Below are 106026 nucleotides of genomic sequence, written 5' to 3' on the forward strand. Positions count from 1 at the left end.
CCTTGCATTTGTCCTCCATCAGTGTTACATCACGAGGAAGCAACAGGCTCTTAAACAGGAGGAACCACAGTTGAAGGAATGTGGATGTGTCTGAACTCAGCCCAATGCATCAGTCACTCCTCACTAACGGAGCCTGCATCCAAAATGAGATTACTTTGAGGAACTCTTGTGCTTTACCAAAATAGGAATCAATTCCACCAGAAATACCTGAGAGGGGACCGTATGTGATTGTGTTACCTACTCTTAACCTTAATCAATTTGACCTCTTCAGCTTAACCTTTCAAGCTGCTTGTCTGAATATATTATTTACATTGTTAAATATTTTACAGGGCCACTCTCAGAGGAAAAGGAGCAGATCTTATTTCAGGGGTTATTAATGGGGAATATACAGCACAGAATGCCTTAAATCAAAGTTTTTAATAATTTCCTCAACTTCAAGCTAAAAAAACAAAACAAATAACAACAAAGTTAAGGAGCTCTGGCACAAAAGTCTCTCATTCAACCTAGAATTATCCAGTTAAGCACCCTCCCACAGCGAGCACAAACAAATGCAACACACCCAAGAGGCAGCTTCTCACAAAACAACCCTGAAATCTTCACTTCTTCCTGAAAAGTTGTGTAAAATGACACAATATTGCTTGAGTTGTGAGAGCAGTAAGGGCTCTTCACGTATAAATGATGCGTCATGTGCGCCTCACAGACGCGTGTTTAGGTATGTTTGGACAGTGTATGGCAGAGCTGCGTGTGGTGGAGAGGAGGCAGGGGATAACTGCTGCCCCCCTCACTTCTCCTCTGAGCCCTCAGGAGAGTGGAGGGAGGACTGCATGGGGACTGCTCGGCTGCTCACTGAACGCGTTTCTCTGATAAAACATTTCAGCGCTGATTTGGGAGAGACGCTCAACCATGCAGACTCGGGCCATGTAGACCAAGTTTATTTGTGTTTGGTGAAGCTCTCTCGTGAGTTGCGGTCACAAGTCATCTGAAGCCTGCTATGGAGGACCTCTTGAGTCAAAATGAGTCTGAGCACTGACAATGTCACAACATTTTGGAAAAATGGTTCCTCGGAACTCGACGGGATTCCGGGCGCGTCTTCCCAGGTCAACTTCACCAACAGCTCCAGGGGGAACCACACGGAGCCCAGCGAGGTGGACCTCACCCGAGCCATCCCGCTCGCCTTGGTGCTGGGGGTTTTCATCGTGTTCGCCATCGCGGGCAACATCCTCGTCATCCTGTCGGTCGTGTGCAACAGGCACCTGCGGACTCCGACGAACTATTTCATCATCAATCTGGCCATCGCGGACCTGCTGCTGGGCACCACGGTGCTGCCGGTGTCCGCCACCCTGGAGATCCTAGACTACTGGGTGTTCGGGAGGATCTTCTGTGACATCTGGGCGGCGGTGGATGTGCTGTGCTGCACCGCGTCCATCATGAGCCTGTGCGTAATATCCATCGACCGCTACATCGGAGTGAGTTACCCGCTGCAGTACCCGGGCATCGTGACGGAGAAGCGGGCTCTTCTGGCCATGCTCGGGGTGTGGGCGCTGTCGGTGGTCATCTCCATCGGTCCTCTGTTCGGGTGGAAGCAGCCGCCGTCGCCGGACGACACGGAGTGCCCCATCACCGAGGAGCCGTTTTACGCGCTCTTCTCTTCCCTCGGCTCCTTTTACATCCCTCTCGTCGTTATACTGGCCATGTACTGCCGCGTGTACATAGTCGCCAAACGAACAACTAAGAACCTGGAGGCAGGCGTGATGCGCGAGAGGATGAACTCCAGCGAGCTGACCCTCAGGATCCACAAAGGCTCTCAGGTGCAGGAGGAGTCCGCCGGCACAGGCAAGGGCCGCGCACACCAGGCCAGAAGTTCCCTCACGGTGAAACTTCTGAAATTCTCCCGGGAGAAGAAAGCAGCTAAAACTTTGGGAGTTGTGGTCGGCATGTTTACGCTCTGTTGGCTGCCCTTCTTTCTCGCCTTGCCCATAGGTAGGTTCAGTAGGTCAGTTCAAACTGCCATTTGTTATACTGTCAGAAATCAAAGTCATTGCTCGATGATAAACAAGAATGCGACTCACGCCTATTTTAGGCTCAGCACACTCCAATTAAAAAAACTTCTCAATATTTAATTAGTAAATGACACTTGCAGAGAAGATATTACAGTCACCTCAATGTCTGCGGGGAGTTAAACGGTAGCTGTTAAAGCTGCTGCAGGCCTTGTAAATCATACCCAGAGCTGGCACTGGAGGGTCTCCAGGGTAACGTTTTGTACCTTGAATTGCCACCAAACGTATGAGTGGGCTTTGATATACTGGAGTGCTCATTTTTACTGCAGGAAAAAAAAATACCAGTCATATATTATTGCAACATAGATTCTATATTCGGCCGTAGGAGTGGAGCTATAATATTTATCTGACTTCACTGTACGTGTAATTAAATTAGTTTCCCCCATATTTTAGTCGTACAGATAATTCTGCACTATTTACTGTGGAAACTCAGAGCAATACAGACTTTGTAGTCTTTGAGTTCAGGACCCATTATAAGGGATAAAAACATGTTTTTAGGAGTCTGTGGAGGAATTCTTCACAAGCTTATCCAAACATTATTAGTGTTATCTTTGCATTATTCCCTGAAACTCAGTTAATCTCTTTTGATATAACAAATACACCCCTTGTGTGTGTGTGTGTCAAGTGGAGAGTATGTGGCCTCCCTCTGCTGTGGTCAGTTAAGTCAGGGGCCCATGGGGCCTGTCGAGGCTCCCTGATGCCGCTGAGGCTGGCAAGCATTCAACACCCCACTGACAGGGCTGTTTTAAAAACTGCAGAGGAAATTAAACAATATATTCTGTGGCGAAATGTTCATGTTGTGCTGGGTTGTCACGAGCAGGTTGAGAAAACATTAAGTCTTTATTTAGCGATGGAGTTTGGGCAAATAAGCTAACTGTGCAGAGTCTGTACTTCAAGCATGGCTGCCCTGTATCAGATCATGGTTTGCCTGATTTGCCTGATACCCTGATTGCTAGGGTCCCAAGTGGCGCGTTGGGCAGTGACTGTAAATGAATGTGAGTGTGTGTTTGTGCCTGTGTCTGCATGCATTTACAGCGGTCATATGGGAAATATGTTTATGCCCCTGGCTTCAAGCTAAAGCTCATCACATCCTCACATGGACACACTCACATCAGTACCTGGGGCAGGATCACTATGTAGTGTCACATAGCAGGGATTATTTGCCTTGAGGTATTCTCGGTGAGATACCAAGAGCACGTAACAAATGCAATTTTCCAAAGTCCAGATTTACAGGGACTTCAGAGAGCAGAGTTGGAGGAGGGGTTATTGAGGTTCAGAAGGGGTCTGTTTATGTAACACTAATCAACAAACTGCCAAGAAACCTCCCCAGGGTACGTTTCTCTGCAGAATCTCTGGTGTAGCATACTGATACTTTGTGACAAAGCACCAGCGCAGCCTCATTCCAGGCTAATTTTCAATTGGCCTCAGAGGTACATGAAAGAGAAGCACACAAACATGTTTAACAGTCGTATGTTGGGGAATTCCACATCATGCGACTATACATCTTTAGTGTCAACGCAGGACAGTAAAAATGCCCCCAACCACAACACTAGAGCCTCTTTGTGGGGAAACATTGCTGTTTCTCACTTGATGTTTGTGGCTCTGCCCGCTGCAATGAATCAGGTCTGAAGTTAAATACTAGAGGTCTGATAGGTCGGCGGCACTCGACTCATGTTGCTTCCTTAGAATTCATTAGCCTCCACCCACAGTGTGGGATTTCCTGTCTCACACTTGTCATTACCCTGCTACTTCCTCTGTGTACTGTCACTATATGTAATGTATGTGGGAGTTTCTGCTGTGTGGTGCTGTGTCCATGCTGGTGGTACATATTTAAGTGATTCAGTGTGTGTATGTCTAAAAGTACGTTCATGTATGTTTTGAGTGATTGTGTCAGTGTGGCTGCAGCTGCTTCTCTGTCTTCTGTCACCACTGGACAATCCCACCAAGAGCCACTCTGACCTCTGACTGCAAATTATGCAGCTTTAAGAAATATGTGAACCGGCCCTTGCACAGTCGACCACCTTACCAATCTGATTCAGATTCCAAATACTTTGTTTTTGTTTTTTGGACATAAATGGCAAGCATGTGGCCACCACTCCCACAGTTTGAGTCATTCTTTTCCAGGTTGTGAATTATTGTGTCTCCTTTTACGCCTTTAACTTGGAGCAAAGTAAGGTATACAGACTCCAGGACTATAAACACTACATCAAAGTTTTTAAGTTAGTGTTATTCCAGGCAAGCTCCCTTGGAGAGAAAAGCAGCCCAAAACTTCACACACACTCACTGAACGCTGTCTAACTCAGCTTGTTTGTCAGTACGGGTGACATATCTAAACTTTAAGTTATTTCATAACAAATTCTTCTATCACATCAAAAGATGGCACCATAAAAACTTAATTAAAGTACTAATCAGTGACGAGTGCACACGTTGACCAAAAAAGGCCAAACCTTCGAGCCAGTCAAAGCAACCAAAGTCCATGCTCTTTCTTTCAGTGATACTCTGATTAACCTCAGACTGCACTGTCTCACAAGCAGGCCTCTATTAAAACAGTATGCTGAGCAGTGGGGTGGAAAATATAAATTATACCAAAAGATACTGCAGACAACAAAAAGGTCAAACATGAAATATCGTCACATATTTAAACTGACAGTTGCTTTTTTCTGTCTCTTACTTTTTCATTGCAAGGTGTCTGGAGACGCTTCTATAAACAAAATTTTTAAATTCTAATAAGTTATTACACCACTGATGGTATCTCTAACACTTTCTACATTTCATTCACTTGCATGGCCATTGTTCAGTGTTGGGTTTTAGTGGTAATGTAACAATAACACTATGTATTTACTGTATATCAGTGTATGTCAATATGGTCATTTTAAACCCTCTATTCTCACTGAGCAGTACATTGATCAGTTTGGTTTAAATCTTTTACCTAAATCACTAGCTAAGTTCCCTGTTTTCCACTGTCAATCAACACACAAAGTATTGTGTGTTGATTGACAGTGGAAAACTGTTTATATAACAGGGTAGTTAAAAATGGTATACAGATTTGAGCTCTTCTTTGCAGCACAGTATTGCTTCTTAGAAACACATGAACAAGCAGCTACAAAGTAAAAATAATCTAAGTAATAAATGTAATAATAATGAAGAAGGATTATGCATTATGCAGTCTATATACATTTAAAGCTGCAAATATTTACTAATTGTCTGTATCTATTATCAATGTATTAAAACAGCATACACACACACAAATATGAGACGCACACAGAAAGAGAATCTCTTCAAAAAACACAAACGCAGTTGAGTATCTGTTTTTTTTTTATATATATATAAATTACAGAATAAATGACTTAACCAACAAAGCATCAGCAAAGTAACAAAAACTTACTACAAAGTAACATCACAAGGTATTTTTCTTGTCTCTCTTGACCGACAGACCAAAATACTACGTGTATCACGTACTGTGAGTGTTGCACTCTAAGGAGAAACATGGAGTCCACTGCAGATCCAGTGGAAGAATTTGTCTTCATGTAGGTGTTTTAAATGAGCTGTTTGCTTTTGTTCTCATTTTCCAACTCAGCCGAAGAGAAATCATTAGTTCTTGTGGGGATACACATGTTACTTCACTGCACATATTTTTCCCGCAGCTCTTTAACACTCTACGCAGGCACTAATGTCCTGTGGAGGACTCCCATTTAGCCGCTGGTGCAAGCAGTGTTGCTCAAATGTGAGAGAACACAACACTTGGAGGTGTTAAACAATTGTTTCCATGTAAACTGTGTGTGTTTTTGAAAGATATACTGCGCCTGTGTGCATGTGCGTGTTCTCATTCATGTGTATGACGTGTCTGCTTCTTTTGTTCCAATGAGCTGGCCGGCCTCTTGTGCTCGTGGGGTAATTGAAATGGTTTTTGAAGGGGAAGAATAATGAGAGTGCTAAGTGTCAAAGCAATGGAAAAGAAAGGAAGTGGCAGAGCTGAGCTGCAGGGGCCACGGGGCAGTGGGGGTGACCACAAGGGTCCCTGGGATGTCAAACCAATTTTCCAAAAATAGTTTCATGCTATGGTTTCATTGAAAGCAATCTGTGAGGCCAATAACACTTCTGTCCTATTAGATTAAGGCATAGTAATCATATTTATGGGTGTGTTATGAAATGGGATGTGTGAGGTTTTGGAGAGCAGATTGTTTGTGTGTGTGGGCGCGCGCGCTCCGTGCGGCACAGAATAGGCATCGCTTCTTCCGATTAGCGAGAATAACAGGATGCCTTGTTTTGTTAAGATGTTCCTGTGTTCCATGGTTGGTGAGATGTGTGTGCGCGTGTGCCTGTCCTGAGGAAGGAGGTGCAAACATTTCATTTAGCAGATGGGGTGAGACCACAAACAGTAAACCTCCCACTATTTTCTATTGTCCTACAACTAAGCTTCTTGCATCCTCCCTCTTGCTGTTTATATAGCTTTTCAACATAAACACTCTTCAAGGAGCAAAAATGGAGCATGCAGAATTTAAACATATAAACATGACCCATATCTGGCTGCAGGAAGGTGTGTTGTCACTCTGATTATCTACACTTTCATCCTGTCTGACTTTGTGGTCTTTGTCAGGGTCTCCAGATGTTTGGCAGCTGCTCCTGGGGGGCAGGCACTGGCAGAGCGGCACAACTGCACACGCCCAGAAGACAAGGGCCAGCCCTAAAATTAGATAAGATGATTACATCAAAATGTCTGTGACTGACTGACAACACTGTGTGATATGCAGTTGTTACACATTACAGTTGGTCAGCTTAATGCCAGGTGACTGAGTTGGAGTGTCTTTTTGTTGACAGTTTGTTTCCATCAGGGGCCCATTTACATTATCACATCCAGCGGCTTTTTGGGTAAACCATGGCAACCTAGACGAGTCAGCAGAGATGACCACTCTGTGTCTGCTCTGTTCAGTGCAGAGAGGCAGAGAGGCAGACAGAGGCTGCCTGCTGTGTGAGATGAGCACAAACTTTGTCTTTGACTTGAGTGCTTGGTGATTTTATCAGGCGACATCGTGCTTATTAAAACAGGATTTTAGCAGCAGTGCAGCAGCTTGTAACTGGCCTGATATGTAGCCTTGATGGGCTCGCTATTTCAAACTTGTTCCATGGGCTGTATTAAAACACTGTATATGTGAGCACAGGAGTAGAGAAACAAACAGATAGAGGGTTGAAACTGGTGACAAAGGGAAGAGGACAAATAAGATGTAATGACTTTAGGTTGTTTAAATCAGTTCCACCTTTTCATTTACATTTCCAAATTTGTACATTGATTTTACGTGATCCAGCCACACACTTGGTTATCACCCAGTAAAGTTCAGTCTTGCACAGGCAGATTAGCAACATCAGTCTCTTACGTCAATAAAAAGATTATACATTTGTCTTGGCACAAAGCAGAGCTGAAATGATTACAGCAAAAATGCCAAATAAGTTTCAATGCCTTTCCCTGTTTTATGTAATGGTAAAAATTATATAAAAACATTTGGTTTTTGACTGTTTGTTGGATAAAAGTAGCAAATTGGGGCAAATCAAATTTTTTCATTTTTGTAACATTGAAAAACAAAAAAATCTACAAATTATTCGCTATTACAAATTATTGTTGTGTTAATGTTCATTGTTAATGCTGCAGACTTGCAGCACACAGCAAAGAAATATGTCTTGATGATTGAAGCACTGATGAGTTCAATTTATCAGGTAAAAACACAAAACTGTGAATGGTTGGTGCTGTGTCTGTGTGGTTAAGGCATCAGTGTTTCCAAAGGTGATAAAAGAGTGATGGACAAAGAGAGAGAGGGGGAGGGGAAACATGATCAAATTTTAATCCCATTTTACTTTGTATCCCAATCACAGGCCTAACTCAAGCAGTTATGCAATCACATTAAAGTGGCTGTTCAGAAGCGAAAAATAGCATGTGAAAATACCAGCCTCTTAAGAAGAGACCCATTCATCTACAGTATACAAGAGGCCAAGACACATTCAGACATTCAGACAGCATTCTCTAGTTTCATCCCAGTCTGGTAGCCAGAGCGAGCAAACACACACACACAGACGCACACGCACACACACACACAACTGTATTGCTGTTGGAAGTGATATTTCTTCAAAAGCGCTCATTGAGGTTAACCAAATAACTACAGTATGGTGTGTGTGTGTGTGTGTGTGTGTGTGCGCGTGTGAGTGTGTGTGTGTGTGTGTGTGTGTGTGTGTGTGTGTGTGTGTGTGTGTGTGTGTGTGTGTGTGCGCGTGTGAGTGTGTCTGTATTTCCTGAATGGAAAAATAGATCTATGATGTCAAACTTTCCATGGTTGCAGGTATGCTGACAGTTTGTAGCATCAAACTGAAACAGTGTGGGATATTTTTGATTATTTCCAGAGAATAAAATGGACACAACTTCATCCGTAGGCTATGTATGATAGAAGGTACCATGTAGCGCTTCAAATAATTGATAAAGCTGGTCATATGATATTCATGAAGAATCCAGCTGATTTCCCTGTAATATCTCACCAGAGGTAATTTCACACTTGAAATCCTGAGATTATAGTGCATCCCCAGTCTCTCCAGGAATCTGATATTAATTTATGAATGTGGGTTGATGTAAAGAAACACAGTTTTACTCACATCTGCCTGCACACACAAACACATAGTCTTTCTTTCTTGCACACTAATCTCACACTTGCTGTGTTTATTAATTCTGCATTTTTATCCTCAGGCTTCCCCCCTCTCACCTCATTAGTTTGTAAGATATTCTTCCTCTATTTTAAGATTGGCCACAGTGGGAGAAAAAGCACCACAAGGGCAGATTAATGCAATTTACCCAAGCGCAGGATAAACACGCCTATTAGCATACATGACAAACCTGCTCTAAAATCTTTTGCAATGTTGTTATTTCCATCATTAGGACTGTGTCTAATTGTGGAAAAAGCCTTACTAATGCACACATTTACACACACAGATTCAACTTCCTATCCGTAGGATATTTGACACTATCTGCAGGTGCAAAACCAGGAAAGCTTGTTGTTTTAATTTAGCCTCCAATCACTATAACCTCTCAGGGATGAGGTTACAATTATCTAAAATGGAATATAGGGTCCTCCACTCTGTCTCTGTGCTGTTATGGAAGTGTTTTAAATGATCTGTCACGTGTCAGCAACAATGGTTTCTCAGAAGGAAGCGCTTTATCTGCATATGAAGATCCTCCTAAGAACAAGGTCTTTCTTTAATGACAAACGATGTGTGGAATAATCTACTCTGATCTGTTGCTCTGTGGCTTTGTGCCTGCACATGGTCACAGACTTTGGGCTCTTTGGTATTCTCAATCAATCCTGCCACCTACTGGGCAAACTAGACCTGATCAACACATCCTAACTCTCAGTCAGCGCATTAGTAGCAGGGCTGCACTGATTAAACAGATCAAGTATTAAATTAACATAAATTATTAACAGTGTATGTGGCTTCAAAATATAATATTTCCTGTATCATCTAGCCATCTTTAGACCTCAGCTCTATGTAAGACACCACAGAACTATTCATCTTCGCATCAAACTCTTGGCAAGAAAGAAAATGAGCTTAGCTCACAAAATGTTTGATGTTTGAACTTGAGCTTTAGCAACTGAGAACCAATGATTGAAGTAAAATTTCAATTTTCTATTTTCTATTTTCTGCTGTTTCCAGGCTCTTTTAATGCAAACCTGCGCCCACCTGATACCCTCTTCAAAGTGATCTTTTGGCTGGGCTACTTCAACAGCTGTCTGAACCCCATCATCTACCCCTGTTACAACCGCGAGTTCAAGCTGGCCTTCATCCGCATCCTGAGATGCCAGTGTCACCAGCGCAAACGTCCTGGCTGGAGCTCATACAATTACCGCTCCTCAAACTTTAGCTCCTCCGGAAACTCACGCAAAGGCTCTGCAGATCACAACTCCAGCTGCTTGAACGGCAGCCTGCGTACCCTGCCGTCCTCTGCCAGTCCAAGCCCCAGCTACCTGAGTAAGGGGCTTCCACCTTGCCCTGAGGGAGAGACACTATACATATGGGGGGCGACCACCCCAACTCCCTCCACACCTAATCTGCTGCCTGGCAGCCCTGCAGACTTCCAACAGAGAGCTCTGAGAGGGGAGGTAAAAGGAGGAAAACCAGCTGAGGAGACAACTGGTGGTATTTTCTCTTTCTCCTTTGGGAAGAACAGAGACAAGGGAGGGGTCAACAAAGACAGCATTGCACCTGAGGACAAGGTGTGACTGTTGGGTTTTACTAAGCTGTGACTTGTTCATTACTTCACGGGATTAAAGTCACCTATCGTGGATGTAGGATTTCACACAGGTTTGCTGCATTCACTGTACATGGTTCCATGATCAATCATCAGTCAGTGGATTGTCATTCTCATTAGTGGTCAATGTAAGGTGAAGTGTTGACTATGCTGCTGTATCACAGGTATTTTATCCTATTTTACTGTATCTGTGGTTGACAAAGACAGGAACATTTCTGTCAGTGGACAGTAAGGGGCTGAAGACAGCAAATCTAAATCTCTGTTGGGACTGGAAGGACTCCAGTGCATGCACAACCTCCCTTCAACTCTCCAGTTAAAAATCTATGTCAGGCTTGTAAAAAGACTAAGTATGACACAAAAAACTGACTCCTGTAAAATGTGTGATAAGACAAATGATCACCTTTCTGTTGCAGTCACTTGATATGTTCATGGTATGTTGTGGAAAATAAAATATAACCTGGTTTATCTGCTGTGCGCACAATCATCAGTTATAATCTTATTTGCATTTTTGACAAAATTCAGAACATTCTGAATTAGAAATGTGACATGAGACATGAATAAACTTAGGACGTATGAAGTTTCTGGATGTGAAAAGCAGGAGACACAAGATCTTAGTGAAGAGATCTGGGTATTAATTAGGAAAAACTCATATTAATTCTCCCCATTGGTGTTTGGTTTGTCACTGGTCTGATGGACCAACAGGAAGACCTAAATAGATCCACATCAGAGGCTGCTGTTTAACATTAGTGACATTAAATAGCGTGAGTAGTTCTAGTAATTATTTGACCATGCCTGAGATCTGATATAGCCTCAATTTAAGCAAAATACACAAGTGACATACTGTATATAAATAGCATAAATCACCTATCATTAAGAAGTCCTTCATTTTATAACACTTACCCCTTCAAACTGGACCTGCCCACACAGGTCCAGATTCATTACACAGTGTGAGCAGGATTTCACTGTCTGGATGGTTAATGAAGTAATTCGGGTCACTGCTTTCATATTTGAGTTTCAATGGCTCCTAAAGAAAATATATGGAGAAGAGTAGCAGGATAAGAATTGGTGCCATAAAGAGTGATGTTTTAAAATGAACCCAGCTAGGGAAAATAATGAATGCATACTCAAAATTAATCAAATACATCTTCACACAGGGAGTCAAAGAGGAAAAACAGGAGCTGCATTTTGCCAAATGAAACAAAATTACAGACTGCCCCACAGTGCTTCATTAAAATACTGAGGACTTTCAGGGGAAGTGATTCGCTGAGCCACAAAATATATCAAAATCCTCTCAGTTATGTAACAGCAGCGAAGAAGCAAACCATCTGTTTCAACTGAATTAAGAAGACAAACACACTTTGACTCTGCTGCTGTTAGTTTGATAATGTCTGTCTAAAGCCCGTCTAGACTGTTGCAAAAGATTCACACTGACAGTTTCCAAAGTGTCAAACTAAAGAGTGTTTTCATATCAATATCCCCCTTATCTGGAAATAATAATGTGAGAAATTAATATAATCACTTCATTTTTCATTTAGCCTATGTTTTTTATCCTGATGAAAAAAAAATCAGCACCAACAATATTTTTCTTCAACCACAGCATCAGAGCAAAAGCCATGGGCTATAATATTATCTTATATCTATGAAGATGATTAAACGGCTTTGTTGTTGTTTTGTTTTTCCATCAATAACCTGGGCCTGTGCAAGTCACATACATAGATTATAGGACCGTCATCCTGCATCATCTGGTCCCCAGTTCCTTGACATTTACTGTTATAGGTGAAAGAAAACTTTCAAACCTGAGCTGTAACTGTGCTGTCAACATTAGCTGTGTGAGGGTGAAGAGGTCGTTCATTCTCAGGGACATCGGTGGTTCGTGTGGTTTATGGATCGTTATGTGTCCACTGGATGATTTTTCCTTTTTTATTTCCTGTAGGCAAAAATACATTGTCTCAAATGTTACAGTATGTAACTTTTTTCTGTGTTTTCAAAATTGAATCAATATGGTGATAGTAGGTTAAACAATAACCTCTTTAAGGTCACAAGAGATCACATAGATGTGTAGAGTGAGGAATTCCTTGTAGGTCTTAAATATCAGAACTCTGCACTGAAATCTCACAGGGAAGCCCACCTCCATCAGGACACCGGCTCGGATAACTTGGCATGGGTCGGTGTGACCTCAGCTGGTTTTTCCACAACATCCCCACTTGTACCTATGTGTAGGACTGTAAACCTGTATAAAATTGCAGGGCTCTCATCTGCACAATGGACATGTGCAACAAACCTTCTGTTGTTAGTGTGAAGGAAATAATGATATCCTGATAGCACAGTTGTGTTTTCTGTATTGTTGTTCAGACATTTCAACGGATATTTCAGGTTTTTTGAGGTGGGGTTGGGTGGGGCAGTCATGCACATGGTACGTTACCTGCAGTAGATCCTTAGCAGCGCACACCCGGTTAGTTTTCTGACTATGCATGACTACCTCACACAACCCAACTTCAAAAAACCCACACTATCCCTTAAGCAAGCCAGAGTGCTTGGTGAGGACTTATTTTCTCTAAAAAAAAAAAAAAAAAAAAAAGGTAAGTGACAATATTTTCCCCCCACTGTTTACATAGGTTTCACATTTTAACTTTATACTGCGTCTGCTTACCTGTGCAGATCCAGTGTGGCATATGGGCTTCATGTAACTTTTCAGAAATGACAGTGATGTCCCCTAGGAGACCTCCTGGCATGTACTGTTTTCTCTCTTGGTGCTCTTCCCAGGACACATAGTGGTACTTGAAGCTGACCTTCTCCTTACAAACCCTGCGCAAACCAGAGACACTGCATTCAAATTTACCTTCTGCAGACCTGAGGCTAATTAATGGAAAGAAAACAAGCACTGTAAGTTTGGGTATCCATTTTACTTGAATACTGCAAGCACAGTAGAAGTAGGGAAAACTATAATCTGCCATGATTTTATCTACAGTACAGTGAATGTAGCAATACCATAATAAGTGCAATGATGCTTAATGGTAACAAAAGTGAAAAAGATTTTTTTTTTCTTTATTGTTCCTGACTGCTGTGATGTTTTGAGGATACGTTTTACCTGTAAGTTGAAGCATCACCGTCATCACCACACTTCACTTCAGGGTCAAGTTTAACCCAGTCACCCTTGGCAGCACCACTCCCACTGCCAGTAGTGACATGTCCTTAAACATCTAATTTCATATAGATTCACTATATACTGTATTATTAACAACAGTACAATATTTTTGGAGTGGCTGTCTGAAGAAATATTTTAAGTTCAAAGATCCATCTTGGACATTTTAGATCTTCTTGAGGAGAGTGGTTTAGTGAGCCCTCTGAAATATCAAAGGAAAGCTGTTATTGCTCGCTCATGGTCATGGAAGTGTTATGAAAACAGTTATTTTGAAGAATATAATTCAGCCTAACATTTTCAACTTGATGAAATCAGGTTCATATGTCTCCAGGATAGGAGAAGATTGTGTTATTTCTGTGACTCATACCCAGACTAGACAGGAGCTCCCCCATGTTATCTGGCATTTTTTGGAGTTTATTAAAATCAGAATAACTTCGAGGTGAAATGACCCCCCCCCCCCCCCCCCACTAAGAGGTCATCCATAACTGGTTTCATGCTGAAAAGGCTCACCTCTATGTCTTTGCAAAATGTTTGATTCTGAGGAAATAAGGAAAGATAAATACACACTGATGATCAGGGAGGGATTCATAACAAAATTATATACATATTAATTTCCATTTTGCTTTTTAAATGACAAATCACATTAAATGCAGACCAGGAAGACCTGCAGCAGCTATAGAAATAAAATAAAATAAATCAATATAATATATATAAATATAAAATCTCAGACAACAAAAAATTACTCACTGTCAAAAAACGTGGATTGATATGGTTTACGTTCCCCCATGGCTTCTATAATGAAAAGAGATGATGTTAGCTGGACTTCATTAGTTTAGGAAATTGTTTCAGTGTCTGTTGTACTTATTGATAAATTTAAGATTATGAAATAAAATGCAGAGCACTGAAATAGTGCTGAGAATTAAACTTATCCTTCTTTCTCCTCCTCCCCTGTATTCTTTTTCAGTCGTGGCTTGAAAGGTTTTTTTTATACGAAACTTCAGCCATAACCTATACAATAACAATATCCAGATAGTTAATTGTCACCAAATATATATAAATAATCAGGATTAGCCCTTAATCTTCTGTCTGTAATATGCGTCACGTTCTGCAATCTGCATTAAATGGCGTTAAAGACGTACCGAGCCTGTCCTCTTCGCTGTGGAGCCCATGTCTCTGCAGTTTGTCCACAACCACTCTCTCGGGTCCCCGCTTTCCATGGGTGGCAAGCAGATTGACTGCGATAACTCTGGCACTTCCACTATTCCGAGTCTGTGTCCATGCCCTGGGCCTGTGTGATGGTAGGTTCATCCCGTCCCTCCAGTGTCTCCACATCTTCCGCATCGTGTCATGTCAGTTTTCCAGTAATATACAGTAGTTGTGTCTGTCTAATAAATCTGTTTTACTAAACCTCAAAAGCAGGCACAGCTCATTATCAGATGAGGAAAGGGTCCTGCCCACTTCCCGCTTCCCACCCTGCTAGTTCACAGAAACTGGGAGACTGGTTTGGGCAGAACATTATGTTATTGGTAACTCCAATTTGGAAAACATTACATAAAATATCAAAATCAGTAAAGAACAAAATGATAAATTATAATATTTTACATAGAACATATTTGACCCATGTTTGACTACACAGTATGAACACTGGTGTCTCTGACAGCTGTTGGCATTGCCAACAAGAAAAAGGTGGTCTGGGCCTGTCCAAAAATAAAAATCGTTCTGGGAAAGTGTAACACAGTCCCTTGGGGGAATTTTTGGTAATTCTGTTGGCTGTGACCCGGTATTATGTTTGCTGAATCATATGGACAAGGGGTCATGGTCCAAATACAACAAACAAATGATAACAACCGGTTGTATGGCAGCCAAAAGACTTAGGCTATTGCTACCAACTAAAAAGGACACTGACCACCTGGAAAAAGAAAGATGGCTTCAAACGAGACAGTTTCCATGGAGGGAGCCGCCACAAATCTCCAAGAAATGTACAATGAAGAGCAGCTCTTATGAAGTGAAATAATTAATAGAATATGCAGGTTACCCATTTTCCTGAGGACCCTGAAAGATCCTCAGGCCATGGTTGATTTGACCCTGAACAAGCTGGATTGTAACTGTTTACTGAGTGTATCCCCTCCTCCCTCTGAACTACTGAGGAAATATGATCTCTGTACAGCCTCACCCCTTTTTATTTTATTTTTTCTTTCTCTTTTCTTTTATTTCTGTTCTTCCTTCCCCCACTAAATGCATGTACCTATGTATTGTAAACTGTATCTATAATATTTTTTCTGTTTTTTATGTGAGTGTTATGTTATTGTTTGTTTTTGTTTTTTTGTTGTTTTAATTGTAATTTAAAAAGTGCTACCACATTAAACCACATGCAAAGTAATTAATGTGCACATGATATTACTCCCCCGATAATGTTAGGCTACTTTTTTTTTTAAATCACTTTGACATGACTGACATAGCCGATGCTAAATACACCTCATACCAAGTGTGAAGCTACAGCCAGTGTTCAAACATGTGTCACATGCTTGTGTTTCTTCTGGCTCAATAAGGTCCACACACACACATCCTGGTGATTTCTGATATGAAAGTGTATTGGCCAGACTCAAGCCAAAAGTCTTTAATGGAGGTTGGTAAATCTCAGAGACATCTAAACATTTTGTGTTTTTCAAGGCTGTCCAAGTTTAGTTTAGTTTAGTTTAGTTTAGTTTAGTTTAGTTTAGTTAATAGATCAAATTTAGTTAATAGATCAAATTAATACCCCAAAGTCCCCCATTTGGCGGACTGGCAGACATACAGAACAACCACAGAGCCTCTACAGAACTAGGCTAATTATGAAAGAATAGGCCTATAGGCCTAGTCATATTTACATCAAATTAAACAGCAGAAGCTGGTCTACAACGTGTAAAAAAAAACATGTTTATATGACCCAAACACATCCCAAACACTACTCAAATAAACAACTAAACATCATTCTTCATGAAGCACCTCTGTGTGGACCCAGTTGCCACATTTCAAAACACATCAGCTACCGCTCATATTGGAACTACACATAGCACCCGTGGCTACACAGAAGCACGGCAGAGAGAGAAGCCAAAGCAAACACAGACACCGCTTGGCCAAAACATGGTTGTAAATGTCCTCTTACCTTTGCTGTTTTGACGTGAAAAGTTTGTTTTATGGGTAAATCCACAATATTTCCAGTTTGAACTTTGACCGGACCGGTGTTACATCTAAATCGGTCCGGCCGGCTTTAGGAGCGGGGAACCTTTGTGAGCACCGCACACAACTGCCTGCGCACACATTTCAGGATTTGGCTGATTCTGATTGGCTGCCAGTCAATCACATCAACGGCTCCAACGGTTCGAATGAGCTGTCATCACTGGACTCAACCAATCCGCTGCAGAGATAGAGCAGGTCAGTGCAGTTTAGGCTCTTCGCTTGTCTGAAGAGCCTGGTGATGCGAGGCTAAGTTTAGGCAGAGGCAGAGCATAGATGGGTAGAGGGACACGGAGGGCCTAGAAAGTAGTTAGTAAGTCCCGGCTGATTCTTTTTCAGTTAGTTTATGCAAATTATGTGAAAATAAAGATTAAACACTGGTTTATCGTGGCAGGTGGTTCCAAGCTGTGCCAAAAATTGACATTTTTGAAAGCTCACCTGAATATTTTGTAGTAAAATCTCAATAATTTTGTACTGCTTCACTTTATCAGAATCAACCACTGCAGAGATAATGTTCATACATTGTACAATCATTTGATTGAGGTTTTGAGCTTTAGCAGCATCATTCTGAAGGGGGCGGGGGGTGGATATTAATTTTATTAAATTTTTCTGTGTGCCATCTTCATTTACTCTTCACCAGTAACACATACTAAAATTTACACATCTCAGCAATTTCTCAATCTTTTCCCTTTACTATGACACCAAAAGTATTCAAATAGACCTTGTGGTTGCAGAGATATAGGCCTACTAATTTTATTATGGATAGCTATGCAATTTTCGAGAAAAGGCCTAAAAAATAGGCTTGGTTTTTGATCAAATTAAAGTGAAAAAACAATAAATTGAGCACAATATTTCAATGAAAAAATGCCTTTTAATTGTGAATAGTTATTATTGCTTAAGACTGAATATTAGATTAATCATGAGAATAATCAGCAGAATAATCAATGATGCAAATAATTATTAGCACAACTCTATGCAATACTGACACAGGAGAATAAACTGTATTGGCGCTTGTGATGGTGTACTCGTGAAGGTTTGTTCCCAGTTTGTTCATTAGATGCCTGAAGTACTATTGCTACCTCAAAACATGAATGTGTATTTTCTTATCAAAGTTTGTTCAGCACCTTAGCTCAAAGACAGGAAGAAAAAAAATTACAAAAAGTTGAATTTACCTACATGACCCCCACTCAATGGTAGTTGGTACAATGTATATTGGCAGCCTGTATTTTATGTTCTGAGTGTTTCATTACACCACACATGTTCAAACTTGCAAATCCAAAGACCTCACAGAGGAACTGGGAAAGCCTGATCCGGGAGGGAGGAAGGAAATATTTGAGATTTTTGCCAAATTAGAGCACTGCAGTTTAAAAGTATGTGAGAAATTGTCTTAGAAAAACATATCTGACATTTCTGACACATGTGGGTGACACATAGCCGGGTAAAGTAGGTGAGAGGAGATGAAGCGGCAGGTTTGGCAACAATTCAAAAATAACAGTAAGAGTAGTTGGCCACTCCCCTCTTTTTATTAGACTCCTTCCTTAACTCTTCTCTTTCACTCTTTCACCATCATGGCTTTCACTGGGAAATATGAGCTGGAGAGTCAAGAGAATTATGACGAGTTTCTGGAAGCAATTGGTATCAGACTTTTTGTTATTGATTCATAAGCCATTTATTGATAAATGTGAGCTGTCATTTGTTTGAACTTTGCTGTAATTCTTCACCTGGGTTTTCACCGGCTCTGTCACAGGGCTCCTCAAGGCCAAGACGGACCACAAAGTGGTAACTGAGGTTCTTCAGGATGGGAACAGTTTCACCTGGACACAAACCATCCCCAACTGGACCTGGTCCAATACGTTTACCGTTGGCCAGGAATGTGAGCTGGCAACAATGATGGGCTCCAAATTCAAGGTAAGTTTATTAACGGGGACTGAGAAATCTGCAGCAATGTGTCAGCTTTTGTATAATCGTGCTCCCTGCGCTTTTCCCTGACCTTTCCTCCATGTGACCTTCAGGCCCCTGTCACTATGGAGGACGGCAAGATTTCAATACAGTTTCCTCAGTACCACTTCACAGCAGAGATCATTGAAGAGAAGCTAATAATGGTAGCCACAAACTCCATTATACTTGGTATAACATTAATACCCAAAATAAAACTGGCAGTTTGTTATATTTTCATCTCTGTCTTTTTACACCATGTCCTGCAGAATTGCATAACTCCGGGAGAAAAGGGTGTGACCTTTAAAAGAGTTAGCAAAAGGATCTAAAACTGCGTGACTCAACATGCTTCAAGGGAAAAGAGAAGAGGCTGCGTGAGGTTTAACACATCAAGAAAACACTTCCCCCAGGTACTGAAGCAAGGAGAACAACTTCACCAACTACAATGAAGAGCAGTGTTTTCTTGTTGATTTGTTGAAAATGTGCTATGTACTGTATTCCTACATGGATGAAATAGTTTACCTGCAATAGTTTTCATGTTTGAGCTATTAAAATGACATAAAACATGTTTTGATGAGCAGTGATTTTTCTTTCTTTTATCTAATCCATTGATATTGCATGGGTGATGCATCTGACTATGTGCACTAAAGGAGAAGGTCCTCCAAGTATTTGATGTTATCCTCCAGTCAAGTTTTTAGAGAAGAACATCAGAGTAATTACATTTCTCTTCCCACACACTGTTCAGATTAAAATATTGATTCAGGCAGTCTGAGGGAACACCAAAAAATTAAAACAGGTTGAATAACAACCTTACCTGATCAGTAGATTCAAACTATTTTGGTTTGAGTGAAAACAGAAAAGTGACTCACAGGCTTTTGGAGTTGTTTGGAAATGTGTTTTGTTTCCTGCCATTGTGCAATGTGCATGACACTGAGCTTTAATGAAACCTACAGTTAATGGATTTATCATAGTAACTGCATGTTGGCACACAGTTAACATGTGCCTGTTTTGTCAGCACTGCTAAGGACATGAAGTAAACATCTTTGGAGAACAACATTTCAACCTTGATTATGATATTGGGCTATTGAAAGGCAAACAATTAAAAAGAAAGAAAGAAAGAAACTAATGCACACAGGAGTTGCTTAATATAATTTATTTATTGTTGTGAGTACACTTTTTCACTCGACCGGAAATGTAGCCATTTATTTTGTCTTCTTGCTAATCATCTTGTTAGCAATTTCACCCATGGTGTTGACCTAAGAAGACAGATAAAGTAGAGACGTTTCACAAAGCTGGATTCCCCATCACTACACCAGCGTAAAGTTGTTGCATGCTCACCTCAACAAGCTTGTCTCCCACCACTTCAGCAGTGTAGAGGTATTTGGGGAACTGAATCTTGAGTTTACCTCCCTCCAGAGTGACAGTGGTCTAAAGATGAAACAAACTGATGGTTAAACTGCAAAGGTTTGAAATATCACAAAACGCTGTGTTACTACAAATAAACCTGAAATGACCTTGAATGTGTCACCGTCCAATGTCTCCAGTTCTGTCTCCTTCCCAATGCGAAATATGTTGTTCCAGGTTTTGTCCATCAAAAATTTGGTCAACCTGAAGTCGTCATTCTGATAGATGTCTGTTACAATTTCCTTGTTGGGGTCTCTGAGGTCTTTCAATCCTGGAGATAAATTAGATATTGTCGACATATTTTGATGAAGTACATTTTAACAAGTGAGAAAAAGTCAAAGTATCAAAGTATTTATTATAACACAAGTCTCTTACCAAGAGCCTTCAAGAATTCCTCGTAGTTCTCCTGACTCTCCAGCACATATTTCCCTGTAAAAGCCATGATGAAGCAAAAACTCTGCTGTTGACTACTGATAGTGGAACTTAGCAACTGAGACCATTTTATATGGTTTTCTGATGTTTTCTTTTCATGCAAATGTTTGGGCGGGATTATCACGTTTTCCAACACTTTCACCAAATTGAACTATGTCTCTAATTGTTGGGCTAAAGTCACGTTTTTCAGGCATACATCTAGATTTTTATTTGTCCTGTATTTGATCATAACATATCCCCCAAGACAGACGCCACAATTTACCAGATTAAACAAGGAAAAGAGAGGATTAGAATGAATGGCTCCCAGGAGTTTTTGTGTAAATTACAAGTAACATTTGAAAGCAAGATAGAACATTTTGATGTGTGAGCTTTAGATGGACTCTTGGAGCCTGTCAATTTAAACAAGTTGTTGATGATTATCGATTAGAGGTGGTTTCGTTCTTCTCATCTAATCTTCTGCAAGAAAGCAATGTTTAAACAAGGTTCACGTCCTAAGAACTTTTCTTTTAACAGACATTTTTCTCTTGATTTTGTTGGTGAAGATGCAGAATAACACATTATTATCATAAACATCAATTAATTAGACAAAGGACTCACAGAATGATTTCAGTGAGGAATCACAAGATAAGAGGGCAAATCTGTCATTATTCATTATCCTCCCTGAGAGTCGACACTGTTAATCTAAAGTGTAAATACATCAGTCTGTGTGAAATGTCTATTTGTAAAGTTCCACTTGATAAGTCACCACATGTTTTCTGCTGCCATGACAACAACGTTGCTGCTGTTATAGTAATACAGGGGCGCTTTGCCATTCAAAGGAGAAATGCTGCAGGGAGACACCAGGTGTGTCTGCAGTGTCAAGCATCCCAAACTGAGAGTGACACTGCAATAACATCGACCCAGAATCTACCAGAGGGAATGAATTAGTTCCCAAAGTCAGTTGCATAGGCTAATGCTGGATATGCATATCACATTCCTTCTTGTTGATGCTTTGTCTTGTTCTTTGGAAACGCAAATAAAAGAAATTAAAGCAAACGTCTGCTGGGTATCTTTTGTCAGAGTCACCAAGCCTAAATGAATTGCTGCAGGCACAGTAGCCAGGCAGGGCTGAGCCTCAGCTCAGCCTCACCTTGGCGCGGGCATTAGAATATATTTTAATGTGATATTTGATTAATGTGAACTGAGCCTTGGGAGGTTTTCTGGTGTCACAAACAAAATTTAAACACCTGTGCAAGCTATAACAACCCCACAGCTGTGTAAGGAAAACTACCACAGTGTTTGCTGAGTGTGTGTCACGTAGGAGTTCACTTTTTGTTGTTGTACTGAATTGCAACAACACCAGTATCAAGAGGCGCCTATCATATGTTCCTTTTTTTTCAGTCATGAGAACTTTAAAACATATGAAAAAAAAGATTTCATGGTGAAAATGAAATGGCTCAAGTGAATGTTCTGCACATGAACCTTAGAGTGACTCACGATTATGTAAATGCGACCAAAGTAAAACTAACTAGAAAAAGTGTTTTAAGTCTTTGTTGTTCAGAAGAGAGCACTTAAATTATACAATATTCCTCTGTTTTTCACAGTTAAGTGAAGGTTTCCCCAAAATAGCCAAAGTGCAAAGGTCACCATGGTTTCACAGACATGCAACAAACTGGTGTCATGAACTAACTCTGTCCTCCTCTGCCTTGTCCGGACTTTTAGTTTACCTCTATTGAGAACAGTCTTTTGGTTTGGACATATCACTGTGGACACTGAATGAGAGCGTCACAGTCAGTTACATTCAAAAACGTTTCAGGTCACTTCCACATGAATGTTGAGAAGGTTTTCCATCGTCTCGGAGAACAGCCGGAGCAAAAAAAAAAAAAAAACTGCACTTCTCCACTGTCACCACTAAGAGGCGTCCTCGTCACTCCATAAAACACTTGCTCCCCTTGTTAATCTATTGTACTGCTCTAAATGAATAGGTCTCTACTTTAAGAAAAAAGGAATACAGGTGTTATTGTAATTTGTAATGTGATAAATAGTTGTGAGATACAAATCTTCAACTTTATCTTCTGGTGAAAAGTATCTGCTCATTTCAACCTCTGTTACAGATTGTCCTGGATATCTCACAGCATGCCACAATTCACCATAAAAAAGGAAATATAGTGGAAACTTGCACATCAAAGCATCTGTTAGCCTAGGTGAATCCTGTTTCATATCACAAGGTTTGTGTCATGTTGTGCTCTTTAAATGTGCAACATCAGCGGACATCACAAGGAAGGTTGCATTTTCCATAATGTGTTGGGAAATAAATCTGAATTTTTATGATGTGGACTGAACTTTCTCAAAGATCAAGATTATCTGTGGCCTGTTTTCGCTTTTGAATCAAAAGCCTGTGATGATGAGGAGTGAAACCTTTTATAATCATGGACAAAATTGAATTTCTATCATTGATTGACAGTATGCCATTTCATTTCCATTATGATGGTTTATCCTGAAAACTGACTTAGTGCTGTCATTTCTTTATAAACAGGAAGTTTATAATACATATTTTCAAATCCTTACATTTTATTATAATTATAATAATAAAGAGATTTATACAAAAATACATTTGTCTGAACATTTGAGTGTCAATTGGGCTGTATTCATGAAGTATGACAGAAACATGTTCTTCATGTTCAGTGGATAGAAAACATGTGCAAGCCTGGCCTAATAAACCTGTTGTGGGCACCGGGGGTAAAAATGAGTTGCCCCTTTTAACCCCTAGTGCTTCAACCCTTTGGGTATTTTGTACAGTTTTACAGTTTAGGTTGTTGCCAGTGTTTGCTGTACGGTCATTTGATCAAACTAAAATTACTGTCATGTAAGCAGAAATTAAATAGTTATGGTCTTGAGAGTATATTTTTGACTCGGGTTCCAATAAACAAAATCAAAAGGTGAAGTTAAAAAGAAGGATGCACCTTAATTATACAGGTAGGTAGGTGTTTAAGTTGTATATCATGCCCATACCTAAACAAACAAACAAACAAAAACACTAAACAAAACTCAATTGAAAAGAAAAAAAAAAAAAGAGCAGTCCTGATGTTGTAAGTTTAAGGCATATGTACTGAGACCCCCACCACAGACATAAAGCTGAGCAGCCCGCTCCTCACTGCTCCCCCGGCTCATTCAAGACTCCCAAAAATTCTTCCTTGAGGACACATAAAGGAATCCAACAGCCTGCTTCTTCAGCTCCACATACAAAAAGCTTACAGGAGTTTGAGAGAATGATCCATTATCAACCTGACAGGCCTGAGCGCTGCCCTACCCTCTACCCCCTCTCCCCTCTCCCTGTACAGCCAGGCTGCTGAACTGTGGAGATGTCGAAGAACCGCCTTCAAAACACACAAATCATGTAAATAGTGTGCATGAGAGCACTGCCAAATGCTGATTCTTCTTTAATCTGTATGCCAAGTTAATTATGTTTTGATCTGGCTTATGTGGGAGAACATTGTGTTTTGTCATTTATCTTATTTAACTGATTGGTAATTAAAGATTTGTGAGCTGATACTCGGGCATTTGCACATGGTTTCTCTACATATTTCTGACTCTTGAAAAAAAATACCAGACAACTCCTCAATTTCATGACAGGAAAAAAAAATTCCACTGCTTTGGAGAGAACGGAGCTAAGGCTCAGCAATTTCTAAGAGTCACTGTGCCGCGTCTAACACAAAGAAGGCGGTCTATTTGCAAGAATTATACAACAGTATAATGTCTTGTGTGTGAGAGAGGGCCCGTCACTGAATAGATCTGTATACATCAATGTACCATAAAAGAACTAAAGCTCTGATGGAGCTGTGTTTAAGACGCAGAAGAGAGGCTCAAGTTGTTTCTCCAGTGTTGAATAATAACTTTGTCTGCAGGCTAAAAAACACCACTGATGGTTGTAATATACCGGCGGTGGTGATCAGAGTGGGAATGAAAGAACACAATAGTTAGTTACCATAGAATGTGGTCATGGCCAGAGGATTGTGGGTAAATATCTGCCGGGTTCATCTCTGGAGCTGCTGCATAATCTTCCCTCTGACAACTGGAGTCGTGCAGTGGGAACTGTCGTTTGTCTCACGGCTGCAGGCACCTCGGTCATGCTCCCTTAGAAGAAACACGCTCTGCAGAAACTCAGTTCACTTGTGTGTTTATTTTCCCATGGCACATAATGATAAAATAATTTGTTTTATCACTCAGTGTCACATAAACAAGACTACAGGTTGGTACAAAATAATATAAAAATATTAATTGAGAGTTTGTGGTGTCATTTCATTACTATCAGATTAGACAAAAATGATGTTTGGTGTGAGTGACATCAGCACCTTTCACAGGACGGAAAAATGCACGGTAAAACTCTAGCTAAAAAGACAAAAGCATTCAGTAATATCTATCACTCAAAGGAAGTGGCTGCAATATGCAACATATTCATTGTGTTCAGAGCCCACTGCCCTCTAGAGGAAACCAAGCTACAGCAAGTCAAAACACAAAAATATCAAAAAAATAAGTTACAAAAAGGTGAACCAGTGGTGTACACGAGACAGTGATGGCTGTGGTCAGTTTAAACAGAATAAAACAACAACATATTGCACCTTTGACACCTCTGTGAGAAGTTGCTCATGAATAATGAATGAGGAAAAGAGCAAGATGAACTCTAACCACCAACCACCACTCATCAAGAGAATCACAAAAAAAAGCTTTAACTAAAAATACAATGAAAACAAAAAAAGGGAATGTAAAAAACAATATATAACAAAACTGTACATAAAAGTTAGCAAAACAAAGGCATAGTATCTTAGCTTGTGTCACTGAAAAATACATTTTCACATCCTTTTCAGTGGTGGGAAAACAAACAGATGTTTAGCTGTAAAGAAAAAAGTGATGATTCATGATCATATCAGTCTGGCATCGGTCGTCAGAGCGTTGCAGTGTTCAGAAGGCCTCGTGTATTATCTGAGCCATGCACATGCCCGACTGTGAATTCAAAGCTGGAGCACTGCAGTTGCTGAGGACGAGGCAGTGGCAAAGCAAGATGTGGTGTTTTTCCACAGCTTGAAATGTAAAGTGAGAAAATTTTACGAGAAACTGTTTGTGAGAGAAAATGCAGCTTTTATATCCAAGTTACTCATAATTTAAAGAAAGCTCGAAATGTCCCACAGCTCAGAGCAGCACGGTGCTGGTTGCAATTCAGTCTGGAGCTGGAACGATCAATGGATGAGCTGCAGAAAATTAATACATTTATTTTACAATAATAATTTCAGTCATTCTGTAGTTCCAGAGTCTCAAATGTGAAACACTGTTTCTTTACTTCCTCAAATATGGGAGTTAATCTTTGAGTTCTTTACTGGTTTGGTAAAGCTGAATCGTATTGGTGTTTCACCACTGCAAGAAATGTGATAGACAACATAAGATAATTATCAACAGATTAATCATCAATGAAGATAATTGCTAGTTACAGCCCCTAATTCACACAAAAATGAAAATAAAAACATCCCAGAAGTTGGGGTCCATGGTCAGTTAAGGTATCACCATGGTAACCAGTGGGCAACTGGCACTGGAAGTCTGGATGTGTTTATACTTAAACAGGAAGTGGGAGATTGGGGATTGCAGTTTTAGGAATCTTGGAAGCAATTACAGCCGACTGGCTACAGATGTTTGTGTGTGGAACCAGTGACCACGAGGTTGTTCCACTGCGATGCTAACAGACTGTTATGTGCATTCAGTTACTGAGTTGTAAGCATGGTCCAGTGATGACGGAGAGGGCCATTTCAGACCCCACAGATGCTGCAATAGCATCCACTTTAAAGCATAATAGCACATAATAATGAGAAGGCTTAAAGTTTAGTGTCAGCCTTAAAACCTGAGCCTGAATATACAGTTCCTATAAACAGGTACAAAGAAAACTAATTTCTACATTGATATAAAAAACTACACTAGATTAAAAAAGGGGTATAAAAAAAACAAGAACAAGAAAAAAATGAGTCATAAATAAAAGCTATGGCATGTTTCAATGGCATCATATTCAAGTAATCTTGTTCAAGTCCCTGATACTTAGTGGTTCATGTAAACATTGGAGTCATTAACACAGACACAGAACCAACAGTTCATTAGAAGGCAGCAGCAATTCATATGTACAATACACAACCAACATCTACGTCTCCTTCACCACACTGGTCCAGTCACATCAGTTTGTGTTCAATTCTTTGAGTAGTGGATGCTGGAGAAATTAAAACTTTAGTATGACAAAGCCTGCAGCTTCAAAAGGGCCACATCTTCACCCAGGTGTTTGATGGCTCCGCCACAAGGCTCAACTTTGGAGGTGGGAGAGAAGAGACGACAAAGGACAAGAGATAGAAGAACTAAAAAAAAAAAGACACCAAATACTGCAGGCGTGTTTGAGCTGTGGACTTCACCTGCTGTGCACGAAACAATGAATTCCTGTCCCCTCTGAGGTCTAATGTGGTGAGAGATTCCCAGAGGGGCCCTCCAGCTCCAACAGAGCTTACAGGCTTTCAGATCAATGTTCCCTAACATTAAGGACACACAACCAAAAATGGTATCAACATACATAGCCTTTTTGGGTCTAGCCATTTCCAGACCACGCCTGTTTCTATCATCTCTCAAATGGTGGTTCAAGAAACAATACCAACCAATTTGTTCAATTTTTGGGATTAGAAATTAAAAGGAGAAAAAGGTCAAGCAGCAAGATTTCCTTATCACACTTACTTTGTGTTCTGTGCACTTCTAAAAATGGCTCAGCTATCACACAACTGAGAACAGGCACTGAATGAGGTGGGTGTTAGATCACACTGCTGCTTTCATCTCATTCACAGTGATGACAGTCTCATAATAACACAGATTCATAAAAAAAAACAGCTCAAAATATGGCAATAACAATTTTGTAATGCCTCAGTAATTCATATGAGTCAGTGGAGCATTTGTCACGTCAGTGTGATGACTTCCACCGGGTCTGTCTTGCCTTTGGACCTCTGCTTGCGTTTGAGGCGTCTCTGTGAGAGGGTCGGGGTTGGACATGATGAAGGTGTTGTGGTGGCGACGGAGAGAGAGAGGAGGTCTGTAAATGGGTATTTCAGGGTGGGGAGCTGGGGCGGGAGCATAGTAGTGCGCTCCCGGGGGGGTTTGTGATCCCTCTCCGTCTCCTGGCGTCACCTGTCAAAGCAGCCAGCTGTGAAGGTGTGATGAGCCCCCAGGTAGCCCCCGCTGTAGGCCATGCTCAGACAGTGTCGCGGCTCTCCAGCGAGGGCCATCTGCACTGAAATCGGGCCCTGGAGCGGAAGCGCCCGTGCCGCCGGCTGAAGGCCAGATGTAAGGCTCGGGTAGGAGGAAAACCCACCTCCAGGAGTCAAGGAGGGAGCGCCAGTCAGAAGACCCATCCTGTGGCTCTGAAAGAAGTCCTGAGACATGTTCATCACAGGCCCCAGCGCCTGGGAGTCAGCCAGCGCTTGTAGCTGGGAAAGAGACGGGGAATGCTGGGAAAGGTGTGGGAAGCCATCCGGCTGAAAGAGCAGCTGTGGTGTAGAGGAGGTGGAGGAGGAGGAAGAGGAGGAGGCCGGTCTCTGGAGGGCCGACACTGGAGACAGGTGAGAGGTCTGGGGCTGAGACTGGAGGGAGGACGGTCGGTGAGGAGGGGTGGATTTGGTTTTGTTGGCCTCCTTAACATCGTTGTCATGAGCACTGTGGAAAGCCAAAGCACACAAATAACGTTACTGTGACATGAAGAAGATGAAAGGAAAACATTAGTATTGTCATGAAAAGCAAAGTGTGCGAGTACTTGAGAGCAAAGACCTATGCAGAGAAAAGGCTGCTCAAATGAATCCATTAATCAGAGCACAGATCAGTCTGAAGCAACCCCACACAATTAGTCTGAACATGTGCAAACAATTACACTTACACAGATGCAGACAAACAAACACACACTGCCACCCAATGACCAAGAAATGTAAAACTTAATTACAACTGTTAAATTACACAACACTATAAGACTCTACTGGTTAAAGCAACAGGCATCTTATTATTCACAACCATAGCAACTAAAGTACAGTGAGACAGGGGTCTTAACGTTGTGTATCTTCAGTACACCTTGAGAGGTTTGTCTTGCTCTTAGTTTTTCTACACGTGTGTGTGTGTGTGTGTGTGTGTGTGCCTTGTGTGTCTCTTACAGCAGCATAAGTTCAATGCACTGGGTGAGGTGATCCCAGGTGTAGCCGGTCAGCAGATGCAAAGCCGTCGTCCAGCTTGGGGAAATCTGCAGGCAGATGCGAGATGCTGCCACACACGCGGCAGCAACCTGAGACGGTCGGAAACTCAGGAAGGCGTGATCTAGAAAAACACAAGGAAATGAGCTTCATAAATTCTTTGATCGAACATACAACACCACACGCTAATTAATGCATTCCCTTTCGCCACTAATCCTACCTTGGAGCGAGACCTCCAGGAAGTAGTGAGTATATTTGTCCATGAAAGCCTTGGTCTTGGAGAGGGAGGACAGGGGCCAGCCGTTGTAGAGGTCACCTTCCTGCACCGAGGCATGGAGGTAGTAGTCGATGAAGTGGGCGGGCGTGGGCATGCACAGATTCCAGCCAAAGGTCTCCAGCAGCAGAAGCTCCATTTTGATCAGATCCCTCTTGTTGAGAACCAGGTTCAGGCTGCACATGAAACCCAGAGAGTTCAGCTGCTCCAATTTGGGAACCCGGTCCTCTTTCTCCTCAAATTTACCTGGACAGAGACAAACACAGCAGATTTAAGTGTTTTGGTTCAGTTAATTCTGCAGCTCCATAGTTGACAGTTTATGAGATTATAAATCCTACATGCATGCCATGTAGTAAAGCCAAAACAACTAATTGATTCGTGGACCAACAAAAAATTAATCAGCATAAGTGGTGATGATAATCAGTTGTTTAATGTGGCATCTTTCACTTTCTACAGAGATTTTTAAGACTAAATAATCAAAAGCAGCTAGTAGTAGCCCAAAAGAGCAGCATCAGACAAATTAATGACAATATCTTTCCTCAGTTCCTCAGTTTCCTCAGTCGATGTGAGGGTCTAAGGACAGAGGATGTTGTTACGATGCCATGTAAAGCCCTTTGAGACAAACTGTTTGTAAAAACGGGCTATACAAATAAAATTGCCTTGCCTTGCCTATTTGCATTTAACATCAAAATACCAAGTTTTAAAGTAACAAAAAGGACAAAAAAACATGACAGACTTCAAAATCTCTGCAGAAAATCTAAACCCAAAGATAAACCTAGTTGTCTTGATAGGTTGAGACTGATGGATCTTTGCAAAACAATGTCCTTCTAATCACAATTATTTTTGTCTACAATAAATATGATGATGTGTAGCCACATACAGCAGGTTTATGGTTGGCTCTCCCGAGGCTCCGTCCAGCCTCTACAGAAACTAACAAGTGCCTGCTGAGCACTGGCAGTTAAGTTGACTATTGAACATCTGGCCATAAAGCTAAGCCATTACACTAACAAGCCTAGTGAAGCATTACCATGGGCTTACAGTGTGGGGCACTTACTGTGGATTATACAAGCCCAACACTTTCTATGAAATAAAAAAAGTCAGTTCGATCGCTCACTGATATTTCTGACTCTCTCTCCCTTGCTCCAGATCTTTTCAGACCTTACAGCAGTCCCATTATGGTGAGCCCACTCCCCATCCTAAGACATGCTCTTTTCCATGGCAACAGCCCTGAGGCCTCAGGGGTCCATGTGGCCAATGAAGAGGGGTGATTCTGCTTTTAATCCACGGGTCCAACCGGCCCCTGCTCAAACTTTAAGAATGAGGGCGAGGAGGTGGGTGTCAGGTTACACTGATACAGGCTTTGCTCTCCAGCATGTGCCTTAACTACACACAGCTTTAAAATGGAATATGTAGGGCACAGTACAAACCTGCTACAGAACTAGTTCACTCTCAAAACTACAGTTTCACAGAAAATGATTTTTGAGGGTAATGTCAACCTTTAGAGAAAGCATTAACAATAATGAACAGATGGTTCTACTCCGTTTAACAAGGTCAAATGTCTCAATACAGCCTCCACCAGCAGTATGTGCATATTTATAAATACTTTTGTTATTTTTTATATGAGAAATTGTGTTTATCAACAAACAACCGTAGAGGTTGGTGCATAAACAGATTATGTATTATAATAAAGTAAAGGGCACTTAGTAGTAAAGCCCATTTTGTTATTCACCAGGCAACAGATTCACAGATACAGATTTCCTGCAAAAGCTAATCTTGACCTATATACTGGCCAAGCTGATTTAACTAGCTGTTGATCTGGGCTTTGTCCAACTCTTCCCAGAACTACTCTTGATCCACCACTGCTATGGGAAGTGTGGTTAGTCCACTCACATACTGGAGTGAAATGAGCTCTAAGAGATACAAAAAGTATAAAAATAATAATGACAGGGAAAATAAAACCTTGCATAAACAAACCAACGTATAAACATGGAAATAAGCACCTATACACTGCTGCCTGCTGACAAAGTGCCACTCAGCGCCTGTGGTAGAATCACTTGGTATTATACCCACAGGCTAGGATTAAAAAGTTATGTATCGCCTTTGTGAACATATAAATCCAGCTGGGAATAACATCAAGCCTCTGTTGGGGTAAAATCTTAGCCTTTTAATCTAAAACCATGGCAACCAAACATTAGAAATAGGGGCTTTATCGACTTTTCCAAGCTACAGTTAGAAGAAGATCCTTCAAGCGATGATTGTGTGACATTGTGCAGCTATTGTGGCCGTCTTTGATGGACCTCTTTTACCTCTTCAAGCTCACGTCTCAGTGAGGGGGCATCTTCCTGCCAAGTGTGAGTTTTACCACTAATGTTGCGACCTGCCATTAAGCATTGCAGGAGAGAGGAAGAGAGAGGGGATGGTTGAGAGAGCACGAGGGGGAGGGCAGTGGGGGATCTGCAGCCCAACAGGCCAGAGGGGTAATTAGCAGAGAGGCAGTAATGGCGTCTCTCCAGCAGAACAGGAAGCACAGTGAAAACGGGGCTGTTTACACCCACAAGGGCTCGTTCCACAGCCCAGTCCACACTTGCCCCATTCTCTCGCCCTCATATCCTCTGGATCAGGACTCTGTCTGCTGCTAGACTGCTATGTCCACACAGACGCTGCCATAAAACGCCATCAATGTCCCCCAATCTCCACACAACCCCGGCCTCTTTGATCTTAAGAGAGACACAGTAGAAGTCAATCTCCCCATTGTGCTCTGTGATTACTCTTTTGGTTTTTATACAGTGGATGAGCGAGCACTTGAAAGGCATGGGACGCCCAACAGCTTTGAAACTGAAAAACAAAAGCAGCTTCAGAGGAAGCTAAAGACGTATGAAGTATGAGTCTGAGCCACAAACCGGTTGTTCTTGGTGAAAAGAGAGCAGACTCCTGTGCACATCACAGCCAGTATGACAATACACTGGGCTCATTCTTTTCAATGAGTTGGCACAGTAGGAGAGGAGCCACAGAGGGCTACAGCAGAAAAAGAAACAGGGACACTGGTTGTGATGGGGCCAAAGACGTTTATCCTGTTTCTACTTTTTCAGCTGCACGATCAGTATAAACTGTGAGAATGATTTAAAATACAGAAACAAAGCAATATTCACACGATGCATTTATCTACTAATTATTTTCTTATTTAATCAATTTATAATTTGGTGAAAAATATCCATTACATCCTCCCAGAGCCTAAGGAGACAAAGGGTTGTTTTGTCTACGAACAGTATAAAACCAGAACATATTCATTTAATTATAATGAGGATCTTAATGGATTTAATTACTTTTAATTTAATGCCAAAATTTCTCCCAATTAATTTTTCTCAGTCCACCAATTGTTTCATCTCTTGTGCCAATTTAAGTTTTGCACACAGTAATATTCAATACTAGGATTAGAGTTACACAGCGGCTCTTTAACAGACTATACCTGATACCCTGTAGCAACATGAAAACACCATCCCATCTCCTTTTTGCTCTTTTGCGGTTGTCAGTCTGAACATGGCCTGAGAGAGACGGTGCATTCCTCCCCTGTGAGTTCAGCCTACCTGGAATGCAGGCAGCTCAATGATCCTATCTGAAGTCAGCGAGCAGGGAGGCAATACAGCGATGAAAGAGTGGAAAAAACACTGCCTTCCTTTTTATCTACACCAATTACCTCTCCATACACTGCAACTGCAGGACACCTACTCTGTCTCACAGCACCCACAGGTGATGGTGACGGTGAAAAAAGGCCGGGTAAACAGTGAGGGGTTACAGGTCAGGGGTTAGCGAGAGGTAAGGCTGGGATGCAGCTTCCTCCCAGGTGTGCTGTTTGGGGATAAGGTGGGGGTGGGGAGGGGTTTACAGCAATAGGGGCTGTTAGGAAACCTGAGAGCTGAAGAGAGAAAGCCCTTTGTCTCTCTTGCTCCCTATTTTACAAACACAGTCATTCTAGTGAATTTCAACTAGTACCCCAAAGAAATGAAAACCTGCTTTGTGTTTTCAGACAGCTTTCAGTATTTTACAAAAAAGTTAATCCACCCAAAATATCCATTAAAAGTCAACAGTCACACAGACGTCAGATCTGTAGGAGAAAGAGTTGATCAGATGCTTCTAAGATATTTTAAGAAAAAAACTGTTTTTCAAACAGTGTTAACATTATTAAATATACAAAATAATGATAGTATATAAATAAATAAGGATTTAACTCTATCTTCATTTTCTTCCTCATTCCCCCCTGCCTTTTCTTAGGGACTTGACTGCCATGGAGGAATTTCCTCTGCTCTTTAAACTCCTTTTATTTGCTGGTTCATCTTTCATTGGGGGTGTGAAATTGGTCGCAGCTCCATCACAGAATCTGCGTGTTGCCACCTCTGGCCCTCACGGCTCACACATTGTAGGCCTGGGCTGACCCTTGACCTCTGATACTAATGCCTGGGTGACCAGGGAGGATCCCAGAAACAGCCCTCTCTTCTGTGATTATGTATATGTGTGAACTAAGAGTATAAAGCGTGTGGGTGATGATGGCTGACACAGGGGGTGTGTGGACAAACAGAGCCTCAGGCATTACACAACAAAAATGTAAAATACGACTACATTTGAAAACATGTACTAAAGTTTGTGCATCATGGTTACACAGCAGCACAAACATAAACAGTGTATCTCTACAATAATAATAAATATGACTGACATTTTCACACTCATCGATACATCTTTACATAATTTCATTAATTATGAGGGCCCCACATGACAACAGCTCCATCAGAATTATTGTCAAACCTCTGAGAGGGGGATAAAGGAGGAAGTGGGTTCCCTATTAATCTACATTTCAGGGCGCCCTGCTGAGTGTTTCAGTTCTAATATGTCCCATTTTGCAGGCCACCTCTTCTCCCTCCCCTTCCACCCTGTTTAACATCAGCGGCCGACCTGCCTTTGAAGTACTGCTCCACTCATTTCCCAACCCCCCAGGGATGTGGTGCTGCTTTTACTGGCTGCCCCGTCCCAGGACCGGCTCGCCCTGCCTGTCCCTGACAAGGTGAGAGGACGAGGAGGAAACAGAGCCGGCAGCTGGAGGTAAAAGGACACCACCAGAACCCAGTCAGTTAAGTGGCTGTGCAGCAGTAAAGCAATGCCCTTTCAACGAGGAAATGGATAAGACCTGAATGTGGATCTTAATTAGGGTGATCAGGAGGAGGAAAAGAAAATCCATAGGTTTATCGCAAGGTTGCCACAGCAACCATCTCCTCATTTAGAAATGTTAGCTTACAGCAAGTCTCTACCACGAACACACAAACACACACAACCTCCACCCCTCTGTATGTGCTCCCCTCCCCCTCTCTGGGAAGCGTCTGGCTGGCTGTCCTGCCTGCATTGACGGGCTTTTGTTTGAGGCCTGACTCGGAGAGCATATGGCAGGTGCCCCTCAGCACACAGTTCCTCCCCACCCCCGGGCTCCGAGGCCTGTGTAAGTCTGCCGTGTTGTGACTGAGCTTCTCGTGCGATTCACAGGATGCTCTTTTTGTGTTTCAGAGTCCTTCTGTGAATTAGGTTCAATGAATAAAAAAAAAGTATAGCACAGAATCAACAACAAGAAGTCACTGCAGTGGCATCACAAAGAGCATATTACAACAAGATATTACAACACCTAATGGTCGTCATCAAGAGCCAGTTAGCAAACTTAAAAAGAAAATACATACAGTACAGAAACAACAAAATCAATAGGATTATTATGTTTGCTGGCAGCAGTGACACATCCACATGTCTTTTACCATAACACATAGCTTCAGTGTGGAGATGTCTGCAGGTTGATTTTCAAATGGAAATATGCAGCCAAGAGCCTTAACTGAAGTTGACATTAAGTTTTCCAAGATTTTGGTTTCTTTGAGTAATTGGCTTCTGGAATGAAGTGAGGTCTCTAAATAAGTGCCCAACAGTTAATAACACTAAGTCCCTGTGGGCTTAAAAACACTCGTCCCAATCTCACTCCTGCAAATGAAAAAAGAGCTCATCCATGAACAAACACATGCACACACAAGCATCCACAAAAACACACACACACAATGGAGTAACAAGATTAAGCAGTGTCTGCTGAGAAGCACAAAAGAGGCAGCGATTAATTAACCGAGTGCGGAAGCCAGGGATATTTGAAGAAAGACAATGTATGTGCCTGTCAAAGGCAGGCAGAGGGACCTGGGGAGGCCGTTCAATAACTAGGCCAGATTCCAAAGCACCTCAGGACAGATAAAAAAAAACCAAAGACAACTTTGAATCAAACACCCTTTCAAGCCTTCATCAATCATGGCGGAGACTCCCCAGAGTCCTGGAGGAGTCAGAGGCAGCAAAGCAAAGAGGAGAGAGCCTGACTAACCTAGCTCCACAATTCAAAAGATTCAATAAAAAACCGTATTAATCTATTACAAAGCAGAAGAAGAACCTATGTCCAGGTTGGACAGAAAATATTTATATCACTCAATGAGCAAACTCTCAGAGCTATTCTTGGATTCTCATGAGGTGGCTTTTAAATAAAACCTCTTTCAAGTCTCATATTCAAAATTATCTCACCACAGAGACTACACTGATTGCAAAGATGGCCTGTATGCAGCTACACATACGCACACACATGCGCCGAGTCCTCCCAAGTGAGCGGGCCCTGTTCCAGGCTCCCACTTTGACGCTATCATTAGTCTAATTACCCATGATGCCGAGGACTGCATTAATGTACAGAAAACCTCTGTCTGTTAATCATGAGACAGACACAGAGACACTAATAACTACCACACAACCTGCGCCATGCATCAGCAGGAGGAGGATTAACACACCTGATGTACACAAGACACACACAGAAACATCTTTATATTTCACATTTGGTTTCTGGTTTCCAGACTGAAATAATCCCTCACGTCTGCAGAAACACTGGCAGTTTGAGAAAAACAACAGCTACAAGCAAAAAAGATATCGACCAGAGGAGTGGAGATATTCAGGACTTAAAAATAAAGCACTTTTAGATCAAACTCATGTATTATACGTTTCTAAATTCATGACAAAATCTAAACAAACAATTCCTTAATCCCTCTCAATCCTGACAAAATTAAATGATCTGTTCTGTCTCTGGCACTCAGCCCCAAGATCATTCAATAGCCTAGTGAAAATGTTAATCTTAAAAAAATAAAAATCACAAATGTACAGTTTAATGTTTTAAAAAATAGCCTGTTATTTCCAGAAAAAGCTAGAAACTGTGGGTTTTATCAAATGTTACTACAACTACTGTAGTGACCATGTTGGGTGTAATAAAGGAGTCTGTCACTCAGGGCAGTGGTGTGGCACATTGATGTCTTTTTAAACAGCACAGGTCTAAAAACAGCTCTGATCTGTGATCACAGAGCAAAGTGCCATTAAAGAATTAACCCGAGGACAAAATGGATTTGTACAGAGGTTGTGGAAGGGCTCAGCACACAAACTAAGTTTTCAATGACGGGGAAAAAAAGAAACGCATCTTGAATAGAGAACATTTTGGCCTTGGTAGGAAACTAGTTGGTATCGAATGGACGGCATAGGACAAGAGTAACAGAGCAGTTCCAGACATGTTATTACAGCTAGGATCAAAGACACAGATAAAGTTCTGCAGACACAAGCATAATCCCCAACAGTTTCTCCTAAAACAATGACACAGTCATCCTCCCACAATAGTAACCTTGTGTTTTTATACCAACATTGCAGATAACGGTAAACTGTCATTACAGGCCATCAGACCAGGCTGAAAAGTGCAGCTATAGGAGACACATTATGGTCTCTGAAGCAGCTCGAAGTAGCCTTGTTACAGGCCTTGTGCCATCTGTGTGTGAACCAGACACAGCATCCTTTAGAGTTCAAGAACACAAAGCATCAACGTGAACACAAGTTGAAGTCCAATGGGAAAAATGAGAAATGAGCCTTAAAATAAAGGTCTTGTTCATATAGAAACTACAAAAACATAATATAAACATATCGATGGATTAAGGGGGAAAAGCTGCAAGGTTGTTCATTGACTTACTAGCTAGGAGCAGGCAAGACAGGGCAATCACGTAGAGCTGCTTCACAGCCACATCGTAGTGGTCCATGAACAAGTCCAGCAGGTAGACGGCCAGGTGACGCGCTGTGGGACATAGCTGGTATCGATTACTGAGGATGGCCAACAGGTCCGCAAAGTACCGTCGCATGCCAATCTGTGGAGAGTGGGCCCGATAGACCGGTAACTTCAGCTCCTAGAGGGGGAGAAGAGGAGAGGGATGAGGGGACGTAAGTCATGGGAGTGGGGAGGAGGAGGGGGTGAGAAGAGCTGGGTGGGCAGGAAGCAGCGGTGAAGAAACACAGGGGCTGTAAAGAATATGCATAATAATAGTGAGCCATGCATGTCTCCTGCTGGCTGGGTTTAACTGCTGAGAGAAGAGCTGCCGTGGGTCTGAAATACTCACACCGAGAATAAAAGTCAATTTAAACACAGAAAAATCTTGATTATGCTTCAGCCTCATTTCAATTTCATTTAATTCACCATCGCTGCAGAGAACAGGAGCTAATTTGGGTCATCGCAGGGGTCTCTGAGCAATGGGCTGAGGGCGGTGGTGGTGGTGGTGTGTGTAGTTTGAGGGGGGGGGTGGGCATGGAGGTTGAGTAGTAGATAGGATTAGGTTTCACCCCTACCACATCTCCTATTCATGTTCAATTAGCTGCATGTGTTTCAAAGTGGAAGGAAAGACACTCGGGGGCATTAGCATTGAATCAGCCCCGGGTATCTTCTCAATCAGCCTCCTCAGAAAACAGGAGAGCACAAGGCTCTAGTTTCAAAATCTGCCTCAGTTAGAAACAACCCCAAAAAAAACATTTGGCAAAATACAAAGTTACTTTCTCAGGATTTAAGCTGCTTATACCAAAAAATGTTTTTTATTTATTTTATTTTTTATGTTTTTTGCCCTCTGTGAATCTGAGGAAAAACATGAGCTTTTCATTTGGCTTTAATAAGAGATTGAGGATTGTTGGATTAATCTCCTTAAGATCAAACAGTGAGGGGTCTTTGCATTAGAGGAGAAATACACAAAATACCCACATCATGCCATGGCTGTTGTTGTTTAGGAACATGCCTGCCTTTAGGCTCAGGCCTCTAAAACTATTGGTCCAAAGCTCAGCATTCATGGAAACACAAGCTACTGTTAATACGCTGAACAACACAAAATTCAATGTGTGGGCAAAACAACAAACACTGCTGGGTTTACACAAACTGTCGACTATTCATTTTGAACTAAAGACAGCAGTGATGCTCAGACTGACGTTTGAATTGAAACCAAAAATAAACAGTACCCCCCCACACACACACACACACACCCCCACCCCAAATCCACATGTAGCAGCTCCACCCCCGCCACCACAACCAGCCACACCACCCAGTCCGCCCCAAACTCTCCTCTCCTCCCACTGCTTCAGATTCTGCCTCTGGTCCATCTGTCTGTCTGGGGGTACAAGGGCAGCAGGAGGAGGGGTCTGCTTGAGTCTGGAGGGGCTCCAGGGGGTGGGTGGGTGGGTGGAGAGGTGCCTTTGTGGGGGACCCGCACCATAATTAAGGATTCCACAGCTGCCTCCGCCTGATTTGCATGTCTGATAATTTGCCACATGCTACACACCACCACTATCTCCCACATCAGGGCATTATCACGGCAGCAAACGTCATTAGGGCTCGATGGGGCTGTGGGGGAGCAGGCGCCATGCAGGAAAACTACTGCACACAGAGTGGAGGCCGCTCTGCAAACAGCTCCAACACTGATTTCACCTCAAATCTTAATGCGCTTTCAGCTCATCCACTCCTGAAAATCCACATCTCTACTCATCATGAGGTTCTGAACAGCATACGTTTGAGCCATTTCAGTACAACGTCATGAAAATGAGAAAATAATATTAGGGCTATTTGACGATTCTCTTTTTTTTTTTTTTTTTATCACTGTTTAGTCCATGAAATGTTAAGTCCAAAAAGACATTAAAATCAAACAATCCGAATTTATAATTTTTCTGTTAACAGATGTATTTTATTCAATGTATAACAATGAAAAGAGAAGCAGAAAATGTCCACATTTGTGGACACAGAAAAAGCAATTGTTTGGTATTTTTTTCACAATTGATTTGATTGTTAATTTAATTGCAGAGTGTTAATTCATATCAAGCAGAGAACCATAGCTGTGCATTTATATATTTATATTTTATTGTGTTTCTTTTATATCTTCTGTAAAGCACTTTGAGCCGTCTTATATTTAAGAGACAGAACACAAATAAATGTGCCTTTGTTGCAGTTATCGTCCCAATTTTCGGCCACTCAACAAAGTCTGTGACCTTGACTTTCTTCCATAAGTCCATAAATACAAATATTTTAGTCCTTGGGGTAAAAGTCAGACACTGCTGTCACCGTAGACGTTATAAAGTAAGGGAATCATGTTGATGTTCCTCTGAGGTATGACAAAAATGTCTTCCTGGAAAAAAGCCCAAGACTCTTTTGGTATCTTTTCACACCATGTCTTACACTATCAAAAGATATCCATCAAGAAACTGGGAAGAACTCACAAAGGCTTGGCAGAGTGGCTGTAATTTAAGACACAGGGAGTTTTATTATAGTCCCTTGTGAGACAAATACAGCATGCTGTTTGCTTCAGGTGCCTAAATAAAGTGACGCTATTTCTATTCAAATTAGTCTCAGGCAATTTTCAGTTCACCATATGCAGCTTTGTTTACGATGAGGACATGACATTATACAACGTCTGCTGTGGTGAGCCTGTTGCTTAGGATTTAACCAAAAAACGCTGATATAAGGAGATCAAAGCCAAACATTAGACTGACATTGTCTCTCTCTTTCATTATAGTACACAAGAAAAGAGTGGGCGTGTTGTTTAGTTTCCAGCTCTGCGCGCAGATTTCCAGTCTAATTGACAGCTCACTCTGAGTCAGACACTGTCCAGCACGAACAAAATGAATCAAACTGTGTGTAAATGAATGACTCATTGTGCGGCTCACAAACATCTGATTCACTACAGTCCTCCTTCTCACAAATATAGATATAACCTCTCGCATGTTCCGGCACCTGATGTCTCAGACTTGATCTGCATTCATCTCCCTCACTGTGAAGCTGGCAGAAGAACGTCAGCTCCAAGATGCCACTCAAGTGACAGATGTCTCCATTAAAGTGACACGTGGGATGAAATATGATCACGCTTCGAGGTTAATTAAGACATTCTCAATTAATGAGCCTGAACTCCTCCATGTAATCTAATTTAGATCATGTTTAAATAGACAACAGGACTGTGTAATTATATTTTCCTTCCAACTTTCAATACATTGTGCAGTATATTTGGAATAGTTGGCACAGTCCTGCTGGTTTAGACCATTTAGTCTGTCTTATTTATTCTTTCTAGGTTGATAATGAAAAGGGACAATGCCATTCACAATTTTTCTTAATTTTCTATTGCTCTATTCATTGTAAGGCTGCAGTTAATGAGTATTTTCAGTGGGCCTATCGATACATTATGATACAATTATTCTCTCAATCAATCAATCAATAAAATTACCATCACTGTTTGAGTGATGGTCTGAAATGTCTTGTTTTGCCTAACCAATAATCCAAACAAAAAAAAATTATAATTTACTTCAAAAAGAGAGCAAGGAAACCAAAGAATACTCACATTTGAGAGGATGGAAACAACACATTTCTACCATTTTTATTTTAATATGCACTTAAATGATTAACCAGTAATTGAAATTGTTGCCAATAAACTTTCAGCAGGTTAACCACAGAAAACTACTTTAGTTACGAGCTGCATCAATGCAACTCTAATTGATTAATCAAGTCATTTGGCAAATCTGTCTATTATTGTGTTATGTATAGGCTACACACTGGTATAAGATGTAGTGCCAAACACTGTGACTTTCATGGTGTTAGTAGTTGATAGTAGAGCTGTACAGTAATTGTTGATTATTCGTGTAAATCTTAAACACACACATTAAAAACATGTTCAGCAGCAGTACTTTACCCATCATAATAAAGCAGTGATTAATGATGACAGCCTCACCTTGATGCGGAGGGACTGATGGATGTCGGCAGCTAGCTGTCCTTTCCACCATTGCAGCTCCCTCTCCATCTTTCCCATCCAGAGGGGACTTCAAGAATCAAGTTGTAGCTACCTGCCGAGACACACGTGCCCAAAACGAGACAAAGTTCAAACTCTTCATTATGGTGGCATGGTGGATTTCAGAGAGATGAGCATAAATAGAAAATGTATAGTTTTCAAACAGGTTGTTTGCTGGAAGAGTTAACATTATCAAACTGAACTAAATTGTATCTTAATTTTCTCATTAAAACTCATTTTAAAATTGCTTAAAACTTTAGGCTTAGGCTATATTAACATAGTCGAGTAGAGAAGGGCGGTTGTTAAAAAGAGACCTTTTCAGAGAAATCTGATGGTTCTGACAAAAGTTTGTGAACATCTTGCTAATCACACAGCACAGGTCTCTCTGCCTGCATAGGCCATTTTCTCTGCTCGGGAATTTAAATGGCTCAGTTAAATGCCCGCTCGACCACGCTATAGGTCAAATGAATGCAGGAAGCCTTTCTCCGGTACCGCTTTAGCTCTGGGTGTTCACCGAAAAGATAAATAACTAACAATTTCTACACTTTGGTTATCACCTGGTTGAAACGCGTCCGCACCACGAGACAGCGGCCAAACAGTGGGGCTTTAGTACAAGTTAACTGTCCGCCGAGCTGCCTCGTTTAGAAACAATAACGGCAGTACACCGGGATAAAGACACACATCTCCACACGGACACAATCCGCTCCTCCGACGGGACAGTAGCTATCCGACTAAACTTTTTTTTTTTTTTTTTATCTCGGTGGTTATTACATGTGCCACTCACCGCTCCGACGGGAATGCCCCCCAGACCCCTTTGTCTCAGTCCGACATCCTGAATGAGAGGACAACTCTTCGGCTCAACTTTCACAAACGCCTCTTATTCTCGTCCAAAACGCAGAGTTCAAATCCGCAGACAAGTTCGACCGACAGCTGCCACCGCCAAATCCCGGCACCGAGCGTCTGGTCGAGCCGTTTCCCCCCAAACTGTTGACACTTTTTCCGAGAGACTTGGCTCAGCCGTTTCCTCTCCGGTGGCTCCGCGGTAACAAAGTCGCCTCCTCGGCTGCACCAGCTGCTGCTGCTGCTGCTGCGGTGCGAGGCTTGTGCGCCCGACGTGCAGGGCCCTCCTCCAGCCTGGGAGTTGTAGTCCTTCAGAGGTCAGTGGCAGAACTACAAACACCCACTTGAGCCAAACAAACACCAATTTTATTCATACAGGCTACGTGTGATTTGACCTCTAGTTTCTTTATTTCATCATTTTTATTGTTCCGGGTTTTTTTCTTCCAATTATCACTTGTTAATTAGCTAGGCTAATTAGCTTGGCCTGTAAAATAACCCTGGTTTAACACAAAGCCTGTAGGCCTAACACCAAGAAGTGTAAATGATCCTGGCTGCTGCCAAAGGCCATCATGTACATGGATATATAAGATCAAAAACACTAATTAGTTAAAATTTCCTCTTGAAATGGTATTATTTTTCAAAACAGGCCTTAAAATGAAGCAAAGACAAAAAATATACTGAGCCGAATAAAACAATTGAAAAGGGGAAAAAATCAGCAGACAAATAATGTAAAAAAAAAAAAAGAAAAAGAAAAAAAGGCAATGGTCTCTGTCTTATTTGCTGCAAGTCCTCCATATCCAAAATCAATACCCACTGTGACATTTTAATTTTGCAGTGAGAATGATGGATATGCAGGATTTGACACTTGACAATGGTTTGGTGACATGTTACAGTAGTTGAGAGCCAGTCTTGGTCCTGGAGCTTCCTCACCAGTGTGACACAAAAAAGTTTCCAAATTATGAAATAAATCAGATAACACAAACAGGACAACAACTCAAGAGATGCGGTACATAAATTTGTTATCTCAATGCCTACTCCTTATATATTGGCCTTTTATCGGTTTTAAAAGCATTGGATAAAAATGGCAACATTAACTAGGCTGCCATGCAGGAAATCCTCTCACACTCCAACACACAAATGTTTACCTCATCACTGTATGTCAAAAAGGTTAAATATGTGGATTGCAGAATCCTAAACTGTATTCAAATACAGGAACAAAGTAATTGAAAACAATTCAATTACATCTTGGGCAATTTCTTGACAGACTTTTATCAAAAAGTAAATAACAAAGAATAGTTAAGTGGTTTCCCAAATGTAGTTGAATTAGCTACTACTTTCCCCACATGTGCGCCCCCTGGTGTCAGAACCGTTCAACAACTCTGTTCAGCTGGAGTGATCATTTCATAGCATTTTTTTTTTAAAGAATTAAAATCACGTTTAGAATAAAAACAAAGGGTATTTCAGGATAACAGCATTAACTGTCATCTTTGGCGTTTGCTTTTCTGTCAGCTTCACTGAGAAACTCCTGGTCCGCGTAGATGAGGAAGCCAGTGAATGTGCTGTCTGTCCAGAAAGGGTCAAAGAAGAGTCCGTTCTGTTCAGAGTAGAAGATCTGCAGCCAGACCTGGTCGCCCTGCTTCAAGTGGAGAACAGTAGAGCCAGACGCCACATCATTGTTCCCTGTGTTTGCATCAAATGTCTTGATCTTGTACTGTCCATTGTGCAACAGCCCAATGGCGAGGTGCTTGTTTGCAAGAGTGATATCATAGCTGAAATAATAGACTCCAGGTATGGCACAGACATACTTCCCACTGCTGGCATTGTAGTGACTCCCCTCATTCAGCAGGATCCGGCTGAAGCGGATGGGCATTCGCTCTTTAGGGTAACTCTTGGTCACCGCCACAGAGAAGGCAGAGCGGGCTGCACTGCCACAATTGCAGCGTCCGGGAGCCCCTTCCTCACCCGTGTCACCGTGCTCCCCCTTTGGTCCCCGTTTTCCAGCCAGCCCTGGTATTCCACGTTGCCCCTTCAGTCCCCGTGGCCCGGCCTTGCCGAGAACTCCTTCCCGACCTTTCACCCCTGGCTTTCCTGGGTTGCCCGTCCTCCCGGGGTCACCTGACATCAGTGGGAAAATGATGGCAGTGATAAACTCAGACATGATTTACTGATCACAAATAGTCAATACAAGAAGTTGTCAAAACAAAGAACAGCCCCTAAATCAATTTGTTGCGATAGGTGTGCCGATCATAAATAATTTTATTTGTGCCCAAACAACATAACAGTTAGCTGTTAGCAAAGACCGTAGGTCATGAAAGAGTCTATATCTGTTAGTCTTGCCAAATAAAACCCTCATGTACAAGTTAGGATCTGATCCTCTGGATACTGGAGATGGCAGCTGGAGAAACGCACCGAAGACCCCCTCAAATGAAAATCGTGTTTTTCGTGCTTTTCACATGTTCCTGTGGCATTTTTCTTGTGTTAGAGGACATATCGGCAGAAAAGGAAGTGCAAAATTGCATTTCTGAGTTTTTCTGCCTTCAAATTGCTGTGAACCAATGGCAGACGCAAACTGGCAGTTTCAGGGAGACTGGAGCTGACGTGTCACAGCTCCAGGGGAGGGCACTAGTGCTACAAGCTCCCGCCCCGCTCTGCATCTGGCTCAGAGGTGAAAGGCTTGACAGCTCGGTGTAGCTGTCAAGGTATAACAGGTCTAGCTCACCTAGTAGAGCAGCTTGCACCGTCAGCAAGGACTATGCTCCAGTCTGGGATTGAATCCCAGTGTGCAGTTTTACGCTAAACACGCAGAATCGATAATTGTACAGTGTCCAGCTGGTGCAGAGCAGCGCAGTCTCCGCCCACCCTCCAGAGGCGCATTGCTAATGAGAATGTTTTCAAATAACCAAAAAGGGTCGCGGGAGGGGGACTTTAAGGGAAACGGAAGAACTGCCTCAAGTACTATGGTAGATAACCGTTAGTAGATAACCACCTTGATCTCCCTTTTCACCCTTCCCTCCATCCTTTCCATCGGGGCCATCCCTCCCTGGGGCCCCCATAGGTCCCACGGTCCCTGGTGCTCCAGGAACTCCTGGGTTCCCTGCAGGCCCCTCTGGACCTGGCACGCTGCAGACCAGCTGGGAGGAGTGGATGGTGATGTTGCGCCCTTTCTTGGATGAGGAATTTGTTGACTGGGAGACGACAACCGACAGCAAACACAACATCACGCACATCTGGACCATGTTGGTCACTGCAGAGTCACAGGGGGAACAGGGAAATTTATTGTTTACAACAATTCATTTGGTTTGGGTTGTTTTGTGCACCAGTCTCAATCACAAAATGCAAAAATGTGTGTTAACACAAAGCACAACATTGTACATTCACACCATCTACAGCTGTAGTCTGAGCAAAAACATGTACGCAGTTAGCTTTGTGTAATGTTTTTTAGGTTTAGACTATATGCTGCAGAAAAATATGACGCTAAAATCGTGCAGGAGTTACACAGAAGAAAAGACTTCAGCCGACAGTTAGGGTTGTGCATGAGACATTTTAAAAACGTAGATAAACAACTCACCAGAGGAGAAATTATGACCTACTGACATTTTTCACCTTTGTCCAAGTCCTTCTTTGTCTGTGATCGCACACTTTCCTACATGATTTTCCAATAATCGAGTGAGATGTCATTCTCCAAGAGACGCGCTGCAGAGAAATGTGCAGCACTGTGAATCACAGTCCATAACATCCGCCCTGTTTAACCAAGTACACTGCCAAAAAATACTTTCACCATGATGTCATAATCAAGTCAGTGCAACAGTATTGTACAGCTGAAGTGGTGACGCTTCACTTGTTCACAAACTCCAAGGGGCAGAAACAGGATATTACATAACAGACATTATGAATAGTATAGTCATGATTAAGTTACAGTTGTGTGTGTTTTAAAATAATCCCACACAGATTTCAAAGCTACAAATGGAAAATTGGTCTATAGTATTAGTATAAGTATGAATAAAGCCTACCAGATGTTTATTGCTGTGATGAGACCAATCAAAATGTTCCAGTTGTTGGGTGAGGTAGTGTCTTGTCTTTAACCATCTATTGCCATTTACTGCTTTTAACTGGAAACACGTGAGGACAAATTACATAAGTGTTTTTTGTGATCCAGGTTTCTATGAGCAAGAACACAAATGATCACACAAAAAACTTTGCATCAGTAAATATCTGAACTGCACATCCAGTATGTTTAGCTCCAACAATGAAAGTAGATGTCTCTAAAATCCCTCTAACAAGGCAATTTAACATTTTTAGGGAAAACTCTAACAGACTAATTATAACTCAAAGCAGAGTGTTTTTAATGTTGTGAAACATGTCTGGAGGGCGTTTCTAACTGTCAAAGGAAACAGGCTGAAAATTAGCTGCTGGCAAACACTGCCACAATCACAGTGGTGTTGATAAGTGTGCGTTGTTGTCATATTAAAAAAAAAACTATTTTGAAACCACACCTTGTAGTCAAGACAAATGTTTTATTTATAAAAACATATTGATCCTACTAAAAGTAGCTCCTATAATTACTGTAGAGTGAGAATGGCTCCATTTTGAATTCAACTAAAATCTGGGGGGTTTTTTTTAAAAAAAGGGATGTTTTCATTTTTACAGATTCATCAGTGGAATTGGGTATACAAAAACAACCCATTATTATTGTCCTATGGGAATTACCCTTTGAAAAAAAAAAGCGCGCAACATGAAATTAACAAAACACTGTACAAAGTTTTCATAGCGTTTGTGTCAAACTGTAAGTTTATAGGGGAAAGTTGACTTTGAGATTTTTTTTCACTGAGCATCTGCTCTAGTAGAGTCCGTGGGAAGAGTTCGAGGGAGTCAGCAGGGATGGATGGAGGTCACTGTCCCAGGAAGGACGCCATGGGATCATCTGGGTGGAAGCGCTTCATGCGGAAGGCCTCCATCTCCTCCTCGGTGGGCGCCTTCACTTCCTGCAGGCTGCTGTACGGCCTCTTCCTCTCGTCCAGCTGCATGATTGCGTCTATGTGCTTCACTCGTTTATCCTCTGCTTCGAGGGCCTGGGAGGAAGACATTGGTTGGAGGTCAGTTACAGAAATGAGCCAAAACACAGACACTGACAACCGAATGCTGTCTCAACACAAGCCCATGTTTACCTTCTTCAGCTTCTCCTTCTTCTTCTCTTCATCCTCTGAGTCACTGCTGTGAGAGCCACGTTTCTTATTCTTCTTGCTCTTCTTTTTCTTCTTCTTCTCTTTCATCATCTTATCTCGGTGCATCTGATGATTGTAAACGGTGACATGAAAGGCAAGAAAAACGGTGACATAACATACAATGAGATCTAAGACACCAAAACATCTGTTCTTAGCAGCAATCTCTCTGGTGTCACTCACCTCCAGCAGAGATTTTGGCTCTTCTTCCTCCTGTGGTTCAGCGAGTCCCTCTTCAAATGGAACACACTCTGAGTTGTTCTGCAGGTTAATGAAGACAGAAGTTATAAAACATTATAGAAAAGAAACATACAGTATATACTCTGTGTATCAAGCCTTCTCACATTATCACATGTACTCACTATTCCAACTCCAGTCTCTCCTGTGCAGTAACTCTGTTTGATCATGGAGCGACAACACTTGAATCCCCAGTAGCCGTCTTTCCAGTAAGAACCCCAAACACACTGAAAACACACAAGATTTTAGTTAACGGTAGTGAACGAAATCAGCTAAATTAGCGACAACCATTGTCTTTTCCACCAGCGCCCTTACAGTGTGGTTGTTGATGAGCACGTCCTCCTCATACTTGGAGCGGGCGACGGCTTTCTCCAGTCCTTTGAGTACAGCACCGTGACGAGAGTACTCCACGTAATCCTCCGTCTGGGCCAGCAGCAGCTCCCGCGGTGGAGCATCTAAGTGCTCTTCACCTCCATACTGAGAGTTACAAACAAAGTCAGTGTCATCAGCCAGAATGAATATTATTAGTATACATCATTTTTGGCCTGGAAATAAATATATTCAGATCATTGCACTGATTTATACCCAGTAATATCAACAGTTGATAGAGCTGATATATTCTGATACATACTGAACACAAGATGCTATCAGACCCTTGGTGTAACACAGTGATTCTTAACCATAGGGTCGCGGCCCACGCTTGGGCCAGCAACCCCAGAGGGCCGCGGGACTGCGTAGATCAGGCATGTCCAAAGTCCGGCCCGCGTCTCAGGCCTCCAAAAAGGCTGAATGACAAGAGGGAGTGAAGCCTCTTGTCAGTCATCCAGGATCTTTGTCCGCTACCACACACAGTGCAGCATGTGACCCTGTGAGGAGCAACGCCAGGTACAGTGTTGCCAACTTGGCGACTCAAAAGCGACTAGCGACGAATCTAGCGACTTTTCTGGTGCTGTTACAGACGTTTCTGGTTTGGAGACTCGGACGTGAAAGCACGTCATCACTGCTGTTTTTTTGCAACGAGCAGCGGTGCTGCCGTGAGCCCCCACCGGCGGTGTCACGGAGCTGTCCCCGCTACAGAGACCCGCTCCAAGCCGCTGACACCCCCACCACACCCGTCTTTAGAGCGACATACACAGCCTCAGCTCAGTCACTACTCACCTCATCTACTGTGATGACCCACAGTCAATATCTATTGAAGTGCTATTTTGTTGAGACTTGATAAGAACATTTTTTGAAAAAAAAAAAAAAAAAAATTCCAGACAAATTTTTCTTCATCTTATAGGGTCTTCAAATATGAAAAGCAGAGTGATTTTGGTAAAAACTTGTTTAGATTTGTTTATCTGTGAAGAAATTAAAAGAATGCCATTTGCAATAAAATGTGTTAAATAGTTAATTACCATATATATGTACACATATATATATGTATATGTATGTGTGTATGTATGTATGTATGTATGTATGTGTATATATATATATATATATATATATATATATATATATATATATATATATATATATATATATATATATATATATGTATATATATATATGTACACACACACACACACACACATATATATATATATATATATATATATATATTTAATGGGCCCCGGGCCACTTTGTACTATAAAAATTGGGCCTCAAGGTCAAAAAGGTTAAGAACCCCTGGTGTAACATACAATTATCCTGCCTGACATATGTCACAGAGTGTAGTGTTTTATTTCTCGTGTCCTGTTTAAACAGGCAAAACATGTCACCTTCTCCAAGATGCCATCCCGCTGTTCTTCTTTGAAGTCCTCCTTCTTGACCTTGAAGGATTTGTGGAGCAGCTCCAGCTTGGTGGGGTCGGCCTGCAGATGCACCTCTGAGCCTCTCTCATAAGCCTCCCAAGCAAACACTGTCACAACATGAAGCGTCATCAATCATAACAGGAAACTGTTAATGCATGCTGCCTTCCTGCTTCTGCTGTGAGCAAATGGGATTTGTTTGATTTTAATTTATCCTGCTCTTGGCATGGGAAATATATTCTCATATAATTTACCATTTGATCTCTTATTTTATAATATGGATAGCACACAATGTAAAAGGTAATTACAGAATTTAAGCATAAGTAGTGAAAAACTACTAACCACTGATGTCTGCAGGCTTTACCTTCTTCAAAATATGGTTCTGACTGTGTGTATAGTTAACTTTACTGTTCACATGTGCTCTATTGTTTGGAGGCCCTATGACTAAAGCCCACAGCAAACAGAATAGTTTTGGTTCGTCCTCTTTTGTTGAGGAGAGGTAGCTTTTTCTGACTTACACTGTGTCTGAGCCATTGTGATCGTGTCCCCAGAATAACGGGCAAAGTTGTCTCCAGCATACCCGACTCTGTCAACAAAAGAAAACACAACAGTTACAAAATGATTTCAACGTGAGCCAGTGAGTATCCAGAATCGAAATACAGTGGCAATGACTTACTCGTCGGGGTTCATGCCAGTGTTGGAGTATGGGTTCTCCCTCATAGCTCGAGTCTTTGGATCGTAGTAGGCGGAGTTTGGATCCAGATTCCTCAAGTACTGTGGTAGTGAGAGACAGACAGAATGGTTCAGATTATTGATCCTAATGATACTCACTCACTTAATTTCATGCAGCAAATATTCTTGAGCACAGAAAAATAATTTCCATCATAGATAAAACAAACAAACAAACAAACAAACAAGGAATTAAGTACGATTCAAGCGCAGGCACTGGGCCTGAACAGTCGAGTTGTCTCTTACTTTCGCTGTGTCTTCTCTGATACGCAGATTCCTGACAGTGATTCGTCTCTTGGAGTCGAAATTCTGACCGGGCATGTCGATGTCATCTGCATATTTATCTTCGTCTTCATCCTCACTGTCATGTTCCCACTGCTACAAACAAAGGATTTTAAAAAATGCATTGTTGGTCATCCAGACAAGAGATTGTCTATAATTACAACATCTCAGTACAATCCATTACTTTTACAGAAGTGACATCACGGAGGACTTACAGTTTGGTCCAGTTTTCCAGAGGCCAACTCATCCTGAAGTTTCTGCGCCTTCAAAGTCCTCTTAGCCTGAGAGACAGAGGCAAATAGGAAGTCAGTTCCATGCAGTAGACGACAAATAGACAACACACTTTAAATGCAATGTTTCGAATGAGACTCACACAGGATCACACCTGATTTGAGCACTAGCTCTGATTTCATCCTAGCCTCGTAAACCAGCCTCTGGCGGAAGTGCATTTCATTTCATTCCGAGGGAGAGTCTGGCCTCATCCCCATTCTAAGCGTTTGGACTGAAACGGGGAAATGGGGTTGTCTGTCAACGCTACTACCAAAGATATTAAACCGTCTTTGCTACTACTCCTGCCCAGCTCCCGCCCACCCCAAACGCTTGCAGGGGGGATGAGGCCAGACTCTCCCGAGAAATGAAATGAAATGCATTTCTCGGGAGAGGCTGGTTTACGAGGCTAATTTCATCCCTCCCTCAGTAAAGTTTTTTAGGCGTTGTAAGAATAAAGGATTTCTCAGTGTCAGTTATCAATCTGATTAATAAATATATTGATAGAAATGTTGTTCAGTGTCAGGTTATTTTATGTAGCTTGTTCAAATTTGGTCCCAATTCTTATGGCGCAATATAGGAGTGCAGCTGGAAGAGATCTGTGCTCTTAACCTAGTTCTATGGTATCACCGAGGTTTGTTTTTTCCTTTTTCCAATTTCCTTCTTAAAATATCACAGTTTTTCTGTGCTCCATATTTATATTAATTTGCACTGTTTTTTCTTATATGTACATTTTTACACATTTTTTATACTGCACTTTTTCCAACATTGTATGTATATAGTATATATGTGTGTACTGCTGCTGGCAATACTGGAATGAAAGACATATCTTAATCTTGATCTGTTCTTCCTCTCAACAAATGCTCCAGAGGTTAACCTCGCTGAATTTATCAAAAGACTACTCACCAGGTCGACTTTGGCATACTCCTCCACGATGCGCTGGTGTTCCTCGGGGTCGTATCCGTTCCAGCGGTCCCGCTTCCCGTCATAGTCCAAATCAAGCAGAACCTGAGAATGTTCATCTGGAGCTATGCCTGTGCCTGTGAACTTCGCGCCAACTTTTCTGGGTCGCTGTTGGGATCACAGCGAAGGTCAGAGGTTATAACAGATATAACAGTTTATAAATGTGCTGCAGAAGAAATGTGTAAAATACTATCTCTGCTGGAAGAGAAAAGATTGCTTTATTCATTTTACCTCCAAGCAGTCTTTCTTCTTGTGTGTCAGGGCACCACAGTTTTCACAAGCTCCTTTACGAAATTTTGTAGTAAGAGTACCCTAAGGAGAAACAACATAAAACTATGAACTTTAAAGCTCATGATTACAGCAATAATTGAAAAACAAAAAAAACGAATTATTCAGTCTCACCTCTTGCACACCTCTTTTATACCACTCTCCAATTGTTGAGTATTGTGCCTCAATTTCAGCCTGTGGTCTCTGATGCTTCAGTGTGGGCCTTTTGGATGGGTCGATATACCACGGCACTGATGAAATATACTGTGGGATGTGAGGGTTGATGTCCCTGGGGAGAAGAATCAGGATTACAAAGAGTCCACATTGCTGTCACAAAACTAACACTGTCAACTATTCAAGTCAAGTTTGAGGGACTTGTACTACAGTCATGTAATAAGAGAGCATCCTTGTTTACAGTATGGCAGCACTGAGTCACAGAGTTGGTTCAAATGCTGAGGATGGACAATACATCAATATGTTCTCAATTTATTTGGGGTAAGTATTAAAGTTGGCTAATGTGAGACCTCTATGATTGTCTGGATTTCAGGCACCACATAACAAAGTGTCAAGGTAGATAAATTGAAGCTGAATCAGGATGCTGACTGACAGACAGTGAGAGTCTGTCTGTCCCACACTTGGTTGTGAAAAAAGTCCCTCTTCAAGCAGCGGTTTGTTTCCAGATGTGAATATTATTAGTACAGTAAGTTGGTATTCAGACACTGGCCAGGCTCTGCTACTTACTTTCCCTCCTCGTCGACCTCAGCTGGAGCGTTTCCCAGCTTCCTCTGCTCCTCCAGCTCCTTCTTCTTCCTCCAGTCCTCCCTGGTCATCTTCTTGGGCTCATCCAGCCCGACGATGCCCTCCGTGCTGGTGCTGACGCCGGGCTGCTCCGTCATGCTGCCGGGCTGCTCCGTCATGTCTGAACCTGCCACCACAAATACACCTTGTTAAGTTAGCGATAGTCGCCTTTACACACCCCGAACCGCTCAGCAGAAACAGCAGAAACAGTATCTGTCTAGAGAAATTGTCCTCCAGTCGCCAGTTTACTCTTGCTCATCCAGAACCAGATGTGATCAAACCTCATGGCTACAAACGGAAACAAACAAACAGAAGTGCGTTAGCTAACTTAACCTAGCTGCTGACTTTAACGTGAAGGAAATGTTTTAATTTCATCTTTAAAAAAATAAATTAATACATTGTTTACTTACCTTGGTAAGATCCAACCAAAAGTACTTGAGTTTTTTGTAAAAAGCAGCAGTTTTCTCTGTCGCTGACTCTGTTTTAGGACTTGTTACTTGTGTTTTGACTACAGACACATCGTCGCCATTTTACATCCACCACAGCTACGTCACGTCCTTTCTTCCTCTGCGGTGGTGACGTAATGACGTTGGGATACAGCGACGTCTAGAGGAGGGGGTTGCTTCTTGAACTATTCACCTCGATGTTGATGAGCATTAACCACAACAGTTGTCTATATTATTGTGTAACGTTGTTGAATAACATAGTGTTAATTATTATGCTACCAAGCCGTCAATAAAGTTGAAATCTTTATAAAGTAGACAGTTAGCAACGTGATGTTTTTTATCAATAATTATAGTAGCCAAATTTACATACTGAGCATACATGTTTTGTGATTCTCCATAGTGACTACTTTTAGCCTATATTTTATCACTTGAACTATATTTTTGATGCCTATAATTTTTACACAAGTCAAATTTTGGAGAGGCCTCTTGGATTAGAAATGAAACATCTACAAACAAGTCAAAATGCCCTTGATTTAACATTTCTAGAACGATAATGGACCTGAAGAATTTTCATACATAAACATCACATGATAAATGTGTAGCTTTTATTTACTATAACAGAATATTTCTGATGTAGGCTACTACTAGGGATTTTACTTAAGATCAGTGCACTTGTTTCACCACTGGGGGGCACAAGCTCACCACTGGATTACTAGGCCCCAGAACTCCACTCAAAAGACTGGTTTAGCTTGGGAAAATGCACCACTAAAATGCATAATATTAACAGATAGACGATCTTGAGAGTGTCACTTCATCAAAATAAAGTCTGAACCTTTTATTCAAATTTAGAGATACAGATTGCAGTTTGATTTAATCGTGTTTTACTGCCTCAACCACCATTAGGAAGGGCCATCAGGCTGATAAATGTGGTTCAAAGCACCACTATGAAGATGGTTAATTTTTATTTCCTGCATTAAGATCTGGTAAATCTTGTCTTGTTGAAATGTGTATGACAAGCAAGATTTATGAGAAACTGTATCTGGGATAAGTGGAAAAGCATATCAAAAGCTTCATGTCACATTTACCCTTCATACTACAGGCAAGATACCCAAAATAATGTCCAAAACGCTAAAGCATTAGTGCAAACTGTGATGTATTGCTGACTAAAATTTCTTCTGCAGTGTTACTGAAAAGAGAGAAATTCTGGATACCATGGGAATAAGTACTTTGATTTTATTCTAACTTCATTAATGGGACAGCAGTGATGGGCATAAAACCAATGTTAGTGATATCCGTGACACATATTTTAGTTGTGCAATGGCATTGCATTCTTTTATTTCTCTGCGAGTTCGATCCTGAGCTCTGACCTACCTGTTTGAAGACAAAAATGATGAATTAGTAGAAACTGTAAATGAATGAGAAGAAAGTACTGACTGTTTCTTTTATCTTGACAAGAATCATTTCAGTCTCAACGACTCCAGTGGGTTTATTTTGCATTCTTCAGAAGCACCAAGCAGGTATTGTTGTGCCTACTGTAACATGGACCAGTGAGAACACTATTTTTATCACTCTTGTAATTAGAAAGACAAGGTTAAGACAGTAACAACAACATAAGATGCCCTTATGGTGACAGTTTGGTCAGGTGAAACTTCTCAACTTTTGAAACTTCTTAACTTTTCTTATATTCCAAACATTTAAAAAAGGCCAAAAAATGTAAACAATAATGAGAGAAAGAACAAAAGAACATAACAGCACCAGACACAAATAAACATATCGACAGAAGTATAAAGAGATGGACTGAATCAGTCCTCAAGCCTTAGCACCAGTACACATCCCCACCGTCAGTCCAGCAGTGGATGAGAAGGCAATGTAGTACCAAAGTGAAGGCAGTGATGCGTTCAAGTAGGTACCAAAATATCAAACTCTTTCTGTCCTTTCAGTGTCTGTTGAGTTTTGTTTTGTTGACTATTTATAAGGGAATGGATGGGCCGAGTCATTTACAATCATCCTCCACTCTCCCCCATTCCTCCAAGTCCTCCCCCTCCACCTCTCCATCATCATCATCAGCATCAATATCAGCATCAGCATCTTCATCGACATAGTCACCCCAAGTGTCATACACATCCCCTCCTTCGTCGTCGTCGTCGTCGTCTTCTTCGTCATCGTCATCCTCCTCCTCCTCCTCCTCATCTTCTTCTTCCGGCTGGTCACCTCCATACACTGGCTCCTCCTCGTCCTCCACTATCTCCATCTCCTCCATTTCATCCTCTTCCTCTTCCGCGTCCTCATCGTCCTCATCGTCATCATCGTCGTCGTCTTCCACCTCCTCCACCTCTAACCCACACACCTCCCCATCCTCCACCTCCCCCTCCTCCCTCTCGTCCTTGGAGGAGGTAGGAGTAGAAAACGCTTTGCCCTCAGTCCTGTCTGCAGGGTAAGACCTGCTGGAGGGGATGAAGCTCGAGGTAGCAGTCTTTGTGTTGATGTAGAGACGAGGAGGAGGCTCCACTCGGCCGAGGGCAGCCTGACCAGCAGGGGGAGAGAGCGTGGCAGCAGATGAACCGGCTCTTCTGGTATCTGGGACCAGCGAGGGAGCGGCGTTCACAGCCATGGCCCCAGGCCTCACAGAGGTCGTGTTGGGGACGTATTCACGAATCTCTCCTGGCTCCAGAGGTTCGGGCCCACAGGGGTCGTGTTCACTGCAGGACAATTTGCCGTCCAGTTTGGAAATGAAGAGCATACCTTCGCGATGCTCCTTACAGTAAGAGCTGGGACACATCTCGCAGAAAGAAGCTGCCTCTTTTCCACAGATGTCACACTGGTGCCATGGACACTCCCACCGCCCTGCAGAAAACACTAGTGTCATTACTCAGTTTATCTTAAGTTTTTTAGGCTAAAAAGCAAGAAAAGTAAAAAATAAAAAGGAGGTGTAAATGAAGGTAAAACTTGAAATAATGAGATTATGAAAAACCCAGTAATGACATGGCAGCAGCAGATAGTCAGATACAGTTGTTAGATTTATCTGGTTGCTCTGTCACTATTTAAAGGAATAGTTCAACATTTTGGCAAATTGGCCCATTGCCATAATCCCTATAGTTTTAGGAGTAGGTTCGTTACCTTTATTTGTTGGTGCAAGCTATTTTTAAAACGGCGGAGCGGAGCCACGCAACGGAGGATAATGGGATTTCTTGGTTTCCCTCATCAATCTCATCAAATACACAATCCAACAACTCCAAAACCCGACCGTGGACAAGTTGTGACCTGCACATTCACCACGCTATGAGATAATAAAGGAACGTTACGAGAGTTGTTTTCAAGCATTTTGGAGTTGTTGGATTGTGTATTTGATGAGTTTGATGAGGGAAACCAAGAAATCCCATGAGCCTCCGTAGCATAGCTCTGAGCAGCCTGCATCGACAAATAAAGGTAACGAACCTACTCCTAACACTATAGGGATTTATGGCAATGGGCCAATCTGCCAAAATGTTTAACTATCCCTTTAACAAAAAACATAGTCATCAAATATTTTGCTGTTTAGTTCACTTTCACCCAAATTTAGCCAAAGAATGACATCCAAACTGGTCGATCTTCAGTTCCAGAGGACTGAAATCCTTAAATTAGTCCTTTGACATACTTTACAAACTGACTACAGACACGTTTTTAAATCTTACATTCTAGAAAAACTTCTATTTTAACTCTCATCAGTCATGGAATATAAGTTGCTAAGAAGTTTTCCTGTTACTTAAGAACCACTGTCGGTCAGTCAGGAGTTTAATTGTTTGACAGCACTGCCCAGTCTTCATTCCTTAAAACTATGCATGCTTGAAGATATTTCAAAGTTGAGTCAGGCAGCTACAGCACAAGTTGACTTAACAGGGAGCCTTTAGTAATATGATATGGGTTAAAAAGTAATCCTTAAATAAACACCAAGAGCTCTCCATCTCTACTCGCCTGCAGGCCTCTTGGCCAAGTTGAGACAGTCAGCGTGATAGACCTTCGGGCAGCCTGGCTTCTTACAGGACACTATCTGTCCCCCATCACCACAGCTGAAACACTCATCTTCTCTTTCCTTGGTCACTTCTTGCTTGGTCTTCTTCTTCATTGGGACCTTCCTTTTACCTTCCTTCAGTTTCTCTGCTGGTGGCTGGTTCTGAGCAAAAAGAAGGAAAAAATAAGTTTCCAGACCAGCACATATTTTAAGTTGTCAATTTAGGCCAGATGATGTGGTCAGAGGATCATTTAGAAAGTTGAGTTAAGTGTGCCCACAATATAAAGCAGCAAAACTATTACAATTTGTTATTTTACCTTTGGCCGGACACCAAGGAAACCGCTGCAGTTTGGTGCTCCACATTTACAGACAGTTTTCCCATTCCCAAGACATTCCAGGTTGTAGTTGAAATTCAGCTCCCCACCTGAAAGACACACTGGGTTAGCTCCACGTTGAACTCAGATGAATTGTTTGTAGATCAATAAATTAATCTGCATTTTTAATCCTAGACAATACAAAGCATCAAAACCGAGTTACAAGGCTGTCACTCAAACCTTTTGGGATGTCTTGTAGAGCAAACAGCCCCACTCTGGTGTCCCCATTCACAGTCCACTTCTGGGTCTCACAGTTTGGCTGGCAACTGTGGTTCATGAAGCGAGCCTGGTTCCCTTTGGGCCCGGCATCAATGATCCGGTCCTGGAATTAAAAAAAAAAAAAAAAAAAAAAGTAACAAGCTGGCATCTGTTCTGCATTATGAACCAAGTGGGTTGCTAAGCAGTGCATGATTGATTGTACATGACTGTGTTAGCAGGTATTTAGCTGAGATTCACCTTGTCCAGTGTAAGCATGTAGAAGTTACAGATATCGTTCTCCTGGGCATGTCTGATCCTGGCTCGACATTCTTCTTCATCTATCACCTCTCCCACGTATTCACTAACAAAGGCTCCCTGAGAAGCAACGCAGCAGAAAAATAAGGGAGATGAACCATTAATAATGTGTTTAGTACTTACAATTCAAAAACCTTGTGTGACAGATTTTTTTTCCCCCCAACTTACCTTCTTGATGTCCGACACAGCACGTAAACCCCAGCCACAACCCAGTGTCCTGTGAATCTCCACTGTTGTGTACTGGCGCTTTGTGAAGGCCTGATTCTGACACCGCTCCCCTGCCGCGCACACCTGAGGGTGGCACTCATACATCAGCATGCGGTTAATGCACTCCGAGTCGATGCCGCACGGGTTCTCGTCAGAGGCCTTACAGTTGCAGCGTGGGATTTCTGATAGGTCAGCTGTGATGATCTGCACCTTCCCAATTGGCCGGTTTACCTAAGGGACAGAGAGGGCGGCATGATTCTTACAGTGCATGTATCAGTGAATTGGTCTTGAGTCAGTCTGACCAATTATAGTACGTTTGGTGACAAACTGTACCCTGATGTGCCTGTATGGAGGAGGTTTCTTGTCATTCTTTCTGTCCTCCTGAAGCTGCCTCATTTCCTTTTCTGCCTGCAGCTCTTTGAACCTCTCTGCTGCTTCAGTCAGGGCTATAAAGACACACATTTGCAACTTGAGCTAAAATTCAAAAAACGGTTGCATGAGACAGTATTTTCATTTAAGCAAATGCAAAAACATAGACAGCAATCTGACTGTTTTAAGCACATACCCTTTTTGTACACTGCATCTGCACCCTTCCCCATTTTCTCAATGTTGTGAGTGTCCCCCTCCATGTATGGGAAGACTCTTGCCTGGTATGTCCACACAAAATCTTTGGAGCCAAAGAACTGCACTGGGAACTCTCCTACTTCATGTTTCATTCTCAAGATGTTATTTGGAACATCTTTGGCCAGACAGACCTCTGCAGGCCACCACCTAAAGAATAAGGTCAGGTTTCATAAGCACAAATATGGGTTCATTAGCCGATGCATGGATGTGAAAGTGATGTTATGCAGTTACCTGTAACGTCCCCATTTGACCCAGAGTATGTCTTTAATACGAGGCTTCTTCCCAGCTTTACAGTCATTGCAGAACCAGCTGCCTTGAGGCATCTCCATATTCAAACATTCCCTATGGAAAGCAGCAGGACAGGCCTCACAGCACAGCAGACTGCCCCCTACAAAATCACAGCACAAAACAATGATGAGGGAAATGAAAATAGATTTAGCTTATTGTCTAAACAAACTAGGCTAGTACATCGTTTATAAAAAATAAACATGTCCAATGTACAATATATATAAAACACATGACAAATCGCCATTACAACTTACCAAAGCCCAAAAGTGTATTTCAATTTCTAGAACAATCTGAATCCTCACACATTCTGAGGAATTACCAGTTCCTAAATATCAAATGATTCAAATAACTGCTGCAATTCATATCATCACTGCCCCCAACGATGGTGCAAAACTGAAACGTGTAACAGTTCAGACATATTCCTTTAGGGCACTATGGCCTTTTGAGATCCTGGGTTGTATGAGTATTTGTGAGTAGATACAAATGAAAAGATTGTTTTTAGATCAATCATACATTTGTGAAATGGGATTTAAGTGCAAATGCTTTGAATGGGTGTTATAAATATCTGAAACAATGGGGCTTTTGGGGAAAATGTGCTTAGGAGTGGTGAGATCCAAATCATTTCACAGTATCTCCCCTGAGCTCATATTAAGAAAAGTAGCAGCTTTACTACGATGACTATTTTGATTGGCAGATCACAACAAAAACAAAACAACCCAAACTCACCTTCAGAGCAGACAAAGCACCAGCTAACGTTGATGTGTTCGTGGTTCTTGCAGCCTTTGCGAGGAGTGAAGTGGTTTGGACATAGGAAACTGTTGTTCGCCAGCACTAAACTGCCCGCTGCCATGCAGTTGTCATTGGCATGATAAGCCACAGGGCAGCGCACACATCGAGCCAGGCGACCTAGAACAGAAATGCAGACACAAAGACATCTTAATCCATGCACATCTGGACATTTAATTGAAGATTTGTAACAACAAACTGACAACACACAGTTCCCTCAGTCCACTGAATGCATTATTAAGCACTTTAAATACGCCTCTACTCCAAATGTCTGGTTTCATTACACTTTGATTGGCACAAATTGATTAATTTAAAGGATTATCAGGAGAGCTGGAAACTCAAAGAAAGATAAAGTTTAAAAGTGCCTGGTTTAAATCATGATTACTGTGCTAAAAAGATGTGGAGCAATTGTTTTACATAGAGCCAGGTCAAACTGCACAAACTGTGTGTACTGTCAGAGGACCAGGAGCTGTTTCAAGTTTATTATATGAACCAAACATCTCTGGCTACTGGCAGTGTTTCAAATCACACATGAGCAAAGATGCTAAAGAGCTATTATTTGAAGCCACTTCATTATGTATAATACCTCTCTGTTTACACGAAACAGTGAGTCATTCATAGAAGGGATGGGCCATTTTTATTCAAACTAACAAGGGATATGCAAATAACAGACGATAGTGTGGAGAATCTCAGAACAAGAATAGAAGCAGACTGCCTGTTTACCAACAACTGACGTATTGATGTTCAGCGTTTAGTAAATGCATAATCAAAAACATGGATCCATTTCACACTACACACTATTATTATCAACCTACAGTACAAGTTGTTGCTAAGCAGGCAGAAAATGTGTGATGATGGCTACAGCACCACTTTTAATATTTTTTTTTAGAAATATGCAAAGGCCTTTAGCCTGACAGGATGCACAGTCCTCAGATCGTCGCTCATGAAATAAGGAGCTGTATGAGGCCATCAAGTCAACATGGTTTAAATCTGTGGGAACCTCTCTGACATTTAACAGTCATCACATAATATCCACAGGCAGACTGGAGCTTACCCTTAGAGCTACAGACGTTGAGAGGGTTGGTGATGTGGCAGGACAGACAAACATGCAGAGGGCAGCGGAAGCCTTTGTTATGTGGCTGGGTTGCAGAGTAGGCCAATATACAGTCGGTATGGTAAAATTTCCCACACAGTGGTATCATGCAGCGCTTTACTCCACTACCAGACTTCTTACATACAAAGCATGTGTGGACACCTGGAAAGAAGAAAATAGAAATTAAGTTTTTAAACACAAGCTGTGTGAGATAACACGTACACGTTTTAGGATCAGTGACAGATCAGTGCTGCCATTGTCAGACGCTGGGGCACTCACCAGTGTTGCATTCACGACAGAGGAATTTCCCCCTGGGAGCCACTGACAGGCCGATACACTGTGGGTGAAATGCTCCATAACAGTGGCCTTCGCAGACCAGCAGGTCTCCTGTCCTCTCACATACCTGTACAAACATAAATACAAATACACAATAAAAAAAAAACATGCAAATGGTCTGTCTCTTACAAATGAAGGATGTGTCCAAAACAGATCCATGCAAAGAAAAAAAGACTTTCCTTTCTGATAGATTGGCTTACCTGACAAACATTCTCCTTTAAAGATGTTGCTCCTATTTTCCCTTTAGTATCCATATGGGAAGAGAAGCTGTCATTCAAACCCACAGACTGTACCTACAGAGATTAAGAAAGAAGCACCATTACCCATGTGCATTGGTGTAGCACTGCAGATATTTTCATCTTTGAATAATACAACACGCTCACCTCGAGTTTGGGAGTTAGTGTTCCAGTGTGTACATTTTGTTTTTCCTCAGTTTTGGGGGGCTCCATCTCTGTCTCCTGCTTGGGGGTCTTAGACTCCGGCGGGCTTGGAGCCCTGTTTGGACTGGGTCCAGTGAGAACATCTTTGCTCTCCGAGAGCTGGGAGGCAACAGCAGGGGCTGAGGATGTGGTGGGTATATGTTTCTCTTTCTTCACAGATCCAGCCTGTCAGGTGTGACATTGTTTAGGATGATTAATGACAGCATATTCATTTCACCATCATGTTGTCCATTAGGATATGAGAATAGTGATAGAATTTGTTCGTAGATAACCTGAGTTTTCTTGGCTAACACCTTCGCCTCGGAGGTAACTGCACTGTGTCGTCTTGGCTCCTAAAAAAAACATAAGATAAAAAATAGTGAAAATACGTACATTTTCAGTGCTGCTCTAAACACTATCTTGAATACATGTGTAAATATATAAGTGAACTTGCCATCTCAATCCCAACATACCTTCTTTTTAACAGGAGTAATAGACACTTCTTCTATGGGACATTCAAGCACCTTGTGTGACAGTTTTCTTGGCCTCTTTCTTTCTTGGATTAATAACCCTGTGTCTGCAGGAGGAATATCACATACTGAATTTCCTGTTCAAGTGTAAAAATAACATCACAAAAGCAATATGGTTATTTCATAATAAGAGATTTTAAATATTCAACACAGCAACACCAGTCTATTCTGTATCATATGGCATGACAGTTGATTTGAATTTGAACATGATATTCAGCGACAACATACTTAAACATATTTACCAGATTCAGGAGGTAGATCAGTTTTTTCTGCCGGCTCTGTGTCAAGCGAGGGTTGTGTTGTGGCTGGGGATACTGAGGATGCTAGAGGAGAAAATTCATCCTGAGATGGACTCTGTTCAGGTTCAGTCAGAACATCAGTGAGCTCTACAGGAGATGAGGCTGAGGTAACGGATCCTGGTGTGATACTGAGATCATGGAGTGCTGTCATCCCTGATGTCTGCTGTGTACACACATGCAAATAAAAACAGAGAGTATATAACATAATGAGCGACATTTTCCAGTGATACTTTAAGCTTTTCCAGATTTTAGAAGTCTATCAGATTTGTTTTTGCAATGGTAGATTGATAATGTCATAATAAGAATGGAATGATGGAATGATTACTATGGTATATGATACTAATTATTCCCTAAAAATCTATCCTGGAGAAATGTACGTCCTACACAACTAATCAAATTTAGACTTAGCAAGTACAAGTTTTACATTTGCAAAGAAGGATAGTTGAGATAACTGAACCAAAAGTCTGTCCTTTGGAAACAGGTTGCATCACATATTTATTAACTGTAATTAATTATTAAATAGTATGCCTATGTAAACAATACAGAAAATCTGATATTTGATATTTACATCAGTTGTAGTAATGTCCATTTATATTGAATTAAAGTACTAGAAAGATAAACTTTTTACCATTTTGGAAGATTCTGAGGTGTGTTTCTTTGATTTCTTTTTTGGGGCAAATATTTGTTCATACTCCTCGGTTGACTCCAGGAGCCTTTTAGTTGGTTTCCGGAGACGTTTGTTCTCTGAATTCCCTGTGTGAACGTATGTGACATACAGGTGACTTTTTTGTTACTCATCTTAACATCTTAGTGGACGACCTAAACAGCAGAAGTTTCTCTCTTACCGGCTGCGCTGCTTGTCTCAAGGAAGAACGAGTCATTTTCCTCCAGCCTCTCAACTCCCAGAAGAAGATCTGGTGACGGTCTTGTGGTGTAAGACCCATTCATCTCAGCACTCACTTCACTCATAACCTCACTCTTTTTCTCAGCAGACCCCTCAACCATCTGCCAGCGCTTCTTTGGAGCCACTGTGGATTCTGAGTTCTTGTCGAGGTAGCGGGGTGTGGGATTAGCAGTGACAGGAGGACCAGACCCTGGGCCAGCTAAATCAGCATGGCCACTAACAAACTCCCTACCATAAGCCAAGTCAGCCAAGTCTGAAGATAGGCCAGGTATGCTGAGTTTCAGTTTGGCTGGTAGTCTTTGTTTTCTACGCTGCTTGTCGGTGCTCCCAGTCAGAGAGAGACCAGGAAAGTCTTCACAGTGGTAGGTATCAGCTGTCATGATAGCTTTAGTCCTGCTCTTGGTTTTTACTGTCATGTTATTGGGTATTGTGGATTTCCCCAACTGACGTTTTTCTGTTTTGATCCCCTGAGTAAAACCATTATGAGAACCCGGTGGGACACCTCCTGGAGCAGTAGGGATGACCAGGGGTTCCTCCTTGATCAGCACTGGTGATGGCGGAAGAGCCAGGGGTTTGCCTTCTTTTTCTCTGGTATCATGCATGTCTTTCAGCAGCATCAAAAAAGTACTGAATTTATAATTGGAATCGGGCCGAAATACAGTGTTCTCAGAGTCACTGCAGTCCTCCTTCACAAGAGATTTAAACATTACTTCCTTGACATCCTGAAAGGCTTCCATTGGAGACAGAGACGAGGATGGGGAGCAAGATGATGAAAGATCTGGCACATTTTCCGTTTTGATCTTAACAGGTTGTACGGCTGGTACACTGGAACCTGCACACTTAGACTTTATTAATGAGCCATTACGAATCAGTTTCTTATCAGGTTTCCTTGCACGCCTTTTTGGAGAGCCGTGATCAGCAGAGGATGATGCATTGCTGGGGGATTCCCAGTCAGGAGACATTTCAGTTTTGACACTGGCCAGTGTGTCTTTGAGTTCTGTCTCTTCCTCTGCTTTCAGAGCCCTCGTCATCAGACGACTACTGGCAGGAAGATTCATAGAGTGCTTTTCATTTGAACTGTACAACAGTTCTTTACAGCTGCCCAAACTCTGTTCAGAACTTCTATCTTTAGATGTCGACTTATTTGTTAAAATGTTTTCACAAGAATCTGTACATTGATTCACTTTTTGAGTCAACTTTGTTTTAGCTTTTGTTGAACCCTGTTCTTTTCTGACCAGTCTGTCTACATCCTGTATCGGGGACATTGCTGTACGTTTAGGACGATGCAGCATTGGAACTGAGTCCAGGTCAGCATAAGGGGAGTCCTTTGGCTCTTCTTTGAGTGCACAAGTTGTTGTATGAAACTTGTCTGTAATGTTTGCAACAGTAGACGATTCCTTTGTTCCACCAACTATATGGCCAAATATATCCGACAGACATTTCTTTTTCCTCTTGCAAGCTTTGCTCTTGTTGGATTGAACTGTAGAGTTTTTTGTGAGATGTTGTTCATTTTCATTGGGCGGCGCTGCTGTCGGGGATGGTGCTGGGCCAGAGTCCACAGTGGGAGAGGTGACCTCCTGTGGCTTTTCAGTAGGGAGTGGGCTGGGTACACGCTCCTCTCCATTGACGGATACTGAAAGCACAGTTTCAGTGTTTCTTTGTCGGGAGGGGAGCAGATACTCAGCTTCAGTCACACTGACTTTCCATGCAGTCAGTAAACTTTTGGGTATCTGCCAAGAACACAACAAACATTCAAAATAATGTTTTCAGTCAGCATAGATTATATTTGAGTTAGTTATTTCATAAGTTACCGTATATTTATAGTCTTTCTCCTTCTGCTTCCCCCTCCTTCTGAGCACAGGTAAGTCTTGAAACTGATGGCCTCCTTCAAAAGGAAGAATCGCATTCCCTTGAACCCAGGCACGTTCTATAATCTCTCCAATCGTCTCCAGGAAATACAGCCGACAAGGACGGGGACTGGGAACTGAGACAGAGCAAATTATGTGTAATTTTATTAACTAACTTACACACAATAAAATTCCTGTGGTTGGCGATAACCTCTCAGGGTAAAGGTCAAGTTGTGGGAAACAATTTAATCATAAAAGCCATATGCAAATCAAACCTCACCTTTCATCTTAGTGTGGCTCCCCTGGTCTGGATCGCAGGTGATTTGGCAGGGCCACCAGGGTCGTCTGTTGAACTTTGCCCACACCAAGTCCCCTTCCAAGTATTTTACTGCAGGAAGAGGCTTTTTCTTTGGGCTGTTGGACTAAACAGGGCAATAAAAACACAATATTTAATCTGTGCAACTTCTTAATCTAAATTTTGTAGCTGTGTTTATTTATTCATGATATCTATTCACTGTATTTGTATTATTGCACTTATTGTAACGGTATTCAGTATCTTTTATCCTTCTTTAGCCTGACCAGGGACAAAGACTGAAAATTAGCTGAAGCTAGACGTCTTGTATGCATCGCATTTTTCATTCTTTGTGGCAATGTTGTATGTATCGTCCCTGTTAAATAAACATTAAAATAAATAAATTAAATAAAAAATTAACATCTAATCAAGAAAACTGCCGCACTGTGTGTCTGATATAGGGTAAATCAACATTTCTCTCATATTGACATTCTGAGAAAATAGAGTCAGAGGCAAAATAGTGATTCCTTTCTAAAAGGTTGATACATTTATCATTTGAGCAACACTGTTACACATGTACACAGCTGGGAGCTGCACAGGTACAATTAGCACCTGCACAGGTATCTATCACTTTAAGGCAAAGACACTCCTATCCACATTCTCCATGGAAATACACAACCAAGAGAAACTTCATAAAGAAAGTATGTCAAGTATTTTAGACTCACATTAGAGTTGGTACCAGATGGTGAAGTTAGTCCAGGGTCAATTGGAGATGCAAGTTCACCATCACTGTCTGATTCTTCACTGAAACTCCACCCATCTCTCATAGTGATTTCTGGCAGTGCGCTGGGGCTTAGTGTAGGGTTGAGTTCAGATATAGTCTTGGACATCAGATTAAAGACAGTAGGTTTGTATGTCCTCCTGTCCACCGCTGTATCACATGTGGTCTTACTGTCAGTAACAGTTCGGTCCTGACTTAACTTTTGAGAGTTGTGAAAGGGTATCAGGTCCTCACTACTGTTGAGCTCCCCCTCCACGTCCTCCTCCTTAATGTCACTGCCATCAAACAGCACGGATCCAAAATGCAGGTAATCATTCGGGATTGGAGAACAGCGCTCCAAGCTGTCAGAGCTTTGGGGTGAAAAGCCATTTCTGTTTACATCCTGCATAGTCTCAAAGGAGTCCATGTCATCATTGCCTGGAGAAGGAGGCAGCTGGACTGACGGCGCCTCAAACTCATCATCGTCACTGATTGGACTTGCACACTGAAAGTGGTTCCTTGAATGGAGGTCCCTCTCTAGGTCAGGCCTAGTGACCACAGAGTTGAAGTCCTGCAGCTTCCTCAGCGGGCTGTAGCAATGAGTTCGGTCTGGCTGATTATATCCAAGCACAGCTGGTTGTTTGAGACTGGAGGATGGCAGCTGTACAGGTGACGGTTGGTCTGATACACGCTTCACAATGCCACATTGGTTTCCATAGGAAGTGCTCACAAGGCCATTGCGGGGCCTCAGCTCTTGCTGGCCAGGACCAAACGCTGAGCCCCTAACAGCCTGTCTGTATGACTGATTCATGATGGCATGGCTATATCCTGTCAAATAAAAAAAAAGAGGCAGGTTAGACATATAATTTACCATTCAAGTTTCTCACTATCATCTGTGGGAGCTGATGACACTTGTACACTAAACTATACAAAAAAAACATGCTGACAATCACATACAAACATTGCGGAAATAGAGCGGCAATCATATCCGACAGAAACCTTTGAGGGAGCATACCAGCAATGGACTGTGCGTACACATACACACAAACACACACTAAGCCGACATTGCATGGCCTCCATACTAGAGGCCGGTCGGACAGTACAAGACAAAACACAGAACATAAACGCTGTCCCGCTTCGTCCATATTTCATTCACAAACTATTAGAAAATAGGATCGCTTTGTCTGGTGGTTGTGGGTCATGGCGATCGCTGACTGACTACAGTCAATGGAGGAGCGCTGAGGCTGTGTAACAGTGGTAGTGACACTGAGCCATCACAGAAACACTGTGAGTGGCTCACACAAACAAGCTACAACCACACACCGACATAGGAAGCTACTATTAACTCACACACAAAAAAAGGACTGATCCGCACTAAGTTCACAACACCATCAACACGTGGAAAAAGGCGAAAAACTCACCATTTGGAGGTCGGTCACCGTGAAACCAACAACTGCTGTTTGATAATGTGGCACAAAGCGAGTGTTTTTCTCGGTTTGTGAAAGCGGATCTGCACAATCCCAGCTGCAGCAGCACTAGCAGGCCAAGGCACCGCTCTCATTCTCTGCACTTCATCGCCTCATCAGCGGCGGCCCTCTAAAAACTGTCACCATAAATACAAAATAACAAGTAAATCCCCATTACGCTGCCACATAATACAGCGGCAAAATTCTGTTTGCCATTACCCGTCCCCTAGCAGCCACAGCAGCTTATTTACTACATGATTTTTGCCTGCTGTCGAAGTGCCCCCGGTTAATGTTAAAACAAGCCTAGACTGACTGTGTTGGTGAGCAGCAACCAATCGGCACTGCTACCCAACCCCCCGTCTGCAGAGGGCCGTGACACTCACCCTCCTAACACACGCGCACACTTACAGGCGCGCACGTGCACGCACATCCACATCCAGGTGAAGTTTCAAACAGTCACTGATATGTAACAACACATTTTTTACGCAATAATCACAATTTGATGGATGACCTTTTTTTTTTTCTTTTACAGATTTGTCACATTTCTGCGCGACTGGCCCGTTGTTTCTAAGTTGAACTCTCCTGAGTGGTGTGGGCTTATTTTATCTCAGTGTCGACAGCAAAACACGAATGATAACAAAACAAAACGATTGCAGAGCGCAAAGAGCTACACGGCCTCTCCGGTCAAACCAAACTCCGTGCGCCATGTTGCCTTTCCACACAAGAGTCCTCTGACATGAGGAAACAGGCCGCTAGGCGCTGAGGAAAAGAAGAGACAGCAAGGAGGAATCTGTGGCTGTAAGCGTGCACAACAACGATCTGCTCCGATTAAAAAAATAAATAAATAAAAAAACATCAGTGATTGTCTTCAAGCTTGCTCTCACACAACATTGACACGGATTTGGTGCGCGCAGTGTATAATCTTATAGGTAAATATCCATATACGTGCAAGCGCAGAGTGCACAATAGGCTCGCTGCAGTGGGCCAGTCCTTCAAGATCAAACAAAGACCATCCAGTTACACGCCGACCTGACAGGAGAGGAGCTTACCTCTGTGTAAATTTTTTTTAAAGCGTGCTATCAGGGGTGTTGGTTCAGATCTTTCCATGCTTCATTTTCGTAACCTTTTAGGTGGATGGCACAACAAAAAAGACCAAGCAGTTTCGAGAAGTTACTTATTCACCCACACTCAAAGATCATCTGGCTGACGTTTATGTACAAATATGACCCTTATTCAGTCTCACTAACCAATTCTGCGATGACACGGTGTAATAACACATCCATAAAATAAAATCACGTATGACAGTGCACCGCAATATTATTTAGCAGGAGGTAAATAAAGGTATTATGAAAAGGTGATAACTATTATCTTGGGTCACGAGCCCCCTTGCGCCCACAGGGTGAATTACATGCTTTCGATTTGGAAGAAGAGAAGTTGTGTTGAAAACACCATGTCTTTCTTTTATTTTGGTTTCACATACATCACATTAGCATTTATTACATATTCCACACAGCATTGTTCTGTTTTATGAAGTAATATTTTTCCTAATGAACAGCATAACAACATACATGTAAATCTGGAAGTGCTTATCAAGTGAGTTTGGGGACAAGAACAGGCAATACAATACATAAGTCAAAACTAGATTCACAAAGTGAAGAGAGAACAAATACTGTGTTCAAATGGATATAATGCATTGAGTTAAAACCAGTTCAAGCTAATTGAAAGTGTATTGCAGTGTCCCATCGTTAGGTATGATGCAGGATAATATCACAAAATAAAATACATATTGAACTGGACAACACACAGAAAAGACAATTACACATCCACATATTAATGGTAAGGAAAAAGGTGATTTCATAGGCAGATTAAAGTGAAATGCAATTTTTATAAATGTAGAAAATATCACAAGAAGCTGGCCATAGAAATGTTAAAGTAGAGTAAGAAAACATATTACAACTCAGAGGAACATGTTTGAGGGGGAAAAAAGATCCACTCTCCAGTGAAATTCGAACCACAATCTGATACATACATTTTCTTCGCCTATACTGATTGGTGTGATTAATTCATTTGCATGCACCTCTTCCAAATAGGAATAACATACGTCTGATCCAGTCATTTATTATAAGAGGATGAAGACAATGTCAACCACTGTACAGTAAAAACTCAGTCAAAGCCATTTTTAAATGACAGTTATTTCCAAAAACATTTGAGAGAAAAATTCTTCCTCGGCGTCCTCTTCCTGGATACACCCAAATATTTTTCAAGCTAGCTGCAAAACTATTCACTGGTGTCGTCCACTTTGCTACTGGGCTCACAGAGGTCTCTTTTCTCCATCATGGTGTATGGAAAAGGTGGAACATCACACGGAGTGAAGTCCAGTTTCTTGGGAACACTGCAGTTGTTAAAGTCAACTTTCTTGTTGCTGTCACAACCAAACTCCAGCTTCTTGAGTCGGGCCAGACTCTTAATGCTGCCGGGGGGTCTGCCGGGGCTGACCTTATATCCTGCTGCTTTGGTGGTACCAAGGGGCCTCCCTGGGCTGGTTTTGAACCCAGCTGCTTTAGTTGTTCCAAGTGGACGTCCAGTACTTGTTCGGTAACCAGCAGACTTTGTGGTCCCTGATGGTCTCCCTCTCCGCCCTGACTTCACTATGCCCTTCTTCTTCTTCAAGCTATCAGGCCCTGCTGTTTCATTGCCCCTGATTCTCACTGTCTGAGACTGAGTCTGGAAGTCGTTCTGGGCGTCTTGCATTTGGCATGCCATGGCTTTATGCATGCCCTGTGGCAAAGGGGCTAGGCTGGCAAGAGACAGCTGCAAACCAGGGTTGGATGGAGAGGGGTAGAATTTGTTTGACTGAGTGCTACATAGATCAAAGTGGCTGGCTGGATGACAGTCCTCTGCCAGTCCACTCATACAATAGTCATTGCTGCTACTGGTCACTTGATGCATCATTTTCTGTTGAAGTGCAGAGAAATAAACATTAGGCAGAAATGCTACAAACGCACGTTTACCCAGGCAAACACAACCCCCACACAGCATTTAAACGAGCTTACTTTTGGTGGAGCAAACACATCTCATAGCGTTGCAACGCTTAACGTAGCACAGTGATGTATTGTCAAACACGAACTGTAAAATGAATTGTTCGTACCTCATTTGTTGGTGGACGATGGACGGGAAAGGGTTAATTTCGAATCGCATACATTTTCCTTCTCTGACAGCAACAACATCTTCGTGAAAGCGCAGCAAAAACTACGCCCAGGCGTCCATGGGTATCGTCTTGCAGCGAGACTGCGTTTTCTGTAGTCTATTTTGTGCACATTTAATCCTTTAGTCAGAGGTTTAGATGAGAGAGGCAGCCATTTTCGCCTGGGAAAAAAAATTAATAAAACAGGATGCGCTGACCACGCATGCGCACTAAGACTTCCAGGAAACGCAGGGGGAGATCAGTGTCGCCTAATGTAGATGTACCGAAAAGGCCGTGACAAATATTGTTGTTGACCTCAAAATGTAGGTTTCTACTCACAAAATAAAAATATATACGTTGAAGCTGCTGAAGCAACTACAGAAGTGCTACACTACAACTTTACAACTACTCAGAAAAAACGTCTCCATTATTGCTGGGTAGAAACATGTGCAGGGGTGTCATGACAATAACAACAACAAAGGCCATTCTTCATTTTGGTGTAGTTTTTATTAACATCCATATGAACTAAAGCACAGACACTGGATTTATGGAGCAACTGCAAGTGCTGGAAAAGGTAGCAATATACATTATCAGGGTTTCCTCCGATGGTCGTCTCTGATCTTTTGAAAAATTAAGTCCACAGGACTTAAGTTTGCTTGATGAGCTTGGTCAGCTTCTGAATCTTTGTTTTAGTGGACATGTCCACATACTTGTCACCAATGCTGACAATCATGCCCCCAAGAATTGCAGGATCCGACTGTGAAGAGATGACAACATTGGAAATTAGATATGCTCCAACTGAAAAATGTCCGTTTCCAATTTAGTGTCTAAACTGGAAACAAACTTTTATTAGGATGAAGTAAAACTAGGTGCAACAAGGTCATTTTTATGTTTCTGATGCATTCACACAGTACCTTTGTTTCCAGCTTGATAGTTTCACCCTTCTGGAGAAAGCCCTTGAGAGCCACCGTCAGATCAGCAAGATTAGCTGCATCTAAAGGCTGAAATTGATAAATACACATTGCATGACTTTACAATACGTATATATCATGTAATAGTGGATTAAATAAAATGTAAATTACTGAAACACAAATAGGGCAGTTTTTATTACCCAATTAATTTTGTGGTATAGGAGATTAAACAAAGATGACCATCCCTGTCATACCTGAGCAGTAGTGACTGAGCAGATGACCTCTCCACGGTGAGCACTCATCATCTTGCCAAAAGCAGTGATAACATCACTAGTTAGAGTAAGACGACCATTGTCAGCCAAAACATCTGCATAACAAAAACCAGAATAACCGTTAACCATGAGTTGAACTTACATACAGCAAACAATTTTCAGTGTACAGCACTTGTATATTATGTTTGTTCAAAAATACTCTCAAACTGGTACTGCCATAAATAATGTATGCTCAAATGTGAAATTCCAGCCAATATCAAATAGTACTTCAATGCTGACTGAACCATGAGATTGTTTTTAATAATGCTTTTCTGGGAAATATATTTTACAGTTTACAAGCAGCCTGTTGAAAAGTCATTATTGCTAACATTTTTATTTAAAAATGTTTACAATTTCCTGGGGCGTTGAGTGGGGCAGGAGTTTAAGCAGGTGCCCCATGTATAGAGGCTACAGTCCTCGCTGTAGGTGGCCCCGGTTCGAATTCTGCATCGGGCAGACCTTTCCTGCATGTCATTCCCCCTCTCTCTGCCTCCCCATTTCCTGTCTTTCTCAACTGTTCTATCTAATAAAGCTGTGAAAAGCCAAAAAAATCTTTACATTTCCTTAATTGAAAACTTCTTAGAGGTCACAGGAAGATGACACCTATCATAAAAAAAATATGTTTTATGTAATCCATATATACCTGAAACATTTAATTTTAACTTGTATATGAGCACTACACTGCACTCACAGACTATACACAAACAAAACCGACCAATGGTCTTTTAAAATTATGTATTGCTAAGGACGAGGGCAATCAGGCCAGGTCAGTGAGCACTCACTGATGAGGTTGATGGTGATGGGGGAAAGCCTGGCCTTTGTAAGAGCGTCAGTGAAAGCCTTCTGCTTGATGTTGCGCTTCACATGAGGATTCATTACAATACCAGCAAGCTTGGGGTCCTTGATCATGGTCTGAAAAACAAGATGGCACACACAAAAGGTGACTGAGTTAATGTAATGGAGGAAAGACAGGCAGATGGTATGAATTTACTTGTATTACCAACCTGTGACACACAACAGACCATTATTCAAATACTTTGTCGTTCAAATACAAAATGCAATTGATCTGTATTTCAAGGTTATACTTTTGACTTACATTCACTTTCCCCAGCTCCTGCTCCACTTGGTCCAATTTGCTCTGCTTACTGGCAGCTGAGAACAGAGCAGTGGCATAGCGGCCCTCCACTCCATACACCTGGATGGGGGGCTAGAGGGACACGAAGAGAGATAATAACAAAGTCGGACCATTGAATCATTACCGTATCTTACAGTCTTTGACAAGCGGTAATGCTCCGTGCAGTTAGGCATTATTTACCTTGACCAGTGCATGTCTGACCACAGACGAGCTGAACTGACGGGCCTAGAAATGACAAATTAGCATGGTCACAACACAAAGAAACCACAACTTTAACTGATGAACTTGCACTACCCTTAGTGCCATTTACGTTACAGACAGCTAGCTGGCAGGCTAACACGTTAGCAGTCATTCAAGTGCAATGCCTTGCGTCAATTTGTTGGACATTTAGCATTACTTCCTGGTCAACAGATGGGGTATAATACTAAAGCCACGATTTTCAGCTATAAAATAGTCCGTAAGAAGTTATGAAATGATGAAAAATATCAAAAATCATTGAATGTCTTACCTGCTGTCCTAGCATGTGTGCTGCCATTTTCTCCTACAGCTGTCCAGAGTGGTACAGGCGTCTGCGCATGTGCACCATAGGATGTGCACTTGAGAGGAAGGCGAGGAGTTGTGGGTAATGTAGTTTTCCAGCAGAGCGCATTCAGTAATGTTCTCACCGTCGAAATGCCGTGATAGACACGACAAATTGTTTCTTTTATTAATCTTTAAAATCTTATTCTTTTCTTTTTTTTAAATGTTTATTTGTATGGAGTGTGCTGGTTGTGTATTGCAACATAAAGTCTTTGTTAAATTGAATTTGTGTAACTGACAGTTCAATAAGTCCTACCTGACAGAATGAGCTAGCCTAATAATAGGCTACTTCTCTTTACAGGAATTGTATGTCAGTCTGGTAGTCTCTTCCCCTGTTTCACAGTAAACTCAGTCATTTGACACCAACTGCAGATGACTCACCTTTTGCTCCAAGAGAGCAAATCAAATTGTCAGAATACTGGCATGTGTTTTGTTGTTGTTGTTTGTTTTGTTTTTTCCCCCCTTCTCTTCTCTGCAACACATGCATTTTCAGAAAATGTTGTTAATTCGCTAGGTGATTGCCATCATTATAAGAAATAAATACATAGTATAAATACAACGTTTCTAAGTCCTGTTTGTTCTGTTGAAAAGCCACCCATAGAGGGTTTATAGGATATGTCCAACACTTTGGAGATCAACATAAAACTGTTTGTTTTCACAATAATGATATTTTTTTTAATCTGTTGTTCATAGCAATAGTGTTCAGTAAAACCTTTACAAAGTGCTTCTCTGATTTAAAAAACAACAACAACTGTATAATTTAAATGCATCCAACCGATGTCAGCACAAAAACATATATTGCTTTCCTTGTTTTGAAAAATGAAACAGTTCCATCTTCACCAAAACATATTTGTGCCAAGAGTAGAAAAATAACAACTGTGCCATGATATTTTATTTAGTGGTCAGAAGCTGTCTGCTTGCATGGCTGCAAAACTAACCATGAGTGTTTGTGGAAGTAAAAAAGAACTAATTAAGAGCAATCATTATGTATATAGGCTATCTATTTACATGATTTCAACTGGCCACCTGGGGGCATAGGAACCCTATCAAGCTAAAAACTTGATTTAGTATAACCTAATAAAATTATTATAGCTAACAGATTTAGTATGTCCGTGAAGGTTCTCAGTCATCCAGGTCATCTTATTCTTGTGGGGTTGTAGTAAAAAAGCAGGACGAAAAGAGGTCCAGTTGCTTTTTTACTACAACTCCTAACAGATTTAGGTTATGTTTGCTCTGATGATCTCTACCAACTCCTGTGGAATTAAATGTTTAATTTCCTTTCTTCATCAGCTAGGCATTGTCTGCTGTTTGGTATGGGGCAGGTGTACCACTTTTACCTGAGTTTCTCTCTCTCTCTCTCTCTCTCCATGAAATCGGTAACTTTTCAACTTTGAAAAGTTAAAATTTAAACTATATTTAATTGCTGTTTTTTAAGTAGCCAGGAATCAAAGAAAGTTTAAAATGACAAGAAATGATGTTGTGCCATCTCAGGCTGTGAAATTCCATATTTTATTACAGTTTTAATGTTTTCCTAATCTTGTCAACCCTGTTACCGACATAAACTTTACAATATACAGTATTTCTAATTAGAGTTTATTGAGAATTTTTTCTATATATAGTTTTAATTATAATGGTAACAGTTGAATTACCATTTTTTAAAAACATTTTTATCAAATTAATGACAACAACATGGTTGACGTTATGGTAACAACAGGGTTGACAAGAGTAATAGATGACAGGACACACATTCTATTGTCTACACTGTAAAGGTAACAGGGTTGACTATTTCAAGCTAATTTGCCCATTGATAGCTGAAATAAATGCTAGCTAAAGGGCAAGCTATGTGCTTTGAAAGGTAATTACCTGTAGATATTGATTATATTATGAGAAATAGAAAATTGTTTAGATTTATATGTTAAAAAGTGGTAACAGGGTTGACGTTGTATGCTTGTCCCCCCCTGTCCAACCTTGAAAAAACATCAAAAATAGCACATAGGCTAAGAGATGAGAGAAAGCTACTTGTTACTGAGCTGTTAGCATCCTGGGTAAGAGATGATGCAAACTCCTGTCAACCATGTCAAATCTGGGATGTACCATTGTTTTTTTTTTTAGGGTTTTTTGGTTAGGGTAACAGGGTTGACATAAAATCAGGGGACACCGATAAATTGGTAAATATTTATAATAATTAATATATATTATTACCAAAAACTCTGTTTTACAATAAGATCATACTTATAACAATATGTAAATGTGAACGTTTTAACATTTTGCCAACATTTTACAAATTAAAAGTCCTGTTGACGTACAACAACAACAGTGAGGGACAGGCCAAAAACCTCACCCTCATCAGCATAAAAGTCATTTTAATTATTTAAAATTATATTTAATTGACTTTAATTTGATGTTATAGTAAGGAGAGAAGACATGGTAATGTTATATTTTTAAATTACATATTAATTTGTTGTTATCATAATTTGATGACTGATTACTTCTTGGGGACGCAAAAGTTACCGATTTCATGGAATGACCCCTCTCTCTCTCTCTCTCTCTGAAAAAAACATCTCCCTGCTCCTGCTGAGCACATCTGCATCCATGTTATCACTAGAACATTAATAAATCAGTGGTCTGTGAACACCAAACAACAACCTCATTTGATATATATATTTCTCTCTTTTTTGCCACACTGAGGGACAACACAGATAGCTGACTTTCTCCGTTGTCTTAATTTTACTAACAGTTAACTACCACCACTGATGAGTTGACGTTAGCCACCTAGCCTGGTGCCAGCTAACTGTTCCAATCAGCACCAAGCTAACCTGTCCACACACAGTATTTTTCTTTATTTATGTCTACGGGTACCATATGTGTTATTACCTGACTTATTTGTTCACATGTACTCACCTGGCAGGCGTGTCAGACAGGTGTTGTTTCTGTGTTTTTGGTAACGGTTAGTCCTGACAGTTTCACCGCCAGTAGGGGGCAACGCAACCATCAATTTTACTTAAATATTAACAATATCCACACAAAAAAAAACACGACAACAACAAGAACACGAGGAAACGTGAGCTAAATTGAAGTAAAGGTCAATCTAAATCAACTTGTTTTGACAAATTACCTATTTTTTTGTTTATCATTTTAAACTCTCCTCGAGGGATGTACAGCTGGGGTCCAATGACGTAGTTCGGACCACAGCACGCGGGGCTGGGTCTGCTGTTTCACAGTCTGCGTGACACACTTCTCTTTACGGTCTATGGACACACTGGTGGTCTGTCAACAAGGAGGAGTAGATATTATTTTCTGTATCATGTAAACTTCAACTCTTTGGTCCCCACTAAGCTGCAGGGACGCAGGAGCAGGTGACGCATTCGTCTTCGCAGAGCGCGCGCACACACACACACACGCACATACACAGCACATACACGCACTGCGAATGACCACAGAGCTTATTATTGCTAGGAAGTAACCAACCAACCGGGGCCCGTCAACACGAAATAACGAGAGGTTTTCACAAGGAATAATTATAAGGCTGGTCGGCTCGCTAGCTGACAGCAAACCAGGCATGGACGACAAGTCATTCACCAAGGAGTTGGACGGATGGATTGAACAACTGAACGAGTGCAAACAGCTCACAGAGAACCAGGTCAAAGTCCTATGCGAAAAGGTAAGGTTTGCGCAGGGAGGCAGACGAGCTATTAGTGAACCATGTTTACTCCCCCCCTCGTCCGTTAGCCGTAACATCTCTGGGCCGAGCGGAGGTGTTGTCCGGACTAACGTTAGCTAATGCATGTGGCCTTGTCTTGGTGAACACCATTTGGCTGCAGCTCCATGCAACCTACACTGCTAAAAGGAGCCCACTCGGCGAGAAGATGGAGGGGGGATGCCTGCAAATATGTTTTCCCTAGCTACGCCCACTCTTGGTGCCTCTTCACCACTGGAGCACACCGACTCTATCACAGCAAACTGTATTATATTCAGCCATAGCCTGGATGGATGTTCACTGTTTGACTTTAATACGTTTTGTTTACAGCACACACACCCCTGTGCCTCCACACACTGCACCATAGCTCCGCGTTACCTGTTAATCAGCAGCATCATGTGTGTTTGTCTTGCAAGGCCAAGGAGATCCTGACGAAGGAGTCCAATGTGCAGGAGGTCAGATGTCCAGTGACAGTCTGTGGAGATGTCCATGGTCAGTTCCATGACCTCATGGAGTTGTTTAAGATAGGAGGGAAGTCTCCAGACACCAACTACCTCTTCATGGGAGACTATGTGGACAGAGGCTATTACTCTGTGGAGACGGTCACACTCCTGGTTTCACTGAAGGTACAAATGTCTCCAAAACCTGCAAATTGGCCCAGTTTTGTTGCGCTTTACGAATGCATATTTTTCTTTTGTAGGTACGTTTTCGTGAAAGAATCACAATTCTCAGAGGGAACCATGAGAGCAGACAGATCACACAAGTGTATGGCTTCTACGACGAGTGCTTGAGGAAATATGGAAATGCCAATGTTTGGAAGTACTTCACAGATCTGTTTGACTACCTGCCCCTCACTGCCCTTGTAGATAACCAGGTGAGGCTGCTGAATCGCCATTTGCCTCCTGTGCTGAACCACTAACAGCATTTGTGTATTCACATTTATGCTCTATTCTTTAAGATTTTCTGTCTCCATGGAGGACTTTCCCCTTCTATTGACACACTGGAACACATCAGAGCGCTGGATCGCTTGCAGGAGGTTCCTCATGAGGTAAATTCAGTCCATAGAAAATACCACTGTGATTTCAATAAAGACACTTGCTGTCATGGCATTTGGGTGTTTTAAACATTGATATAAAAAGGTGTACAGGGGAGTATAGCAGCAATAATTATCTAACAAACTTGCATTATTATATTATATTATATATTATTTAATTATAGAAGAAACTGAAGTCCTCGCCCTATTTGAACCTGGCATTGTGTGGCCAATGACTTTAATCAAACAAAACAAGAAGTCTGAGCATGTCAGCTTGGCCTGTGAAAAAATTGTGATGGACATTTTCCACAACTCCCTGACAGTTGTGGAATGCATGTTCAATATACTAAACGGCAATTGTATTTCTTTCCTGTTTCAGGGTCCGATGTGTGATTTGTTATGGTCAGACCCAGATGATCGTGGTGGTTGGGGCATCTCACCCCGTGGTGCAGGTTACACCTTCGGGCAGGACATTTCAGAAACTTTCAACCATGCAAACGGGCTAACTTTGGTCTCGAGAGCCCACCAGCTGGTGATGGAGGTACTTTATCTTTGTGTACACTGCCAGTCTCAGACCCCCCCCCCCTGCAGCCAAACTAACTCATAATGTTCTTTCCACAATGGAGATGAAACATTATTTGGAAAGTTTGTTCCAACATTGATGCAAGATTTCCCACAGATGTGGTGCACCAGTAGTTTGTTGTGCTCTCACCTTCTGTTAAAGTTGCACATTGTGCTGCTTCTCCATCATCTGAGGCTACTGTCTATTCCTTTTCTTCTCATGTTTCTGGTCATTATATAACTGCAGGATGAGCCCCTGACTACAATCTGACAGCAATATACAGTATTACTTACTCTTCTATAGTATTATCATAAAAATCCATTATGGGCTGTAGTAACACTCACAGTCCGTCACTGCCTTTGCACAGATAGAGGGTTTGTAAATCCTTAACAAAAATTGGGGCACCTGTAGGGATTGTTTCCACTCATTTTCAAGACTTTGTTTACCTCTAATTTGAAAAAAAAAAAAAAAAAAGCATTTCCGTTATATTAAAATGTTGTTGTTGATGTTCTTTCCGTTTTTAACTCCTTGTGTACCATTTAAGGTTATTCACTAGACTTGAACTACTTATATTTCAATAAATCTGGGAAAATGGGGGTGCTGTAAAACATTTGACTGGTGGTAGATCTTCTGAAAATGATTAATTCTTCCCTAGGGGACGCTCCAGATTCAGTCATGACCTGACATGTTGTTAACTAAAAATAACTGCCGTGCATCTAATCTCTTCATCTAGGGTTATAATTGGTGCCACGACCGCAATGTAGTGACGATCTTCAGTGCACCAAACTATTGTTATCGTTGTGGAAACCAAGCAGCAATCATGGAACTTGATGACACATTGAAATATTCCTTGTAAGTTATTGTTGTTATTATTATTATTGTTGTTGTCATACAAATGTTTCTGTTTAGATGGACTTTTGAACTTTAAATATATTAGTACTGACAAGAAATCTCAAAAGTGAGTTGATAAATCCTGCCCTCTTGTTATAGCCTACAGTTTGATCCCGCACCACGCAGAGGAGAACCCCATGTGACGCGGCGTACTCCCGACTATTTCCTGTAAGGATCACTGGTGAGGATGGCAACAGGCTACACAGAGGCTTGACAAAAGAAACATTCATTATCCCATGGACCAAAAGAAATGTGTGCCATAATCACAATGAGAATCCAAACTATCACAGCTAGTTAAATACCACCATCCTGTCGACTTTTTCCTCTCTGTGCATGATGTTTTTATTGCTAGAAATGATTGCTACTATGAACATTACTGTCACAACACCTGCTGGTTTGTCAGGAAAAGTGAATGAACTAATGCTGAGAATAACAACTAAATGTAAGTAATCTTTGTGTTAAGGTGTTAATAATGACCGGAGTGTGTTGACATACGGTATATAAGCTGCATCTTTCACTTGGCATGGCCTCAAATCAAAGGTTGCAGTAAATATAATGTGAATTTGTTTCTTTTTGTAATTGAAGCGCAGCAGTTTATTTTGTGAAGTGAGCTGATAGGGTTAGTTGTCAGAAAATAATATGTTCTCTTTGCACTTTTGTATTTGATTTTTATCACATGGCACTGACAGACTACGTTCTTTTTTATACCCTGTTAAAGTGTAAGTAGCTCTCTTTCTGCTCTGCTGTCTCCTATGAGAGTTAATGTAATTCATTTAAACAGGCAATATTGGTACGAATGACATCAGTTGTAAAAACAAATATATATCTATAACAACTAAATGTTTTGCAGCCACAGCTACACAAAATAAAGACTGAAGTTGCTTCGTCATTTACTTCCTCTAGGTACAGTTTGTGGCATTATTTGTAACAGCTCTGACCAGTCACCACTAGGTGGAAACAGACACCCAAAGACAGCCAGATAAGATAATCAGTGTGTGATAAGCAGGATTAGTGTGAGTGTGCAGGAAATTGGCTAATTTTATTTATTTGTCTTTTTTATTGTAAGCACAAGCATTTGATGTATCATGATTTTTTTAAACCTGGAAAGGGACAAGGCTGCTGGTGGTTTGCAATACAAGCACATAGTCTACTAATTTTGCTTTTAAATTTGTTTCATGTGTTCTCTTGTGTTATTTATTTATTTATTTTTGTGGATCTAAGAAATGTGTTCACTGACATTAATGTCAGACTATTGTTTTGTGTAGGTGTGTGTGAGAAAATCCTGCAAAGTTTTACCAGTTATTAATGATTTACTGCCTGTGAGTCAATGTAGCGACAATGTCAGAGCATTAACGGATGTGGAGCTCAGCTTGCTGATGAAAATAAAAGCCTCAATCAAAGGATGAAATGAAATGAAACTCAGTGTGTCACCGTGTGATGTTAGCCAGTAGATTTGATGGTTTTATAGAAGAGTAGAAAATCTTGTCTTTTCAGCACTTTTTTTCCCATGTGAGCCTTTAAAATGACCCCTGCAGTGTTGTTCCTGTGTGAGTGGCCGCTCGGAAACAGGACTTTTACTTCCTCAGTGAGGTTCCTGCAGCTGGGGGATGTGCCTGTGTGCGCTGTGCTGACGCTGCTGCATGTTAAATTAGCTGGCTGCAGCCTTTCAGGGACACCTCTTGCGGACCGCCGGAGCCCACAGTGCAGTAAGTACCCTGCCTACATTTCTTTAAAAAAATAAAATAATAATGAACAATCCATCCAGACATCAGAGGACATCAAAAGGAAAAACGATCATCGTGCACTTGTGTGTCAGATTAGAGGGGGGAACTGATCAGTCGCGTCTGGCTCCTTGCAGAAGCCTGTTTAGACGTGTGGATGTGGCAGGCTGATACTAGTTGAATCTGGGGCGCACATCTGGACAGATGTCGTGTCTAATTATCCGTTTATAAATGTTGATGGGTTTTTTGTTTTGTTTTTTCATCGTCTGGTAAAGGCTCTGGCGCTTTTGCTTCAGATGCAGAGACACCTCCAGTTACAGTCCAGATTTGACTGGTCTACGTCGGGTCGAACAATTAACCGTATCCAGTCACAGAGCGTGTTTACCTCGCGACCACGGCCACAGAGCTGCCTTCATACTACATGTCAGATGCACAGTAAATTGGGGGGTTAAAAATGCCTTTGATTGGATGCTGCCTATAGGATTTAAGATGATGTCTTTAATTGTGAGGGGTTGTTGTGAATCGCAGGTTAATGTGTAGCCACGCAAACCGCCTTTGATTGGCTGAGAGTGAGGGCAGAGGCAGTTGATGGGTTTAAAGATCAGAGGCCGTGTCAGTCCAAAGTTCAGTCCTCTGATATAACCTTCACTAGTCACATTGTAATGTATTAATATTGTCCTTTAACCAGTCTGGGTTTTACGTCAGCCAGTGTCCTGCAGCCTCTGTACTGACCACCTCGCTGTGATTTAGTGTTTTATTGGATAAGCCCAGAGAAGGGGGTGTTTTGTTGCCATCTCGTGAGAACCCCATGGAGTTTAATTCAATTTAAAGAGACAGCACGTCTCTTGCACTAGACGTCCCCGCCAGCTAACAGGAGACAAGTCTGTTCTCTTGTCAATCCAGCAGCCATCTTTGGTGCAATTTCAGGTGGAGTTTCATCGCCCTGCTGCACATTCATGCATCCAGACCATGCTGTGCTGTCTGTGTCTCCCTCAGTCTCCCAATGGAGCATGGAACAAAATGGTTAAAAACCAGATCAGACTGGGTTACAATGACCCCTACACACTGGGAGGAATGAGCATGCTGCAGGCACATTCACAAAGCTGATGTTTTTGATAGTGCTGGGTCTATTCATTGCAGGCCAGTCTTATCTGGTTCCTGATTGTGGAATCATAAATGCGTAAAGCTTTAATGAAATACCCACTAGTAGTAGATGACATATTAAAAACCAAATGTTGCATAACATCACTGTACTTCACTCATGATACTCCAACACAATCTGTAGTAGTTTAATGATAGAGTAAGAAATACTACGTTTAGTTGTTCACGACATACAAGCAAAGGGCTTTGTCACTTTGCCAGAGCTGCTTTTCAGCCACACTCTGGGTTGGGGGGGGGTTGGTGTGTGCTCATAATAGGCCTTTGCAGTTTACCGCTTCACAACCCTTGTGTCAGGTCAGCCATCACCATAGCAACATTATGCTGAATTAACAGCATGGCAATCCAGAAAGAAAGCATTTTTTCAGTCCTCCTCCACTGACTTGTGTCTGCAAAAAGAAAACAAGGGCTGGAGGGGCTGGAAGCTCCTGGGGTGAAGGCTGGAGCAGGGCCCTCGGTTCCAGGAAAAAATATCAGTATCAATTAGCCTTACACTGTGCAGCTGCAAAACATTGAGATAACTAGGCCTCAGTTGTTGAGGATCGAGTACGAACAGTTTGTGCTTTAATTTAGCACGTTTGTATCAGATTGTTTTGCTTGCATTGCTTTGTATCCCTGCTTCCATTTTATTTTTTACCCCAGAAGATGGTTAGCCTACTGGAAAATCACTGAGGCATGAACCCTATATACTCTATGTACATATTTGTTGTATATTGACAGAAACCTGATATGATTATTGTAATATTTTCTTTTCCTCAGATAAACATGGCAGCAGAGCTATCCACTTCCATAAACATCAAGGAGCCCCGGTGGGACCAGAGCACATTTGTAGGTCGGGCTAAACATTTTTTCACCGTCACAGACCCCAGGAACATCCTCCTCACCAACGAACAACTAGCCCACTCGCACAAAATCATCACCGACTACAGGTAAATCAGGCCACAGCTACAAAGTCAGTGGCAATTTATCAATAACCAAAATCGGATCCATTGCTGTCACTAGATGATGTTTGCTTCTTTGCCATCCTGCAGGCAAGGTATAGTCTCTCCAGGGCTGACAGAGGATGAACTGTGGAGAGCCAAATATATTTTTGACTCGGCTTTCCATCCTGATACCGGGGAGAAGATGATCCTGATTGGCCGCATGTCAGCGCAGGTTCCTATGAACATGACGATCACTGGATGCATGATGACATTTTACAAGTGAGCACCTGGTTTTGGAGTATTTAAGTGACCCAGCATCAAACTTTTACATTTATGATTATTAGGCTACTGTTACTATTCCTATGGCTGCTACTTAAACTATTACCATTACTAAGAGGGAAACTAGGAAACTTAATGATATGTTACAGTAGGGAAATCTTGATACTTGTTCTTAGCCAACAGTATTCCTACAATTTAATCCACTTCTCTATATTGGACTGATTTGACTAATTGCTGTATATTTCTGATTGGATTAGGGTTAGGGTTAAAATAATCCTAACCCCACCCCTTCTTCATTATAACTTGACTTTTTTAAATCTTGCAGATCGACTCCGGCTGTGTTGTTCTGGCAGTGGATCAATCAGTCCTTCAACGCAATAGTCAACTACACCAACAGGAGCGGCGATGCTCCGATCACAGTCAGGTAAGGGGCAGACATGTCGGTGCAGACACTGGCTCCAGTTAACCCTTAACTCTCAAGTTTTTGTGTGGACAGTTTTTTGTGTGATGTGACCGGTGACTCTTTTGTTTGCAGTCAGCTTGGCACAGCTTATGTGTCTGCCACCACAGGGGCAGTTGCCACCGCTCTAGGACTAAATGCACTAACAAAGGTATCAGTTCATCTAACCCCATTCCACATCTCATTTTAATGCATTGACCTCAGCCGCATGGGTGTGCTGACGTGAAGTTAGCCACGCACAAGTCTCTTTGTCATAGAGGAGCGATATTATTTACAGGGTCATGCTCTGTAATCACCATGTTGTCATGCCAGCTTTTATAGTGACTTTGTGTTGGTACATCCTGATTGATTGTAGAAAAGCCTTACGTACATTATCTGAAATAAAACCTGTAATAACTTTAGGTCTCTTCTGGCCTCAAAGGTGAAATTGGTTGTGCTGTCAGGATACAGCATAGCCAAGTGTTTCACATCCTTCCTCCTGTTTTTATGCCTCCTCTCTCCCGCTGTAGCATGTGTCACCTCTGTTTGGACGGTTTGTTCCGTTTGCTGCTGTAGCTGCAGCTAACTGCATCAACATCCCGCTGATGAGACAAAGGTAAGGAGCAATGTCAACACATAAAAGGACACTACTAAAACCCTCATTTGGATTCCTCCTCTGACTTGATTTGCTTTTACTCTTGTCCTCAGAGAACTTCAACACGGTATTCCTATAACAGATGAGAACGACAACAGGTTAGGAGAGTCGACGAAAGCTGCGCAGCAGGCTATCTCTCAGGTTGTGGTCTCCAGGATTCTCATGGCTTCTCCAGGAATGGGTATGAACATCTGTGTGTCACCTGCTGAGAGTTTCTTAACTAAGACAAAATACAAAAAGTGTCAAACCATCATCCTGTAGTTGTAGAATTTTACCTGCCAATGCAATATCTTGTGTCATTTCAGCTATCCCCCCGTTTCTAATGAACCACTTGGAGAAGAAGGCCTTTCTGAGGGTAGGCATATCTCTGAATTAGTTTCCATCCATTAAGGCACAAACCACAGAGGAATACACCTGCTGCGCTAATCTCTTTAACTTCATCTGCCAATCATTTCAAATACTCTGACGCTTTCATCAAATTGGTGGGAACCTGACGTTCCACACTGTCTCTGCCACTTGGCTCCTTTTAGTAATCACACATCAGAGGAATGAAAAGCACTGACAACATGAGGCCACTCTAGTATGGGAATTCACCACTGCTTTTGTGCCCCTCATTCGTTTTTCTGCCTGGTCTTTTCAGAAGTTCCCATGGATGAGTGCACCTATTCAAGTCAGCTTGGTGGGATTCTGGTGAGTTGTCAGAGATGGCCCACCCGATAAGCCGCCATGTGAAATTCCTTTGAAATGTCACACTAAGATGCTGTAACGAGGACAGGAATACGAAGATTTATATCCCTGAATGTTTCTGCACAGGTTATTGTCAGGTATCTCCCAGAGAATGTGTTCGTAAGAGTTGTGGGTTCACTATGATGAAATTTTCAGCCTTGTAATCATTATTAATACAGATCCTATCTTTTGCTCTTGACAATGATACATTAGGTATCATTCCTCATGTTTCACTGATGTTTCCTGGCTCCGCTTTGTGACGTAGACCTCAGAGCAGCCAATTAAAACAGTGTAACAGTCCTTTAGTTCTGCTCTGCTGTAATCACAATGATGTCAGCAGCACATCCTGCCAAGAGTGTGTCCCATTGAGTGCCTACAAACACAATATGGTACGACTGCTACCGCTATTTGATTTATATGCGGATTATTTCCTTGATTAACAGATGAAACTTTGCATTAGGGCTGCATCTAGTATCCATTGTCACAGGTGGCATTTTCAAATAGTGGTTAGGGTAACAGGGTTAGGGTTAAACCGTTCAACACAAAGATAGTAAATGTCAAATGGAATGAAATGGGGAAACTGAAAAAATATATATCGATTGATTGATAATTGATGAATTGTCTAAGAGTTTCAGTGCTGCAGAGATGATAAAGTTTGTAGATGTGAAAGAAACAAATTCAATTTACTTTCAGGAATATTTTTAGGCAGTTAAGTGACATTAGAAAAATAAGTTCTGCACTGCTTCCACGTGTGTTTGAAAGATCAGAGTTTGTCTTTCAGCCTGGTGTTTGCCACTCCACTGTGCTGCGCATTGTTCCCTCAGAAGAGGTGAGTGAAGCCTTTATCACTGACACTGAGATACCAGAAGCCAATCAGATCGTTGCCTTCTCTTTAGTTCAATACATGCCGAGTTAGCGTGATTCTTTTCCGCCTGAACTGTTGCATAATACGCCTACACTACGTGTTTGACCCATTGACCCCTCTGCGATTTCTCCCCCTTCCTCCCCCTGATCCAGCTCTATGTCCGTCAGCCGCTTGGAGCCCGAGCTGCAGGAGAAAATCCGGGCCAACCACCCAGGAGTGGAGAGGGTCTACTTCAACAAAGGGCTATGAGTGTGCAGCCCCCTCATCCAATCACTGCCATAACACAGCTGCAGGCTCAGTCCTCGCCTCTGCCAGCCCTCCTCATTCAGTGTGCCAAAGTTAAGTTTGTGTCTCCTCATTTCCACCATTCAGATGGGTATTGGAGGACTCCCTCTCTCAGTCAGTCTCTTTGTGACGAGATGTTTGCTTTTGTTAATGTGACTTTCTTGTAACTGCTAGAGAAGATTTTCTCCGACAGGGCCGGATGAAAAGTATGATTAGTATCACAATGGATAAAACGGCCTGAATAAGATTATTTTTAAGTGGACTTTTTTTTTTCCTGTGCAGTATATATTTTTCATATTGGTCACTTGTTGATCGTATGTTGCCGCCAAATCATTTTCATAGTCTCCTAATGAAGATTGGTGGGCACTTTACTTCGTATCTGCATTACAACAGATCACAATCAGATCTTAACACTTACCAGTCCTCTGAAAGACCTCCGCAGTTCATGCATTTGCCAAATCTCTACTCACACGTTTCCTAGACCTCTTATCAACGATTGCAACCTCGGTCTCTTTACATGTTTCCATCCACACATTTTTATTCGCATTAAGCAATATCGAATTAAAAATGCCTTATGGAAACAGTAAAATTTTATTAAATATCATGAATATCGATAAAAAAAAGTTAATACGGTCGATCTCATCGGATTTTCTCTTGATCGATACAAAGTTACTGCAACAAATGCTGATAGAAACAGTTCTTTGCCGAATAAATGTAAGTTGCAATCATGTTTTATGTCAGTTCTGCTACATAGGCCTATTCCCAGCTGTCCAAAGACATGGAGGGAGTAAACAAAGAAATATGCAGGTGTACAGGTGACTGACTGGCTTCATATGAAGTGTCACAATCTCCCGATCACAAACCACAGGTGGCAGGTCTCTCTGGTGTCTGTATAATTTAACACGTGGTGCATCTGCATCAAAACGGTGTTTACACGCCACGGTCTTCTGATGACAGTGGTTTCCAGGCAACGATTCCAGCAGCTCATCACATTTGGCCTGCGTGCAGCCTGACCTCCGATGATCAGTTAAGATGAAGGATGGATGTCTTTCTATTTTGTGATTTATTACAAAAATGAATGGAAACACCTTAAATAAGTAAGTTAAAGAAAACAATTCGACACACCAATAGATCGCAAAACGGCACACAACGTCATTACGCACAGCTTTTTATTCGATTTAAAGGACTCAGATGGAAACACACTTGAACCAGCATTATTTGCATTTGTATTTTTTATCGATATTTAGATAATTCGATTGCCAGGTGGATGGAAACATGGTTACTGTTTGAAAGAATTTCACTTTAACTTACTCTAATTCAGAATCACTTTTGCCACATGAGTGACATTCAACAAGCCATGAGGCCTCATTAATCTGAAAGCAATCCTCCAGGGATCCACCCTATAAAATGTGACACTAAGATGGTGGGAACCATCGATGGGCCAACACGGTGCTATTTGATGTCTTAATAATCAGTGTTTATCGTTCTATTTATTCTGCTCATCAAACATGCATGAACAAACCTCTCCTCATATGAGCATGGTGGGATTTAACCATGGCGTCTCTGAAAAACTAACTTTTCTGTATTTGTAGTCACACTGAGGCTACGTTCAGGAGAGCAAACAAAAATAATCATTTCAGCAAAAACGCGCTGGTTCTGATTTCTGTAATCTCCAGTAGCCAGTCAGTCAGGATAATCTGATCACAGTATTTGTTCTTGCTAAAATTCAATAACTTATTCATGCCTTATTCAGACTAGTATGGTTCTGTCTTTTACAACTTAATGCAGCATCCTAAGAAGTTTGATTATTACCACACGATGTGGCACATTTTAGATTGATGTGGCAGTATTATCATATTGTTTTGAAGGTGTTGTCGTACATTTGTTGTCTACGTTGGATAAAGATAGGCTCAGTATTGGGGGTTAAACTGGCATTGTTCTCACCATATTTTTTCTTAAGACATGAATGGTATACAGAATGACCCATACGACCAATATCTGTTAAAAGTGTTATTGTAACATTCAGTCCAGTGGAACATAATGCAGAATTGCTTTAATCTCATCCTGGCGAGGTTCAGGGATGTGTGAACTCCCAGCGGAAACTTCAGATCAGCAAAGAACCTCCTGCTTTGTGTTTCATTGTATTTTGTTCTGAAAGTGAGGAACATGCACACTTTAGTTATTTCATGCAGTTGCATCAGCACACACACTATCACAGAGCTGTGGCCAGGCCAGGCTAGTAGATCAAGCAGGTGCAGTGTCATGTTGAAGCATTTGTTGTGCACCTTTGCTGCAGGAAGTCAGTATTCAGATGATCTTGTCAGTCTGGTATATTTGGAGACAGGTGTGTGTGTAAACTCTGCTGTATCAGCCTGAGTATTAGATTGCGTTCTGCCATCTTTTCCCTCTGGCATATGAAGCTCATGCACCTTATTAACAGCTACTGTATTAAGTTCAATTGTAAACACTGTACAACATGTCAGATTTGTCATTAGATATTTTGAAATCAGGGATGAGGGTGAAAGTGATGGACTGAAGCCACATAACTCGCAAGAAGTATTTAAATCTTTGACCAACCTATCCTCATTTTGAAACTTTAAATGATTTTAAATGTACTTTAAGGACCCAGTGTATGTTGAAATCATTTGGTCCAATTAATGCAAATGTTTACATTTTTTTTTTTAAATTTGAAAACATCACATGCTTGTGAAATGAATTGATTTGCTTTCATTGCATCCTCTGCTCATCATGGTGTGTGATTTCCGTAAGGTGTTTAATGTTTAATATACTGTAAATCTACTGATATATATACATATATATATATTGCTGTAAAAGTAACTTTATTTTAAGTGGTCAGTGTTTCCAGAGAGAGATGTTGGAGTCAGAGCTGTTCCCTAGCTGGTTTGAAGTGAAGTTTGTTATTCTAGTGTTCAAGGTAACTGAATGTAGCATTTCCCAATTACAGCTGTTTTATGGTGCATTAGTCCAGAAAAGCACAATGTTATAACAGATTTTAAATGCTGCACATTTTTAAAACTTGTTAAACCTGTTCAGTTTCCTGACCACAGATGCTTTTCAGTAAATTGTTGATCGTGTGGCTTGAGAAGAGATGATACATATTAAATTAACTTTGGTAGACATTATTTCTGAGCATTAACCTCTGATTGTGTCTAATAAAAGTTAACCCCCCCCACACACACACACATACACACAGCGTTTAACTGAAATCTTAAATGAACATATTCACAAGCTTCAAACTACCAAATCAAATGAAATATCACTTCAGCCAAAGCGATAGAAAGCGACTAGAAAAAAAATTAAAGTCATTTCCAGTTTGCATTAATTGAAATGAATATTTTTTAAATAGATGGCAATAAAGGTTATTTGATTTGTTTTGCAGTACACTGGGGTGATGTAATGTTTAGACTAACTGGATGAAATAAAAGTTGATGAAATCTTGTATCTGGTGTTTATTTATGTGAACACGTGTCTCTACAGCACCATCTTCTGGTTTAAACCAAACACAGCATTGAGACCTTACAAAAGCGTTTTTATTCCAAGGCACATCATGTTCAGGACTATACATGGTAGCAAGCATGGACTCAATTTAACTGCACACAGATCTCAAGTCCTATGGACGTCTTTACGGCGCAATGCACGGAAACAACAGATGGGCATATAACATTCAGAAGGTGTGACGGCTACAGAACATACTGCATCTCTGGAAAGTGGCAGGACAATCTGATTCCTGTTTCTTCTCACCACCAGAGAGAAACACTAGAAGTTTGGACAGAAATTTCAAGGAATAACTATGATTATTACCTCGTGATTTTACACAGCAGATATTAATGTGAAAAATAATAATCACTTGTAATCACTTCACAAGAGAAAATCTAAAGCATAGTCGAATGAACAGTCACCGTCTACAAGTGCAAAATGTAATTGGGTTGATTTCAATTTTGCAACTTGAACAATTTGATTTCATGAAATGCAACTGAATTCATCTGAGTTTTTTGTTCGTCAGTAACTTGTTTGGTGGAACCGCTGAGACACAGCTAGTCTAGTCTAGTCTGACGACCCTGCTGTGTTTCCAGCTCCCCTGGGTTCAAAGGTGTTTCTTTGAAGTGTATCAGAGAGAAATATAATCATATACAGAAAAGCAGAGAGATGAACAAAGTTGCATTAGAAAACAGTAACACCACCTTGCTTGCTGTGACATTCAAAGAGCACAGACTCATTTACAATGGAGCCTTTTCATAACACAGACCTTCTCTTTGCAGCAAGGCAATCCAAACACTAACAATGTCATTCATGTAACAACTTCTGTTTAACTTTAACAATGAACAGTGTTCACATTCACAGACAGACATCGTCACTTCTTCATAATTTTAAAACTATTTTATAGTCTTCTGTAGCTCATGTCACTATTCACAGTCGGTCTTCCTCTCCTCTGCTTTGAGTCATTGACCTTATCTTTGTTCACACTTTGTGCACATTGTCCAAGGTAACCTCTACAGTGCTATCTTTGGAATGTGTTGGACTTTGCCAAGGTGGCATTTCAATTGGCACTTGGGTCAGACTTTAATTTTGCACTTGACTTAACTGGCATTTTACACAGAAATTAGTTTCCAGCGGGTTTCAAGACTTTGTGGATTGAGTTTTTGTCTTACCTGGTTTAGTAATTACACATTTTGGGAGATGGAAAACAAAAATTGGCATTTGGATTCAACAACTTCATTGTTCACATAGGACATAATGGAAAAAAAGATAAATAAGGGTAATATAAATACTCTGGAATATTATAATACAACAGTGTCTTGTAATTTTCCATTGAAGGACAATTAGTTAAAATATAACTCTGTAGTGTCCACACTTACAAGGGGCACCACTGTTAAAATGTCTTTGGATAGATGATAAAGATTGTACTGGCAAACGCCCACAGTGGCACAGCTGATCATCGCTCTGTTCCCTGGATGTGGACATCTGCTTAAAGGCTCTGAAGATGCCTCGTGCCCCTGCGCAGAGTTTCAGAGGATCAGAGTGTCAAAGGATTGGTCGAAAACATGCCCGAGGGCCGTTACCTCAACAAAAGATAGTCTGCTACGGGAGGAGAGGAGATCATCTCAGCAGGCTCTGAAGAGCATGTGATGCGGTGGTTGAGCTAAAAGAAAGCAAGGGGAATACAAGCTCTCTTCAAGTCAAAAGTGCTGCCCCGAGGCACCTACAGCAGATGGATGGGCCATTATTCAGTGTAACCCTTTCAGCTTACCATGGCCTAGCCTTCAATAAATGCAGTTACTGTCTACTTCAGCATAGAAAAGTAACAGCTGGTCCACGTGAGCTGTAGACATTCAGCAAAACTCCTCATCACACAGCGTCTCCCCCACCAGCAGAGAGTGCTTGTCGGGCTCGCTGAGCACCAAGCTGTTGAGCGAGTGCTTGTCGGAGCGCAGGGAGTTGATGGAGGCACGGCTGTAGTTGACAAGGCGATCCAGCAGGCTCAGTTTGGGGGAGGGACGACGCATCTCGCCCATGCCAATGTGGATGCTGACATCAGACAGGCTGGCCTGCCGTCTGTTGTTACCCAGTCGAGCCTCCAACTTCTCTGCACTGGGCTTCGTGTAACTAGACAAGGAAACAGAGAAAGACAAATATAGAAAGTGACTGTGAGACTCAAAGGGAGAACAGCTAAGCACAGAGATGGGAATGAAAACATTAAATGTCTCATTACCATTTGAGTAGAAGAGAAGACAAAACCACAGAGACAGAAGACAGTGCCATCGCAGCAGAGCCCATCCATGGCTGTAAGACCAGACCGATGGGAAGGAACACGCCTGTAAAGAGACAGAGTTCACCATTGTGGTCAAAATGATTTGAATGTGATGATAAAATGTAAATCTAGTAATCTTTTGCTTCCACCTACCAGCAGCAATGGGAATGCCAACTAGGTTGTAAATGAGAGCAAATACAAAGTTGATCCTGATCCTCTTGACAGTCTTCTTAGAGAGGTCGATGCTACCCACCACATCCAACAGGTCGTTCTGTGCACAAGGAAAAAAAAAGGTTAAATGAAAAAGGTGCAAATATTAAACTGTTTGTTTCTATAAAATCAAAAGGGTTTAAAGTAATATCCAATCTGCAGAAAAATCTACACATTGGAGAAAATAAGGCAACAGTTTTGTTCATTCAAAAGGTCGAATCAGGTAAAAAAAAAAAAGGTGCAGAAGAATTTAAATCAAAATGAGACGAATTACAATCCCAATCACTTGCATAATACTGTACCTTTGGTATAAATATGACATTGTGTTGTAAAATGTATGTTTACCATGATACTGCAAATTCACACTGCCTCAGTTTTGCTGGGCAGAAATACCATGTTTGATAGCCATTTATGAAACCGCTGATGTGTAAACCAGATACATCCATTCATGATAGAGTAGCTCAAACTCTCACCCTTATCAACACCACATCTGCTGCCTCTATTGCCACATCTGTCCCAGTTCCTATGGCGATGCCCACATCAGCCATGGCTAGAGCAGGTGAGTCGTTGATGCCGTCTCCCACCATGGCTACCCTCTTGCCTGCCTGCTGTAGCTGCTCCACCTTGGCCACTTTGTGCGAGGGAAGCACTTCAGCAAACACTTTCCTGATACCAACCTGGAGAAGAGGCACAGACTCAGACTAAGAGGCACATACACACACCAAAAAAAAAACAGGGTGCATTTCCCTTTCGAGCTTAATACACCTCATACAGCCACATTCTTCATACCTGAGCAGCAATGGCCCGTGCTGTCTTGCTGTTGTCTCCGGTCATTAGCACAACTTCCAGACCCATGTTGGTCAGAGTGTGTACCGCGAGCTCGGCCTCTGGTTTCACTGTGTCAGCTATGGCTATCATTGCACACAGCATGTCTGTGCAAAAAAATAAATGTTTAACAACAAGACTTCAACAATTTCCTTTGTATAGATTTCAGAGAAGGTAAGAACTCTAATTAGAGGGGCAGGATAAAACAGAAAAAAAGATAGTAGAATTAGATTTCATATCAATCAGCACTACTCACTGTCTACAGCTACTAGAACAGCAGTGCGTCCTCTGCGCTCATGCTCCGTCATTGCTTCATCTGTCTCAGGTCTGATCTGCAGGCAGTTTCTTCTCATCCACTCTCTGTTACCGATAAGGACGACATAGGTGGCTGTCTGGACGAGGCCTAAACACAGAGAGCACATGGGTTAGACAACAGCACAGAACTATAAAAGTGAATTCACTATTTCTATTTTTGATTATAACAATGGAACAGTTGAATGACACGTAATATTATTATCAGTGCATGACAACAACAATGTGTTAGGAGGATTGCATTTCACAACTTACTCAATGGTTGTGGATCCATGATGAGTGGATGTGAGCTTGTGGTTATCCGGGTGTCACTGATCTGGACGAGGACACTGTTCCTCTGGTTGTTGTCCTCGCTGTCACTGTCTGCCTGTTTCAGCAGGGTCTCCGTGTTGCTGACGTGACATCGGATGCCACAGCCTGGCACCGCCTGAAAGTCTGTGCACGTGCCAAGAGACTCTGTGCTGAGCTCCTGCACACAGATGGAAATGAATGTTTAAATCACATTTTACAAATCTAAGTAATATAGAGGACTAGTCGTGTGAGATTTACAGAAAGTGGAGTGCAGGAAGAAACTTATTGAAGCAACTTTTCAGTTTTAGATTATGGAGACATCATATACAGGCATGCATCAGCCACAACTTTACATCCACTTGACACCGTTTATCATTCAGCCCTGAGGTTCATTACTGGCGACAGCTACAACACTCATCACTGTGACCTGTATTCCAAAGTTGGATGGCCCTCACTATCTACCAGGCGTGATCGACACTGGATTTTATTTATTTTTAAAGCTCTTACTGGTCTCTTACCATCCTATATTAACTCACTAGTATCTTTCAATACAGGTCCCTATCGCACACGCTCAAAAGACTGGCTCACACTGCAGGTTCCCTCTGTTAACACCGAGCTTGGAAAGACCAGCTTCTCTTACTGTGCACCTACAACCTGGAACACTCTGCAGAATCATTTGAAACTTACCTCACTTTTATCAATGGGACAATTTAAAGCCATAACTATCTACTATCTTATTTTACCTCTAACTGCTCGTGCTTTTAAAGGGATAGTTCAACATTTTGGCAAATTGGCCCATTGCCATAATCGCTATAGTCATAGCAGTAGGTTCATTACCTTTAATTGTAGGTGTAAGCTACAGCCGTTTTCGAGGTAAATACAGGGTAAATACGGAGACTGCTTGCTGAAAAACTGTCCCTGAACGCAACGCGCATCAGCGGTTTTGTATGAATTTACCTCGAAAACGGCTCCGTTTCGTATCGTTCCGTCATTATCTCATAGCGTGGTGGTTGTGCAGCTCACAACTTGTCTACAAAAGCGCTGTGGAGTTTTGGGATGTTGAATTTGATGAGTTTAATGAGGGAAACCAAGAAATTCCATTAGCCTCCATAGTGTAGCTCTGAGCAGCCTGCTGCTGCGCTCCGCCGTACTGAAAATAGGTTACACCTACAATTAAAGGTAATGAACCTACAGCTATGACTATAGCGATTATGGCAATGGGCCAATTTGCCAAAATGTTGAACTATCCCTTTAACTATGTTTCAATTTATATTCTGGTATTCTGTTATGTTTTTGTATGTTTCAAATGTCTTGTCTTCTGTCCTTGTGTGTTTTATGTTTCATCTCGGCTATATTGTAAATGAGGTTACTCCTCAATATATCTCCGAGTTTAAATAAAGGTTATGAATGAATGAATGAAGGTAGAGACTGACCTGTTTGCAGTATTTGGTGATAGCTGCCCCCAGAGGGTGTTCGCTGTTGTTCTCAGCTGTACCCACGATGGCCAGGAGTCGGGAACGAGGCATCTTGTTCCCCTCCACAACTATCTTGACTTGGATAACCTTTGGAGCGCCGTATGTGATGGTCCCAGTCTTATCAAACACCACTGTCTGGACCTGCACGTCGTTAGGGATATGAGTAAAGTCAGGAAGAAGTACTGTCAGACTGAATCATAAACGTTTTAATATTATCTAAACTGATGTGGATTTGTAAGACAGAATCTGTTCATAATGTGCTTAAATTGACGGTTGATCTGTTACATAACTGTCAGTATCAGGAGCACCAGAGTATCATCATTAACAAACCTTGTGCGCCATCTCGAGTGGCTCTCCTCCCTTTATCAGAATACCATTTTGGGCTCCGACCCCTGTGCCCACCATGACAGCTGTCGGGGTTGCCAAGCCAAGGGAACAGGGACAGGCGATGCATAACACTGTAATGGAGGCCTGGAAGGCAAAGCGAATCACAACCTCGGACCTGGAAATGCTCTTGTCGTAACCCTGCAGGGAGAAAAGAGAGCTGTCAAATTTTGTTTCCAATTATTTACAATGGCCTTTACCTTTAGCTGAGATAAGAAAGTTGAATAGTTGTAAGGAACATTATCAGGCGCACTAAATATACAGTCAGACATTCAGTCTGAAAAAAAAAAGACTCACAGGAAAGTATTTCTCCACCAGTGAGAAATCCAAAAAGCCAATGATGATCCAGGCGAGCAGCGTAAGAACGGATATCCCAACGATGAAGGGCACAAAGTAGCCACTGATCTTATCTGCATACTGCTGGATGGGAGCCTAAAAAACAAAATGTCAGAAATGACACACCTACCTAATGTTACAGGTACTAACGGCAGAACTCAAATCACACAATTACCTTTGAGGTCTGAGCCTCCTCCACTAGTTTGACAATCTGAGACAGTGTAGTGTCCATGCCAACATGTGTAGCGCTGACGAGCAGAGAGCCATTCTGATTAATGGAGCCAGCGATCACTGTGCTCCCGGGCTTCTTGGTCACTGGCATGGCCTCACCTGGAGTCACAAGGCAACAGCTGGTCAGAAAACACAACAGGACAAGGCAGCAGATCCCAGGAGCTGGTGAATGCTGGTGCTTCAGTAGCAGCCACAGCTCAAATAATAACCTAATGTTTACTGGTGCTCACAGTTGGTATTCACATAATCTAAAGTAATTTACTTTGATTGAATAATAAAAAATAAAGAAAGTGGGACATCTTTGGGGATGCAAGAATGTATGAAATTATATTGCAAGGAGTTAATTTTGAGTATTTATTCAACTGTCTGTTTACATTTTTCCAATCCTCGCCAGATTCTGTTTAGACTGGCTATGCAAATCTGTCTTTATGTTTGTTGCATTTTTTTTTTTTTCGAATTAGAGAGACAGACATGTTATTAGGACCAGTTGAAGCAGGAAAGTGAATAAAACTGATTGGATGGATTGGTTCATTTTGCCTGAATACCGTACTTATATTTTAGCGTATCATTTCCACCACACTCACAAAGGCTACTAATTAACTCTTTTGATGTCATGATTATTCATGTAATGTGACCAACCTGTGATAAGAGACTCGTCAGCCATGGAGTGACCTTCGATGACCCTCCCATCTACTGGAAACTTTCCTCCGGGGACGACTTTCACCACATCACCCCTCTGCACCAGCTCCACATCCACCTGCTCCTCACTGAACAACACATATGGATATCAGTGTAGATGTTCATTATTCATGTTGTTCCATTTAAAAAAAAAGAAAAAATGCAAACATTTTCACAGCAAGCTTTCCGTCTGCCTATGAACACTGGACAATCTTGGAGAGAAAAAAAATCAGATGACGATAACTTGCTAAAGACAGGTAAGAGTAAAATTGGAGTTTAATTATGTATGCTGGGTGGAGCTGAGTAAACATTTGTGTTATTCTTACTATGGGAAATAGCTTGGCCTTTTGTGTAGCCTTTGTTATGCCATGCAAACATTTATATAGGAGTGGTGGTCATCTGTAACCAAATGAAGATATGAACGATCCCAAAAAACAAGGTGAATATAGAGAACAAGTACCTGAGAACAGACTGGTCACTGCCGAGAGTGACCACAGTGGCTTCAGTAGCTTGTAGAGACATTAGTTTGGACAGAGCCTCAGACGTCTTGCTCTGGATGAAAAAAGCAGGGAGAGTGAAACATTTCTAATTTAATTATAAACATTTCAAAAGGCTCTTCAAATGTTAGACGTCAATTGTTAGATGTTTAAACCTTGGCTATCTGTTCCAGCCAGCGTCCCAGAGAGATGAAGACAAAGAGCATTGGCGGTGTGTCGAAGAAGGTGATGGGGTTGATTTTAGCCTTCTCTGCCATGGCCACAATTAGGATGACGAATGAGTAGGTGAAGGCTATGGAGGTAGCCAGAACTATTAGCACATCCATGTTGGCAGATCGGTGTTTCAGTGCTTTGTAGGCTTGAATGTAGAAGTAGCGACCTCCGATAAACTAAGGAGAGGAGAAACAGAAAAGCTTTTATTCTCCCTAATAAGTTCCTGTGTTACCATCGAAAGAGACGTCTCAAAAGTTCCCACTGATTTACCTGTACAGGTACACAAAAGAGGAAGGAGAGGAGGTTCATGATGGAGAGGCCTGGGAGCAGCTGTCTCTCCAGGAACATGTCCGAGTGGTAATGGTTGCGGTCCTCCGCTGTTGCATTGTGTTGGTGTGAAAGACTCATCTGGTGGTCCATGATAATCATGTAGATCATCATGCCCATCACAGGCACACAGAAAATCAAGCTCACCAGGAAGGATTTCCTCCACCTTGAAACGTGAAATTTGTGTTAGAAATCGATTTCTGAGTTCCAGGACAAATTAATCATACATCACACATACAATGCTGAATAATACATTCACACATTTGCATTTTCATATATATTGTATATGACAAAAAGGTGATGCCCTTATTGTCCTTCCCCTTATATGAAGTTTGAAAAAGCCTTTAAGAAGAATTAATTTAGAGATTTTTCTTAGCATAAAGGGTCCAGGCTTTTGTACACAGAAAATTTCAAATTGTCTCATTAAATGTGACACAGCTTCAGCTTCAGTAACTTATTAGATATTGGGCCGAATGAGCCAGATGTTTGTTGTTACAAGGCTACATGGGAGGAACTGGGTGTTGTCATACCAGAGACCACTGAGTAATGTTAGGCGAGGGTGGCTAAATTGGAATTTGTTGAGTCTTTTCTTAAAAATAAACTATTTTCTATTACAGGAATTCAAGCTCCAGTTAAATTTCTTATGAAACCCAGCTGACACATTAGAGTTGTTGAGACATTAAAAAAGACAAACACACATAAACATGCACACAAAACTGACTCACTGTCGTATCTCTTTGCTGTGGTCCAGGTGACTAGCGGTGCGGTCCCTCTTCACCAAAGACGCTTCAAACCCGAGATTCTACAAATAGAAGTCAAATTACTGATCAAATCAATCGTGACTAAATACTTTAAATGCTTGAACATTTTCACTGATTCACTGGTCTGTTACAATTTGACCTGGTGTCAACGAGCGATAAGCAGCACTGACAAAAATAACTGATCAAATGCATAAATAACAGTCAGAGGCAGGAGCAATACCTCGATCAGCTTGATGATGTCTCGCGGCCCTATAATTTCCGAGTCGTACTTAACGTGTGCTTTGTTGGTTGCCAAGGCAACAGAGGCATATATAATCCCCTTTTCTCTCATGAGGCTGGATTCAATTTTGTGAACACAAGAGGCACACGTCATTCCCCTGACCTGAAAGAAGGTGAAGAGGAGCACAAGTAGAGAAAGGAACAAAAATATATTAAAGAGGGTATGAAGTGAGGAACTGGTGTGATGCCTTTCATCTACTGAAAAGAAGGTTGCATGTATTCAACATCCTTGTCAGACACTGATGGAAATGTTTATTTATGGATTCCATTTTGTAGAAATATATCATTGCAATGAATGAGTCTTGTGAGTACAACCTTGCGCTCACTCACCACTAGTTCTAGGTTTCCGTCCGAACCTTCATAGTTCTCCATCACAGACGCAGTGAAGCCCAGCTCTTTTACACACTCGGCTATCTTCACAGGGTCGATGGCGTCAGGGTTATAACGCACCTCTGCTTTACTCGCCATTAGCGCCACCAGAACAGAGTAGATACCTGCACAACATTAAAGATTTTCTCTTTAGCTCCTCGTGAAACCAATAAGATGGCTAGTCCTTAGTGAAATGAGAAAATATTTTACTGTCTTTACTAACCAGGTTCATTCTTAAGGTTTCGTTCGATGTTTGCCACACAGGAAGCACAGGTCATCCCTCCGATCTGGATATAGCATTTCGCTGAGTTCTTGTCTCTGTTGCGTCCCTGGGGGATGTCTCTGTGGAAGTCACTGTCCAGCTCCTTATCTTTTACAAGTGCTGGGCTCGAAGACTTTGAGCGACCGGCATCTGGTGCAGGCAGCAGGGAATTGGTCTCTGTGGGGAACATATTTGTTATTTGTTTGTTGTTATCTGTGATGTCTTAACCTTGCACTTCAAGTACCCTTACTACCAGAGTCATGTTAACAGAAGCCACTTGTACAGTAGAAGGAGATATCTAAACAAATAAGAGGCATCCAGCAGAAACCGGTAGTTTAGCCTGAGACTATCTACAGATGGTGCTGAAACTAGCTCATTCAACAACTTGCTCTCTTACCAGGTAGGAAGGCATCAAAGCCCATGTCCTCTACGGCCTCCCTCAGCTCCTCTGGGGAAGTCAGGAGGGGATCATACTCAAAGACCCCCTGGTGATCAGCCAGGGAGACCTGGGCTGACACCACCCCGTTCCTTTGGGGGATCATGCCTTCAATGGACTGGACACAGGAATTGCACGTCATGCCTTCAATGCGAATTTTAACTACAGATGCAAGAGGCTGGGTAAAACAGGGCTGTAAGGCTGTGAGTTTGGCCTGGATGTGTTGTGTTGACAAGGCAGGTGTAGGCGAGATGGATACAGGACTGAGGGGGCCAGTGGAGTCCCAGGGTTGGGTCTTGAAGTTTCCCGGAGGCAGCGCCTCGATTGCCTGCTGCAGCTCAGGCACTGTGACCTTTAGAGGATCGTAGCAGATGGAGGCCTTCTCTGTCTCCAGAGAGACCTGCACAGTGGAGACCCCGGGCAGCATAGAAATATTGTCCTGAATATTAACCACACAGGAATGGCAGTGCATGCCTTTCACCCTGAGTGCTACAAGTGTTGTGTCTATGAAGATTTCCGTCTCCTCTGAAGTCTCTGATGGCGAGGAAACTGTTGGTCTTTGCGAATCAGCTAAACGTTCAATTTCGCTGGGGGACAGCTGCAGAGGTCGGGGCTTGGACTTAGCAGAAGCCTTGAAGCCAGCAACAGCAATCTGGTCGATGATTGTTTGGACAGTGATGAGGTAAGGCAGGTAGACGATTGTAGCTTCCTGAGACTCTAAAACAACTGTGGATAATTAAGACATGACAAAGTCAAAATACAAACACAGCATAAAGGAAAATAAATATCACAAGAGTAGGAGATGAAAGCACAAGCAGAGTTTCACAATCAATGAACAATTTATGATTTAAAGTTAATTTGCTTACATGACGTGTTTGCACATCTGTCATTGTAAAAATGTGTCATGAGGTCAAGGATAAAATTTATTACTGAGCTCTGGTTTGTCAACAACATAACTAGAATTTACAGGATACAGTCAGCAGTATACTATACAGCCAGTTTACACACAATGATAATTCTGCACTCAGCAAACGTAATCCTATGACAACCTGCAATCCAATCCTACAATACCAATGAAAGGATTTCATGAGTCATGGTCAAATCCTACTGAGCAACCTGTCAGTGGTGAGCCCACAGACAAAAGGGACTGGCACTCACAATTACATGACTCCTATGAAATGAGATGATGACAGATGTGCATTCCTACACAGAACCATAACTCTGAGGTGACACGTCTACAAGCTCATGAACTGGTCAGGTGCATTTACCTTTGATCTTTTCAATCCCTTTCAGTTTTCCAATCTTCCCTTCAATAGTGGTAGTGCAGGAGTGGCACGTCATTCCTTCAATGCATAACTTGAGGAGGGCCGCCCCTCCTCCCCTGCTGTGAGATGGAGACAAGGTTGGCCCTTTCTGCGCGGGGCTGCTGGGCGTGGGGATCTCCGAAGAAGTTACGCTGGCCACCATCTGGCTCAGCTGCAGCACTGAAGTCAGGGAGGGAACAAAGGTGACACTGAGGCCCATCTGGCTCTCTCGGACGTCCAGCACACCCTGAATCTGGGATAACTTCTCCGAAGCCACCTCTTGGGCTGCGGGTGTCAGGCCAGTGGTGGGTATCAGATGGGTATCTGCCGAGACGGGTGCGGCTGCGGCAGACTCTGATAGACTTGATTCAAAGCCCATGTCCTCAATGGCCTCTGACAGAGACTCTGGACTCTGCTGGTTGTGGTCAAATATGACAGTGGCATTCTTGTGCTCTAAAGACACCTACAAAATAAAAGTTGGGTTATAGGTTCAATAAGTCACCGTGTGAAAACAAAAATCAGTTCAGCAATCAAGGAGAGCATTTAAAGGGATATTTTAAATACAGGATTTGCTGCAAGATGTTTGTTCGTCATTGTATGATGTAAACATGGAAGAATATCTCGCAGCAAATCTCGCGCATGTGCAATATCAACAGAGCTACTGGGAGCTACTACTACAACAAGGATAAAAACAGAGATCAAATAATTTTTTTCCGAACAACTTTTTCATGTCACGGCTTCAGGACACTTGGGTCAGTACGGACGAGCTGTATGGAGGTGTTTGGATGTTTCATAGTGCGTGTTTTGAACGATTCAAAAGTGAGCTCTATCCGCCGCCTTTATATGAAAATCCGTTGCCAGCGTTTTGATGACTCCAAAAGTTGTCCAAACCCTTCCTTGGCAAGATGTTGAGTAGAAAATTGGTGAATTATTGATTTTGAGTGAAGTATCCCTTTAAATGCACTCAGGCCTTTTGTTCTACTAACACTCTGAATAATAACCCTATCAAAAATAAAGATGCAGACAGCAGACTTCCCTCTACAGATTGATAATAGCCCATTTAGAGTTTTCTTTTAAAACAGTAGAGTAAGCTCGTTATACATGACATGGGCTTACAATGACGGTTTATCGACCTTTGACAAAGTGCTGATATTAGTAATCAGTGTCAGAATACTTTCCTGAATAATCATTTTTTAAATTTAGATACTGTCGTAGGTCAATTATTGTCTTGTGTAACCCCTCTGGTTGCATCAATGTTACTGCTACACTGTGAATGTGTTGTTGTAACAATGACGCTTTAAAATATAAAAAAAGTGGTGAAATAAGTCTGTGGTCTTGGTAAGCATGTTGAGTCAGCAGGAAAGAAGCATGTGACCCTATGAGGGGGATCACCTGACTGAGCCATAAATTACAAACCACAGTATGGGTTTAGGAGGAAGTGCATGCGCCTGACTGTTGGATTAACCTTTTTTTTTTTTTTTTTTTTTTTTTTAAGATGGGCAGGAGAAAGTTGAGAACGAGGAGATAACTGTTCTACCGAGAAAAATCTATTGGCTCCACCCAGAATGTCTATATTGATTACCGTAAGGCGACCCAGGCACTAGATTCTCTTCAGACGCAAATGACATTTCCTGCGCGTACAGATTTCATTTTGACCTGCTGTCACAGTCCTGCAAAGGGCAGAGCTCAATCTGGAACCCTATTATTACATTATCTTCTCATTTAACCTCAGCCTGAGGGGTAAACACACAACAAACAATACAGCAGGCCACGACTATTGTAATTTAACTACCCCTAATGACCCCAATGATTTATTGTAAATCGGACCAGCTAGTCCCGGGGGGGTAAGAATGTCAGATGAATAAAACTGCATTAGGTTGAGCAGAAAAGTTTAGATTATATGTATCCTGTCCTCAAGGTGCTAATGCTAAAATAGACTGCACAATGGTTATGTCATCCACCCATGGCAATCATTTCAGATCCTCTTTTTTAAACAGAAGTGCCAAAGAAACTTTCAGTCAACAAAGTTCAAGAATAGCACATGATGGGATAAAATTGCTAAATCCAAATACAACCAAATTTGTTCCTGAATGTTTGCAAAGACAGCGTTTACCTTTATATGTATCACTCCAGGGAAGGAGCCGATGCGCTGCTCTATGGACTGGACACATGAGCCACAAGTCATGCCCTCCACTCCAAGGGAGACTGAACACGGATTAACTTTCTGTGTCATGATTGGTTAGTCTGAAAGGAAACAAGAAATACAAAGTTTACTGTCCATCTTGAAAACATCAGAAAGAGAGGAAGAAAATAGGAAGGAGACAGCCCGGCTCTTGTCAGGAAATGTAATATGAAATGGGCTACTAAAACATAATCTGACAGTCATGTTATATTATTAGGATAAAGGGGAGAAAAAGACAATGCAAGACTCTCACACATTTTGCAATGTGGTTAAATGGTACTATGAATTAGTCATATTGTCTACTACAAATATAAGCTGTTCCTGCTGATGCAAGAAAAAGAAATAACCCATAAAATGCAAACATTAACAAGTTTGAAGCTGTGAATCTAATCTTTATTGCCAGTCTTAGGAAATGAAAGTTTAAAATTGGCAAAGAGTCAAACAACACACCTGTAAAGAAACAAAAGATAAATTCCTGGGCCGACCACTTAGACAGATATAGCCTGTGACCACATCTTACATTTCTGGCACTGTCACTTGACAAAAAGCAGAACAGAATGTACAAGAATGAAAACAATGTAAAAAAAAAAAAAAAAAAAAATTGTGATAGTGGAGTTGGCAGGTTTTAACTTTCATGTTTCTTTGTTCAAAGGGAATGGTATTATTTGCGCACCATTGATTTCAAACAGAAACAGATTAAATCTTAAACCAACACACCATTGTCATTAAAACTACAATTGTGGGTACAAATGATTAGAGATAACATCACTGTCTTTACACAGTCATGACATAAAGTTTATTCAATTGCCACTTCTCTTCTCAGTGTTTCCATGAAACATGTCTGTGTCTCCTGAGCACTGACAGGCATCCAGACAGTGCCACCTTGCCATCCAGTCTTTGGATGTATTGACTGCCATGTCATCTCAAACAGAGTAGAGTTTTGTAATTAAAATTTGGGATGAATGCAGACCATTAATGGACAGGAAGGACAGAAAACCAGCAGGACACTGAGTCACCATGACTGGGCACTACTTGTTCCCAGAGAGGGTCTTTGAAATGAAAGATCACAAGAGCTAAGACACAAAAAACAAAAAAACAAAGTCTCCGAGGAGAAAAATTCACTCACTGAACCTGTAACAAAAACCTGTTCATTTTAACCGAGTCAGTGAGTGGCCATCAGATAAACGCAGCAGTTTGATCTACAAGGAAATCTGAACCGGTTTGTGACGTTTGATCAGTAAAACAGTTTCTCTTGCTCTTCCACGGCATTTAGCCCGGGTTAATACAGCTAACAGCAAACTGAGCTACAGACTGGGTGAAACTTCACCCCAGGTGTCGTCTGCTTGTTACCTAACTTACAAAACCGTGTACATTCACAACAAAATGCGCCTTTCTTTACACTAGCTAACTAAACGTACCGCATGTTAAACATCAGCTTGTATTATTACAGGTAGGATGGAAGTAAAACACTCAGTTTTTACCTTGTTCTGGGGGAGTAAGTTAAGCAGTTAGCTGGCTTCAGGCTGGTCGTCGCTTGTCAGACTGAGGCTAACTCAGCTAGCAGGCTAGTTAGCCTCCTCTCGTTACCCCACGTTACGAGCAGCTACGCGGACACTTTGTGGCATCTTTCTGCCTGTGCGAAACGACGGACACTGCTGAAATAAGACTTTTCCTCCCCGCTATCTTAAAAAACTCAACTCGGGGAGGTTGTTTTGTTTCTTCTTCGCATGCCGACGTGACTGACAGTTAAAGACTGGGTCGTCAGCGCCAGGGGGCGGAGCCGCGCAGGGAGCGTAGCCGTGTCATAGAGCCCCGAGTCCGGTCTGTCAGGCTCAGGCGAGCTGCCTGCAA

General features: G+C 41.7%; 12 protein-coding genes and 1 long non-coding RNA gene across 20 annotated transcripts; 4 read left to right on the forward strand and 9 right to left on the reverse strand.

Moving 5' to 3' along the window:
• Window positions 1–572: 572 nt before the first annotated feature.
• On the forward strand, window positions 573–11147 carry LOC310992179 (alpha-1A adrenergic receptor-like). Its single transcript, XM_083980192.1, has 2 exons — window positions 573–1980; window positions 9744–11147. Exons 1-2 carry the CDS (start codon window positions 1014–1016, stop codon window positions 10307–10309), a joined length of 1533 nt encoding a protein of 510 aa, XP_083836318.1. The 5' UTR covers window positions 573–1013; the 3' UTR covers window positions 10310–11147.
• On the reverse strand, window positions 5043–13862 carry LOC310992180. 2 transcript variants are annotated; one of them, XR_014595675.1, is made up of 4 exons: window positions 12514–13862; window positions 12135–12435; window positions 11239–11362; window positions 5043–6741 (listed from the first exon to the last, which is right to left on the reverse strand). It is a non-coding gene; the product is annotated as an uncharacterized lncRNA (long non-coding RNA). The 2 variants fall into 2 exon arrangements; XR_014595676.1 differs by having other exon boundaries at window positions 12135–13862.
• Window positions 13863–16246: 2384 nt separating this feature from the next.
• On the forward strand, window positions 16247–19199 carry fabp6 (fatty acid binding protein 6, ileal (gastrotropin)). Of its 2 annotated transcripts, none has more exons than XM_083981307.1 (4): window positions 16247–16894; window positions 18444–18604; window positions 18709–18798; window positions 18901–19199. In XM_083981307.1, exons 1-4 carry the CDS (start codon window positions 16846–16848, stop codon window positions 18958–18960), a joined length of 360 nt encoding a protein of 119 aa, XP_083837433.1. In that variant the 5' UTR covers window positions 16247–16845; the 3' UTR covers window positions 18961–19199. The 2 variants fall into 2 exon arrangements, with proteins under 2 accessions (XP_083837433.1, XP_083837432.1); XM_083981306.1 differs by lacking the exon at window positions 16247–16894 and adding an exon at window positions 18262–18331.
• Window positions 19200–19915: 716 nt separating this feature from the next.
• LOC310992251 (gastrotropin-like) lies at window positions 19916–20490 on the reverse strand (the record flags this gene model as incomplete). The annotated part of the gene is made up of 3 exons (XM_083980270.1): window positions 20411–20490; window positions 20146–20306; window positions 19916–20059 (listed from the first exon to the last, which is right to left on the reverse strand). The coding sequence occupies exons 1-3, from the start codon at window positions 20475–20477 to the stop codon at window positions 19916–19918; spliced, it is 372 nt and encodes a 123-aa protein (XP_083836396.1). The 5' UTR covers window positions 20478–20490.
• Window positions 20491–27412: 6922 nt separating this feature from the next.
• ccnjl (cyclin J-like) lies at window positions 27413–42142 on the reverse strand. Its single transcript, XM_083980658.1, has 6 exons — window positions 41900–42142; window positions 41059–41170; window positions 37011–37221; window positions 28910–29209; window positions 28654–28813; window positions 27413–28168 (listed from the first exon to the last, which is right to left on the reverse strand). The coding sequence occupies exons 2-6, from the start codon at window positions 41134–41136 to the stop codon at window positions 27640–27642; spliced, it is 1278 nt and encodes a 425-aa protein (XP_083836784.1). The 5' UTR covers window positions 41137–41170; window positions 41900–42142; the 3' UTR covers window positions 27413–27639.
• Window positions 42143–43405: 1263 nt separating this feature from the next.
• c1qtnf2 (C1q and TNF related 2) lies at window positions 43406–45696 on the reverse strand. Its single transcript, XM_083980665.1, has 3 exons — window positions 45524–45696; window positions 44942–45199; window positions 43406–44070 (listed from the first exon to the last, which is right to left on the reverse strand). Exons 1-3 carry the CDS (start codon window positions 45549–45551, stop codon window positions 43430–43432), a joined length of 927 nt encoding a protein of 308 aa, XP_083836791.1. The 5' UTR covers window positions 45552–45696; the 3' UTR covers window positions 43406–43429.
• A 792-nt stretch (window positions 45697–46488) lies between these two features.
• On the reverse strand, window positions 46489–53047 carry slu7 (SLU7 homolog, splicing factor). Of its 3 annotated transcripts, none has more exons than XM_083980047.1 (15): window positions 52918–53047; window positions 52451–52634; window positions 51845–51998; window positions 51674–51754; window positions 51386–51550; window positions 50428–50493; window positions 50177–50308; window positions 49878–49975; window positions 49720–49787; window positions 49172–49311; window positions 47727–47888; window positions 47537–47638; window positions 47358–47435; window positions 47121–47243; window positions 46489–47024 (listed from the first exon to the last, which is right to left on the reverse strand). In XM_083980047.1, exons 2-15 carry the CDS (start codon window positions 52624–52626, stop codon window positions 46845–46847), a joined length of 1725 nt encoding a protein of 574 aa, XP_083836173.1. In that variant the 5' UTR covers window positions 52627–52634; window positions 52918–53047; the 3' UTR covers window positions 46489–46844. The 3 variants fall into 3 exon arrangements, with proteins under 3 accessions (XP_083836173.1, XP_083836175.1, XP_083836174.1); XM_083980049.1 differs by having other exon boundaries at window positions 52451–52606; window positions 52905–53047; XM_083980048.1 differs by lacking the exon at window positions 52918–53047 and having other exon boundaries at window positions 52451–52887.
• Window positions 53048–54410: 1363 nt separating this feature from the next.
• nsd1a (nuclear receptor binding SET domain protein 1a) lies at window positions 54411–68974 on the reverse strand. 4 transcript variants are annotated; one of them, XM_083981002.1, is made up of 23 exons: window positions 68927–68974; window positions 66179–67041; window positions 65442–65583; window positions 65126–65298; window positions 63256–65044; window positions 63039–63163; window positions 62354–62573; window positions 62055–62158; window positions 61875–61934; window positions 61546–61767; window positions 61363–61455; window positions 61106–61229; window positions 60788–60988; window positions 59674–59853; window positions 58891–59047; window positions 58601–58806; window positions 58369–58481; window positions 57997–58266; window positions 57772–57888; window positions 57496–57637; window positions 57259–57365; window positions 56905–57103; window positions 54411–55797 (listed from the first exon to the last, which is right to left on the reverse strand). In XM_083981002.1, exons 2-23 carry the CDS (start codon window positions 67022–67024, stop codon window positions 54947–54949), a joined length of 6441 nt encoding a protein of 2146 aa, XP_083837128.1. In that variant the 5' UTR covers window positions 67025–67041; window positions 68927–68974; the 3' UTR covers window positions 54411–54946. The 4 variants fall into 4 exon arrangements, with proteins under 4 accessions (XP_083837128.1, XP_083837126.1, XP_083837127.1 ...); XM_083981000.1 differs by lacking the exon at window positions 68927–68974 and adding an exon at window positions 68729–68814; XM_083981001.1 differs by lacking the exon at window positions 68927–68974 and adding an exon at window positions 67635–68526.
• Window positions 68975–69156: 182 nt separating this feature from the next.
• On the reverse strand, window positions 69157–71143 carry LOC310992764 (UPF0461 protein C5orf24 homolog). The gene is made up of 2 exons (XM_083980931.1): window positions 70828–71143; window positions 69157–70634 (listed from the first exon to the last, which is right to left on the reverse strand). The coding sequence occupies exon 2, from the start codon at window positions 70629–70631 to the stop codon at window positions 69957–69959; it is 675 nt and encodes a 224-aa protein (XP_083837057.1). The 5' UTR covers window positions 70632–70634; window positions 70828–71143; the 3' UTR covers window positions 69157–69956.
• Window positions 71144–71348: 205 nt separating this feature from the next.
• atp5po (ATP synthase peripheral stalk subunit OSCP) lies at window positions 71349–73812 on the reverse strand. The gene is made up of 7 exons (XM_083980932.1): window positions 73729–73812; window positions 73401–73445; window positions 73182–73292; window positions 72868–72997; window positions 72029–72141; window positions 71778–71864; window positions 71349–71620 (listed from the first exon to the last, which is right to left on the reverse strand). Exons 1-7 carry the CDS (start codon window positions 73753–73755, stop codon window positions 71510–71512), a joined length of 624 nt encoding a protein of 207 aa, XP_083837058.1. The 5' UTR covers window positions 73756–73812; the 3' UTR covers window positions 71349–71509.
• A 2493-nt stretch (window positions 73813–76305) lies between these two features.
• Window positions 76306–81376, forward strand: LOC310992096 (serine/threonine-protein phosphatase 2A catalytic subunit alpha isoform-like). Its single transcript, XM_083980076.1, has 7 exons — window positions 76306–77460; window positions 77913–78122; window positions 78197–78370; window positions 78455–78544; window positions 78909–79070; window positions 79825–79943; window positions 80082–81376. The coding sequence occupies exons 1-7, from the start codon at window positions 77359–77361 to the stop codon at window positions 80152–80154; spliced, it is 930 nt and encodes a 309-aa protein (XP_083836202.1). The 5' UTR covers window positions 76306–77358; the 3' UTR covers window positions 80155–81376.
• Window positions 81377–81554: 178 nt separating this feature from the next.
• Window positions 81555–90493, forward strand: sfxn1 (sideroflexin 1). Its single transcript, XM_083980573.1, has 11 exons — window positions 81555–81688; window positions 83621–83790; window positions 83893–84063; window positions 84389–84487; window positions 84599–84674; window positions 85033–85118; window positions 85211–85338; window positions 85463–85512; window positions 85798–85847; window positions 86665–86712; window positions 86901–90493. The coding sequence occupies exons 2-11, from the start codon at window positions 83627–83629 to the stop codon at window positions 86995–86997; spliced, it is 969 nt and encodes a 322-aa protein (XP_083836699.1). The 5' UTR covers window positions 81555–81688; window positions 83621–83626; the 3' UTR covers window positions 86998–90493.
• A 262-nt stretch (window positions 90494–90755) lies between these two features.
• On the reverse strand, window positions 90756–105798 carry atp7a (ATPase copper transporting alpha). Its single transcript, XM_083980158.1, has 23 exons — window positions 105657–105798; window positions 104107–104237; window positions 101958–102456; window positions 100651–101415; window positions 100215–100430; window positions 99953–100116; window positions 99564–99725; window positions 99308–99384; window positions 98526–98748; window positions 98198–98431; window positions 98006–98097; window positions 97507–97634; window positions 96812–96966; window positions 96598–96732; window positions 96247–96441; window positions 95875–96057; window positions 94406–94619; window positions 94095–94241; window positions 93803–93945; window positions 93487–93690; window positions 92957–93074; window positions 92765–92867; window positions 90756–92658 (listed from the first exon to the last, which is right to left on the reverse strand). Exons 2-23 carry the CDS (start codon window positions 104224–104226, stop codon window positions 92385–92387), a joined length of 4551 nt encoding a protein of 1516 aa, XP_083836284.1. The 5' UTR covers window positions 104227–104237; window positions 105657–105798; the 3' UTR covers window positions 90756–92384.
• Between the last annotated feature and the right edge of the window lie 228 nt (window positions 105799–106026).

This window comes from Trachurus trachurus, assembly GCF_905171665.1.
Source record: "Trachurus trachurus genome assembly, chromosome: 10".
NCBI classification, from domain to species: domain Eukaryota; kingdom Metazoa; phylum Chordata; class Actinopteri; order Carangiformes; family Carangidae; genus Trachurus; species Trachurus trachurus.

Excerpts from the sequence above, each read along its gene's own strand:
- LOC310992179 (XM_083980192.1), top strand. The coding sequence starts at position 1,014 with ATGAGTCTGAGCACTGACAATGTCACAACATTTTGGAAAAATGGTTCC. Across the intron at positions 1,981-9,743 it reads CTTTCTCGCCTTGCCCATAG|GCTCTTTTAATGCAAACCTG; the intron begins GTAGGTTCAGTA and ends TGCTGTTTCCAG.
- fabp6 (XM_083981306.1), top strand. The coding sequence starts at position 18,265 with ATGGCTTTCACTGGGAAATATGAGCTGGAGAGTCAAGAGAATTATGAC. Across the intron at positions 18,332-18,443 it reads CGAGTTTCTGGAAGCAATTG|GGCTCCTCAAGGCCAAGACG; the intron begins GTATCAGACTTT and ends GCTCTGTCACAG. Across the intron at positions 18,605-18,708 it reads TGATGGGCTCCAAATTCAAG|GCCCCTGTCACTATGGAGGA; the intron begins GTAAGTTTATTA and ends TGTGACCTTCAG.
- ccnjl (XM_083980658.1), bottom strand. The coding sequence starts at position 41,136 with ATGGGAAAGATGGAGAGGGAGCTGCAATGGTGGAAAGGACAGCTAGCT. Across the intron at positions 29,210-37,010 it reads GTCTTGCCTGCTCCTAGCTA|GTAAATTTGAGGAGAAAGAG; the intron begins GTAAGTCAATGA and ends GTCTCTGTCCAG. Across the intron at positions 28,169-28,653 it reads TGCATTGAACTTATGCTGCT|TGCTCATGACAACGATGTTA; the intron begins GTAAGAGACACA and ends GGCTTTCCACAG.
- c1qtnf2 (XM_083980665.1), bottom strand. The coding sequence starts at position 45,551 with ATGTCAGTAGGTCATAATTTCTCCTCTG. Across the intron at positions 45,200-45,523 it reads AGGTCATAATTTCTCCTCTG|TGACCAACATGGTCCAGATG; the intron begins GTGAGTTGTTTA and ends GTGACTCTGCAG. Across the intron at positions 44,071-44,941 it reads GGGTGAAAAGGGAGATCAAG|GTGACCCCGGGAGGACGGGC; the intron begins GTGGTTATCTAC and ends CACTGATGTCAG.
- slu7 (XM_083980047.1), bottom strand. The coding sequence starts at position 52,626 with ATGACGGAGCAGCCCGGCAGCATGACGGAGCAGCCCGGCGTCAGCACC. Across the intron at positions 51,755-51,844 it reads ATAAAAGAGGTGTGCAAGAG|GGTACTCTTACTACAAAATT; the intron begins GTGAGACTGAAT and ends GTTTCTCCTTAG. Across the intron at positions 47,889-49,171 it reads GGGATGGCATCTTGGAGAAG|TATGGAGGTGAAGAGCACTT; the intron begins GTGACATGTTTT and ends TGTAACTCTCAG.
- nsd1a (XM_083981000.1), bottom strand. The coding sequence starts at position 68,786 with ATGGAAAGATCTGAACCAACACCCCTGATAGCACGCTTTAAAAAAAAT. Across the intron at positions 65,299-65,441 it reads GAGCCACACTAAGATGAAAG|TTCCCAGTCCCCGTCCTTGT; the intron begins GTGAGGTTTGAT and ends GCTCTGTCTCAG. Across the intron at positions 57,104-57,258 it reads TCCTTGGTGTCCGGCCAAAG|AACCAGCCACCAGCAGAGAA; the intron begins GTAAAATAACAA and ends CTTTTTGCTCAG.
- LOC310992764 (XM_083980931.1), bottom strand. The coding sequence starts at position 70,631 with ATGATGCATCAAGTGACCAGTAGCAGCAATGACTATTGTATGAGTGGA.
- atp5po (XM_083980932.1), bottom strand. The coding sequence starts at position 73,755 with ATGGCAGCACACATGCTAGGACAGCAG. Across the intron at positions 72,998-73,181 it reads AGGAGCTGGGGAAAGTGAAT|ACCATGATCAAGGACCCCAA; the intron begins GTAAGTCAAAAG and ends CTTGTTTTTCAG. Across the intron at positions 72,142-72,867 it reads CATCACCATCAACCTCATCA|ATGTTTTGGCTGACAATGGT; the intron begins GTGAGTGCTCAC and ends TTTGTTATGCAG.
- LOC310992096 (XM_083980076.1), top strand. The coding sequence starts at position 77,359 with ATGGACGACAAGTCATTCACCAAGGAGTTGGACGGATGGATTGAACAA. Across the intron at positions 77,461-77,912 it reads TCAAAGTCCTATGCGAAAAG|GCCAAGGAGATCCTGACGAA; the intron begins GTAAGGTTTGCG and ends TTGTCTTGCAAG. Across the intron at positions 79,071-79,824 it reads CCCACCAGCTGGTGATGGAG|GGTTATAATTGGTGCCACGA; the intron begins GTACTTTATCTT and ends CTCTTCATCTAG.
- sfxn1 (XM_083980573.1), top strand. The coding sequence starts at position 83,627 with ATGGCAGCAGAGCTATCCACTTCCATAAACATCAAGGAGCCCCGGTGG. Across the intron at positions 84,064-84,388 it reads TGCATGATGACATTTTACAA|ATCGACTCCGGCTGTGTTGT; the intron begins GTGAGCACCTGG and ends TAAATCTTGCAG. Across the intron at positions 84,488-84,598 it reads GATGCTCCGATCACAGTCAG|TCAGCTTGGCACAGCTTATG; the intron begins GTAAGGGGCAGA and ends TTTTGTTTGCAG.
- atp7a (XM_083980158.1), bottom strand. The coding sequence starts at position 104,226 with ATGACACAGAAAGTTAATCCGTGTTCAGTCTCCCTTGGAGTGGAGGGC. Across the intron at positions 101,416-101,957 it reads AGGGATTGAAAAGATCAAAG|TTGTTTTAGAGTCTCAGGAA; the intron begins GTAAATGCACCT and ends AATTATCCACAG. Across the intron at positions 98,432-98,525 it reads TCTTTTGTGTACCTGTACAG|TTTATCGGAGGTCGCTACTT; the intron begins GTAAATCAGTGG and ends TCCTCTCCTTAG.